At 34.7% G+C, this 144179-nt stretch overlaps 1 pseudogene; it reads right to left on the bottom strand.

The window, feature by feature from the left end:
• Nucleotides 1–36043: 36043 nt before the first annotated feature.
• On the bottom strand, nucleotides 36044–104728 carry LOC131056641 (ATPase family AAA domain-containing protein At1g05910-like; annotated as a pseudogene).
• Nucleotides 104729–144179: the final 39451 nt, after the last annotated feature.

The following is a 144179-nucleotide window of genomic DNA, read 5'->3' as shown; positions in this document are numbered from 1 at the left end:
GACCATAGCAACCCGAGTCTTGAGCGAGGATTTGCTAGACCTATTCCCTGGCTCAAGCTCATTGGAGTTGACCAGGAAAGTGTGGGGCAACACAAAGGTTGGATGTAGGGATGTCATCATGGGACACAGGGGGTGGGATGTCTTCCACACCTTTTATGGAAATAGGGACCAACCTAGCCCAATATCCAACCCCTAGAAATTGAACTTAGGAATGCTAGTGGTCCCAAATCTATTTATTGAACCAATGTTGATTAGGGAATTGGCCAAGAGATTTGACCCCCCAATATTTGTTGTCAGAGACCTTCAATGATAGGTTATTTTGGAGATCTCTCAGAAGGCTATCAGTCAATGCTTTGGGCTGGATAGGTTAGCCAGTAAGGGGATCAATAAGAAGGCCTTGTTGAGGATGTATGAAAATAACAAGATGAAAATCAGGAGGGACTATCTACCCAAATTTTTGAGAAAGGTCTCCAAGTTTGCCCCAAGCTATATCCAACCCATCCTGCCCTCTGAGACTAAGCCTTTTGTATTAGATAAGTTTGAGACTTATTTAATAAGGACATAATATACTCTGTGCCAGGTCTTAGGAGAATATTATGGTCTTACTTTGTTGCTATTAAATTACATGATGTTGGCAATATCCATTCAACACCCTGCCACCAATTAACTTTTTGATTTTGCTACAATTCTCCAAGCCAAGTTACATGAGAGCCTAATAAAGGCAAAGGATGAAAGAATTCCATTGGATTTCAAGAACTATTATTTGGTGTGCCATCTCATTTTGTATCAGAATAGGTCAACATGGTCACCAAAGCTAAACATCATAATTATAGATCCACAAGCAGGGTTACCATGGCATGTTCAGAGATGGATACAAGTATGGGATAAGGGCTCTCTCTTTGGGGATTATTTTTTATTCTTTGATTATTTTGTCAAAAGGGTTTTGGATATGTTGGGTGTAGTGATAACAAGGCTACCTACACATATAATTAAGGTATTAAGAATAAAAGCTTCATAGCCTTAGATGTATAGTATGCAGAGGGAGCTTTAAGCCATAATTTTGGAGACTTCTTCTTTTATGATGACTTCACAATTATAAGGTGCTATGGTTTTAAGAAGGCTCCTCATAGGATACCAGTTTTTGTATCTCCTAGGCTTGCATTCTTGGAATTCATGTGGAAAATGATGTGGGTAGATAAGGACCAAATACTAGAAAGAAAGGGGAAGCATCTCCCCAAATCCGCTAGCTTCAAAGAATTCACCATTGGATGTGATAATTTGGAAAAGATCTAGGATATTTTGATCAAAAACTATAGTTTTAAGGTGGCTATAGCCATAAATTATGATCTCAAAGGGTACATAGGGGACTTAAGGCTAAATAAGCTCAAAGAAAGGAGCTAGCACCATTAATTGTATGACATAGAAGACTTGCTGAGAAATTCTCTACTAGGTGAAGCCATCCAAAGGAAGAAGAAGTGGCAGTTGTTGAAAAAGATAGATCAAGAGAGAATGGCAGAAGACAAAAACTACAAAGGGCTTCTCAGAGAGGAATTTCAATCTAACTTTGCTAGAATGATCATTCTCCTTCGACATGCTGATGATATAATAAAAAATAATATTCAGAGGAAGGAAGCCAAGGATAAGGGAGAAAAATTTCAGGAGCAGCCTATTGCTGATATCCCCACATTCTCCAAAAAAGGGGTGATTATCATAGAAGAAGGGAAACCTGAGTCTTCCAAATCAGAAATCAAAGATAAAGTGCCAATGGTGGGAGAAATAAGAAGGGTGGAGAGAGGAAAAACAAAGATCTCAAAATTTTGTAGACATCCTTGAGACTGACGACCCCAATGTGCCCCCTCCTTCCCCTCCTAGAGATTTTTTCAATGAGGATGAAGCAACAAAGTAGTTGGATGACATGGATAGAGATTTGGTTCCTAGCATGATCCCTACACATGAGGTGGATGATAAAATAATGGTTGTCTCAAGGGAGTTCATGTCTAATGACAATTTTGTGAACTCCCCTAAATTCAAATCTTTTATGCTCAAAGAGAAATTAAGAAATGTGGCTGAGGGGGAAGAAATAAATGTAGACCCTGATAATATTCAATGTATCTCTAAGGAGGTGAGAGATGTTTTTGAAAAGTGGCATGCTTCTAGTCCGAGGATGGGACCATAGAAAAATATTTTTGTTAGACCTAGTAATCAGGTAAAATGACCTGAGATGTTAAAGAATATGAAAACTATGGGTCTGGGATAAATGTAGATACCAAAGCCTTTTTAAATTGGCCTAGAGGATCAAATTTCAACCGACAAATTGTTCCATTTGGATTGGAAGAATAGATGGGGGAAGAAATTTTGATGACATCCACTGACACCACTACAGAAGAGGTTGTCTCTCTGACTTCCCATGCAACCCAATTTGCTCAGATAATGCTACAAGATTTAGAAGCAAAGCACATTACTCTTAGGAACTGTTTGGCCCAGGTTAATCATAGTTATCATTTATTGTTCATTGAAAATTGCAAATTGAAAGAAAAATTGATTAAAGCTGAGACAAGGACCTCAAGAGGAATAAGGCTTGAAGAATTAGAAAAGGCCACTAAGGAGCTACAAGAAGCCAAAGAGGAAGCTTCAAAGAATTACCATGAGATCATAAAGGCTTCAATTTTGAAGGTAGATGATAGAGTGATGGACAAATTAGAGGAGGTCCACGCTATTTTTTCTTCTCTAACGAAAATCGATAGTGATTTGGATTTCTTTTTTTCATTCTTTCAGCCTATTAGAGCCACTTGGTTTCCAAAGGGGCAACAATTGAAGGAGATTATTTTGGCATCTCAAAATAAAGGGAGTGAGGCAAAAGAAATTGAAATAACATGGAAGAATTATAATCAATTGATTAAGGATCTCCCAAACATTGAGAAGGAAAAGAAAGAAATGAGTAATAGGTTTGAGTCACTCAACGGGCTACAGTGGTGGGACATTCCATCAATTTTAACACTGATGCAACAGTTAAGGACCTAAACTCTTGGTGTGCAGATTTTGAAAAGGCTACAAAAGGAGTCCTTAAAGCATTGGAATTTGATCCAGATCAAGAAGCTTCCTATGGTACAATTTTGGATAGGATCATGGATGTAGATGTGTTGTATCATAAATTTGTTGTGGATGCAGTAGGGGTCCCACCTCAAGCAACTTTGACTGCAATAAATAGGTTGCAGGGCCTAAAAAATTTTGATTGGCCAATTAGCAAGATGGATGGATGGTACACTAAGTTTTATATTTTCCTCCAACAAGGCTCAGAGGAAGAGGAAGAGGAAGAGTGCTCGCTATTTTTACCTTTTTGTCCACTTGCAATTTTTGAATGATAGTGTTATTTTTGGAAGGATGCTAACAACTTTCACCCGCCATCATCCTAGTTTTCAAGATATCAGCAACCATCACCCTTGACCCACTTTTTGGACCTAACATGATACAACACACAAGGACCACCAGGAACAGTCATCTACAAGCCTTCAACCTTAGACAAGGACTTCTTAGCAACAAAGAATGAGTGACTCAATGAGAGAAGGGAACGCCTACAAGGACACTTTTTTATCATACTTCTTCCTAGTTAGGGTTTCATTTTTGTCTACTCATTGTCCTGAAGCTTGTTTTTCTCCCTTGTGTTATAAAATGGAATTTAGGGCCTTGAGTACTATTCTGATTTTTTTGTGATCATATGTACTAGGACAAGAGCTTAATAGAAAGACAAAGTTATCGCAGAAAGTTGCACTACAATTTTGTGAATGTACTTATTTTACTCTGAAGATTAATAAGAATACATTTTCTATTCTGATCATATTGCTGGATCATGTGTTATATGAGTTTTAAATACTAGGAGTGTTTTAATCTTGTCTTCTCAAAGTGAGAATGTGTATGTTTTGATAGGTTTCATTTGCAAAAAATGAATTAAATTCTATCAGTAATATAGTAAAATAGTATGAGTTGGTATGAGATGAGTTGAGAGTGTGTTTTTTAGGCTAAATATTTATGTGAGGCATTTATATTCAAACATCTAAATCTTAAAAGATAAAGTGCACATTGTTGTGAGTGTAGTGAGCTTGCTCTAACTCTGTAATCCCTAAGAGATAAGCATTGGTCATGTTTCCTAAGTTTCAAAATTAATCATTAAAATCTATTTGCTTTCAGTATAAGGATTAGTTTAGGAGTAGCATATATTAGAACTGGTTTCAATGTACTAAAAGATGACATAAGCTAAGGTCTGAGCCAAGAGTACGTGTTTTTTCATTATTTCCTTGGTATATTTTCATTGAAACATCTGCTTAAAGTACGGTGTCTTGTCAAAAGAGTGATAGTATCAAAGCAGCACTATTATAGTGATACCCACCTAGGTTTTCCAGAGCCTAAAGAGTAGAAAGTTGTAGTCAGGGTACTATGCTTTGTTCATTGGCCAAATCTAGTCCTATTTCTTAACCATGAGTCAATGGTTATTTCTCTAGAGTATAGGAACCTATTAATTTGAACACAAACAAACATGATGTGTCAATAACTCGACGAGTCAATAACATGATGTGCCAATAACTCAATGAGTCAAAAACATGCTGAGTCAATAACTTGACAAGTCAATAATAGGACGGGTCAATAACATGATGTGTCAATAACTCGATGAGTCAATAAAATTGCAGGGGTATTACAAATAGATTGCATGTGGGTTTGAAGAGATTTGATGATTGTTTTGTCTCTTAGTCAAAGAAAGAGTAGTGTTGAGAGGATTTGGTGTCAACGTGTGTGTCAGATGATCATTGTGTGTGGATGCTCTCCATCATGATGTAATATAAAAAGGCAGTAAAAATACCCATGAAAGATGTTTAAATTACCTGAATACGATAAAACATTCAAAATGTATAAATCAACTCAATCTGATGCATTGAATATTGTAACCGTTCAAGGTGTTTAAATGAACTCAACCATATTTGTAACTAGTGAAGATGTGTAAATGTAATCTATCATATTTTTTTTTAACAACAATTAAAAATGTTCAAATCAAAACAATTTGTTTTATTGAAAATAAGCATGCAGAAAACGAGTTAAGGAGTTCAAAATAACTCAATCTGATTTATTCAAAATTACCATTGAATATTTTTGAATGATTTCAATCTATGATGTTGAAAATAACCATTCAACTTGTTTAAATTAACTTCAATGTGATTTACATAGAATAACCATACATGATACAATAAACATGGGATTCATTGAAATATAACATTCCCATTTCAATTCAAAATGTCTTTTTATTATTTGGCAAATAGTCTGCATCATTTCTGATGTCTTATTGACAAGAAGCCAGCCATATAATCTAGATAAGTTTTATAGCAGAACAAGCCTCTTATGAAGGCAAATGATAACTAATTAATATTTTTTTTAGTCCCCCACTCCTCGCGGTAATGGGAGGCACGCCCTTTTCATCAAATTCATCGCTTGCTAGACCAACTACCTCCTTGAACCTTTGTTTCCAGTGTTCAATGTTTGTCTCACATGCATCCAACATGTTATTAAACTGGTCAGCAAAAAAAATTATGTTTCATTATCACCTCATGCACTACCTCCACTTTCTCTATCAACATCTAGGGTTTATGCACTTCCATCTCCAACTCAACATTCCTATCGGTCAACTCCATGATATTCTTCGCGAGTTCACTACATCTCCTTTTCAGATCAGTGACCATTTTTTTCAGCCTTTTACTTTCAGCCTCGGTAATTTGAACCTTGTCCATTAGCAATTGTACATAAAGTGCATCAAACTTTAGATTGGCCATGCAATGAGGGCTCTGGCTATCCTTCGACTTTGGCAAGGGGGGTGTTGCTTTTGTTGTCATCTTCCCTAAACCATGAGAGGTGAGAACATTGGAGGCCCCATGCTTGGGTGTTGCTTTTGTTGTCATCTTCCCTTTCCCATCAAAGCTATAAACATTTGAGGCCCCCAACCCAGGTGAACTCTTTTCAGGCTTTCCATTCACCTCAAGATGTGTTTCAGTGACCTTTTTGTTGCTTGCCCCTTCTTTTCCCATTGTCATCCCTGTAAACATTAACAAAAGAAGGCATATTAGTAGACAACAAAGAAAAAAAATGTAAGACAATGAAAGATGCATGAAAGAAAAGTGTAGACAAACATGAAATGACCAAGTTTGTCTTCCATTTTTGTCTAAAAATGAGAAACTACAATTCTGAACTAAATATGTGATGCTCAGTGGCCCAACAATCGGGGTTGCAGCTACTCTAACTCCAAAATATTAAAACAGTACATCATTTTATTGGCATTTCACAAAATCACAACACATACACACAAAATCAACTAGCAATAGTGTGCGAAAAGGTCAATAACACAAGGTATGATTTTAACATTTTGGATGCAGAATAGCTATCTGGGGGAGGGGGTAGTGGGTGCCATGGTACCTTGAAATTGGGAATGCACTTCTGTGGAAACTGACTCCATCAATCATTGATCCTCCACCTATAGTTTTCAATTGACTCATTAAACATCCTTTTCACAAAAGTTTTGTGTTGGTCTAATAATTTTGTGTGTTTATATTGTTAATTTAAATTATTAATTCATTTCAAATGGTATGTTTAAAAAATATTCAATAAATAAAATTTATTCAACTGTCATAACTTACAACGGAAATAGGACATGCTCGACAATTACAACAAACAAATTCAGCATACACTTGGACAAAAGAAGAGACATGGAAAGTAACATATATGAAACCAAATTATAGAAACATAGAGAAATTTGTGAAGTATGATAATTTGAGAAGGGTATGTTGCATTATATTACAAGGAAGATTAGGATGTTGCACCACGATATCCCCTGGGATGCATTACAATATACACACAAACAATGAAAAAAGGCATAAATAATTAAACCTATGTACGCACAAACAAATAATAAATGCAAAAATAATTATTCACAGATACAGACAATGTTTAAACAAATTTTAGCTTCCAAGTAGTTGAGATAAGGTGCAAATGGTTTATGAAGAGTATTCTTCCACTAAAGTATCTAGCTATAATTATTACTGTCTATTGTCTAAGCTTTCAAGCTTCTATTTTGGGTCCCATAAGGAGGACATACACAACAAAAATATATTTATTGCCTCCTTTGCCTATTTTGTGCAATGGAGTTGACACCAAGGTAGAAGACCTGACGCTTCTTCAGGTTCTTATGTAACTCAAGAGGGGTGATGCCAAGTGTTTGTAGCCTTGCACTTGTTCGTCTGATCATAGGATTGCATTTAATATCCTGATTTTTTGGCTCAACAGTTTTGACAACTATAACCTACCACATAAAAAGCGACATCAAATGACTGCTACCAATATTGTTGCATTCAAAAAAGTTAAATGGTTGCATGAGAGAACAGAGGAAAGGATCTTGCAATCTCACCATAGATGGGACACAGATGAGGTATTTGATATCCCATACCTCCCATGACTTAAGGGAGTCCGATAATGACTCAGAGAATGAATGTGGATAAGGCAGCAAGGCATTTCCATCAAAGACATCCATGATTCGGACTTTAGCACAACCTCATTGTAGCGAATTTTTGTGACATCGTACACCCCTCCCAACCCCATCAACAATACCTTTACCAAAAACTTTCCCATCGAGTTGAAGGTGCAGTTCATCTCCAACAACAAGAGTGTGTTTGTCTTCATAGATACAATCTTCCTCGTCTTTCACAGTTGGCTGCATGAGTAACGTATCCATGTGCTAACGTAAATAATATTTTTGTATAGTTGGCCATCAACATAACTAAATCAATTCATGTCAATGCAATAGAATAATACCAAAATAGGTGGGTGACACACATTATCCCCTTCATCCCCATCATGGTTTGCAGTTGCAAAGTCACTGTCATTTCTTTTGGAACGTTTCTTCCCATCAATGTTTCCTTCTACAACAGTATGCTGCAAAAGAGTGCACATTCAAAAGGAGTGTAACTACATAATTAAACCATATGAAACCATATGAGGGAAAACTAGCTACAAAACTGCCCATCAAGAACATGAAAATCCGAAAACACAAAATTTTTCAAAAATTAGAGATCCTTGATCGAGATGGGCAGATTTATCAGCGACTTTTTTTTTGGAAATTTCAGAAAAGTGAATAACAAGAGATTTATAACTTGTTTTGTCACCGGTATATCTGTGTAAAACTATCTATATTACCTATTGATGTTTGTTGGTATCCTCCAACATCGGCCCCACATCAAGAGACTTCCCTGCTTTCTTCTCGTCTCTAAGTGCACTCAACTTTTCGTTCATCGTCTCCTTCTACCGCTTCTTCCTAATGGATGTCTGAGGTTTGAGGGATACGTTTTTATGGCGCACTACATACAGTGTCAGCCAGAGCTCTGGACAACTGCGAGCTCCCTCCACTAACCCCATCAACATCAACCTAACATTACATGGATGGAACAATCAACATATAATCCTATGGAGTAGAAAGAGTAATATGCAATGCAAACACATATATGAACAAACATTCACCTTTCATGACAAATATTTGACCTTAATTGAAGTCAGCATTTTTTTTGTCACAACCTTCATCTTCTTTTACCTCTCCAACGAAGAAGGTGCACAGTCATTGAGTCGGACATTTATTGTAGGTAGTGCATACAATCCCATATTCACTTCAATATCGCTTCCGCTGTTACAAACCACCTGCCCAGTAGCATAGGATATCTCAATTATGCATACTTTGGAAAATTACATCCTATAGTCACATAAATTTGTCCATTTAATTAAATGAATATTTCCTATTTATTTGATTAATAAACCCACTAGCCAACAGTTAATTAAATTAACATTTAATTAATTCCTCCTCAACCATTCTCCTATTAATTAATTAAATTATTTAATTTATTTTAATTAATTCATCAAACCAAATTCACAATCAATTAAATGAATAAATCATATTTATTTAATTTAATTCCCTTTCCTCTTTTAAATAAATAATTAAAACATTTATTTAAATCATTAAATCCCCCCCATTTGCATTCTCCTACAAATGCAAGTTGCAACCACAATTGAAATAAATTAATTTTATTTTAATTTAAAATCCTATTTTCCCTCACCCACCAAACTCACTTGCAATCGTAAACCCCATTCTAGACCCTTCTAACCACTTTATAAACCATTCCTAATTAGCCTAATCCAATCCCCTAAATATTATCACATTCCTAAGAAACTTGGAGTCACTTCTCAAAGCCTTCAAAGTCTTTGAAAAACATTTAATGCTTTATGTGTTCAACAAGCTAACCTCTAAAATCTTCCAAATCATTAATGGCTCTTACATGACCATTAATGGCTCTTACATAACCATTTATGGTTAAATCCACTTGCCCCCATGGTTAGAGACTTTACCTCTAACTCAACCCTCATTTAACTCATGGGTCTCTTCAAGCATTTATTGCTTTGACCATGGTTATCCTCACTAACTCTTTCACAAGAGTTTATCCATTGGATAAATGCATTATTTATTAGATAATGGCTTTATTCATTCAACTCAACATTAACCTTACCTCCCAAGTTAACCCTTAAGTCATGTCAAGCATTTAATGCTTATTCCCACTCCTATCAACCCATCTCTTGTTGACATTTGTCATCCTTGGATTGGATTAAAATCCCTCACATGGATCATAAACCCATCAATCCTGACCTTTGATGAGAATACTCAATCTCAACCCTCCATTGTTCCATTTTACATATAAATAGACCTCATTTCTTCATAATCCAGATCCTGAAATCTTGTATGCATCTAACTTATAGTGAATTTTAGAGAGCATTCTAGGATAACTCACATTGTCTTTTGGCTAAAATTAATCTTAGTTAATTACATAAAATATCATAGTTATTTTATTTTACACTTGCATTTCATAGTTTAAAGCATTTTCAATCTTGAATCTCCATAAGACATCCAGAATAAATGTAGGTCTATCATGCACAAAATCGGAAGGTATCCTCAAAGGAGTCAAGGAGTTTTTCCTAAATGCTCTGGGAGCCAGAATCCTAACCAGTTTAATACCTACAATTATTAGTCAAGAAGCGGTGGCTATCAAGCAGCAATCAGATGGAGAGCAACCTGTTTGATTTGTCATGGTAGTGGTCACACTGAACAAACTTCTTCCATGGCTTACCAATCATTGATCCGCTCCAGCTCATCAGCATCTTTCATTAAATATCACATGTAAACATTTAATGCATTCTATTATAGCTCGGTTACAACTTGGTGAATACTAAACTTTACTCGGTAGACATTCTATCTTCATTAACCGACTGCGATAACCTTAGGGTTTACTGACTAGGTTCTTTGCTTGATAACATAGTATAGTATTAACCTTTACATTTTACAACATATGTATGATGTTAAAAAAATCTAAAACATCAAGATCTCATCATTGTCTGACTCGGTAGAGTTGCCCATTGAATAACTTATCCCCTTATTCATCATATTCTTTCCTGTGTCTTTACCGACTTCTTTATAATCTTCATATCATATTTCTTAAGATATGGCAACATCATACTGAATTAGAAAATCAATTTCTTGACATCAATTGCAAAATAATAATATCAAGATAGTAAAACATCTTTAATCAGTTATGTCCATAATCATCAACAACCTTCGCAATATCCTTGTAATATTGCCAACAGTTTAGCTATGATTGTCATTGATGGACACACACTTATTGTATGTATGAGTTAATCTCCACCGGTAATATGTGTTGTATTGTTCACACCGGTATTATATGCCATTGAATGAATAGTCTTTATTTGTAGAAGACTATCAATGTTTTGCAAAAAATGCTTTCTGGTCAAAGCATGACTGAAGACCTCAAGCGGTATTAAGACCTCAAGCAGAACAAGGACCCCTAGCAGGAGTCAATATTTTTTATCGGAACACTATGTTCTAGTTTACTAGTCTTTGTTTATTGGTATATTGTGCTTAAGAAGTAAAATGGTAGAGTGTAATGAGTTATCATCCACTGACACTTTGGCAGTACTTCTATGTCGTGTTACCAAATGTGTCTAGATGCTTTGAACCTAGGAAATTGTAATCCAATCTCATTGGACCGACATGAAATCAGCTTCCTATTTAAGGACATCATGTCTAGGGTTTTTATAGGAATGAATGTATGTGTGTATGTATGTTGAAGAAGTGGAGTTGTTATAGAAGCATCGTGTGATAGAGATTGAACATGAAAAGGATAGAAGACTGAAGTAATGTTGCAATGCATTAACAAAGAGTTGTCAAGGATCTAATCAAGCATTCTATGCTATTGTCTAGATCATTCACTTGTTGATTACTAATCTCTTTGACAAGTCTGAAATCCTTAACCGGGTAGACCCAGTCAAGCCTTTTGTAAATCCTCTAACAGGGTGGTTCACAGTTGTGAATCTGAAATCCTTTAACAAGGTAGTCTTTAATAGGACTTATCTCCTAACAGAGATCTGGATTCCTAACAATATTTGTTCTAATGAAGAAAATTGTAAGGCCTTAACTGGTCTGACCTTAACCGATCTGACCTTAACCGGTCTGGTTACTATTCTGCAAATAGTTGACTTGTGAGTTTTACTCACCATGGTTTTTCCCATTTGGGTTTCCACGTCAAAATATCTTGTGTTATGGTGATTGTTCTTATGTGGGTGAATTCTCTATCTGCTATTTGGCTTGTTTGTGTTTTAATCAGTTTATTGTTTAAACTACTATACTGGTCTGTAGTAAAATTTCTTAAGAGTTTTGTTAAAAGTTTGGGCATAGTAATTCACCCCCCCCCACCTCTTAGTATTCATAAAAATTTGGGGATAAAATATAATCTATAAATTTGCATCTTAAAATACTCCAAAAGAACACAGAGTGTCATCAATTTTGCAAAGCACAATTCATATATTTTTATTGGTCCTATGCTAACATGTTTGGATTGGACCCTTCTATTTTGGTTCACCTCCATGCATGGTTTTTTTAATGCTAAGTTTCAATTAAGGAAAACTACATTAGATGCATCCTAAAATTGCCCTACTAGTCAAAGAAGAACTACAAAAACTTTTAAATGTTAACTTCATACTCCCAGTTGACTATCTTCAATTTATATCCATTATAATTAATGTCAAAAAAGATAAAAGGAATATCCATATGTATAGCCTTGAAATATGTTATTTCATCTTGCCCAAAAGATAATTTTCATCCTTCCAACATTGGCATAATTATTGATTTCGAAGCTAGTTATAAAATGCTATCACTTGTGGATAGTTTTTTGAGTTGTAATCATATTTGAATTGTTATTATAGACCAACACAAAATTTCTTTCATAATTCCCTTGAGGTATCTTTTTCTATCAAGTGACACCTTTAGATGGATAAATGTGGGAGCTACTTATCAGAGGGCAATGATAGTTACATTTCATGACATGCTCCATAGAAATTGTGGAAGTTTATTTAGATGATGTTTCAAATGGGAAAATAGAAAATAAGAGAATACCACTCATGTCCTTGAATTTATATTTGAATCCTTACATACATACATACATACATACATACATACATACATACATATATATATATATATATATATATATACATACACATATATATGTATATATATATATATATGTATATATATATATATATATATATATATATATATATATATATATATATATGTATATATATATATATATGTATATATATATATATATGCCTTAATTCCAAGAAACGTATTTTTGGTATAACATCAAAAAAATCTTGATCTTTATTATATCTCAATGATATATAGATGTTTATATTTCTAAGTTTGCAACTATCATGGATATGCCACCCCTTTAAAATTTTAAAATAATATAATTGACTTCAAGGAAAGCTACTAGCCATATGAAGATTTATAGCACAACTTTTTACAAATGTCAACCATTTCCCCACCTTCTCAAGAAAAATGGCGGGTTTCAATGGAATGAATCCTACTGAGAATATTTTGATCATATGAAAGACTATATTGCATCACCAATGGTTCTTATGTCTCCTATTAAAATAATCACATACTTCTACATAGCAACTATATTAGTCTCCTTGGGCGCACTCTTAGCAGAAAATGATAAACAAGATTGTGAGAAAACAATCTATTATCAATCAAACACTCATGAAAAATGAGTTTTCCTATATTTCTATGGAACAGTAATGTTTAGTAGTCTTTTTTGTACACAAAAATTGTGACATTACATGCTTAGTCACCAAGCAAATCTCATTTATTAATTGGATCCATTCAAATGCCTCTTATTCAAAATTTCTCTTACAATTAATATGGCTAAGAGGGTAATGGTGTTAGGTGAATTTGACAGTAAGTTTTAAGATAAAAAAGAAATTAAAGCATAGGTTTCTATGGATCAATTATTTAAGGCACCTCTTATAGATAATCATCCATTCATTATAGATAATCTTGATGAATCTATCTTTACTATTGAAGAGCCCTCTATATAGAAGTTATGTCTCGATTGTTCTTGTACTAGTCATGGAGGAAGTGTTTGAATCTTGTTTATACTCAAGGAAATTCTATGTTGAAAGCATTTAGATTTAGCTTTCCATGTGCAAACCATGTTGTTGAATATGAAGCTTTTCTTGTTGGTCTTAATATAACAATTCAATGGAATATCCAACACATCCTTGTTTATGGTTATTCTAAACTAATAGTAAAAATGATTAATGATGAATATCAAACAAAATATGGTGAATTGATCACCTACAAATACATGGCAAATAGTTTCAAGCTAGTTGGAAAAACAATCTAGTTGATGATACTATAGCCATAATTGAATGTGTCTTGGATATGCCATAGAATAGTTGACATTCTAAGTTCTTGTTGAGAAATTATTAATACCCACACAATGTCCCTAATTTTGAACTTATATGACAGTTTATTGGTCCTTATTCACCCTAGTATCATGATATTTACGCTTACCACCATGGTCAAACTTCACCACCTAATCTTTCACATAAATAACACAAAACTTTCCTCCAATGTACACCATACTTCACTATCCTTGGTGATATTTTATATCAAAGAGGCTTTGATAGTTTTCTACTAAGGTACTTAAATATGGCATAGGCCAATTTCTTTGATAGATTGTTACTAAGACTACAACTTGTTTACACCATATGAAATAGTTTATGGGATAAAATATTTCCTTCCAATTGAGTTTGAACACAATACATTAATGTAAAAACTTTAATTCATTATGGACTTATTAGTAGCCCAAAAAAAAAGAACGATGCAACTTAATGCTCTTGATTTTATCTTAAGAGAAACCTTCCATCATATTGAGATAGTGAAAAAATATTAAATTAAGTGGAAAGACCTCTTTATCAAGACAAAAATGTTGCAAAAAGGTGAATGGACTCTCCTTTATGACTCACAATATAAGGATCATAAGATCAAGATGCAAACAAGGTGGTTAGGACCATATTAGGTTGATGAAGCATATCTAAATGGTGCGATTCATTTATCCACCATTGAACCAATCTATTTTTTTTGGCTGGTCAATGTTCACTAATTAAAGATGTACTAAAGGCATTAAACAGAGATTTTTTAATCGAGCAGTTCAAATCACAAACCACAAACATCAAACATGCAGCATTTCAAAAAGATCTTAAATTTTTCACACCTGTGATTTTTAATATTATTACTCTCATCTTAATAAAATTCTTTCAATATTACATTGTAATTTGTTTGGAACATTTTTGGTCATACTAATTCCAATCATAGTAGAATTCCTAGTTGCTTTAACAACCATTAGTCTTGTGTAGTCACAAGTCGAGTGTGCTGACGTTTTGCACCCATTAAAACCTAAAGCTTTGTGATTACTTATTCTTGATTTTAAATGTTAGTTTGGCCAATGAACAAAACTCAACCCAAAGGTTGACACCTTTTTCTCTCTAGGCTCTGCTAGACCTAAAGGTATCCCTTATCAAAAATGATATATTATTCAGCAACAACAAGCAGATATAAAATAATATGCAAGATTTTCTCAAACTGACAGTGTTCTTGACTATCGCACTTCTTAAATCAAAGAACATGAAGAATCCTAAGCTAACAAAGCAAAGAACATAACTTAAAATAAAGTGTTCAAATGATTCATCTTTGAATTCCAATGAATGCTTAGACCTTTGAACAAATAACTACTCAGATCAATGATTCATCTGAGCAACAAAGTCAAATACCAAACCATGCAGAGACTAATCATGACAATACAAATTCACATCCAAGGGGTGCCTTTGTATTATTACATTATATAAACACTCCCACCAATAGACACTTTCTGCAATTCTTCCGAGAAATCCAAAGATGAACATACATTTGTGAGGCCCCACCTCAACTCCGTCTGGCATTTCAGTAGTTTTTATATTCAGACTATTACAGATACTTTATTTTTATGCATTCTGGATTTAGAACTTATACGATTTCATGATTTGGATAACATTGCTATATATTGAGGATTTATTTATATGCTTTATGATATAGAACACTACATGATTTTTGAATAGGATGAATATGCGGTGATAAATGTCATTATGGAATTTGCAGGACTTTATTATGAAAATAGAATTATGATGTATGTTTACGTGTGGATCAACATTATGAGAATTAGGATGAATTGCTTATGTGAAATTGCTTGGATAAAAGATGTATTTAAATTGTTCAGATGTAAATTGTATGCAAGTGATGATGTGTATTATTATTTCTGAGAGTTATATTATATGTGGATATTTGAAAGTTACTAATGTGTAAATTGAGATGCGCAGAAAGTTATCCATGTGACCATGGAAATATTACGGAGAACCAAACCTAGACCTATGTATGTTCGTAAGCCAGGGTTTGTCTATTTGGAGAGACAACACCCCGTTTGTGTTGTATTTTATTCATAACAGTAAATGATGCATGTGTGTTAAGGGTTATTTAATTGATTTATGTAAAATCCACAAGAGACGATTTCATGTATTAATTTGTAAAAGTGCTTTCTTGTGTCACTTGACACGTGTGGATTTAAGTTTGAAATTTCAATTTTTGTCTCTTGGTGGGAAAGTGTTTAACTATAGCTTTTTCAATTAATGTAACGTGATGTCATAAATGCCTTGGGTAAAGAATCTTTGGGATGGTCAACATAGGTTTGACCCGAAAATAAACTTCAGAGGGGTCTAAAAAGGGTTAAATGGATACCTAGGTGTAGTTTAATAGGGTTTCCTAAAGCCCATAAGGTATACCTAAGGGTTAGGGGTAATTTAAGGCAACTTTCTACTCCCATGTGACCTTTTATACACCCTAAAAATTGACTTTTCTAAGTTGTGCGAAAATTGAAATTAGAAGATTTGAGCCTAGTTGTAAACCTTCCTTTCTGAATGAGAGTTCCCTTTCCCATTTTAGCTTACCTTCCTCTTTAGTTTTTAGAAACTTGTGAGAACTCTCACAATGGGCTTCTTAAGCAAGAATTAGAAAATTTGTGGGTAATCACCCACTCTGCATTTTTGGAGACAAGAGAAATTTTGAAAAAAAGATAGATTAGATTTTGAATAGAGAATTTTGGCTAAGGGTAGAAGGAGAAGAACTGTGGAATTGGGCTGCTCATCCTCAACAAAACTAACCTACCTTTGAGAAGATTAAGGTTGGTTGCATTCTTCTTAAAATTGCTTTCTTTTTGCATGTGTTTGAAAGTAATGTTGGTGTAAAAGATTTGCTTCTTTGCATGTTCTTTTGGGAATTTTCAATTGGTATTTTGTGTTATGTATTGTATGTGTTTTTGGGAGTCATCAAGACCTCTTACTCTTGGGAGAGAGGAGGATCTTGTGGGTGGTAGTAGTGACAGCCCTTGAGTGAGAGACTCTCATTATGAGAGCGATCACAAGGGATTTTGTGTGACCCTTGCTGCATGGCTTGTTTGTGCCATGGGGGTCATAAGGAGGGAAATAGGGCATGAATGCCTTGGGGGCCATAAGAATTTAAGGGGTTTCTATACTTGATGTCTTTTGTTTGCCATGAGGTGGCTACATGTTCTTTTTCATACTTGCAGATCTCCTAAAGGTAATTGGTCCACTACCACCCTTAAAAAGGTCATCACCAAGGTGTGGTGCAGTGTAGCCAGGAAGGGAGTGTGTTTGTATTTGTGTGCATTCTGTCCTTGGTGTTTGCATGTTTGCTTCCCTTCTAGGGCTTGGTTCTCCGAGCTCGGGGCTGGCTACCAGTTAGCCTAGGCTGGGAGGTGAGCACTCAATGGTCATATCCTTGATCTTATTTGCAGGTTGTGGAAAGAAAGGAATTAGGACAAGTGGAAAGATTCGATGGAGATAACAGTTGCAGAATCCATTTGGAAAATATCTTATTATTCTATTTTAAAATGTCATCATTATAAAAGTTGAGTGACCTATTTTTCAAATGACTATAGTGTCTTTTAAAGTAATTCCTAGAAATGTAATAGTTATTTGTTATATTGCAAAAGATGAAATGAATAATTCTGGAACAGTTTTCTAAAGTCTGGTTTTCTGAATTTAATTATTGTTGAGTAAATTAATAGTGTGGGAAGCAACTAAATTTATTTTACCCCTTTATGCATGCAAAATCAACCCAGGAAATAAAGAAAGAAATTAATGGATGTATTCATGTTGTTTTGAATAAAAATATTGCAGTTTAAATTCCTATTTTCATGATTTAAGTTTAAGGATTCTAAATAAATATAGCGGTAGAAAATTAAATCACGAATATAATTGTAGAAATAAAACCTAAAGTAGTTATAATCATTTCTATGGGTTTTATTTAATAAATTCTGAAATTATTAAGTTGTTGTTTAATTTATCAACTTCTAGAATTTACTTAGTTGCAGAAATAGAGATCTAGAGTAAATAGTTATTTGTTGTTTTATGCTTAATAAATTTTGTTACTTACTTTTGTTGCCAAAAGTAGAACTAGAGTTAAATAGGCTATCTACTTTAAATAGAACAATATTTAAATAGTATGTTGTATAAATTTATTTAAATCTGCTTTTATTTAATTGCAGGAAATAAACCCATGACTATATAACTTATCTCAGATTTTAGCAAACTCGTAATCAAATCTAAAATAATAAACATTGATCAAAATCTGGACACTTAAATTAATTTGTCTCAGGTTTTTTTTAAAGTAAATGTTTATAACTTTATTATATTTTTGCAAGATAAATTTGGCCTAATCATTATACATTCAATATATAAAAAAATAAAAAAATAAAAAAAAAACTACAAAAAATAAATAAATTAAATACGGAGGTGTATTGCCTCGGTCGAACCTACTGTGCTTTGCATAGGGGTCGGTGGCACCTCCCCACTGTGTGTTACACAGTGGTAAGTGGCGCCTCCCACTGTGCAAGCCACAGTGGAAGGCAGCGCCTCCCACTATGCAATGCACAGTGGATGGCGGCGCCTCCCACTATGCAATGCATAGTTGACGACAGCGCCTCCCATCGTGCAATGCACAGTGGACAGCGGCGCCTCCCACCAGGCAATTCAGAATGGACGGCGGCACCGAGGCCACTATGTATTGCACAATGGAAGGCATCGGTCACGTCGCCTTCCCCCCACTTCAAACTGCCTTCCTCCTCCGCCATGGCCGCCTAGCCCGGGGATGCTCGATTCGGCCCTGTGGAAAAAAAAAAGAATTAATAAAAAATAATAATAGTATAAAACCCTAGCCCGGGTAGGGGTAGGGTAATGAGATTTGAATTAATAAAAGAATCATAATCTTAGGAAGATTTTATAATGCAAAGTCTTAATTAGGGTTTGCATGGGTTGGTCCTAATAAAACTGGAAAGAAAACAATATATTGATTTAAAATTATATATTTCAATATATGTGTTTATATATATATAATTATAATTATTTACATACACATATATGTAAATAAGAATTAGAAAGTTGAAGTTAAAAAAAAAATGAAGCAGGCCTATAGGATTAAATATATATTTAATGTAGTTTTTTTTAATAAATAAATTCAAGTGGGCAAACATTATTTACTTAGTCAGTCTAAGGGTATTTCAATAAATAGTAAATTAATTGTCTCACTTGGATATAGGTTTGAAATTTAAAACCTAAGGGACGTTTTTCGTCATGGGCCTAATTATATCTTAGTTAAATTAATTTGAGCACATCTTAAATGAGGATTAAATTGGATTAACTTTAGTAAATTTTAATTATGGACTAAAGGGATGCTAGGAGAATAAATTTAATTAGTGTTTTAAAAAAAAACATCTAATAGCCATCCATGATTAATGTTGCCTATGCAAATTAATTATCTAAATTAATTGTCTTATTAAATTCGAGTAGACATTAAAACCCTTCAATTGGAATTTTGCAAATGGAGCTAGTAGATAAAGCTAATCCAAAACATAGTTATGACAAGACATGTTGTAGCATTTTATATTTGTCGATTTAATGCTCTTAACAGTTATGTTTAAAAAAAAAAAATTATCCCATTCTTGCCCTAAATTTTGGGCATGACATTTTGGTATCAGAGCAAGGTTTCCACACTAGGAACCTTACTCCACTTATGTTTCGCTTTAGATTATTTAAATTATTTTTGTTAAATTGATTTTATAGGATATTTAAATTTAATTGAGTTAATATTATTCTAAAATAAATTAGTTATTTATTTTACTTTATTTTCCTCTTAGGATGCCTCCGATGACGCGACAAGCTCGCAAGTGCGGAAGGGGTCCTAGGTGTGTGCGCATAGCATGCGAAGAGGTAGCGAGGGAGGAATCGGTTCCAAAAGAGAACCCAAGAGCACCTCTTGAATAGCCAAATGAACCTAACCGAAACCTCTTAGAAGCAATACAGAATCTAATTGGCATAGTTCAAGAAAGGATTCTAGCAGAGAACCCTTAGGGTAGAAATCAGGACTCTGGGAGTCATAGATCAGTTGATAGAGAATGAAGTAGGAGCCTAGCTCCTATTCCTATAGAAAGTCAGGGTGGAAATGAGCCAAATTCTGTGCACATACCAGGACCACCTCCAGTGGTGGAACCAGTTTATTTTGAGAGAGCTCGTCAGGATCCAGGGGATCTTATTAGGGAGGTCATGTGCCTCCAGCCATCATCTTTTGGAGGTTATACTGATAGGGTAGAGGCTGAGGCATGGCTTTTGAGTCTTTAGAGGTGCTTTGCATTGCGCTCTTATGAGAGCAACCTAAAAGCACGTGTCACAGTCCATCTGTTGAGAGGGTCGGCCTCCACTTGGTGGAGACAGGAAGAGTACAAATGCGGATTAGTTCCTGATACTCTCACTTGGGAGATTTTCATAGAAAGGTTACGAGAGAGGTACCTATCAGAACATTTTAGACAGCATCATATAGATGAATTTCACAACTTCCAACAAAAAGGCTTATCAGTAACCCAATATGAGAGAAAATTCTTTGAGCTGTTGCCTTATGTAGATTATCTAAAGGAAGAGAAACTTCTTGTAAACCACTTCATCAAAGGGTTAAATGCTGGTATAGCTGGGCCAGTTAGGATGTCCACTCTAGAGAGCCTTCAGGTTGCCATGGACAAGGCACTGATAGCCAAGGAAATTCAGGTCAGACCACAGGACAATAGGGATCGGTTTCAAAACCGAAATCCCACACCTCAGACTTATGGATTCTAGAAACCACATTGGAAGGGAAACAACTGAAACTCACAGGGGTTCTCCAAACCTCCTCCTCCACAATAGACACCACAAAACCAGAGGCAGAAGCTTCCATAGTATCAGCAGGGCACCAAGCCCAAGCAATGGCAGACCCAGGGATAGAGACGTGATCAGAGAGTGCAGGTACAGTACACACCTCTAGTGAGGACTCAATAGTCCTTTAGGGGTGGGTATAGCGGATCCAATAGGATAGGAGGTCAAGCTTTCTCTAGGCCTCATGGTGCCCAGTTTCATGCACGGGGTGCTTGCTTTACCTTTGGAGCCATGGGGCATATGGCGAGGGATTTCCCTTAGGGTCAGATGGTAGGGAATTAGCGGATGGCCACTTCAGAGCTAACAGTTGGTGATATGGGCAAGTCCCATAGAGTATTCGCAGTGGTTGACAACCACCAGGCTGAGTGTCAGGCCATGGTCATCGAGTCTGCAGGTATGATCAAAGGTAACAATGTATCTATTTTGTTTGATTCAGGAGCTACTGACTCCTTTGTATCTCCATTGGTTGTGGAGCATTGTGGGCTAGTGGCAACTAGATAGGGTGTCAGTTGGGAAGTGGAATTAGCTTTAGGGGCTAGAGTGTCAGTGGAATCAGAGGTTAGGGCATGTCAGCTACAGATTGGCAAGACCACCACTTTAGTAGACCTTAGTGTGACACCACTTGGATCTTACGGTATCGTACTTGGCATGGATTGGCTTTATGCCCATAGAGCCAAGATGGATTGCTGCCTAAAAAATATTGAGTGTGAGGATGATCATGGTTCACCCATAGTTATCACTGGGATTCAGAGACCCGTCTCTCTTCATATGATCTCCGCTATGCAGCTTAAGCAGAGCATGCGAAAGGGATGTTAGCTTTTTGCTATCACTATTAGTGACAGAGGAGAAGAGGAAGAAAATGAAACATTTCTTGATGACCATCCTATCCTTAAGGAATATTCAGATGTGTTTCCTTCAGAGTTACCTAGAATGCCGCCCTGTAGAGAGATTGACTTTCATATAGACCTAGTACCAGGAGACGAGCCAGTTTCTAGAGCACCTTATAGGATGACCACAAATGAGCTTAATGAGCTCAAAATACAGCTTGAGGATCTCCTTGAGAAGGGTCATATTCATCCTAGCATATGCCCTTGGGGTGCACCAGTCATCTTCATTAAGAAGAAGGACGGATCTCTCCGATTATGTATGGATTATCGGCAGCTAAATAAAGTAACCATCAAGAACCGATATCCTTTGCCCAGAATTGATGATTTATTCGACCAAATTCAGGGTGCCAAAGTCTTTTCCAAAATAGATCTAAAGTCAGGATACCATCAGCTGAGAATAGTAGAGAGTGATATCCACAAGACCGCATTTTGCACTAGATATGGTCACTATGAGTTCACTGTAGTTCCATTCGGTCTTATGAATGCCCCAGCTATTTTTATGAGCCTCATGAATGGGGTATTCTATACATTTCTAGACCATTTTATAATTGTGTTCCTCGATGATATACTGATATATTCTCAAAATGAGAAGGAGCATGAGGAGCACCTGAAACAGGTATTGCAATGTTAGCATGATAACTAGTTGTTTGGCAGTTTGTCAAAGTGTTCTTTCTTTCGATCAGAGGTCAAGTACCTTGGGCACATTATTTTTGGTGATGGGATCTCTATGGACCCATCAAAGATTAGTGTTATTATGGATTGGCCAGTGCCAACTAGTGTGACAAAGGTCAGGAGTTTCATGAGCTTAGTAGGATATTACCGATATTTTGTCGAGGGATTCTCCAGAGTCTCACATCCTATTACTTCTCTTCAGTGTAAAGGGAAGAAATTTGAGTGGATAGAGAAGTGCGAGAAGGCCTTTCAGGACCTCAAGAAGGCACTTACTAGCACTCCTATCCTTGTTGTATCAGATCCCACAGCTGACTTCATGGTTTGTACAAATGCTTCACTAGAGGGTTTAGGAGCAGTTCTTATGTAGGATGGTAGGGCTATAGCTTTCGAGTCTAGAAAACTTAAGACTCATGAACTTAATTATACTACTCATGACCTTGAGCTCGCAGCAGTAGTGCATGCACTTGTGAGGTGGAGACACTTCCTTTTAGGTCAACACTTCGAGCGGCATTCAGATCATCAGAGTCTTTAGTACATTTTCACTTAGCCGAACCTTAATGCACGTCAGAGGAGATGGATGGAGTTCTTGTGCGAATATGATTTTGACGTTCACTACATCAAAGGAAAGGAAAACGTGGTTGCAGATGCTTTGAGTAGGAGACATCACAAGGTTTACACCATATCTATGGGCATGGATTTGAGAGACCATATACTACAACACTTGCCAGAGGATGGATGGTATGCAGAGGTTAGTCAGGTAATACGATCTCAGGTTACTCTAGAAGGGAAATATGTAGATTATTCTTTGGAGTCCGATGGACTATTACGCCATAGAGGGTGCATTTATGTACCTTCCTCCAGGGGATTGCGAGAGTTCATTGTCATGGAGGCTCATAGAGCTCCTTGTGCAGCGCATCCCAGAGTTAAAAAGTTGCATGCTAACTTGAGGTAGTTATATCATTGGCCAAGAATGCGGCAGCTCATTGCTGAGATAGTAGCTCAATGCCTTGAGTGTCAAAGAGTAAAGGCAGAGCACCACCATCCAGGTGGACTACTCCAGTCTCATACTATACCAGAGTGGAAGTGGGATACTATATCCATGGATTTCATCATTGGTCTTCCTATGTCTTCTCATTGCCATGATGCTATCTTGGTGACAGTTGACAAGTTGACCAAAGTGGTCCACTTTTCACCAGTCTAGACTACATTCACATCACTAGCAGTAGCACAGGTGTTCTTGTGAGACATTGTTAGGCTTCATGGCGTGCCCCACAAGATTATTTCTAACAGAGATTCCCTCTTCACTTCTTCCTTTTGGAAGGCATTACAGGCAGCTATGGGCACTAAGCTAAATTTCAGTACAGCCTATCACCTGGAAACAAATGGTCAGATAGAGAAGGTTAATCAGGTGTTAGAGGATATGATTCACATGTATGTCATGGATCATCAGACCAGGTGGGAAGAGTACCTTCCCTTAGTGGAGTTTGCCTATAATAATGGGCATCACACTTCTTTGGGGATGCCACCCTATCAGGCATTGTATGGCAGGCCCTGCAAGACACCTTTGAGCTGGGATCGCATAGAGGACAGAGTTGCTATTGGTCCTGAGATAGTTTAGGATATGGAACATCAGGTGGATTTGATTAGGTAGCATCTTAGAGAGGCTCAGGATAGATAGAAGAAATATGTTGATGCAAAGAGGATAGATCATAGCTACTTGGTTGGAGATAGAGTCTTCTTGAGAGTGCGACCGCATAAGAGTCCAATCCATTACGGAAAGGGTTCTAAGCTCACACCTTGCTTTGTAGGACCTTTTGAGATTCTTGAGAGGATAGGCCCAGTTGCCTACCATTTAGCATTGCCACCTAGCCTGTCACGCATCCACGATGTGTTTCATGTATCAGTTTTGAGAAAATATATCTATGATGAGTCTCATATTTTAGATTGGGATGCCTTACAGGTGGAGTCAGATGGGCCCAACTAGCTTTGGAGCCCATTCACATTTTGGCATGCTAGATGCTGGCCATTCGAGGTCGAGAGCTGGACCAGGTTAGGGTCTAGTGGGATTGTTATGATGAGGTTACAACTTCATGGGAGGATGCAGCACGTATGAGATCAGAGTACACCCACCTCTTTGATGAACTCTAGGAGGAAGTTCATGCCTAGAGGGGGAGGGTGTGATGCCCCACCTTGAATCAGTTTGACATTTCAGTGGTTTTTATATTGAGACTATTACATATACTTTATTTTTATGCATTTAGGATTTAGAACTTATATGATTTCATGATCTGGATAACATTGCTATATATTGAGGATTTATTTATATGCTTTATGATATAGAACAATACATGATTTTTGAATAGGATGAATATGCAGTGATAAATGTCATTATGGAATTTGCAGGACTTTATTATGATAATAGAATTATGATGTATGTTTAAGTGTGGATAAATATTATGAGAATTAGGATGAATTGCTTATGTGAAATTGCTTGGATAAAAGATGTATTTAAATTGTTCAAATGTAAATTGTATGCAAGTGATGATGTGTATTATTATTCCTGTGAGTTATATTATATGTGGATATTTGAAAGTTACTAATGTATAAATTGAGATGCGCAGGAAGTTATCCATGTGACCATGGAAATATTACAGAGAACCAAACCTAGACCTATGTATGTTTGTAAGCCAGGGTTTGTCTATTTGGAGAGACAACACCCTGTTTCTGTTGTATTTTATTCGTAACAGTAAATGATGCATGTGTGTTAAAGGTTATTTAATTGATTTATGTAAAATCCACAAGAGACGATTTCATGTATTAATTTGTAAAAGTGTTTTCTTGTGTCACTTGACACATGTGGATTTAAGTTTGAAATTTCATTTTTGGTCTCTTGGTGGGAAAGTGTTTAACTATATCTTTTTCAATTAATGTAACGTGATGTCATAAATGCCTTGGGTAAAGAATCTTTGGGATGGTCAACATAGGTTTGACACGAAAATAAACTTCAAAGGGGTTTAAAAAGGGTTAAATGGACACCTAGGGGTAGTTTAATAGGGTTTCCTAAAGCCCATAAGGTATACCTAAGGGTTAGGGGTAATTTAAGGCAACTTTCTACTCCCATGTGACCTTTTAGACACCCTAAAAAATGACTTTTCTAAGTTGTGCGATAATTGAAATTAGAAGACTTGAACCTAGTTGTAAACCTTCCTGTTCGAATGAGAGTTCCCTTTCCCATTCTAGCTTACCTTCCTCTTTTGTTTTTAGAAACTTGTGAGAACTCTCACAATGGGCTTCTTAAGGAAGAATTAGAAAATTTGTGGGTAATCACCCACTCTCCATTTTTGGAGATGAGAAATTTTGAAAAAAAGATAGATTAGATTTTGAACAGAGAATTTTGGCTAAGGGTAGAAGGAGAAGAACTGTAGAGTTGGGCTGCTCATCCTCAACAAAACTAACCTACCTTTGGGAAGATTAAGGTTGGTTGCATTCTTCTTAAAATGGCTTTCTTTTTGCATGTGTTCGAAAGTAATGTTGGTGTAAAAGATTTGCTTCTTTGCATGTTCTTTTGGGAATTTTCAATTGGTATTTTGTGTTATGTATTGTATGTGTTTTTGGGAGTCATCAAGACCTCTTACTCTTGGGAGAGAGGAAGATCTTGTGGGTGGTAGTAGTGACAACCCTTGAGTGAGAGACTCTCATTATGAGAGTGATCACAAGGGATTTTGTGTGACCCTTGCTGCATGGCTTGTTTGTGCAATGGGGGTCATAAGGAGGGAAATAGGGCATGAATGCCTTGGGGGTCATAAGGATTTAAGGGGTTGCTATACTTGATGTATTTGGTTTACCATGAGGTGGCTACATGTTATTTTTCATACTTGCAGATCTCCTCAGGGTAATTGGTCCACTACCACCCTTAAAAAGGTCATCACCAAGGTGTGGTGCAGTGTAGCCAGGAAGGGAGTGTGTTTGTAGTTGTGTGCATTCTGTCCTTGGTGTTTGCATGTTTGTTTCTCATCTAGGGCTTGGTTCTCCGAGCTCAAGGGTGGCTACCAGTTAGCCTAGGCTAGGTGGTGAGCATGCCATGGTCATATCCTTGATCTTATTTGTAGGTTGTGGAAAGAAATGATTTAGGACTAGTGGAAAGATTCGATGGAGATAATAGTTGCAGAATCCATTTGGAAAATATGTTATTATTCTATTTTAAAATATCCTCATTATAAAAGTTGAGTGACCTATTTGTAAAATGACTATAGTGTCTTTTAAAGTAATTCCTAGAAATGCAATAGTTATTTGTTATATTGCTAAAGATGAAATGAATAATTCTGGAACAGTTTTCTAAAGTCTGGTTTTCTGAATTTAATTATTGTTGAGTAGATTAATAGTGTGGGAAGAAACTAAATTTATTTTACCCCTTTGTGCATGCGAAATCAACCCAAGAAATAAAGAAAGAAATTAATGGATGTATGCATGTTGTTTTAAATAAAAATATTGCAGTTTAAATTCCTATTTTCATGATTTAAGTTTAAGGATTCTAAAGAAATAAAGCGGTAGAAAACTAAATCATGAATATAATTGCAGAAATAAAACCTAAAGTAGTTATAATCATTTCTATGGTTTTTATTTAATAAATTATGAAATTATTAAGTTGTTGTTTAATTTATCGACTTCTAGAATTTACTTAGTTGCAGAAATAGAGATCTAGAGTAAATAGTTATTTGTTGTTTTATGGTTGATAAATTTTGTTACTTACTTTTGTTGCCAAAAGTAGAACTAGAGTTAAATAGGCTATCTACTTTAAATAGAACAATATTTAAATAGTATGCTGTATAAATTTATTTAAATCTGCCTTTATTTAATTGTAGGAAATAAACCCATGACTATATAACTTATCTCAGATTTTAGCAAACTTGTAATCAAATCTAAAATAATAAACATTGATCAAAATCTGGACACTTAAATTAATTTGTCTCAGGTTTTTTTTAAAGTAAATGTTTATAACTTTAATATATTTTTGCAAGATAAATTTGGCCTAAGCATTATACATTCAATATATATATATGTGTGTGTGTGTGTTTTTATATATATAAATATACATATAAATATATATACACATATATATATATATATATATATAAATATATTTATATATATATTATATATAATATAAATATATATATATATATAAAAATTAAAAAAAATACAAAAAAAATAAAAATAAAACACGGAGGTGTATTGCCTCGGCCGAACCCACTGTGCTTTGCACAGGGGTTTGCAGCGCCTCCCCACTATGCATTACACAGTGGTAAGTGACGCTTCTGTTGGTATTTTGGTATGGTTTTGTCATTGATGTCAACACCTACTTTGGAGATCCAGCAACATTCACCGACAAACAGTAAACTGTGCAACAGTTACCAGTATATGATTAACCGACAGGATATAATGTTCACCAGTACCTGGAATGACATGGAAGACACTTAGTAATGTCAAAGACATCATGTGGACACTTTATTTTGAAGTAATAATCATTGGTATATTCTTATTAGCATATTTGCTTTTACCGGCAAATAGGTTTAGGTTATCTAGGGTTACACCGACAGGTTTATCTTTTCCAGATCAGCATGGCACACTATGGAGATGATTTCTTATTGTTGTAAATGCATTAAGCCAACATGTTTAATTGGTTATTGCATCAAATATTATATTATTTGTAAATTTTTTTATTGTAATATCTTGTAGAGCCGACCTACTAAAATTGGTCTTAGGGTATGGTATAAATGTAAGATCTTATTTCTAAGATCAAGTGTGGAATGCGAAAAGAATTGTGAGAAGGTATATGCGAGATTAAGCAGAGCTATACATGAAGACATCATTTGAAGGTGAAGTTAGGTTTTTGTGGAAGCATATCAACATTACACCGGTACTGAATCCAGCATATGAAGATGCGATTTTGTGTAGTACATTCTTATTGGATTTAACCATCCAACTGTAGTCAGTGTGACTCCCATTTGTGATTGAGCAGTGAGCTCTAGGCTATTGGCCTTTCTACATGTGGAGACCCCTCTTGTACACTTACTATCTACAATAGTATCATCTGATTATGGGTAAGGTTTCCCACCGTGGTTTTTCCCTTATACGGTTTCCACGTACAAATATTGGTGTCATGTGTTGTGGATGACTTTGTGCTTATGTTTCATGCATTAATTCTTACCGGTATAGAAATTTATTGTTAACACTATCTATTGGCATACTTAACTAATTTACTGGTATTAAGCATTAGGTTGGTTAATAAGTTTTTGGTTTGAATTTATTAGACAACTAATTCAGCCCCCCCCCCCCCCCCCCTTCTCCATTGTCTCCGGGACCTACAATTGGTATTAGAGCTTAGTCCTCTTTTTGCAGAAGTTTAACAACTTGAGGAGATCCAATGTCTACTAATTATTTTAGAAAGGATAGTCCTAAACTTGATGGAATCAACTATGGGATATGGAAAATCAGAATGGAGACACATCTGGGAAGTTGCTAAGAATGGTTATATTATTGATGTAGCTGGTCAGACTGCTCCCACTACTTTAGCTAAAGATGAAGAAAATGATTGCAAAGAAAGAGAAGCACTCTTGAGCGCATTATCAGATCAAAAAATCATAGGATTATCAGATAGGTCCATTGCAAAAGCTATTTGGGATCATTTGGAAACACTAAATGAAGGGGATTCCACAGTCAAAATTGCAAAACTTGAAAGCTTTCGAGTCAAGTATGAACATCTGAAAATGGAAGAAGATGAAAGGATTTATGCTTTTATGGAAAGAGTAAATGAAATTGTTTTGGGTATCAAATGTTGTGGAGGAACCTTGAGTGAAGATGAGATTGTTTCAAAAATCTTAAGAGGTTTGCCACCAGCATATAAAATGAAGGTTACTACTATAAATGAGTTGAGAATAATGCCTAATACATCAGTAACTAGGGATACATTGATTGGAAAACTTTCAGCTTTTGAAATTGAGGAATTTGGTCCTGTTACTACTATAAAAATGGATTTGGCCTTCAAAGCATCAACATCATCTGCTCCATCTTTTGAAAAATCAGACTGGAGAGCCTTTTATGCAAGAGAACTTGAAGAAACCAGGAAGGAGAATGAAGAGCTTGAAGAACTTGAAGCACTATTTGTAAGAAAAATGCCAAAAGGCCCAATTGGAAGTGAGTATGAAGGTAAAGCACCCTTTAAATGTTTTAACTGTAATAAGATTGGTCATATGGCTTCAAGATGCCCTGATAGACATGCTAGACTAAGAGAAGAAGCTAGAAGAACATACAAACCTAATCCTAAATATTAGAGATACAAATTTAAGAAAAACAAAGATAAATCTTGTTACATTGCTAATGAGGGTGTGACTGATGATTCTGATGAGGATCCAGTAGACAATGGATGGGTCTTTGTTGCTATAAGAGAAGATCAACTGGTACCTATTGCTCAACCGGTAGAACAAGCCCTAGAAGCTAAAGTTGAATCAAAGGATGAATGGATTATTGACTCAGGATGCTCACATCACATGACTGGAGACAAAGGTAAATTCTTGAACTTTCAAGAATACAATGGAGGTTTAGTAAGATTCAGAGATGACAAAGCCTGTTCAGTCAAAGGTAAGGGTTCAATATCTCTTAATGGTAAACATAACACTGACAATGTCTACTATGTTGAAGGATTAAAACATAATCTTTTAAGTGTTGGTCAATTAGTTGAGAAAGGTTTTCAGTTACAATTTAAAAATGGAAAATGCAAAATCATGAATAGAACTAGTTTGGAAATTGCAATCGTTAATCAGACTAGAGGTAATATCTTTCATTTGAATAACAGTGAAAAGACATGCTTAATTGCACATATAGATGAAAGTTGGCTATGGCATAAAAGACTATGTCATGTAAATTTTGATTGCATGGTAAAAATCAATACTTCTAAGGCAGTTAGAGATCTACCAAAAATTGTGAAACCTCAGAATACAATTTGCAAGGAATGTCAATTTGGAAAACAAGTTAGAGCTAGTTTCAAAAGTATCCCAAAAAAATCCAATAATGCCCTTGATTTAATTCACACTGATTTATGTGGTCCAACTAGAACTAAAATCTTACAAGGTGATAGATATTTCATGCTAATTATTGATGATTATTCTAGAATGTGTTGGGTTACTTTTCTCAGAGAAAAATCAGAAGCACTTGGGAAGTTCAAACTATTCAAAGCAATGGTTGAAAATGAAACCGGTAAGAAAATTACATGTTTAAGATCAGATCAAGGAGGAGAATTCACATCTAAAGATTTTAATACATTCTATAAAGTAAATGGAATTAAAAGACAGTTATCAGCACCTCAGACACTACAACAGAATGGAGTTGTTGAAAGAAAAAATAGAACTATTTTGTATGCAGCAAGAAGTATGTTATCAGAAGTAAATCTACCACATGTGTACCGGAGAGAGGCAGTAAGAACTGTTGTCTATACATTCAACAAAGTTCACATCAAAGGTGAAACCGGTAAGACCCCTCATGAACTATGGTTTGGTAATACTCCTACTCTTAAGTATTTCAGAATTTTTTGAAGTAAATGTTATATTAGAAGAGATGAGTATATTGGCAAGTTTGATCCTAGAAGTGATGAAGGAATATTTCTTGGTTATTCATCTAAGAGTAAAGAATATAGATGTTTTAATAAAAGATTACAAAAAATTGTTGAGAGTACAAATGTAAAGATTGATGAACAATTTAGAGGAACTTCAAGGTATATAGACTCTGAACTGGGAACAAAAATTATGACAAATGGACCTACAATAAATCCACCAGTATAGAATGATGATCCAGTTACTCTGGTATCATCAGAGGATTCCACAGTAATTGAAGAAAAACAACAGACTAAGACACCTCAGTATTTATGACTGAATCACTATGAAGATCAGATAATTGGAAGCAAACTTAAAGGAGTCATGACAAGAGGAAGATTGGCAAATGAAGAGGTATGTCTTATTTCTCAAATTGAACCATTATCTATCAATGAGGCATGTGAAGATAAATTTTGGATTAAAGCTATGGGAGAAGAATTAGGACAAATTGAGAAAAATAATACTTGGACATTAGTTCCCTGGCCTAAAAATAAAAATGTAATTGGAACCAAATGGGTATTTAGAAACAAACTCAATGAAGATGGTAAGGTTGTCAGAAATAAAGAAAGACTAGTGTGTAAGGGATATTCTCAGAAAGAAGGAGTTGATTACAATGAAACCTTTGCACCGGTAGCCAGAATTGAGGCAGTTAGATTATTCTTGGCTTTTGCAGCTCACAAGGATTACAAAGTTTATCAAATGGATATCAAATGTGCATTTTTGAATGGAGATCTTGATGAGGAAGTCTATATTGAACAACCTGATGGATTTTCCTTGACAGATGAAAATGATATGGTTTGCAGATTAAGAAAAACTCTGTATGGATTAAAACAAGCTCCAAGAGCTTGGTATGCAATATTGGATAAGTATCTTTTAAAGATTGGTTTTACTAAAGGAAATGCAGATAGCAATTTATATTACAAAGTAACTAATGATGACATCTTGATTATTGAAGTATTTGTTGATGATATAATCTTTGGAGGAGAAGATGAATTATGCAAAGAATTTTCTCTTGAAATGCAGCAAGAATTTGAAATGTCTATGATCGGAGAATTAAAATTCTTTTTAGGATTGCAAATTTTACAGACTGATAAAGGCATATTTTTGAGTCAATCTAAGTACTTGAAAGAACTACTTAAGAAATTTGGGATGGAGAACTCTAAACTGGTAAGCACACCTATGACTACAAATGACAAATTATCTCAAAGGGGTGAATCTACACCTACTAATCCAACTAGATACAAATCTATGATAGGAGGTTTACTATATTTGACACAAACTAGACCTGATATTATGAATGTAGTATGTATAGTTTCTAGATTTTAGAGTAATCCTAGGGAAAATCATGTATCAGTAGTAAAACGGATTTTCCAGTACTTACAAGGCACAACAAATCTTGGATTATGGTATCCTAAAGATGAAAATTTTGATCTATATGCATACATAGATGCAAATTGGGCAGGAGATGTGGATGATAGAAAAAGCACCACTGGAGGAGCATTCTTTCTTGGAAAGAGATTAGTTTCTTGGTTAAGTAAGAAACAGAGTTGTACATCTTTATCAACAGTAGAATTAGAATATGTTGCAGCAACAACAAACTGTACACAGGTACTTTGGCTTAAGCAAATGTTGAAAGACATAAAGGTAAAATACAAGGAGCCTATTACTATATATTGTGATAACACTGCAGCAATTGATATATCTAAGAATCCAGTATTACATTCTAAAACAAAACATGTTTCTATCAAACTGAATTTTCTAAGGGAAAAAGTTGAAGAAAAGGAGATAAAACTGGTTTATGTGAATACTAAAGAACAACTTGCAGATATTTTCACAAAACCTTTGCCTAAGGAAACTTTTGAGTATCTCAGAGATCAGCTTGGAGTCATACCTCCACTGCTAGAGACTTAGACAGTTGATGATTGTCATCAACCAGTAGAATTAAATGGACAAATCTTTTATTCCGGTATTTGATGAGGAAGCTACTTCTGAGGGGGACTAGTTGGTATTTTTGTATGGACTTAAATTTTGTAGCTTTGGCATTTGATGTCAAAAGGGGAGAGATATATGGAAAAACACATTATCAATTGAGGAGAGATATCTATGGTGAAAATTGGTACAGGATAACATCAAATTGCTTCCAGGGGGAGAGATTGTCACCTTGAGGAGATTGTCAGTTTTACACTTGGCATTTCTATTTTGGCACTTTGATGGTTTTTCCATCTTGTGTTGCCATCAATGCCAAAGCAGGAGATTGTTGGTATTTTGGTATGGTTTTGTCATTGATGTCAACACCTACTAAATACACCTACTTTGGAGATCCAGCAACATTCACCGACAAATAGTAAACTATGCAATAGTTACCGGTATATGATTAACCGGCAGGATATAATGTTCACCAGTACCTGGAATGACATGGAAGACACTTCGTAATGTCGAAAACATCATGTGGACACTTTATTTTGAAGTAATAATCATTGGTATATTCTTATTTGCATATTTGCTTTTATCGGCAAATAGGTCTAGGTTATCTAGGGTTACACCGACAGGTTTATCTTTTCCAGATCAGCATGGCACACTATGGAGATGATTTATTATTGTTGTAAATGCATTAAACCAACATGTTTAATTAGTTATTGCATCAAATATTATATTATTTGTAAAATGTTTTATTGTAATATCTTGTAGAGCTGACCTACTAAAATTGGTGTTAGGGTATGGTATAAATGTAAGATCTTATTTGTAAGATCAAGTGTGGAATGCAAAAAGAATTGTGAGAAGGTATATGCGAGATTAAGAATAGCTATACATGAAGACATCATTTGAAGGTGAAGTTAGGTTTTTGTGGAAGCATATCAGCATTACACCTGTACTGAATCAAGCATATGAAGATGCAATTTTGTGTAGTACATTCTTATTGGATTTAACCATCCAACTGTAGTTAGTGTGACTCCCATTTGTGATTGAGCAGTGAGCTCTAGGTTGTTGGGCTTTCTACATGTGCAGACCCCTCTTGTACACTTACTATCTGCAGTAGTATCATCTGATTGTGGGTAAGGTTTTCCACTGTGGTTTTTCCCTTACAGGGTTTCCACGTACAAATATTGGTGTCGAGTGTTGTGGATGAATTTGTGCTTATGTTTCATGCATTAATTCTTACCGGTATAGCAATTTACTATTAACACTATCTACCGATATACTTAACTGATTTACCGACATTAAGTATTAAGTTGGTTAATAAGTTTTTGGTTTGAATTTATTAGACAACTGATTCACCCCCCCCCCTCTCAGTTGTCTTTGGGACCTACAACCTCCCACTATGCAAGGCACAGTGGACGGCGATGCCTCCCACTGTGCAATGCACAGTGGACAGCAACACCTCCCACCGTGCAATGCACAGTGGCCGGCGGCGCCTCCCACCGTGCAATGCACAGTGGATGGCGGTGCCTCCCACCGTGCAATGCATAGTGGTCGGCGAGGCCGAGGCCACTATGTATTGCACAATGGAAGGCATCGGTCATGCCGCTTCCCCCCCACTTCAAACTACCTTCCTCCTCTGCCATGGCCGCCTAGCTCGGGGATGCTCGATTCGGCCCTGTGGAAAAAAAAAGGAGTTAATAAAAAATAATAATAGTATAAAACCCTAGCCCGGGTAGGGTTAGGGTAATGAGATTTGAATTAATAAAAGAATCATAATCTTAGGAAGATTTTATAATGCAAAGTCTTAATTAGGGTTTGCATGGGTTGGTCCTAATAAAATTGGAAAGAAAACATTATATTGATTTAAAATTATATATTTCAATATATGTGTTTATTTATATATAATTATAATTATTTACATACACATATATGTAAATAAGAATTAGAAAGTTGAAGTTAAAAAAAAAAATGAAGCAGGCCTATAGGATTAAATATATATTTAATGTAGTTTTTTTTAATAAATAAAATCAAGTGGGCAAACATTATTTACTTAGTCAATCTAAGGGTATTTCAATAGATAGTAATTTAATTGTCTCACTTGGATATAGGTTTGAAATTTAAAACCTAAGGGACGTTTTTCATCATGGGCCTAATTATATCTTAGTTAAATTAGTTTGAGCATATGTTAAATTAGGATTAAATTGGATTAACTTTAGTAAATTTTAATTATGGACTAAAGGGATGCTAGGAGAATAAATTTAATTAGCATTTAAAAAAAAACCATTTAATAGCCATCCCTGATTAATGTTGCCTATGCAAATTAATTATCTAAATTAATTGTCTTATTAAAATTCGAGTAGACATTAAAACCCTTCAATTGGAATTTCGCAAATGGAGCTAGTAGATAAAGCTAATCCAAAACATAGTTATGACAAGACATATTGTAGCATTTTATATTTGTCGATTTAATGCTCTTAATAGTTATGTTTTAAAAAAAAAATTTATCCCGTTCTTGCCCTAAATTCTGAGCATGACAACATTACTCCATATTCCATTTAGACCAGATTAATCCATTCCTTAAATGAAGACAGTAAATGGAAAATGAAACTCAGAAAGACTAAGAAGACCAATATGAATGTCCTTGACATATCAGTTTGAAAGCAATGCACACTCATCCACGGAGACAATAACAAAAAATCAATTTATTCAACTTGAAAGAGAACAATATCATGAAGAAATCTATTTACAAAGTGAGCATATTCTCACTGCAACCTATGTATTACCAAAATTTCATGTGCATATATCACAATATTAATAATATCTTCTCTTATTTCCCCTATAGCAAGATTAAGGTCTTCACTGCAAAATTCACTCCTTTAAATTTCTCTGACTATGAGACAGCATTTTGGAAATCGCCGTTCATGATGGGGAAAACATGAAACGAAGCTCTCCCATTGCGTTTCTGGTAACATAGCAGTTCATAGGACATTCCGTTACAAAACTGTCTTTAAAAATTTCTTTCATCGAATGAGAAGTCCTTCAAAAATTTAATAATCATAGTTTTGTCCACATCTTTCAATGATATCACCCCACGACAAATTAGAGCCCCAAAAACACTTCATAGGACATTCGGTTACAAAACTATCTATGAAAATTTCTTTCATCAGATGAGAAGTCCTTCAAGAATTTAATAATTGTAGGTTTGTTCGCATCTACTAAGGATATCACCCTTCAACAAATTAGAGCATAAAGTCTTTCAAGTTTTGAGATTCCATAACCTTCGGTACATTTCACAAAATTATCTTCTATTGATTCAATTTGTTCTGCCAAGTGATTGCTTATTGGCACTTTGGAAGAGGATTTGCGTTCTGGTTGATTCATTATTTCTTCTTGATTATTTGCCTCACATTTTTGCACACCTTTAAATGCCTCATTTGTCACACTACCATGAAGGCATTTTGGTTTTAGAGTTTTCTGCCCAGGAGTATCAATCTCCATGGGTTGTGATCTATCCTCAGCAAATGGATCAGAGTCCTCAGCCACAACTTTACCTATAGAAAAAACACATTATGAGAATTTCAATACAATTGTGCTTCTAATTCTAAATATCAAAAATAAAAAAGGATTACAAGTGGCATGGTGCAAAGCATAATTCCACCTTGATCAGGATCACTATTCTGCTTTGAGCGCTTCAAGACCTCGTAACTTTGAGATACATTCATATCAGGCTGACCATTGCGTAAGCATTCACTTGCTCTTGTAATATGAACTGGTTGAGCAATAGGATTCAAAGGAAAATTTGTAGTTGAATCCTCTGACAAATGAGTTGGCCCACCCTGAGTAGCAATTTTATCACAAAAGGCAACTAGTGCAGGATCCATTTGGGAAAGCATGCCAAGAATTTGATTATGCGTAAGACAAGGATTAGCAAAGTGAACAATAAATGCTTACTACTTGACATAAAACATTTGAACTTCGATTACTGTATGTCTCTATTATTAGCATATTTAACCATACCACATCCCTTAGTGCATATGCTCTACTGACAATTCGAGCTCTATTGTAGTCATCACCATTATATGCCTGTTATGCAAAAGTAATGATAGTTATTATCAAGAATGAATGGAAAACAAATTTTTGTTCAACCCCATAAAGCTAATAGGATCATAGGCATGTCCAATCATGCTTACTTTTGCATTGGCTGGAATTAGTTCCACATCTTGTAGGAATGTTGAGCATGTCAAGTAACGTCGATTATCTACTCGCTGTAGTAAAGTAGTGATATCCATTGGATTTTGAACTATTGCATAATAGTCAGGAGTGTCTTCATCCATGACAAGGTAATGGAAGACACTGAACCATTTTTCATACAGAAGTCTATACATTGTGTGTGGATACATATAAGCACTCAAAATTAATTTTCACTTGGTAAACACACCCTCAACAAATGAATCAAATAATGATTGATGCATCACTACAAAACCTACTACAGAAATCCTAAAGACACATTCGGAGTCGTCGAATAGCATGCTCCTCTGCTTCTACCTTGGCACGTAGCTCAGTTTCACTTGGTCCTCTTGCTGCTTTTGGTACCTTTGGAAGTTCAGGATTAGAAACATTCTTTTTAGGAGTAATTACTACTTGTTGATCAGGGATAGTAAGAACAACATCAACCAGTTGTGAGATGAATCTACACCTATCATCTGAACTTGGTTTTTCTACTTGGTAACTGCACATAAAGCAAAAGAATGTAATCCATTCAGGATTTTACCTTCTATTATACTAAACCAAAATAAATTTTACAATGCATTCAAGGTGTACCAAATACCATCGAATTCATGTACACTCAATTCAATGACAAATTCAATTTATACAGAGTCAGAAGCTAACGAGGTACCTAGTACTCAATGCTATATAGAATGGATTCACATGCCCTAGCATAATCTTGAACAAACTAAGTAGAAAAAATACAAAAACTAAGACAATGATGTCCTTGGTACATACATATAGCGACAACCAAACAAGGATGCAGCTTCTCCATCCAATTCATAAGAGGGTACAGAGGAGGTTGCAAGAAGTAATAAAGGAAGGTCTGATGGCAATTCTTCCAGTATAGATAGTAGAACAACTCTTAGCTGATCATGGGCCTATGAAGCTCAGTGAAATAAACAAAACCAGATATATAGTCATTTTAGGAAGCTCTAGCAATAAAAATAAAGCAGTTTCAAATATATCACAGGAAATCCCAAAGGCATAGAGCTTTAAAAGTATAAGTGTACTAATGTAATGATATACACACCATCTCCCACCAAAGTTGAAGTTGAGGCAGATACAAGATAGAAGGAGTAGTCCTCCTTGCTTCTCCCACAATGTGTACTAGTGCTTCCTCAGGGGTCCGTGCACTTGGGTCGAACAAAAGTGATGGAAGCCCAAGACAATGCACAGGGAACCTCTCTAATTCGTGTAAAACTGCAGGGCCAATGTGATCCTGGCAAGAAAATTAGAAATATAGCATCTTTCAAAAATGTAGCTAGATTAGAAGACAGCCAATTCAAAAGTTCTAAAAAATAGACTCATGTTATAGATGTGTAAACATCTATGAAAGCAATTTCTAACCATACCAAGCCAACACCCTCCTTCCCACATAGTAGAAGTCTTGGTCTGTAAACAAATGGAATGGAAGAACCATAGGGAAATCCAAGTAACTTGGCAAGATGGCGAGAACTGTCATCCAGGGAATCTTTTTTATCACCCTTGGCCACTATGTAGAAGATGTCAGAAATATAATCACTGATTATTTTTAGTTGTCCTTGTAAGCATGGAGCTATTACTGCGGATAATGGCCTTGACTGTACTGTTGCACCTCTATGGGCAGCAGGAGTAATAGTAGACATAGCTTCCAAAAAATCATGCTTCTCTACTTTCACAGAATCCAAATCTATGACAAACTTATCATCACTAGTGTATATTTGAGGATATTTCTCATGGAAAGCATTAATTGCAGCTTCTGTGCACAAAGCTTTTAAATCAGCACCACAATACCCCATACAAGTTGCTGCTAATTCCATTCTTGATTCCTCTGATAAAGGATTCTTCCACTTTCTTGTGTGGATCTTTAATATCTCAGCTCATGCTTTACAATCTGGTAAGGAAAATACAAATTCATGATCAAACCAACCAGGCCGGTGAAGAGCTCCATCAATAGCATCAATCCTATTTGTCACTCCAATAAGCACTACTTGACCTCTAGAGTCTAGACCATCCATTAGAGCAAGAAGCATAGATACAATAGAATTGTGAATTTGTTCTTGTTTACTAGACCTCACTAGGGCAAGACCATCTATTTCATCAAAAAATATTATGGATGGTTGGTTCCTTTGTGCTTCTTCAAAAAGTAATTTCAGTTGCCTCTCAGCTTCACCAACCCACTTGCTGAGCACATCAGCTCCCTTTTGCATGTAAAAGTTTACTTTATGTCTTGCCTTGGAAGCTGCACATTTTAAAGCCCTTGCAATCAAAGTTTTTCTAGTTCCTGAAGGACCACACAATAAGACTCCCCTTGGAGGAGAGATGTGATAATTTGCAAAGAAATCAAGATAGAGAAGAGGGAAAAAAACCATTTCTTTCAATGCATCAATGTGGTCAGAAAGCCCTCCAATATCATCAAAACTCACTATTTCATCAACCTGCAAGGGTTGAATGTCAGCTCCACCTTTTGAAATAGGCTCAGCAGGTTGTGCACCTACACCTCCATAACCAAACGTATCACCTTGGTGTCCCCATCCAGATCCTGCAAATTTCAAACCCCATGCAGTTGCGTTATGCATGTCAAGTCCGCCACAAACCCATTGCTGACCAAAGTTTGTATTTCCCACATGCATCCATGATGATGAACCAACAGGACCCTGATCCATCTCATCCACAAGAAGAGAATCATCTGAATCATCAACTCTTTGTGCAAAATGATGTTTTTCCACCCTTGAGCCACCTCGTCTCGCATCACGTGCATTTTTTATTCCCATTCCTTTATGCAGTACTTTACGTGGTGGAGACTGCAGTCGTTGCTTTTCTTCTTTTTCAAGAGAAAATCTCCTCACCTCAGTGTGATTTCGGAGAGCATACCGTCTCCTTCCTTCTTGTTCTTTACCCTCCTCACCCTCTTCCTCAACTTCATCAACTTCATCTTCCTCTCCTTCATCGCTAGCCTCCCCTTTATTTCTATCATCTTCCTCCTCTGTGCATTCCTGGTCCTCAGAATCTTGAGAATAATGTCAAATGGTTGACTTTCGAGGCCAAAGTCCTTCTCGCCATGGCAAAGATATAGTATCTCTTGTCCTCTTCTCTTGCATTGGACTGGACTGCTCATCCTGGCTAGGATTATTCTCAACATTAATAGTAGCTGGCCGATATGTTTGTCTCTGCAGCCATTGATACCGAAACTTATAATATTATGCAACAAAGTATTGGGAAAGAGAAGTTATATCTTCACAAAAACAAGAAACAATGGAGATTGGAGAAAATCCTACCATCAGATCTGCATCCTCTATGTCTATGTTATCTATTTCATAATCCTCTCAATTGACAAAAATTGTCCTGTTTCTCGTAGAACAAGGTGGAGTGGACGTATGTGACTGCCAGTATAAGAAAATTCAGCATACAAATTTAATCATGAAAGACGCCTACATATTCAACAACGTAACGAGTACAAATTTCTTGGAAAGAGTAGCTGAGAACTCTATCGGTTACCTGCATGTTCATGCTCTCTATCTGATTCGAAGGACCAGCAGTTTTATGCACCTGAGAAAAGAAATCAAAATAATTTAGAGGCTTTTACAAGATAAATGAGAAATCCACAATGATCTATATAAAAAAGCATAGAATGATAGATGTATTGTAATAAACAAAAGTCTCAAGTATCCATGACTCAAAAAGCACAGATCAATGAGAAGTGAAGAAAAGTTTCAAAGTAAAAATGATTTATTATTTAAATCAGCATAAATATTCATCTCTGCCAAGTAAAATGTTGAAGAACATTAGCATACTAAAACAAAGAAGAAAATAGACTCAGATTAGAACTTACATAAACAAATTATAGAGCTTTAGTATGGTAGTTATAGCCTAACACCTTAATTGTAAGATTATCATGCTGACTATGCCTTACAGAATGGGGCCCTTAGAAATTTGTTCATTGAATATTGTTGTTTTGTATGGTAGTTGTAGCCTAAAACCATTGCTTGAGAGATGATAAAATGCTATAACATTTGTAAAGGGGTTTGATATCGTGGCAAATGATTATGTTCAATCACGCTTGGTACAAATTTTGAACATAACAATTTGTGATAAGCAGTTTGTGAAATGATAAATACTGTTTTTGAGTATCACTTCTAATTGCAGGAGTTATTGTAAGGAAACCAAAAAAGATGATTTTACTCTATCATTACATACTATTCATGAGAGGAATACATATATGAGATATGTCTAAATTTATTGATTTATAATTTGTTGGATGAATAAGTCCGAATCCCCAATTAGAGGGATAAATTTCCCAAAATGTAGAGGTTGTATTAATTAGAGAATGTGTAAGATGTTTGATCTAGATGACAACATGAAAAGTTAATAATAATAACTTGGCTTAATCTTAACATCCATAAAGAGTATGTATTAATATTGGAAAAATTTTAGTCAATGAGAAATTTCAGTGGGCAACGTGAATGTCACTGACATCATAGTTACCAAATAGAGATGGGTAATGAATAAGATCTCAATTGATTAAGTCTAGTATCACTCCTTCATGTCGTACAGTTTATAACGATATAGATTGTTATGATTGGATATTGACATATTGGTAAACTTAGGTGGTAGATTGGTATTAAATATATCATGAATAAATTGAACATGCCTATTATTATCTTTGTCTGATTGCATTCTCAACATGTTTTCTTTCTCCTCTTATGACGATTTATGGGCAAAATCTCTATACTCATCAAGTTCTTATATTATCACCTCATGGTTTGAGCAATTGTACTCTTACACATTCTTCCTTCCTATATTACTCTTACACATTCTTCCATCCTATAGATTTTCATACTATCATCAAGTTTCACTAATCCCTATGTTGTCCTTCCCATGTTATTAGGAGTATGAAACCCATGTTTGCAAAAAGAAGGGCCTAGGTGATTTAAAACAATCACCCCATTTATAAGTACTCATAAAGCATACTCATGGAATAACTAAGCATATTCAATCATGTTGAAACATGTAAGATAAGGGGCATTCGTTCAAAACAAAAAGAATTCATGCTGAAAGTACAAGAAACAATTGCATAAGATACAAAGCACATCCATGGATGAACACACGGGAGGCAATACACATAGAGGCGAAAGCATACATGAGAAAGGTATACAGAAACACTTTATGAATGAATCCAATACATCAAGTATGAAGCATATGGATGAATACATAAGGCATGAGTCATACACATGAATACATGTAAGGTGTAAAGTACAAAGTATACAAATGAATTACATAAGGCAAGAAGCATCCATGCAAAACATATAATATACACATAAGGCACGAATACATGTAAAGCATGAAGTGTACGCATGAAGTATACACATGAATTCACTTAAGGCAAGAAGCAAGTATACATAAGTACCAAAAGACATGAAGTGCACACAGGCATGAAATAATGGATACATGTAAGCGAAGAAGCAACATACATGACTATATGCAAGGCCTGAAGTAATGCACACAAGGCATGAAGGAGCTATGTAAAGTATGAACCATACATATGAATACATGCAAGACATGAATCATACATGTAAACCATGAAGTAATACATAAATACACAAAAGGTACAAGCATATATGAGAGAGGTACTCATGGAGTGGACATGCTGAAGACACATCGATCATGAAGCATACAAGAGAGGGGTATTCATGGAATATATATCGAAAAACATCTCATTCATGAAGTAACACAAATACACATAAGATATAAAACACATATGCTAGACACATGATAGACACGGTGCAAGCACAAGGTATACATGAGGAAAGTGTACATATAAAACACCCATGGGGTAGGCATGCTCAAAACACATAAGAAACACGTAAGACACGAAGCAGTTAAAGGCACACTCATAAGAATGCAATGTTGGCCTAACCAATTCAAATTTTTATTTATTTGAGAAGAGACTGGAGTAATTAGTCCTAACTGAGTAGTTGTTTTGTCCAACAGGTTGGCAGAATCATGCTCTGATACCACTATAATGTCCCCTAATTAGTTACAATTTAATTTAACCTAAATTTGGCCAAATCTATACATAGGTAATTGGGTTTTATAGGTGTACCTTTGTATACTGTTTTCCTCCAACAAAATTAGAGAACATATATGAAATAATAATTAAACTAAAAAATGAACTATATTAAATGATATCAAATTTTCTATATTAATGGCTGTTAGAATTATAATTGTGGGATATAATCTAAGTTACCGGTTCAGGTTCAGGCACCGATTCGAGTTCGAAGAATCCGGTATGCCGATACGGAAAAATTTTGAAAAGGGGTTTGGGTTCATTAGTACAAAAACATGTAAATTATATATATATATATATATATATATATATGCAGTGCCCCTCGCAGGGTCCTAGGGCAGCGCCCAGGGCGTGCTCCCTGTCACTGTAGAGGGCGGGGTCGAGGGGTTGTGCCCCTGATACCAACACCAAATTACAACCTTCAAACCCACACGGAACTCCATGGCGTGCATCAATTTTTTGCTTTTTTAAGATGTTAGGAACAAGGCCAAAGAAGTCAAAATTTTGATCAAGGTGCATTCTCCCATACGGGAATTGTGATTTCTAACTTGTTCTTTCATAAAGACTTTTGCTTCTCTCTTAGTTGTAAGATGCATAGGTGTGTGGCTTGAGACATAGGGTCATTTTAATTTTGTATGTGGTGGAATTCAAAAAAAAAAAATTCTATTTATGGGCTGTCAGACCCCTGGGTTAATCTTGGGTCCTCTTGGGTTCGACCCTGGGTCCTCTTGGGTTTGCCCTGGTTCAAACTAGGCCTGTGAACCACAAACCCTATTCGAACCACAAGCGAACCAGACCCGAACCCCAAACTAGGACCATACCGAACTAGTACCAAGGGTCTAGGGGGCCGAACTCGATAACTCAGGATATAATCATATTATTATATTTCCTAAATGAGATCAGATTATTATATAAAGTTAGTTTGTAAGTTAGTTACTAATCAATTCCTTTAGTCCATTAGTTGGATAGGGTGTCCTAGAAACCATCCCTCCTAGGCCCAAGGGAAGAATACCATATCCCCCTTGGTTCCATATGGCAAGTGTTAGTCATCCATCATGGAGTGGCATACCCAGTGAGGTGTTCTAGCATCGTTCCCCCTCAACACAACTGCCTTCTTTCTTAAGCCCAAGAGCAGATGCTTCACCCCTCTAGGCTCCATGTGGTAGGTGTTAGGCATCCACTATGGAGTGGCATACTTAAGAGAGTCCCTCATTTACAATGAACCTTTGTGATATTCCAATGAAGTCACATTTGTCATTCAGTTGAACTAATTATGATAATCAATTTGTACTTGACATAGTTATTATACTTCATCATATTATATTTCCTTTGTGTCTTATATCAGATTGTTAACAGTTATTTCTGTTAGTATTACTTTAAATCAAAATTATTCATTAATTCTTATTGTTGTATTTTTTGTTATTAGCATGGTACAATATTATAGCAACTTATACAAACTGAATTTGATTGCCTTATTCCTTCTAAATTCATTAATAGATATATGTGTGTGTGTCTTATGTCTAATAGTGTTCTCATGTATAATCATTTTAATGCTATTTTAATAATTATACATTATTTTCTTCTGAACTTTATATCATATTAATTCCATTAATTTAACTAAGACCATATAAAATTTTATATATATAATATCAACTATTATATTCCATTACAGGCCCTCTTCTCTTTTATTATCCTTGCTGGCAGTTTCTGTACATTTCTCTAGCCTTGCTAGTAGATCTAACTTTCTTGTTCCCCTCCTGTATTCTTCCTATTCCCATTTGCACAGGGGGGTATTTATCCTACCTCCCCATGTGGTGAAGATCCACGATGGTCTCCTAATAGGTAGCACCCCACTTTTTGAAGAGTTGATGTCCCTCTAATTCTGACAGCTTTTTTCAAGAAGAGCATCACTTCATATAAAACCCGAATTGGAACTATTCAAACCACCCTTTAAAGAATGGTTATCGGGCCTTGGTAAATGTAGGGGTTAACTGGTTAATAGAAATAATATATGTTTTAATACAAAGCACCATTATAATATAATGTGTATTGTTAATATAATAAAATCATTCAATAAAAAATGTAAATTGATAATATAATATTATTTATTATTAATATAATAGCATCATTCAATATAAAATGTAAATTGATAATATATAATATTATTTTAATGTTAATGTGATATAATATAATTTTGATATGTTTTTAACATATAATTTTATATGGCAAAAACTATATTAATTATTTCTACTATAAATGTGGGGACATGACAGCCTTCCCTTCCCCAGATTGCTTGTCCTCAAGCAATTTCAAATAAGGGTGATCACAATGGTAGTGCTCAAGATGACTCTACTCTGATATTACTACATGTTGTAGGTTTGAATTAAGGCATATATGATTTAACTTAAGACAAGCCCACTCTCTTCTAGAGGAAAGGATCAAAGGCCATCCTATTGTGTTTGCAAAAACTAGTTAGGTTGGCAGTATGATGATTTGAAAAATGACCTTAATTGTGAGATTATCAAGCTGCCTATGCCTTATAAAATGGGGCCCTTTGAAATTTGTTCACTGAATATTGTTGTTTTGTATGGTAGTTGTAGCTTAACACCATTGCTCGAGAGATGATAAAATGCTAGAACATTTGTAAAGGGGTTTGATATCATGGAAGATGATTATGTTCAGTCACGCTTGGTACAAATTTTGAACATAACAATTTGTGATAAGCAGTTTGTGAAATGATAAATACTATTTTTGAGTATCACTTCTGATTACAGGAGTTATTGTAAGGAAACCACAAATGATGTTTTTACTCTATCAGTACATACTGTTCATGAGAGGAATACATATATGAGATATGTCTAAATTTATTGATTTATAATTTGTTGGATGAACATGTCTGAATCCCCAATTAGAGAGATAAATTTCCCAAAATGTAGAGGTTGTATTAATTAGAGAATGTCCAAGATGGTTGATCTAGATGACAACATGAAAAGTTAATAATAATAACTTGGCTTAATCTTAACATCCATAAAGAGTATGTATTAATATTGGAAAATGTTTTGTAGTACCCCTACTCGTTTGGACTCATATTTTGTGATTGGTCTTTCTCAGTGGATACATTATCATCATTTTTTATTTAGAATTATATAACATTGTTCCATGTTTTATCTTATTATGCAATGTATGATTTATTTGCAGTATTTTTGTACTTATGTTTTATGGCATTGTATGGTTCATTGCTTTGTATTGACACTTTACTTTATCTATGCACTGTGAGTTGTGTATTTGTGAGTGTATGGGATGCAGTGAGATGATTTTCCTTCACTCATCTCGGTGAGACAGGGAACGTCGTGATTCTCCTTCATCGGTGTGTATGTTGTATTTTCTATATATATATATATATATATGCATGTGTGGTCAGTGATGCAGGATGTTGCAGGTACAAGTACCGGGTAGGTATAGGGTATCGTCTCCACCTGCCCACACAGGTCTGAGTGTGCCTTATATTTTCTGATGGAAGTGAAGGAGATAGTAGTTGACCCTATTTTTAGTTAGTTACACTCAGGTGAGTGCCTTTAGTTAGTCGTTCTATCAATTGGTTTGGTCTTCATATTTTATTGTTTGATCTTTATAAAAGTCACATGATGCTTGCTCAGTTTGAGTGTCTAGTGTTCCTAATTATTGTATGTCATTGGTAATTGTTCATTTATTATGTCTATAAGAGTAAGTGTAGTTTTGGATTTTGGAGGAAAAAGAGTCAAGTGATCTAGTGACTTAACGTTGTTTGCAAAAGATGAGTTAATATCTTGGTATAAGTTGATATGAATTTCATCAGCATGTTAGCTTGATAGTTGCAATTCGATCATTTGAATATATGTAAAGACATTTTATACATCGAGGGCAATTGTCATTTATAAGTAGTTATTTGAGTTAAGATAAGGTGATTGTATTATCATTAGTTGATATCGCCCATCGGATTATTGTGTTTCTGGAATATGCATGTATATAGTTAGAATTATAAATATATTATATTTAATATGCTTTTCGAATGGGTAATATATATATATAATTTGATTATTCGAATATATATCTATATGAAAAAAAAAAGTCATTAGTTATAAGTATTTGAAATCAAAGTATATATATATATATATATATATTCTTAAAACGTAAATTGCTAAGAAGGTTAATGTTTAAATATTATAATGGAAGTTATTAATTAATTATCAAAATATAATAATGAAATTAAAATAAAACAAGTAAAGAAAAATAAAACAAATGTTATTTTTAAAGGTGGTGGCGGGGGTTATTTTGTAAAACAATATATAATATAAAGGGTGGTCGATAGTAATATCGACCACCCCCCTTAATAAAGGGAGGGGTCGGTATTACCACCGACCACCCTCCTCCCTCATAGCCATATGTTACCTCTCCTCCTTTGGTCACCCCAACACAAAAAACAAAGACACCCCTCCCCTCTCATTGTTCAAAATGTTAAACTACCACTCCTCCTTCATGATGCAAGTGAACTCCAAGTTGGTCAATGCGGTGGAGGCATAGTAATACAGTTTGTAAAACAACGAACTCTGCATGGCGATAATGGCGACTATGTAGGAAGGGACACCAAGTGGTAAGTTTAATGCGAGGCATACGTGACATAGGAGTAAGGCGACTTGGCAGCGAAGACTATTATTTTGCCCATAACAAACACTTACGTGTTTGACAGTTTGCTTATAACTTGTTGTTCCTTCCATCCTTTGTATCATTCTACCACAATTTTTGGGCACATAACTATAGAGTGAAGATGTAACTGAAAGTAGTTCATTAAAAGACTCCTCATCAACTGCATAACTAAGCCTTAGATGTAGGAGAGGTCATGTGTAAATTCTAGTATAAATATAGGTGGGGAGTACGGAAATAGGGAATGAATTTCATTTTGCATCGAAGGCAGGATGGTGAACTAGAGAGGAAAGAATTGGAATAGAAGAGAAAGGTAGAGTAGAATAGATAGATAGAGAGAGTATTTTAGGTGGCATCATAGTGAGATAGTGGGAATATTTTAGTAAGAAGGAAAGAGAGAGCTATTTTCTTTTGGGATAGAGTATTGGTGTCTATCAGAGATAAGGTTCGCAAGGCGCGCTATCATTCTATAGAAGGACATAGAGATCTTGCATACGAGTTAACACCGCATAAGGTCAGGAATATATTTAGTTTTGGAACATTATTATTATAAGCCTTAGTGATAAGTAATGTTTATGGTTTAGATTATGTTTTCGGTAAAAGTATTAAATTATTGTTTTGATTAGTTCGTGAAAAATAATAGAATATTAAGTGTATTTGTATTATAGCTATAGCTGTGGAAATTCTGTACATATTGCACACTTGATTATTTTATAAAAGGAATTATGTTTGCGTTCAAGCCTAGTTGTTAAGATTCTTTAGATGTTGCTCTAGGAGAGTCTGGGAAGTAATGGCTTATTGTTGATACATTACAAAGATGGTACGTGTCAAACAGACAGCTCGCAAATCCGTAGCAGGATATGCTCATTACTTGAAAGTCAAGAAAGATTCTCTGACACCTATCAAGCATGTTGTGGATGACAACCCTACTGAAGAGAACCTAGCTCCTGAAGAGAGTAAAGAGATAGAAAAAGGTCCTACTCAGAGTCCAACTAAAGAAGTTACTGTTGAAAAAGGAAAAGAACTTAAGCTAGAGTGCTCGCCAGAAAAGCCGATAGTTATAAGTTCTGACTCATCGGAGGGGTATACCCCCTTAAGTGATAATGAGTCCGTGGGATAATTTCCCCTGAGTGAAAGAAAATCTAAAGGATATACTCCTTTAGATCATGTAGAGTCTGATGAGTGCACTTCTCCATTTTTTCCGGAAGAATGATGTAACACTCTAGTGTCAAAAATAAAAATAAAAATAAAGACATTATTCTATTGAGAAATGTATTATGTCTTCTTGTAAGACTTCTTTGATGAAATAAATATATCTATTTTGATCTTAGTTTATGGTATAAGTGGAAATTATTGAGGCTGCTTACCTATAGTAGTTAACAAGAGTAATTGAACTCTTAAACATGTTATTAAGTGTTAAATTTTGTGTTATACTGACCAAATTGTTCTTCGTGTCTTGGCGACGTATATTCGTACTGCAAGTTAATTGTGTGTTAGGTGTTTTTACGTAAGATTGCCTTGTTTATATGGTGGTCATAGCTAAGTACATTGAGTCATGTTGTCAGTATGTCCTATGTACTATGTTTTGGCCAGATATTTAGATGTATAACCTTAAGGAAATGAGCCACCGTGAGTTGTTCGTAATGGTCAACCTTAGGTTAGTAATTATGTATCTTTCATCCAAGGTATGTCAGAATTGGGTATGGCTGCCTATGTTGTCATAGAATTTTGTAGATAGAACTATCCTATAGTGTCCTAAGAGAGAGAGTGGCTTTCGAGTGGGGGCCATGCCCGAAGTGGTGACAAGATAACCCATTGGAAGTTGGTTAAGAAAGTGAAAACCTAATAAATTATTAGGGAAGGGTAGAATAAATGTTAAATAAAATAATGTGCCTTGCACATAGGTGAGTGCTAGTATAGGGCTCATAATGTAGCAAGAAGGCCTGGAATGGAAAACTTACCACCTTGTCTTTGTGAGAGGATTGGTAAGGTCCGCATGAGTCTTAGTTGGAATCGGAGGTTCGGGAGAGGTTACCAAGATAACCCAGGATGGGGGCCGGGACCTATGGAGGCTGTACCATGGTATCCACTATAAGACATGTGATGACACTTCTCCTTAGAGTCACTAGTGTTTTGTGAGTTGGGTCACATGGTTGTGAGTGGAGTCTTGTAGTCCTTTCGTTCTTGTTTTATTTGGCTTGCTAGAGGGTTATCTACTATCTCCAACATGGTGGGGTGGTTCCTTTTCAGAATCACATGGTTGGGTGGTAGTGTCACTTCCCATCGGATGTACTGGAATGTAACTTCAGGTGAGGAAGGACTTCGCTAATGTTCTTGGTTCGTGGTTCATGTACCAGCTCTTGTTCTTAACCATTATTCAGTTGAAAACTTGAGGTCTTGAAAAGAAACTTTATGTAACTTTCATTTTGTAACATTTTAGCTCATGATGTAATTTTTTTGAAAAGATGTATTTTTGAATATTGTAAGCAAAGAAACATTGTAATGTATGCTATTTTAGATACTTAATTCTTTTGTATATATTATATGATTACTTTGGAGTATTTTGAATTCTTTCATGGTGGAAATTTTATCTTAAACATTTAATTTTCCTATAAGCTGAATAGTAGGTTTTTCCGTGGTGTCAATTTAATTTACGAAGTAATATTCGTTGGTAACCCTTAGGAAATTCAGGTCTTAGACTTCCACTGTGTTATTAGATGTGCTAAGGTTTAATTCAATCACTTGTTCTTTCTTTTAAAAAAAAAAATTATTTCACCCTTAGTTGCATAGATTATGATGTTTTTCCTTTAGGGTTCTTGGCGGGGCATTACATGTTTAGTCAATGAAAAATTTCAGTGGGCAGCATGAATGTCACTGACATCATAGTTACCAAATAGAGGTGGGTAATGAATAAGATCTCAATTAATTAAGTCTGGTATCGCTCCTTCGTGTCATACAGTCTGAAACCATATAGATTGTTATGATTGGATATTGAGGTATTGGTAAACTTAGGTGGTAGATTGGTATTAAATATATCATGAATAAATTGAACATGGCTAATATTATCTTTGTCTGACTGCATTCTCAACATGTTTCCTTTCTCCTCTTATGACGATTTATGGGAAAAATATCTATACTCATCAAGTTCTTATATTATCACCTCATGGTTTGAGAAATTGTACTCTTACACATTCTTCCTTCCTATATTACTCTTACACATTCTTCCATCCTATAGATTTTCATACTATCGTCATGTTTCAATAATCCCTATGTTGTCCTTCCCATGTTATTAGGAGTATGAAACCCATGTTTGCGAAAAGAAGGGCCTGGGTGATTTAAAACAATCACCCCATTTATAAGTACTCATAAAGCATACTCATGGAATAACTAAGCATATTCAATCATGTTGAAACATGTAAGATAAGGGGCTTTCATTCAAAACAAAAAGAATTCATGCTGAAAGTATAAGAAACAATTGCATAAGATACAAAGCACATCCATGGATGAACACATGCGAGGAAATACACATAGAGGTGGAAGCATACATGAGAAAGGTATACAGAAACACTTTACGAATGAATCCAATACATCAAGTATGAAGCATACAGATGAATACATAAGGCATGAGTCATACACACGAATACACATAAGGTGTAAAGTATAAAGTATACAAATGAATTACATAAGGCAAGAAGCATCCATGCAAAACATAGAATATACACATAAGGCACAAATACATGTAAAGCATGAAATTTACATATGAAGTATACACATGAATTCACTTAATGCGTGAAGCAAGTATACATAAATACCATAACACATGAAGTGCACATAGGCATGAAATAATGGATAGATGTAAGCCAAGAAGCAACATACATGACTATATGCAAGGGATGAAGTAATGCACACAAGGCATGAAGGAGCTATATAAAGCATGAACCATACATATGAATACATGCAAGACATGAATCATACATGTAAACCATGAATTAATACATAAATACACAAAAGGTACAAGCATATATGAGAAAGGTACTCGTGGAGTGGACATGCTGAAGACACATCGATCGTGAAGCATACAAGAGAGAGGTATTCATGGAATAGACATCCGAAAACATCTCATTCATGAAGTAACACAAATACACATAAGATATAAAACACATATGCCAGACACATGATAGACATGGTGCAAGCACAAGGTATACATGAGGAAAGTGTACATATAAAACACCCATGGAGTAGGCATGCTCAAAACACATAAGAAACACGTAAGACACGAAGCAGTTAAAGGCACACTCATAAGAATGCAATGTTGCCCTAACCAATTCAATTTTTTATTTATTTGAGAAGAGACTGGAATAATTAGTCCTAACTGAGTAGTTGTTTTGTCCAATAGGCTGGCAGAATCATGCTCTGATACCACTATAATGTCCCCTAATTAGTTACACTTTAATTTAGCCTAAGTTTGGCCAAATCTATAAATAGGTAATTGGGTTTTATAGGTGTACCTTTGTATACTATTTTCCTGCAACAAAATTAGAGAACATATATGAAATAATACTTAAACTGAAAAATGAACTATATTAAATGATATCAAATTTGCTATATTAATGGCTATTAGAATTATAATTGTGGGATATAATCTAAGTTACTGATTCGGTTTCAGGCACCGGTTTGGGTTCGAAGAACCCAGTACGCGGGTATGGCAAAATTTTGAAAAGGGGTTTGGGTTTGTTAGTACAAAAACATGTAAATTATATATATATATATATATATATATGTATATATATATATATGTATATGTATATATATATATATGTATATGTATATATATATATGTGTATATATATATATATATATATATATGTATATGTATATATATATGCAGTGCCCCTCGCAGGGTCCCGGGGCTGCGCCCAGGGCACGCTCCCTATCGCTATAGAGGGTGGGGTCGAGGGGATGTGCCCCCACTGCCAACACCAAATTAAAACATTCAAACCCACATGAAACTCCATGGCATGCATCAATTTTATGATTTTTTAAGATGTTAGGAACAAGGCCAAACAAGTCAAAATTCTGATCAAGGTGCATTCTCCCATATGAGAATTGTGATTTTTGACTTGTTCTTTCATAAAGACTTGTGCTTATCTCTTGGTTGTAAGATGCATAGGTGTGTGGCTTTAGACATAGGCTCATATTAATTTTTCATGTGGTGGAATTCAAAAAAAAAAAATTTGCAAAAAAAAAATCCATTTTTGGGCTGTCAGACCCTTGGGTTCGTCTTGGGTCCTCTTGGGTTCAACCCTGGGTCGTCTTGGGTTCACCTGGTTGAAACCAAGCCTGTGAACCACAAACCCTGTCTGAACCACAGGCGAACTAGACCCGAACCCCGAACCAGGGCCGTACCAGACCAGTGCCAAGGGTCTAGCAGTCTGAACCTGGTAACTCAGGATATAATCATATTATTATATTTCCTAAATGAGATCAGATTATTATATAAAGTTAGTTTGTAAGTTAGTTACTAATCAATTCCTTTAGTCCATTAGTTGGATAGGGTGTCCTAGAAACCATCCCTCCTAGGCCCAAGGGAAGCATACCATATCCCCCTTGGTTCCATATGGAAAGTGTTAGTCATCCATCATGGAGTGGCGTACCCAGCGAGGTGTTCTAGCATCGTTCCCCCTCAACACAACTGCCTTCTCTCTTAAGCCCAAGAGCAGATGCTTCACCCCTCTAGGCTCCATGTGGTAGGTGTTAGGCATCCACTATGGAGTGGCATACTTAAGAGAGTCCCTCATTTACAATGAACCTTTTGTGATATTCCAATGAAGTCACATTTGTCATTCAGTTGAACTAATTATGATAATCAATTTGTACTTGACATAGTTATTATACTTCATCATATTATATTTCCTTAGTGTCTTATATCAGATTGTTAACAGTTATTTCTGTTAGTATTACTTTAAATCAGAATTATTCATTAATTCTTATTGCTGTATTTTATGTTATTAGCATGGTACAATATTATAGCAACTTATACAAACTGAATTTGATTGCATTATTCCTTCTAAATTCATTATTAGATATATGTGTGTGTTTCTTATGTCTAATAGTGTTCTCATGTATAATCATTTTAATGTTATTTTAATAAATATACATTATTTGCTTTTGAACTTTATATCATATTAATTCCATTAATTTAACTAAGACCATATAAAATTTTATATATATAATATCACCTATTATATTCCATTACAAGCCCTCTTCTCTTTTATTATCCTTGCTGGCAGTTTCTATACATTTCTCTATCCTTGCTGGCAGATCTGACTTTCTTGTTCCCCTCCTGTATTCTCCCTATTCCCATTTGCACAAGGGGGTATTTATCCTACCTCCCCATGTGGTGAAGAGCCACGATGGTCTCCTAATAGGCAGCACCCCTCTTTTGATGAGTTGATGTCCCTTTATTTCTGACAGCTCTTTTCAAGAAGAGCATTGCTTCATATAAAATCCAATTTTGAACTATTCAAACCACCCTTTAGAGAATGGTTATCGGGCCTTGGTAAATATAGGGGTTAATTGGTTAATAGAAATAATATAAGTTTTAATACAAAGAACCATTATAATATAATGTGTATTGTTAATATAATAAAATAATTCAATAAAAAATGATAATTGATAATATAATATTATTTATTGTTAATATAATAACATAATTCAATATAAAATGTAAATTAATAATATATAATATTATTTTAATGTTAATGTGATATAATATAATTTTGATATGTTTTTAACATATAATTTTATATGGCAAAAACTATATTAATTATTTCTACTATAAATGTGGGAACATGACAGTCTTCCCTTCCCCAGATTGCTTGTCCTCAAGCAATTATTATTTAGGGTGATCACAATGGTAGTGCTCAAGATGACTCTACTATGATATTACTACATGTTGTAGGTTTGAATTAAGGCATATATGCTTTTACCTTTAATTTGAGTGTGAGTTATAACCAACAATGGGAAATTGGCATGATTTAACTTAAGAGAAGCCCACTCTCTTCTAGAGGAAAGGATCAAGGCCATCCAATTGTGTTTGCAAAAACTAGTTAGGTTGGTAATATGATGATTTGAAAAATGACCTTAATTGTGAGATTATCATGTTGCCTATGCCTTATAGAATGGGGCCCTTAGAAATTTGTTCACTGAATATTGTTGTTTTGTATGGTAGTTGTAGCCTAACACCATTGCTCGAGAGATGATAAAATGCTATAACATTTCCAAAGGGGTTTGATATCGTGGAAGATGATCATGTTTAGTCACGCTTGGTACAAATTTTGAACATAACAATTTGTGATAAGCAGTTTGTGAAATGATAAATATTGTTTTTGAGTATCACTTCTGATTGCAAGAGTTATTGTAAGGAAACCACAAATGATGATTTTACTCTATCATTACATATTGTTCATGAGAGGAATACATATATGAGATATGTCTAAATTTATTGATTTATAATTTGTTGGATGAATATGTCTGAATCCCCAATTATAGGGATAAATTTATCAAAATGTAGAGGTTGTATTAATTAGAGAATGTGTAAGATGTCTGATCTAGATGACAACATGAAAGTTAATAATAATAACTTGGCTTAATCTTAACATCCATAAAGAGTATGTAGTAATATTGGAAAATGTTAAGTCAATGAAAAATTTTAGTGGGCAGCGTGAATGCCACTGACATCATAGTTACCAAATAGAGGTGGGTAATGAATAAGATCTCAATTGATTAAATCTGGTATCACTCCTTCGTGTCGTACAGTCTGTAACCATATAGATTGTTATGATTGGATATTGACGTATTGGTAAAATTAGGTGGTAGATTGGTATTAAATATAGCACGAATAAATTGAACATGGCTAATATTATCTTTGTTTGACTGCATTCTCAACATGTTTCCTTTCTCCTCTTATGACGATTTATGGGCAAAATCTCTATACTCATCAAGTTCTTATATTATCACCTCATGGTTTGAGCAATTGTACTCTTACACATTCTTCCTTCCTATATTACTCTTACACATTCTTCCATCCTATAGATTTTCATAGTATTGTCATGTTTCAGTAATCCCTATGTTGTCCTTCCCATGTTATTAGGAGTATGAAACCCATGTTTGCAAAAAGAAGGGCCCAAGTGATTTAAAACAATCACCCCATTTATAAGTACTCATAAAGCATACTCATGGAATAACTAAGCATATTCAATCACGTTGAAACATGTAAGATAAGGGGCATTCATTCAAAACAAAAAGAATTCATGCTGAAAGTACATGAAACAATTGCATAAGATACAAAGCACATCCATGGATGAACACATGGGAGGCAATACACATAGAGGCAGAAGCATACATGAGAAAGGTATACAGAAACACTTTATGAATGAATCCAATACATCAAGTATGAAGCATACAGATGAATACATAAGGCATGAGTCATACACACGAATACCCGTAAGGTGTAAAGTACAAAGTATACAAATGAATTACATAAGGCAAGAAGCATCCATGCAAAACATAGAATATACACATATGGCATGAATACATGTAAAGCATGAAGTGTATGCATGAAGTATACACATGAATTCACTTAACGCATGAAGCAAGTATACATAAGTACCATAAGACATGAAGTGCACACAGGCATGAAATATAATCTAAGAAATTATAATAATGTCCACCATTAACAAAGAATTTGGTTTACATTTATATGTTTTATTTCTTCATTTGGCTACAAACACTACATTGTTATTGACATGTCTTTACAATAAGTGTTCATTAACTATGATATCAACTGAAGCTGTTAAGACTTAAGAATATAACAGCAAATGCCCCTGGAGTAGGGGATTATTCTACCCTATGTAAAGCTGAAAAAATGTTATATATCTTCCAAACTTCAAGTTCATGGACAATCAGATAACTTCATAGACATCTAAAAAGAAAATTAGGAGGACAACTCCTATACTAGATCACCACCAAACAAGATATCAGTTTTTTAAGATCACCACCAAACAAGACACCATTTTGATGTATGAGAGTACACTCATGCAAGCATTCCACTAGATGATTTGTTTTTTCCATTTACCTTATGTTGCTTTGAACTATACAACCCTACCTGCTCCAAATTTATAAATAAGACCTTAGTTATATTCCATAACAAATCCTAAGCCATTACAAAAATTAAAACCATCAATGGAACTATAGCGTACAAGTTGGAGTAATCACCAAAAGGAGAGTGTTCAATTCTTGTGGGTTTAGGTCTTCGATTATAAACCCAAGCGAATTGAAAATTGGATACAACCAGAATTATACATCCTCTTGAAAGAGGGGAAAAAAAATACAGAAAGGGTTTTCGCATACACTAAAACATCATCTAAATTTGAGTTGCAAATACATAAGATTGGATACAGCCAGAATTATACATCCTGTTGAAAGAGGGGAAAAAAAAAGTGAAGGGGTTTTCGCATACACTAAAACATCATCTAAATCTGAGTTGCAAATACATAAGAATGATAAATCATGAACCCATACAAATAGAAAAAAGCTTATGACACAAGGAAACGTCCTCTGGCAAAAGAAAGTTTTTTCATTCTAAACCGCTTGCATTTTCGCATACAATAAAAATACGAGGAGAAATATGGTGGCAAACCGGGGCAAACTAAAACATTGCACACAAGGACTGAAACACCATCTCAGGAACACAACCAATTATGACTCTGCACATCACTTGTTGGATTTGCCAGCCGCGATAAAAACAGAGACGCATTGTAAGAGATTGACGCATTGCATAGATTAGGTGTGGGCTGCAGCATTTCGGCGAGGCGGGACAAGGCACCTTTTCTTGTGCTTGTCATGATACATCTGCAGGCAGTGGTTGAGATTCTGCCTCCTGCGCAGGGCTCTCTTTTGCGAATTCTTCTTCTCCTTATGTTTCTGTTTCTTTGACTCTCTACTGCATTTTGCGGGCGAAGGGGAGGTTGACGCTTTTCCATCCATAGCTCATACAAAACAAAGCAGCTGCAGACAGTAATCTACAGACAATGACTCTTTCTTCTTCTTTGTTTTTTTGTTGTTAAGACATAACTTTGTAATGCCTCTTTATTAGTTCATAAAACAGGCGGCAAAGAAGTGAATTAACCACTGGTTTTCTTACATTACTTACCTAATACCTGCACAGCCTATACTGTTATTGAATTCAATTAATTTTCATTGTTTCCCACGATGTCATTAAATCTAATAAAAAATATTTCTTTATAAATCTACAACAAAGGTAGGTGCTTCTTCTTCTTATTAATTTTATTCATTTGAGAATTATGTTTTTATTAAAGATTATATATATAATAGTTTAGATTATTTTATTCACTCGAGAATTATAACATTTAGAAGATTATATATTTTTTATAATATTATTATATATATTGTATAAATTGGTAAAGGTAGATGCTTCTTCTTATTATTAATTTTATTCACTTGAGAATTATCGCATTTAGAAGATTATTTTTTTTTTTATAATATTATTGTATATACTATATAAATTGGTATAAATATTTTCAACACTCTTGAGAAAATCTAAAATGATATCAATTTTTAAGTTATTTCATTTATTAAAATTTATTTTATTTTATTGCAAACTATTATATTTACTATTATCTTACAAAATATCAAAAAACATATTTTATTAAAAGAAATTAATTTTCCTTAAGATATGTTAATATTTTTTTACATTCATTTTTAAAATTTTATTTTTATTTATTTTCAATATTTTTAATTAATTATTTATTTTAAATACAATTATCTAGAAATATTATTGTATTTTAAAATTTTATTTCTATTTGTTCTTTATTTAATCTAATATAAACATAATAATTTCAAAATAAATAAAAAATAAATAATTTTTTTTAAATTAAACTATATTTTTTAGATAAATATAGAAATACAATTGTTTAAACTAAATAATAAAAAGAAATATTGAAAATAAATCAACTTTTTGATGTCTAAATGGTTGTCAAATTGAAGATACAAAATAAAGTTCTTTGTTAACATATTCACACCTTTACACTCTACCTTTTCTACCATTGTACAATGATTCCTTTCCTCCTCAATTTAGAAAGTGCTCTATATGATTGAAAGTAAGGAAGGCTTAAGAACTAGCACATATACCTTAAGTTGTAATTTAATCTATATAAAATAGATTAAATTAAAATTTAAGGTATATATGCTAGCCAGAGTCGTGCGGCACGATATGGAAAACATAAAATAAATCAATATATAATTTTATATAGTACCTTTCTATTAAAATAGATTATATTATTATATTATTACACAAAGATATATGAAAGTTTATATATCTTTTTAGAGTATTTTTTATAATATATATGTGTTCCAAGATCAAAGCAAATACTAAAATCTAAGATATATTAAACTTTATTTAATCATGAGTATTATGGTTATGGTTGGTGATAGGGTTAAGTTTAGTGTTATTGTCAGGGTTAACGTTTACATCATGGTTCAGGTTAGGTCTACGATTAGGGTTAGAGTTTACCATTAGGCTTATGATAATGATTAGGATTTCTATCATGGTTAAGGTTAGCATCAATGTTAGGGTTTGGTTTTGGTCGAGGATTATGGTTAGCGTTAGGGTTTAGGATTACAATTCGGATTGTGTTTAGGATTAGGGTTATGGATGCGGTTTAATATTAGGGACATTTATGGTTAGGGTTTAGTGTCAGGGTTACAATTATGTTTAGGGTTTACATCAAAGTTAGGGTTAGGATAAGCATAATAGTACATTATATATCTTAAAAAGATGTCAATTATGACGTAAACCTAATTTGTTAGTTTCTCTATGATTTAATTGTACAATCAGGTTATGATGAGAATTTAAATGATATAATACCTATGTTTAATTATACAATCAGATTTATTTATTTTGCTGGGTAAAGGGCATATAGTCATTTTGTATTAATATAAGTAGAAATTTACATCTTAAAAAATAAACCTTCTCGGATCTCTTTAAATCATATATTGAGCCATATCACTACTAATTTATCTCAAAGGAGACTTCTAAGCTACAACAATCCCTAAATAGAAAATTAGGGATGGAAACCATAGTATATCCACTATCTCTGACAATTAATAAAGCTAGAGATATTTTACTATCATATCTCGACCATAAATACCTTTCTAAGTATTATCATGTATATATTATCAACACCATGATAGGGCTATAAGTCAATATAGGGCTCACTCCCTCCCTAGAACTGGGCCTTCCTCATCTTCTTCACTATTGTTGCTACTCCCACTCTCTTAGAAAGGATCATCTTTGTCACACCTTCCAGTCAAACGTTTGAACTCATGAACCCACTGCAAAGTGACATCAATATCATCCCCTATAGGGGGAACCAAAACTCTATCATCTGCAAATCCGATAAATTTTTTGATAAAGTCTAAGCATCTTCTCTTCAAATGAATACTCACTTCCCAACACTCTTGATCCCATATGAAAAGTATTGGAAACCTAGGCATTGGGACTCCATTCCTACTTGCTAACCCGTAAAAGGAAGATGGAGGGATAGTAAGGTTGTGATCATTCTCATAGAGAGCTTTGTCCATATCCCCCAAAAAGCCTGCCTTAAAAATCCTCAAACATAACTAGATTCTACTACCACTTTGGATTCCCCCAATTTCAAGATAGTAGCCAAGAAATGAGTCAGGATGTCGGTATTGACTCTATACCTATGGTTGGCTATGAGAAACTAAACTCCTCGAGTATGTCGCAGATTACATCCAACAAGAGTGGATGTAAAATATTTGTCACTTGTTGAAGCATTTTACTTGTGATAGGACCCAAGAGTGCCATTTATTGCATCTTCGGTACCAGCCTGATATAGAATCCACTGAAATTATCCACATAGCTTTGCTAAACACAAAGAGAAAATGAATGAAGAATGGTTATAAAATCTTGGTTTAATAGAGGTGATGAAGCTTCTCATGCAAAATTTACATCCCATAATGAATGCTTGGAGACACACAAAATAAATCTATTGCAATATCTGTATCCAACTCCACTCATGTGATCACTGTAAGACTTTAGGCTAAAGAGTTGGCAAGGGAGTACTTCCTTCGACATATCTGGCAAAAAGCTTGGAATTTTGCTTGATTGTTGGTACCCTATTCTAAAGGCTCTGTCATTTTATCTATGATCCTTCCATCCCATTTTGAAATAAAAAATCCAGCACCTAATATTCCTCGATTTCCTTTGGCCGCTCCATCAAAGTTTAATTTATACCATCCCTCCTTGGGCAGTTCCCATTTACATTCCAATCTATCCCGATTACTAGCCAATAGGGATAACTTTAAGAAACCACCCCCCGAGCAAAAGTGTAAAATCCTTTCGAATCAAACATTATTTTTTGGGGGAAAATTTCATATTGATGGCGAAATTTTTTTCAAATTTGAAAAAAATAATAATTTGTATTGGCGGATATTTTTTTAGGGTATGAAAACTCCATAAAATCCTAGCAAATAATTCATTATTGTGTGGGGAAAATATATAATGTAGGAGGCAAATGTTTTTCATTTAAAGGAAAAAATATATAAGTGTATAGGCGAAAAGTTATACTCCGAAGGAAAAATTGTTTAAGTGTATTAGTGATTTTTATCTACCATTTGAAAATTATTTAATTTTATTGGATAATATTTTGTTATTTATGGAAAACTAAATATTTTATTGGCAATTTCATAAATTCATTGCCATTTTCATTATCTATTAATAGTCATTTTTCGTTATCTAATTAATGCAACATTGCGTCGAGTTCAAACTCTACACGCTGTACATATACAAGTTTAGATTATTTTATTTACTTGAGAATAATTGCATTTAGAATATTATATATTTTTTATAATATTATTGTATACATTATATAAATTGGTATAGGTATTTTCAATAGTCTTGAGAAAATCTAAAATGATATCAGTTTTAAAGCTATTTCATTTATTAAAATTTATTTTATTTTATTTCAAACTATTATATTTACTATTATTTTATAAAATATAAAAAAAACATATTTTATTAAAAGAAATTAATTTTCTTTAAGATCTGTTAATAATTTTTTTTATATTTAATAAATTTTAATTATGAAATAATAGATTCATTTTTTAAAATTTTATTTTGATTTATTTTCAATATTTTTAATTAATTATTTAATTTAAAAAATTATATTTATACAATTATCTAATAATATTAGTGTAGACACCTAAAAGTATCTCATTAATTCTACACTAATTATTCATCTATTTAATTAAGTAATTCTTTAATTATTTGATTAAGTTAAATATTTATTCTAATCAAACATTTAACATTTTTAATTATCGAATACTTATCATTTCATCATTTAATCAATTATTAATTAAATATCAATTATTTGATTAATTGCAAAAATTTCCTTAGTTAAATAATCTTTATGATTTAATTAATTCAATTTCCTATGATTAAATAATTTCATTTCAATTAATTAATTAATTAATTCTTCCAATCCCCAAATTATCATTCCAATTAATTCCATCTAATTTCATGTCATTTTTCCACTAATTCGAATTTCACTTCATTTCAATTAATTTCATTTCTTCCAGATTCATTTTTCACCAAATCTGAATTTCAGTTAATTTCATGTGCATTTTAGCATTCGAAAGTCCAAATTCAAATCCAAATTGAAAATGAAAATCAAATTCAATTTTAAATCCCTACAACACATGATAAAATCTGAACTAATTGATCAAATCTGTTATCTAATTAGTTAACACAGCTAACTCATCAATCACCCTTTTAAACTCTCAATCACCTTTTCTGAATGATCAATTAATCTACTTATCTCTCCAATCAATTCAAGCATCTGATTCATCAACTCAGTCAACTAGCTAGTCTATTCAGTCTACTAGTTAATCAATTGAGTTGACTCCTCAATCAATTCTGTTAACAGATCAATCTAATGAGTTAACAGATCAATCAGTTTTAGTTTTCTATCAATCAACACTTGAGTTCAAATTCTCACCTTCTTTATGTTGAAAATATATAAATTCAACCTCTTTTTCTCAATTCAAGCTAGAATTAGAGTCTTCAAAGTTATTGTCCATCTTATGTAGGAAATCAATGCAATACCTAAGAGCCACCTACACCAACAATTATGGAGAAGAAAAATGGAAGCACAAGTGGAGAATATGGAGTTTTAATTTAGTTTAATCTTTCTATTTCTATCATTTATTTCATTATACAGTGTTTAAAATTGATTTAATTAGTTAAGTATTTTGTAATTCATCCTTTGAGTCTAATTAGCTTGGATTTGATGATTTCATACATGAGAACAATTGGTGAACCTGACATGAATTAGATCTAACCTTCCTTTGTTGTTTTAATTGGTTTTGCAGATACGTGCGTGAACAGAAAACCAGAATCCACAATTGATCAGACAGAAATTCGCAATTGCAAATATTTATCCACAATTGCCATCAAAATCCATTGCAATTGACAGTAAAATCCACCGCAATTGCTCAAAAAAGGGGAAAAATAATTGTTTATTTGTTGTTTCTTAATTAGTTGATCTTGGGCACCTAACCCATAAAAATCTTTCAATTCTGAGAATTTTTTATTTTTTGCATAAAATGTGTGTAATCCAATGGTAGGAAAGGTAACCTTCAAATTCTCAAGTGCAAGGAGGGAAAGACAAGATAGGATAGAACAGAGAGCATACCAAAGACTCCTAAAAGAAGATAGAGAGCTTCGGGAAATTGAAGAAAAAGAAGCAATCACCCAATATCAGAGAAGCATCCATTGATTCATTGCCAAATACAAATTTTATGATGACATTAATGTGACGGCTCGTGTGATTTTGGATAAAATCATTACAGAATCAAATTTCTACCTTCTGTCTTTTGTTGTTGTTTATTTAAAAATAAATTAAAAGTTTCTTTTTGCATTTAACTGATGAGCAATTAACCTGATATTGCTACACAATTGCTCAGATATCAATTTGCAATTTCTATCATAGTAATTCGCAATTGCTAGTTTAGGTATTTTGCATTCTATCTCTATTTAGTTCTGGTTTTTATCAAGATTGCTCTCTATTTGTGAAAATATATAGATTTTTAACTGAGAAAATTAGGCTGGATAGCCCACCATATGTCTACTAACATTATTTTCTCTGCAGGGTTAGAGTAGAAAAATTATTTTGGTGTTGTTAAAAAGAACAATCCAATTTTCATCATTGCTATGATGGTTAAAATGAACCCCATGCCTTTTTGGAGTAACATCTCTAATGTTTAGAAAACATTGCAATGAAGGTTTAAAAGGAATCATTGTTCTTCCTGTCTTCAAGGTAATAGGTATATGCTCTCCCCTTTTTTGAGTAATCAAAAAGTCATACCCACCTTTTTCATGCTTTATTTCATTTACTACATTAGGATAACACCTTTAGAAGGCTCGCCTCCCACGTATCCCATAAGGCCAACTGAGAGGGAACGACCTAAGTGGCAACGACTAAAGCCAGGTAATACAAGCCACTCTAAATAAATGCGTATGTGATAAAAATCATATGCGATGATTGTTACATTTTGTCACAACAACATTATGCCTCCCTCAGTGCCTATACAGTATGTTAAAATCTATAGAGTGTAACTTCTACAGACTGGGAGACCTCCCTCAACAGAGTGTAAAACAATGCTGATTGTGACCACTTGAACGAAACTCTTTCTAAACACCCTAGAAATTAGAAGCCCAACTAAGCAGTAACTAGACACTTAGATTATCACAGTGCAAGGGTGGGGAATGATTTCCCCCCAAGACACTCACCATATATCTCCTAGGATAATAGGCCAATTGAGGAGCAATCTTCTTTGGTCTAATTTCCTAAAAAAGGTAAAAAAATGGACACACCCTAGGGTGTGACAGGGTTGTTTGAGCTAATGGAGTATCAAGATGTGGTTTGTGGTAATACTTGTGACCTTTTGACCATTAGGAGAGTCTGCTTGATGTTCTATCGATTGACCAATTACAACGAAAACAAAATGGAGTTTTGAAAAAGACTCCAACATTCATGAGAATTTGAAAAAGTTCTTTAAACAAGTATTATTTTTGTGTTATTATTCTTTTTGATGTGTCTACTGTGTCCTTTGCTACATTTCACCAAATTCAAACATTTTAGAAAATACCAAAAACAAAGTGGAACCTCAACCAGGTTTAGTCAAAACATCAACAAGATCAAGTCCCTCAACAAAGTCAAGTGTCAACATCAACACCAACATCAAACCAAAACTTTTGCAAAATTCAAAGATGAAAAACATGTCTTTCTCAAGTGATCTTAAGTCGTAGACATCTAGTTAATGTATAAGTCCTTTAGTGTCATCATACTGCACAAAGTTTTTGCACAAGTCCTCACATCACAAAAAGAGTAGTCTTAAATCAAGTTGTATCCACTCATATAGAATTAAGTATTGCATTATAGTCTAAGAAACATACCTCAATACATGGGTCTGAAAGTAGATGACGAATTTCCATTTGAGCAACCCGATCTTTGGCCAAACAATGACCAATTAGAAATAATTGATAGTTTGGACAACCTTGCTTTGAAACTAACAGTTGATCATGCTCAATACAATATAGTTGAGACCATCATAGATAATGAGATCTGGAAATCTGTTCATCTTGATGAAAATTGAGGAAAAAGATTAAAAAAAAAAAAAGGCATCTCAAAAGGAAGCCATCAAACAATTGGTTGAAAAGAATATAGTAGAGTTTCTAAATCCTCGTTAGATTCCTTAAAACAAAGTGTTAATCATTCCTAGGTTTTCCATATAGTTTGCATTATAATCTTTAGCATATGGGTCTAAAAGGAGATGACAAATTCCCATTTAAGCAACCCAATCTTGGGTCAAACAATGTTCAATTAGAAATAATTGATGGTTTAAATATTCTTGCTAAAGAACTGATAGTTGATCAAGACCAATACGACATAGTCCAAGCTATCATAGATGAGAAAGTTTGAAAGTCAATAAAAATTGACATAGACCTCGAAAATCAAATCAAAGAAGAGGAAAATTTTGAAGCATTTCAGCAATACACCGAAGATCTTGTGTTTGAATTTTGAAATCCTTGATAGCAAGTCTTCACTCATAGATTGCATTGTCTGTATTTTAGTCTTTAGAAAGTCTTAGAAGCATACCTGGTTACATTTAGTTGAGTCTTGCATTCGCATTTTAGAGAGTCTTAAAGAGTCAAGATCACATGGAAATAACATTCATGCCATTAGCATGTGCTCAAAAGGCAAATTATCAAATGGAACCTAATAATGACCCTTCGGTTAACCCAACATGGAATATAAACTTGTCCACAAATCAACAAACACCGGGTTGGAGACCCGTAAACTTATCAACAAACATAAACATGATGCCCTCCATTGATGAAATACAACATAATCTAACTAAAAAGAATTAGAAGCAGCCCAACAAGATCTTGCAATGCTCTCATCAATAATGATAGAGACAAATATCTCGCACAATTAGTCCAAAATGGGGCCAAATTACCTCCAGGAGTGAACATTTCATCTATATTGCCACTAGGTGTGACATTAAATTAATTTTGTTCCTTGAGTACCTACTATTACATAGACTCAAGCAACACTTGCAACATCAACCTAGGGTGTATCTCAAAATACTCAAGCAACTACAACTTCAACACCATCAACAGTTGCATTGGCAAGTACTAATGTTAAATCTCAAACAATGCCTAGTGTAACAATGGAAGCTAAAATAGCTCAAAACCCTTCTTCAACAAGTATAACCCAACCTTCAATTTCAAGTGGATCTACCTACAGTGGCCAAAATGTGAATCAAGGGATAACAAGATCAACTCAGTCAAATGTCAATACACAATTTGCATACTTTACACAACCTAGTGGGACTTATGGTACACAACTACATGGTCAAACTACATTTCGAAAAGCTCAAGTTACTCCAATATTGTTCCTTTTGTGAGAAATACTCATCAAGTCAGTACACCATTGATGCAAACATAGATCCCGACTCAACAAATGGAGAATCTTCAGAAACATATGACCAGTATGCAAATAGTGAATGATAAAAGGAGCTATACAATGGAGGACCTTTGTCCATATCCTTTTGACAAAAAGTTATACATGCCACCTTTTCCCATCCATTTTGAAACTCCAAGTTTCAACAAATATAGAGGGAAAGGTGATCCTTGAGATCATGTCAGTGAATTCTTCATGATATGTATCGAGGTAGCCCACGATTATACATACTTAATGAGGCTATTTTCCAAAAGTCTTGGAGGGACAACATTAGAATGGTTTTCACACCTCCCACCTAAGAATGCTTCGTGGGGTGAACTGGTTGAGTTATTCATATCAAAATTTGCATTCAATATAGATATTCTAGTTACCTTGATAGATTTATGTGCAACAAAGAAAAAGAAAGGAGAGACCTTTACTACATTCTTGCAAAGCTGGAGAGGTTTATACCACAGATGTCTTAGTCATATCCCTGAAGCTGAGCAAGTAGACATTTTCAATGAAAATCGTGTACCTCCAATTAAGTATCCATTACAAATGCAATGCCTAAACAATTTTAAAGACATCATGGAAAAAGGCATCAAATGTGAAAGAGGCATATTAGAGCAAGGGATAATGAAACACCATAAAGATAATGGGCCAAACACAAGTACAAACAATGAAAGACCAAAATTTTGGTCTAGGAACAAGAATGTCACAAATGATGGAGTTGTTGATGCATGTGTTGTAAATTGAGCTCAACCAATAGTATCTCTACAAGGACCAATTGATCTTGCTAGTAAGAATCTAACTCAGATAAACAACACCAATGCACTACAATCAAGCAATCCAAGACCACCAAGGGCAGGTGCACCCAGAAGAAGATTTACACCCCTTGGTGAACCTATTGAATTAACACTCAAAAAATTGATACAAAGTAATTCCATAACTTTCCCAAAACTTAGACCTTATGATCTAGGTCCATTTTGATGAATAATGATGAACATTAGATACCCTTACTAGTACTAATGAGGGGGGGGGTGAATCAATATAGTCAAAGTCTTTCTAACAATCTTTTCAAGATAAAACAACACTAACTGGTTGTCTTCATTACTGAACTTAACCATGGAAATACCGGTTAAACATAGTAAGACTTCAGACAACATAGACTGGTAAGTCTGAACACTTCAAATACATTTAATACTTGATAGCTACTTTACCCATAAACATATGCATGTGGTGTGTCACCAATACCATAACCATTAGCTCTGCATGCATAATCACTTAAACAAAGAACACTTAATCATCGCATGAAAAATGCACAACACATGACACACTGATTTTTCACGTGGAAACCCAAATGGGGAAAACCATAGTGGGAATGAATACCCACAAGATTGTTTTTGAACTCTTTTGAAGCTTGCTTTGTTAGGAGCCTAGTCCAGTTAAAGACTTTACAATAAGGTTCTACTAGGAACCAATCCTGTTAAAGATCACCTGTTAAGGGATGGCTATATACCCTGTTAAAGGTTACCTTGCTAGAGGATTTGAAGAACTTAATGAATCTTGAGTCACCTGGTTAGAGGATTTGCAGTAAGCATGTTAAAGCTACCCAGCAAAGGGATTTTCCTTCTATTGAAATGGTTAGAAGACAACAGGTAAAGCTTTGATCTAATAACAACACTATATACTAAGGCAGATCCTTTTAAGTTCCTATACTTCTGCAATCACACTCTATAGTTTTCTCTTACTAGTCTGTCAAGTATCTCATCACTTAGATACACACACAACATTAGCCAATGACTTACAATAACAAACATCATCGACCTTATAGACAACAATTAGGTTGGTAGCATAAACCCTAAACCCTAAGCATTTTAGGTTTACAATACAAGCAGTCCAATCTTGACCATCCAAACACTTTGCATGGAGCAATACAATTTCAAACAGATCACAAGACAATTTGCATCATTCATTCTTCACTGCACATAGAAATCAATACCTCATCACGCTTTCTTCTCATACCACTAAGAAGAATGTTCATTCCTGAGGTAGACATTTAATGCAGTCGATCTTCTCATGCAAGACCCTCAAGGAAATCCTTAACGTGCACAAATCTAATGTGGTATCACAATCTCATCTTCATCTCTTAGCTAACTTAACACAAAAATATCATCAGTTGCATCGCACAAGCAAGATTGCCAAACTGAAAACCCTAGAACTGAGATTACCAACCGGTAGTCACACTCAGTGAAACCCCAACACCGGTTCACTGCATTTCTTCATACCGATTCACCAACTTCTTGCAATCTGCATACCGATTCACTTACACTTATTGACATCAATGACAACATACATTATCATCATATCAACATGTTGATTCATCATATGCGAACAATCTCCCCCTTTGGCATTGATGGCAATACTCAGTGTAGCATTGAAACTATAGACATCATAGACCAGTGTATTCTGCATCATCAGATATCTTCTCTCCCTTTGACAACAATGCCAAAGTGGAGGCACAAGCTTCCATTCTCCACTATGCTGCTCCCCCTATGGAGTAGCATCCTTCAACACATCAATCTTGAAAGATTTGACACTGTAGTACCTGACTGATGTGGATGACACAACTTTATTTGACTTCATGAAGGGGCAGAATCCCTAATTCACCTCTCAAATAGGTAAATGTAGTCTTCAGTAAGGGCTTAGTGAATATATTTGCTAGTTGCTCCTTACTGGAAACATGTTCTAGTACAAGCTCCTTATTCTGAATCTTTTCTCTCAAGAAGTGATACTTAAGCTCAATGTGCTTATTTCTAGCATGCAATACCAGATTCTTGGAAATATTTATTGCACTTGTGTTGTCACAAAATATATTCATTGGTTCAGATACAGGTACTTTGAAACCTTCAAATACATGTTTCATCTAGATTGCTTGAGTGCAGTTCATAAATGCTACCACATATTCTGCTTCAGCTGTAGACTGAGAAATACAGCTCTGCTTCTTACTCGTCCATGAGACTAGTCTTCCACCAAGAAAGAATGCTCCACAAGTTGTTGTCTTTCGGTCATCCACATTACCTGTCCAATCAGCATCGGTATATACTTTGAGGTTAAAGTTGCCATTATATGGATACCACAATTCATAGTCAACTATTCCTTTCAGATATCTAAGAATCTGCTTGACAGCTACCAAGTGGGATTCTCTTGGACTTTTTTGAAAATGAGCTACTATGCCCACTGCATGAGCAATATCTAGTCTACTGTGCACCACATATTGCAGCCTACCAATCATTGACCGGTACTCCTTCTCATTCACCAACACTGAATCATCTTCCTTAGTCAGTTTATAGCTAGTCACCATCGGTGTACCAACCGGTTTGCTCTCCTCCATGCCAAAGGTCTTCAATACCTCTTTGACATACCTGGACTAGGTAATAAAGATACCCTCTTTCTGAATATGTAAACCAATGAAGAACTTTATCTCTCCAATCAGAGACATCTCAAACTCTTTCTTCATTCCATCTGCAAAAGCATGACTCATTTTATCATCTCCTCTAAAGATTATGTCATCTACAAATACTTCACAAATCAAAATCTGATCACCTTCAGATTTTAGATAGATGTTGCTATCCTCACTTGTTCTTTGAAATCTAATATTCACAAGATGAGAGTGTAAGTGTTCATACCATGTCCTAGGCACTTGTTTTAATCCATATAGGGCTTTGTGTAATCTACACGCCATGTTACTATCTTCTGATAAGGCAAACCCTTCCGGTTGCTCAATATATACTTCCTCTTCTAGGATTCCATTGAAAAACATAGACTTCACATCCATCTGATAAACCTTAAATCCCTTAAATGCTGCGAATGCAAGTAGCATTCAGACACCTTCCAGTCTAGCCACAGGAGGAAAGGTTTCTCCATAGTCTTCTCTCTCTTCCTGAGCATATCCTTTGCATACAATTCTTGCCTTGCTCCTCACAATTGTGCCTTCTTCATTTAGCTTATTCCTAAAGACCCATTTGGTACCTATGACATTCTTGTGTTCTGGTCTGGGTACCAAGTACCATGTTGCATTCTTTTCTATTTGGTCTAGCTCCTCTTCCATTGCTTTAATCCAGTCTTCATATGTAAGTGCTTCTCTAGAAGTCTTGGGCTCTAATTCGGAAATCATGCAAGAGTTTTCTTTCACCTTTCTTCTTGTGAGTATCCCTGCATCTTTATCTCCTATGATTTGCTTTGGATCATGATGCAATTTTACATACCTAGGAATGTCTCTAGCTTGTGCTGCTAGTTTTTCTTCTTCTTCTTCACTTACCTCTTCTTCTTCTCCTACTGCAACTTCTATCGGTACAGGAACACGGAGATCTTTACTTGTTTATTTCTTAACCGGTTCCTAGAAGGCTATATGTGGTTCATCTTCCACTTCTTCCCTGTAGGTTTCCTTAGTTTTTCAGGGGATTCATCAACCCTAACATTGATACTCTCAACAATTTTCCGTGTTCTATTGTTGTAGCACTTGAGAGCTTTGCTCTTAGTGGAATATCCCAGAAATATTCCTTCATCACTTTTAGCATCAAATTTGCTCAGATGCTCACCTCTCTTGATATAACACTTACTACTAGACACTTTAAAATAACTCACAGTGGGAGTTTTCCCAGTCCAGTACTCATAAGGGATTTTAACTCTACCTTTCCTGATGAGTACTTGATTCATAGTATAGACTGCAGTGCTCACCGCTTCTCTCCAAAAAGTGTGAGCAACCTTTCCTTGGATCAACATTGTTCTAGCCACTTCAATTACAATCATGTTATTCCTTTCTGCTATGCCATTCTATTGTGGTGTCCTTGGGGCAAACAACTTCCTATTGATACCGCTATCTTCACAGTACTTGTTGAATTCATCAGAAGTGAATTCACCTCCTTGATCAGTTCTTAGGCATTTTATCTTTTTACCACTTTCCTTCTCTGCTAATGCTCTAAAGGCTTTTAACTTTCCAAATGCCTCAGACTTGTCTTTCAAGAATGTGACCCACATCATTCTTGAGCAGTCATCAGTAAGAATCACGAAATACCTATCTCCCTGAATACTTCTAGTTTTCATAGAACCACACAAATCAGTATGCACAAGATCAAGTAAGTTTTCTACTAAAAAAGACTTACCTTTGAAAGTTGAGGAAGACATCCTCCCAAGTTGACATTCTCTGCACAAAGAATTATCTGGTTTGTTCGGCAAAGGCAATCCTCTTACTACCTTGATCTTACTAGCCTTTACAATATTATCAAAGTTCATATGACAAAGTCTCCTATGCCATATCCAATTGTCATCAAACTTCACCATCAGGCACTGACTTACCTTGGTATTCAACTGAAACAGGTTACCTCTGGTATGCTTACCGATGGCAATAAGTTCACCACTTTTACCATTTATACTACAGACTCCACCTTTGAACTCCAGAACAAGTCCTTTATCATTTAGCTGAGCAACACTCAACAGGTTATGCTTAAGACCTTCTACCTAGTAGACATCATCTACATTGCATTTTCCATTCAGTGAGATGGATCCTTTACCTTTCACCAAACATGGTGCATCGTTGCCAAATTTGACAACACCTCCATCATATTCTTCTAGAGACAAAAACTTTCTCCTATCACTAGTCATGTGGTGAGAACAACCACTATCAATTATCCACTCATTAGAGTTGTCAATGTAAGTTCTTTCTTGTCAGACACTTCTTCCTTTATAGCTACAAATACCATGTCTTCATTTTCTTCATCCTCAGATTCTTCATCAATAATACCTTCATCCACTGCAACAAGACAATTTCTTCTATTTCCTCCTTTATACTTTCTAAACCTCTCTAGTTTATCCTTATTCTCATTGTTAGGACAGTTAACAGCTATATGTCCTATCTTATTGCAGGAAAAACATTTTAAAGGAAGCTTACCTTTGTATTTTCCAGTACCTTTTGGAAGTCTCTTGGCAAGAAGAGCTTCAAACTCCATCAGAATTTCTTCATCATCCATACCTCTTCTTTGCATGGATTCATAACTGGTACGTGTTTCTTTTCCTTTTTCGGTTGGTGCAACAGATTCTCTAAAAGATGACTCAGTCTTTTGAACACTGCCATCATAGCTATTCAACTCATATGCAGTTAACTTTGCAATGATAGAGTCTAAGGATACCTTGGGTTTGTCAATAGACCTTAGTTCCTGAATAACAGCAACTCTAATTGCATGGACCGGTAACAATGATCTCAAGACTTTACTGACAATGGTGGCATCATCAATTGTTCCTCCAGTTTTCTTGATATCTCCAACAACAGTCTAGATTCTTATGCCATATTGTTGAATAGTCTCATCTTCAACCATCCTCATGTCTTCAAATTTCCTCTAAGGCTCTCTTCCTTAGATTGTCTAACATGCTCATCACCGCCATAAAGAGTTTCCAATGTTTCCCATACATCTTTAGGAATGTCCTTATCTTGGACATCAATGAACTCAATATCAGACAAAATGCTAATAAGGGCTTCCATGACTTTCCCATTTTCTTGAATCTCTCTTTTTTTATCATCAGTTAAAGTGCCAGTGGGAATTACATAGACATTTTCAACATAGCTCTAGTGTTGAGCACCCAAACTCTTGATATAGATCTTCATTCTGTCCTTCCATATTTTGAAGTTATCTCTATTAAACTTAGGACCTTCCCTCTTCATAATTAAGGCGGGATCTTTTACCTCAAGTGGTTAAGCTTATATCATCGAGGACCTGGAGTTTCTCTAATACCAATTGATGAATAATGATGAACAATAGATTCCCTAACTAGTACTGAGAGGGGGGGGGGGGTGAATCAGTATAGTCAAATACTTTCTAACAATCTTTTCAAGCTAAAACAACACTAACCGGTTGTCTTCATTACTGAACTTAACCATGGCAATATCGGTTAAACACTTCAAATACATTTAATACTTGATAACTACTTTACCCATAAACATATGCATGTGGTGTGTCACCAATACCATAACCATTAGCTCTGCATGGATAATCACTTAAAAAAAGAACACTTAATCATCACATGAAAAATGCACAACACATGACACACAAATTTTTCACATGGAAACCCAAATGGGAAAAACCACGGTGGGGATGAATACCCACAAGCTTGTTTTTGAACTCTTTTGAAGCTCGCTCTGTTAGGAGCCTAGTCCGGTTAAAAACTTTACAATAAAGTTTTGCTAGGAACCGATCCTATTAAAGATCACCCGGTTAAGGGATGGCTATATACCCTGTTAAAGGTTGAAACCCTATTAAAAGTTACCTTGCTAGAGGATTTGAAGAACTCAATGAATCTTGAGTCACCTAGTTAGAGGATTTAAAGTAAGCCTATTAAAGCTACCCGGCAAAGGGATTTTCCTTCTGTTGAAATGGTTAGAAGACAACAGGTAAAGCTTTGATATGATAAAAACACTATATTGTAAGGCAGATCCTTTTCAATTCCTCTACTTCTGCAATCACACTCTGCAATTTTCTCTTAATTGTCTGGCAAGTATCTCATTGCTTGGATACACACACAACATTTGCCAACAACTTACAATAACAAACATCATCAACCTTATAGACAACAATTAGGTTGGTAGCATAAACCCTAAACCCTAAGCATTTTAGGTTTATAGTACAAGCAGTCCAATCCTAACCATCCAAATACTTTGCATAGAGCAATACAATTTCAAACATATCACAAGACAATATGCATCATCTAATCTTCACCGCACATAGAAATTAGTAACTCATCACACTTTCTTCTCATATTGCTAAGAATAATGTTCATTCCCAAGGTAGACATTTAATGCAATTGATCTTCTCATGCAAGATCCTCAAGGAAATCCTTCATGTGCACAAAGATGACGTGGCATCACGATCTCATCTTCATCTCTTAGATAACTTAACACAGAATGTCATCAGTTGCATTGCACAAGTAAGATTTCCAAACTGGAAACCCTATAACTAAGACTACCAACCGATAGTCACACTCAGTGAAACCCCAACATTGGTTCACTACATTTCTTCATACCGGTTCACCAGCTTCTTCCAATCTGTATACCAGTTCACTTACACTTATTGACATCAATGACAACATACATTATCATCATATCAACATGTCAGTTCATCATATGCCAACACATTTAAGCCCACTTGGTGGAATGACAATGATTTCTATGAATACCACCACAATAAAGGTCATAATACAACAAGTTGCTACAAACTAAAGAACCTCATACAAGATCTCATTGATCAAGGTGACATTACTATGGATTCTAGTAAGACACCAAACACAGATCATACCATCTTCAAAGATCAAAGGAAAGGCTTCTAGTTCCAATGCATAAAATAATAATGCCAATTATACTAATGTTGCATTTTATTATGCCATAAATGCACTTAGTGCAGTATATGACATAGTGGCTACAATCACAATAAATCCCACAAGCAAAGACTGTGTTGTCACCACTAGAATATCAGAGGTCACATTGCAAGGGGTAACTTCAAATCCCCCTTCAACAAATAGCATTTACAATATGCTGGATTAGTTGAAGCGAAATCTAGCTCAAATTTTATTATTTGAGTTACTGCACATCTTGCTAGCTCATAAGGTAGTCCTTGACAAAGCATTACAAGATTCAATTGTTGCCAGAGATATTAACGAGAACACATTCCATTCCATGGTTGGAAACTTGGCAACTTCAAAGGTCGCATTCACTGAGCAGGATGTACCTACATATTGACCCATGCATAATGATCCCTTACACTTGAAAGCTTTGATTGACCAAAAGAAAGTTCAAAGAGTACTTATAGATGGTGGAGCTAGCCTTAACATACACACATTGCATTTGATTAAAGCTTTAGGATATTCTGAACATTATATTGATTCTACTAAGAGAATCAATATCAAAGCTTATGATGATGAGGAACACCCTTCTAAGGGTGTAGTGACTTTGCCAATACAAATAGGACCAGTCACAACATACATCACCTTTCAAGTCCTAAACAAAGAATTGGGGTACAATAAGCTATTAGGTCGTTAATGGATACATGCCATGCAGGAAGTACCTTCAACATTTTACTAATGTGTGAAGTTCCCATACAATGGCATTGAGATCATCGTTCATGGCGACCCAAACCCTTTTCAACACTACAATTATTTAAGGGCGAGCATAGACAATCAAGTACCAAACAATCAAACATCTCCAATTCACTTACAAATGGAATCGTTGAAAGTCACAAAAATAGAAAAAAATACACCTACCACATCTTCTTTACAAATTAAGGAAGTTGGTTGTGGGTAATATTCCATTTCAAGTACCTTGAATGGTAGACAATCATCCCTTTTAGGCCTAGGTCTTTTGGGAAGCCTTAGAACATAGTGATGAAGCAAGATAAAGGAAAAGAGATAGTGAAGTACTCAGATTCATACTCTTTCATTAGATGGGGAGACTTACAAGAAGAATCTCTAAAGGGAGATTTTAATTAGTGTATATATAGAGAAGAAGATGACATGACAATACCCAGGTTACCTCTACACCAATATGGCAACAGTTTCAAGATGCTACAAAAACATGGGAACGATGGTACCATAGGATTGGGATTAAAGAAGCAAGGTAGATTAGAACCTGTTTTACCACATGAAAACCTAAATAATCAAGGTTTGGGATATAAACATGTACCAAAGATAACAGAGGCAAGGCAACGTACACTAGATATACTAAACAAGCCTAGGCTACCCTCAAAATACATACCTCATAGTTTATTAACAATACAAGTGTTTCCCTCTTCATCTCAAAGAAGCAGGAGAGCACCAACATATCCTAGTATGGAATCAAATGGTGAAGATATGAGGCAACTTCTACAAGAAACTAACACAAAATCATCTAGCAATGCAGTACCAATAACATCTGAACAAGCAAATATGGTAATAGATACTGTCATGCGTGTGAAGTAGGGTAGTTGCAGCTGTAAAACAAACACTCCATAGATAATTACAAGCATGGCTAGCAAATTGAAATCAAACAAAAGATAAACCGTGACAAAGAGACCTATCACCTCCTAAGAGATGTGAGTATGGATTTTCTCTCAGATTTGGATAAGCAATCCTAGTGACTTAACTGCACATAGATGAAGGATTTGAAATGATGATGATATGAAAGCTAGATGAGACTAATTATGATAGATTGATCCAAGAGTATAATTAAGCTAATGATATGCATGATTAAACTATGATGCTGATGCAATTAAGCTAGAAAATGATCAAATTAAACTAGATCTAAGATGAAATTGCCTATAATAACAATGCTCAAATGATATTCTAGAATGGATATGCCTATAGTAACAATGCCTAAATTAATATGAGATGGGATCCTTTGTGCTCCAAAGTGGGGGATATTTATAAGTGTAGATGGAGGAAATGGATTGAATACAAGATTCAATCTTCCAACATCCAACAATGAAGTACCTACAAAACACACACATGCAAATGCAAATATCTAAGCTCAAACACACATGCATGCAACAAAAATCCACTCCATTGCACTCCTATTCCCCAAGATTTTACATTTAATATATATTTTCTCTCAAAAGCACTTATGCAAAAAGCTATTAGGAAATCAAGATTTGAGAATGCAAAGATATCAGATAAGATGTTAAGATAATGGGACGCAAATTGACATAAGTTCGACACATAAAGATGAGATTCCCAAATAAGAGAGGGGGCCTTGTTTAAATAGATTTTCTCCTGGCGAGTTCATGTTGTCAGATGAATATGGGATAATGCAAGATGAGTGGTATAGGGAAGATGAGTGGTAAATGGGAAATGGTAAGTGGTAGGAGGAGATATTTAAGGGTTTTATTGAATAAATAGAGAAATGTGTATAACGTGAATGCATGAAGGTGTATGCATGAATATGATATAATATTTTATTTAATAAATTTAATGGATAAATGATAAGATATTAATAATAATATAATAAAAGATGGAAATTATGAATAATGAATTATGGAGAAATAATAATGTAATAATAAGGACTCGGCCGATGTTCGGATAAATTTAAAATTAAATGAGGACAAATTAATGGAAATTTTTATGTGTCTACATTTTGCCCCTCTTTGAGACAATGCAGCTTGTCACATTGTTTCAAAGAAAATGATAAACTGATATATGCCCCAGAGGTGTCCTGGTAAGGATAATGATTGATTGCCTATGCCCCCTGGAGAGATTGATCGAACATAATGATGGAGATTGATCTCTCGATAGATCGCGAGAGAGAATATTGGATGATTGATATTACACAAGTGATTAGATTGAGATGTACATTTAATAGAAATGCACAGTTGATGAGGCGTAACTGAACATTTGATGGAAATGAACAGTATAGTCGAATTGATAAGCTGATTAAGCTGATTGAGCTAATTAAGTTGATAGGGATTGATGCTAGCGCAAGATAAGGTGATCCAACGATTGATTGATTGATCCAGGGCATTGAGATTGCAAGAAGCAAGGTGGTTGATAAAGAGATTAAAGATTCAAAGACATTGCATCAATTAGATAAAGTGTTTGATTGACCACACTAGAATAGAAAGAATGAAGAAGATGATGATAGAAATGATGAAAAAGATAGATGAGAAGGAGGATGAGAAGAGAAAAGTAATGATTATGAAAAATGATGAGAAAGAGGATATGAAAGTGATGAGAATTCTTGTTCTTTTTAAGTGCTTGTATCATCATCGATCTTATTATAGCAAAAGGCAAAAAATCATTTGGATATCAATTAGACCCAAATGAATCAGTCACACCAATTACAAGAAAGAAAATATATCAAATAGTAAAGGAATGCCTCAGTGTGTATCAGACCAATATGTCCTTGATGATCTTAAGTGATCATGCCCTAAGACGTGTCATCATATTCCTAAGGAATATCCCGCAAGCAGCAAACAAGTGAACATGCCCCATCCTTGCCTTTATAGTCAATGACATCCTGGAGATAAAATCTCTAGTCAGAGACATCTTGGAAAAGCTAAAATATATGTCACCAAAAAAGAAAATCAGAAACAATCAAGAGAAAATAGGCAAACAAGCAAACAATATGTTTCATGCCGAATGTTTTTTTTGTTCACAGTTAATGTGTTTAGTTTTAATAAGTCAATCAGATGTTTTTATGTTTGCTCAATCATAATCTTGTCATGTCATGAATTCATTGAAGTGGAAAATTGCATGCTTGTCTTAAGTGTTCATGTCTTCACAATGTTTATTACATATTTTTGGATGTTTATGGTTTTTTTAGGCTTTTTATGAATGTTTTAATTTTTAGGCTTTTTTCAAGATATTTTATGATTTTTATGGTTTTTTTCAGGATATTTTATGATTTTTATGATTTTTTCAAGACATTTTATGATTTTAAAGATTTTTCCAGGACATTTTATGATTTTTAAGATCTTTTTTCAGGATATTTTATGATATTTGGAGTTAGAAGGATATTCTAGTATATACAAGGGACACTTGATTATGGACTATGGTATCCCAAGAAAGGGGATTTTATCTTGCATGCCTACACTAATGCTGATTTGGTAGGCTACATTGATGACCATAAGAAAACAAGTGGTGGTGCATTCCTCCTAGGTAATTGGTTGGTCATGGCATAGTAAGAAGAAGGATTCAGTTTCTCTATCTACTGCTAAGGCATAATATATTGTTGCTGCCACATGCTATTCTCAGCTGCTATGGATGAAGAAGACCCTCAAGGATATTTAGGTGGAGATGTCTGACCCTATTTCCATCCAGTGTGACAATTCTGGTGTAATTAACATATCAAAGAATCCGGTTATGCACTCAAGGACAAAGCATATTTCCATCAAATATCATTTTCCCGGAGAGGTGACAAATCTATGAAGTCAAGGTAGAGTATGTCCCTATAGGTAAACAAGTGGTTGATATCTTCACCAAGCCTCTACCACTAAAGAGTTTTGATTATCTGAGACACAAGTTAGGAGTGGTATCACCTGTTTCATGCACTTAAATGTGTATGAATATCTATGGTTCATGGGGAGTTCATTGTAAAATCTCCTATCTCTTGGACCATATGTTGGACATAGGGGGAGATCAAGTGATTATGCTATAGTACCAACATGCTTGAGCTTTTGGGTAGTACTCATTGGTCCTCATTTGAAAGCTCCTTCAATGTCTATTCAATTTTTACTTTGATAAAAATCACAATTGGACCATCGGGTGAAAGGAACACTAGATAGGTGTATTGGAAGAACAAATAGCAGAAGAAGGAAATTATTGTAGGAACACCCAAGAGAATTTCATGATTAGGAGAATCTACTTTCCTAATTGGTAGCACTCATAGTACAATCACATTTGACTCTTATGAACAATTGATGTCAGTTGGTGTCTCTATCGTCCATCTTATATGTTGTTGGTTGAGCGGATAGAAATCAAACGGGGAGAATACACTGTATAGCCGGTGGAGAATGAATTAGATGGAAGGATGCCCCAACCCTTTATCATTATTGTCAAAGGTGGAGAATGGTCCAATGGGTAGGGTGAAGGAATAGAGTGTGTTGACATCAATGCCAAACAAGGAGATTGTTGGTATTGTGTTGTCATTGATGTCAACCGGTATGGGATTATAATTGACAAGTAAGTATTGGATGTTTGAAAACAATGAATCCAAGAACACTGAGAGGGGGTGGTGAATCAATGTTCAGCTGGTAATATAAGATTTTACCTTATTACAACATACACATATAAACTGATAAATGAAGAAACATATAACATGAAGTAAATAAACAAGCAACATGAATGAAAATCATAACACATAGAATTTATACATGGAAAACTTCAAAGAGGAAAAACCATGGTGGGATTTATGACCCACAATATCAATTCACTGGCCATGTGAAAGATATTGCATAGTATGGGGGCCTGTACATGCAGGAAGGCACACTGCCTAGAGCACACTGCTCAACACAAAAAAAGTCTCACTAACTACAATCTTCTGCTGAGATAAAACAAGAATGGTGAGCTCACAAAATGCATCTGCTATGCCAAAAAGAGTTTCGGTTATAGCTCTTTTCTGTACCAATTCTTAAACCCTTTTACCGATATCTCATTTTCTCCAAGAATGCTTTACAAACCATCTACTGATCATTGCATGATATTACTTTCGCATACAAATAATCTATATACATGTCCTTAGCATCACACTATTTTGTTTCCTTGTCCTACACACTCTTCTATATCACAATGACCAAATAAACTGACTTATATACCCTTTCAAAACAATATGCCTTATGTCAGATTACAATACATTACAAAAGATATTCAATGTCAACCCTATACAATAATTATAAAATGATTAAATAAATTTTTTCAAATCCCAGACTGATGTCGGCTTCACATAAGTTTTGGATGTCGGTGTCGGTACTGGTTATGACCTTGATTACCTTAATGCCTGTATCTGCCGATGTATGCCTCCAATGCTAGTGTATGCCTTCTACAGAATCTTGCTGCCTTCAATGACCGCATATGAATCCAATGAGTGTCAATTGACAACATTGGAAACCGGTATGAAATGACAATTGGTAGGTATGTTACCAGTATGAAGATGCAATAAGGAGATCCACCGGTGAGCATGTATGGACATGAAGAAGAAAAACCAAGATAGTGAATGATTGCTGGATCATATGAAGTATGGACACAAAATGAGAAGAATTCCAAGTCAATATGATCTATCAGTAGGGTATATGAGCCGGTAAAACACTAGTCATGTGTCTTGGTCAATGAATGAACTGAAGTCAACATAGAAGACTAGGTTGAGTTGGATGGTGTTTGAGGATGACACGTAGGTTCCATGTGCTAGGCACGCAGTGGTAAGAAAACCGTCCATTGATGTGATAGGTGATGAGCAGGTCAACTTTAAATAAAGAACCCGTGAATCACAGGTCAATGATAGAAGAAGTGTGGCTTGAGGCGGATCAAGATGTAGAAGGTTTTTGGTGAGATAAATCAAGTAGGACAATTCGATATTTGTGCTCAATGATCGAAGGAAATACCTAAGGCATTAATGGTGAATGATAGAGAAAGGCTGGAAAAACAAGTTGCAAGTTGCTAAAGATAGAAAGCGTGTATAGATGTCATCAGAAATGGTGGTGGGTTTGATCTAATGAAAATCATCAATCAAGGAGAGGAGATCTGATTAGATTTAATACAGACATACTCGATGGAGAAAAAACCCTAACATGCATAGTTTGAATCTAGGTGTTGATGGGAATAATCAAGTATAAATATGTAGACTAAAGACTTAAGATGATGATGCTTGATGTCGACAAAAATAGAGTAACTGAGAGAGCAGAGAGTGGTCAAAGAGAAGATCAAAATCATCTGAGTCTTGGATTTTTTGACAGAGAGGTAGAAGTGGTAGAAGGTTTATCAGAGGTTTTATCGACAAGGTTAGAGCAATCGGCAAGCTACCAAATAGAACTACAATTGTTTAAACTAACAAGGGGGATTCGGGAAGAAATTTGCAAAAGGTGAAGGAGATACGAGAGTGTACCAGTGAAGGCTATGCAAGATAAAATATGGGCAGAAAAAGGTATAAACAAAGAACAGAGAATCGACAAAGAATTGAGAAAGGGAGAACCGATTGAGAAGAGTTAAACTGGTGAAGTTTTTCATTGTAAGAGTTACAAAACTCATTTGTAACAAGATTAAAACTATTGTATTAATCTGATCTTTAGTACATCACTAATTTGGAGCTTGATGCAAGGGTTGGTTCTCCTTGGGTTGGTGCCCTAAACTTTGTAATCAGTGCTTATTGTGAGGTTGTATTGGAGCAGTAGTCTCCAACAACATTTCTCACCGAGGGTTTTCCCACATTGGGTTTTCCTCATATATCTAGTGTTATGTGTTGAGTATCTTTGTGTGTTTTCATTTGATCTCTTTCCTTAGCTCACCGGTATATCCTCCTTGTGCCTAATTTTCTAACTGGTAGCAAGGGTTTGGTTTAAAAGGTTTAGAATATTGGGAACCACTGATTCACCCCCCTCCCAATGGTACATTGTGTTCAACAAATTTTTCTTCATTGCTAGTAAACTTTCTTCTCTTTGTATTTAATGAAAGTTATTCTAGAGCTCCTTTTCTTATCTCCATTGATTTCACTATAGTGACATTTTGTAGCAAAGTGTCATATTTTACCATAGTTGAAGCATTTGAGTGGCAACTTTCCTTTATACTTACCAGATCCTCTCTTGAGATTTCTAACAAAGTTTGCTACCTCTACATCCAAGTCTTCATTGGATTCTTTATGAGAAACCTCTTCCTTTCCCTTTTTGATGGATTTAAAAGCAAATTCTTTCATTGAAGATCCTTCTCCAGTTGTCCTCATCTCATAAGCGGTTAAGGAGCCAAATAACTCATCCATTGTGAATGTTTTTAAGATTCTTGGCTTCATATATAGCAGAAACCTTAGTATCATACTTAGATGTGAGTGATCTAAGTACCTTTTTGACAGTAACTTCATCAACAACCTATTCTCCAAGTTCCCTAATGGCGCTCATAGTTTCATCTACCATATAAAGATAATCTACAATCTTTTCTTCATCTTTCATCTTCAAGCCTTCAAGATGACCTCTTAGTGATTGCATCTTGGCCTCCTTGACTTTGGCATCTCCTTCAAATAATCTTTGTAATTTATCCCAAGTCTCCTTGGCAGATGAGTAGCGCATAACCATAACAAACTCATTATCTGATAGTCTACTGAGAATAACATGTTTAGCCTTTGCATTGTTCTCATACTCCTTCTTATAATCCAAGTTAGTGGGAGGAACACTAGGGACAATATACCCATTCTTTATAGACATCCAAACATCAAATCCTAGAGAGGACAGATATGTTTCCATTATTCTGTACCAAAAAGCATAGTTGGTTCCATTAAACATGGAAGCTTTAGAAGAGGAGGAGAACTCATTTCTTGCCATTGTGTTCTAAGACCAGAATTTACCCAAGATAGAGAAAGATTATCTACTCGGGAACCTAGGCTCTGATACTAGTTTTTGAACGCAATGTACCACTGAGAGGGGGTTCAATCAGTGGTTCGCAATATTATAAACCTTTTAAATCTAAATCTTGGTACCGGTTAGCAAATCAAACACAAGGAGGATATAATGGTGAGATAAGGAAAGTGATCAAATGCAAACACACAAGGACACACAACACATAACATCGGATATACGAGAAAAACCCAATGTGGGAAAAACCTCAATGACAAATTCTATTGGATTCTACTGCTCCAATCTAGCCTCACAATAAACATGGTTACAATATTTAGGGAACCAACCCAAGGAGCACCAACCCCTACACCGAGCTCCAACTTAGTGATCACAATGATTATAAACAATACAATAGTTATAGTCTTGTTACAAATAAGTTTTGTAACACTTGCAATCTAAATATGTCACCAATTTAACTCTTCTCTACTAATTCTCCTCTACTTACTTCTCTACTAGTTCGTTGTCCTCTATTTATATCCTTTTCACCCTCTTTCTGTCTTGCATGACCTCCACCGGTACACTCTCTTTTCTACTTCACCTTCAACAACTTTCTTCCTGAATATCCCTTCCCGATTCACACAAATTTTATCCTTTTTGGTATCTTGTCAGTTGCTCTAATCTTACTGGTAAAACCTCTGATAAACCCTCTTACCAGTTCTACTTTTCTTTCAGTCAACTCCAACACTTATATTCTTTTGATCTTCTCTTTAATCACTCTTTTCTCTCTCAGTTACTTTGTCTTTTCCGACATCTAGCATCATCTTCTTTCAGTTTTGGTCTGCATATTTGTACTTGGCTTTCCCGCCAAGACTAGAGTTCAAACGGTGGCACGCTAGGGATTTTCTCCAACAACTCAATCCGTATCAAATCTGATCAGATCTCATCTCTTTGATTGATGATCTGTAGTAGATCAAACATCACTACCATTTTTCTTATGACATCTATACACACTTTCTATATTTAGCAACCTGCAACTTATTTTTTGACTTTGATATGTCAATCACCATTAATGCCTAAGTTGCTTCCTTCAACCTATGAGAATGAAAATTGGATTGTCTTGCTTGGTTTACATAAAAAATATTCTACATCTTGATCTTCCTTGAGCCACACATCTTTTGTCATTAACCCTTGATTTACAAGTTCCTTATTTAAAGATGACCTGCTCATCACCTACCACGTTGATGGACACTTCACCGACCTCTGGATGCTTGCCACTTGGTATCCACCTATCATCCTTGTTGGCATCCACCTCTATTCAGTCCACTGAGTTGGTTTAGATTCATTCACCAACCAAGAAATATTATCAGTGCTTGCTCACCGATTCACTAACCATGTCGGTACATGTCACCTTATCGGTTATCCTTCATGCCTTCTTTCCTCTATTATGTCAGTGGTTCAACTTGACTTGTCATCAGACACACCAATTCTTCCACTAAGTCTATTTATTGGTGATATTACACTTGCCTTCATACCGGTATTATCTTGGAGTAAAATATGTCATTAATGCACATCCTTATAATCATGCCTATGGTGGATTACACTCTTCTCTATTGTATTATGCTTTCTTACCAGTGGTCATGTTGAGTTACCGGTGAACATCCATGATGGTAACATCTCCTTCTTGCATCCTACATTCACCTTGCATACCGGTAACTAGCCATACTGGTGACATGTTATACATACCGGTTGACATCAATGAAAATACAATGCCAACAATGAGCTCTAGGCTCTTGGCCTGATTGCAAGTGTAATCCCCATTGTAATTATTTCACATACTACTGCAGAAGTATTATCTAGTTGTGGGTAGGGTTTACCACCATGTTTTTTCCCTTTACCGGGTTTTCCATGTCAAAATATTGGTGTCATTTGTACTATTCTTTCATGCTTTATCTTTCATTGTGTTGTTCTTCAGTATAAATCTTATAATTTGCATTAACTGCCATACTTGTGAGAAAATTGATTCACCCCCCTTTGAATTTTCTACCAATATAATTTCATTCCAACAATTGGTATCAGAGCAAGGTCATCTCTACAAAATCTTTACTGGTTGAGGAGATTTGATGGCATTAGCATCAAGTTCTACATTCAACCCCTATCAAAAGGAGAGTCCTAGATTTGATGGTACAACTTATAAAATATGGAAGGAGTGAATGAAGATTCATTTGAGATGTATTGGAAATGGACTTTGGGAGACAATGGAAAAATGGTATATACCTCATGATCCTGATTCTAGAACACCAACATCTGTTGATGAACAAAAGAGATGGAAATGATGTTAGAGAAAAATAAGCATTGTTGAGTGCCCTATCTGATGAAAAGCTATTGAATGTCATAGAGTTGGAGAATGCAAAGTAGATTTGGTTTAAGCTTGAAAATATTTATGAAGGTGACCAAGCAGTAAAGATTGCAAAACTTGAAGGTTTCTAGGTGAGATATGAAACTTTGAAGATGAAGGAAGATGAGAAGATTAGTACTTTCATGGATAGAATAAATGAAATTGTCATGGGAATCAAATGTTGTGGTGGATCAGTTAGTAAGGATGAGGTTGTGTCAAAGATTTTGAGAGTTCTACCTTCAGCTTACAAGATGAAGGTTGTCATAATTAATGAACTCCAAACAATGTCAAGTTCCCTTTTTACTAGAGATACATTACTTGGGAAATTGACTGCTTTTGAGCTTGAGGAACTTGGAGTTTGAAGTGCTACTAAAACTGAAACTGCACTTAAAGCATTTGCCTCTAGTAAGTAGAAGATAGATTGGAAGGAGTTGTATGTTAAATATTTGGAGGACATTGAAAGAGAAGAGAAAGAACTTGAAGAGTTGGAAGCCCTGATTGACTGGATGGAAGTAAGTATGAAGGAAAAGTCCCTTTTAAATGTTTTTCATGCAATAATATTGTTCATTTTTCTTCTAGATGTCCTGAAAGAGCTGTTAGGAATCATGAAAGTTTTGTGAGGAGTTATAAGCCTAATCCAGAATATCATAGTAGACCTAGACTTAGAAGGAATAAGGATAAATCATGTTATTATGTTGGTTATGATGATTTTGGCATTACTGATGATGGCAATGATGAACCTATAAGTGAAACCAATAATGGAAGCTCCAGTAAAGATTGAGTCTTTATTGTTATCAAGGATGATTCTCCTGAACTTGTCATTGAACCAACTCATATTGATGAGAAGGCTTTAGCCGCTAAAATTAAAGAAAATGATGAATGGGTTATAGACAGTGGCTGCTCAGGTCACATGACCGATGACAAGAGAAATTTTTGAACACTGCAAGAATTTGATGGACAACTATTCAGATTTGGAGACAACAAGGCATGTAGGATGAAAGGCAAAGGAACAATATCATTGGATGGTAAGACTAACACTAATAATGTTTACTATGTTGAAGCCTTAAAGAAAAGCCTTTTAAGTGTAGGTCAAAAGGTGGATAGAGGATTTTATTTGCAATTCAAGGATGGAAAATGCAAAATCATCAATAGATCTGGATTGGAAATTGCTTCTAGAACCTAGACCAAAGGAAAAATCCTTCATTTAAACTCCGGTGAGAAGGCTTGTTTGATTTCTTAGATTGATGAAAGCTGGTTTGGCATAAGAGGACGTGTCATGTAAATTTTGATTGCATTGTGAAGATCAGTTCAACATAGGATGTCATAGATTCGCCCAAGATTGTTAAACCTCTTAATCCTGTATGTAGAGAATGTCAAATGGGTAAGCAAGTTAGAACTTCTTTTAGAAGAATACATGATAAATCAAATCAAATTCTTGATCTTAGTCATACTGATCTGTGTGGACCAACAAGGACTAAATTTTTTCAAGGTGATAGATATTTATGTTACTTAATGATGACTATTCTAGAATGTCGTGAGTTGCATTTTTAAAAGAAAAATCAGAAGCGCTTGAGAAATTTAAAGTCTTCAAAGCTATTATTGAGACTGAGATAGGACTGAAGATAAAGTGTTTAAGATCAGATCAAGGCGGTGAGTTTACATCTAGTGAGTTTAACAACTTTTTTGGAAAGAACGGAATCAAAAGACAACTTTCTGCACCTAGAACTCCTCAACAGAATGGATTAGTGGAAAGAAAGAATATAACCATATTGGATACTGCAAGGACAATGATGATTGAAGCTAAATTGCCCGATATCTATTGGATGGAAGCTATCAATACTAAGGTATACACTTTCAATAGAGTACACATAAAAGGTGATACCGATAAGACTCCTTATGAATTATGGTTTGGTCATACTCCTACTATTAGATATTTCAGAATTTTTGGAAGTAAATGCTACATTAGAAGAGATGACGCATTAGGAAAATTTGATCCTAGAAGTGATGAAGAAATATTTTTTGGTTATTCTACTAAGAGTAAAACATATAGATATAACAAAATATTGAATAGGAGAATGGAGAGCATAATTGTTAAGGTGTATGAGGAAGACAGTAATCAGATCAAATCATATGACTATGGACCAGAAGATGAATTTATCAGACCATAACTGATAAAGAAAGCATCTATCCAGAGCATTGAACCAGTGACTCAGACAACATCAGAAAATTCAACAATGACTATTGAACAACAGAAAGAGTCAGTAATTCAAGAAAATTCAAAGACTCCCAAGTATGTGAAACTAAATCATTATGAAGATCAGATCATTGGAGATTAAAGGAAAGGTGTGATGACTAGAAGGTTAGCTGCTGAAGAGGTATGTTTAATTTATCAAATTAAACTAGAATTATTTATTGAAGCAAGTTGTCATGCCCAAAATTTAGGGCAAGAACGGGATAAAAAAAAAATTTAAATAAGAACTATATCACAAAAAGTTCACTAACACGACATGCACTAATATGTTTTGTCAAAACTATATTCGAGCTAACTTTGATATTAAAACAAGTAACGAAATTAATTTAAAATTTATTTGCGGAATACTAAACGATTTAATTTATTTTCTCAAGAAACCTAGTCAATAGATTAATTAAATCAAACTCATTAAATTAGTAGATGAAGATAAAATTAATCTCCAATAACCATTACTTGCATTTTTCCCTAGGAAATTAATTAATTTAGTCATAACTCTTAGATCATAAAAGTCTATAATTTATTCAACATTAATTAAAATAAGATTGAACTAAATCAACTAAGGTTCAATTAAATTGGTAATAATTATTTTCCTATAAAGCGTAAATATTTCCCAATAGCCAAGTTAACCTTTCCCAACTTAATTTAAAGTTCTATTGAATTTCAAACAAAACAATTTCATAACTTAAACGTAACCCCATATATTTATAAAAAAACAAATATAATTTATTACCGCATATTTAAATATTTAATCCTAAATTGTCTTATTCTCTTATACTTTCAACTCATTAAGTATTGGAAAATATATATAAGTATATATATACATATATATAAATATATATATTTATATATATATATATATATATATATATATATATATATATATATATATATATATATATGTATATAATTAAATATTATATTATTTTCCACTTCTAAAACAAAAAACCCCATGCAAACCCTAAATTGAAATTACATTATAAAATAACCCCTCTATACCTTTTTTTCTCTTTATTTATTATTCTTTTTACCCTAGCTCTAACTGAGCTAGGGTTTTATATTTTTTTTATGCTCATTGTCTTTTGTTGCAGGTCCGCACAAAGGGTTTAAGCGGCAGCCATGGCGGATGAGTGAAGGGGGCGCCACCAGTGGGATGACCCACTGTGGGGGTCACAACCCACACAATGGCCTTGGCCGCTGTGTGAGTCGTGGCCCGCACAATGGTTGTGGCCACTGGTGGAAGCGCGGCCCACACAGGGAGCCGCAGGGCTCTATGAGGGACGCAACCCGCACAGAGGTTGCAACCTTTGTGAGGGTCATGGCCCACACAGGGACTGCATGCCCTATGCGGCCGCGACCCCGCCCATTCCCTTTGCTTCTTTTTTTTCATTTTTTTTTCATTTATAATTTTTTTTTTTTAAAATTTTAATATATATATATTTATATATAACTAAATATATATATATATATATATATATATATATTTATATATATGTATATATATATATTTACATATCTATATATATATATTTACATATCTATATATATATATACGTTTTTATGTGCAAATAGGTATAAATAAATTTATATAAATGTTTACACATATATATACATATTTATATGTATATATTCATATATATATATATATATATATTTGTATATATATTTATATTTATATATACATTTATTTCGTAGGTAATCTTATGATATATTTTATATGTATGTATATATAAGTATATACATGTAATCTGCATGTATATGATTATATATATTTATATATAACTATAATATTTTTTTTTTCTTATAAAATAGAATTTATGAAAGATCCTGATTTCGATTATAGCAAAAGTAAAGTAATAAATATGTTTACTGTAAATATTATTTTCTGTAAATGAATAATGCCAATGTTTAACCAAAAATACCTAACTTCAACTTTATCAAGGATTAAGTTTAACAAATTTTCCAGTAACCTAATAATTACAGATTTTATTTAAATGAAACTATAATAGGTTAAGATCTTTAATTCCTGCATTTATTAAATTGACAGACTTGCAAAAATCTACAGCAACTACTTAAATGATAGTGATGTATTTTCTATAATGAAATAAATAACAGAAGTAGCTAATCCTAAAATAGCATCTATATTAAATAAAGAACTCCTTAACTTAAAACTAAAGAAATGATTATGATAATTTTAGATTTTATTTTCTGCATTTAAAATGAAATCACAGATAGAGAAAGATCACAGATTTAATTAAAATAACTTTTTTTTACATTTCCATTTATGATCCTAAATGCTTTTATATTTCAACCCTTGCATGCATGCAAAATCAATTCTATTTCTTTTCGAGTAAATAAGAGAATAAATTTAACTCATTTCCTTTCAAGAAATATTAAATACTCTACAAGATTTAACCTTAATTCCAGAACAAGAACTTAAAATAAACCATTTAGCTTTCTAAAAAATAACATGATATTTTCTACATAATAATTAACATATCCTCAAGTCTTTATTTCTATTTTTACAAATAGCCTCTCATTTCAAACAAGAGAGGACTTTTTTTAAAAAACAAGTAATAAATACATTTGTAACTCCTTTTTTTTTTCTTTAAAATCAACATCTTCCGCCATAACTGCATGCATCTGATATTTCTCCTAATTTCCTGCAAATGAATCAAATCTATGACCATGGAGTACTCACCTCCCAGCCTAGGCTAACTGGTAGCCACCCCCGAGCTCAGAGAACCAAGCCCTAGACGAGAAACAAACATGCAAGCATAAAGACAGAATACACAAATTTTCAAACACTCCCAGCCTAACTACACTACACCACACCTTGGTGATGACCTTTTTAAGGGTGGTAGTGGACCAAATACCTTGAGGAGAACTGCAAGTATGGAAAAACATGTAGCCACCTCATGGAAAACCAAATACATCAAGAATAGCAACCCCTTATTCCTTATTCCCCCTAAGGCATTCATGCCTTATTTCCCTCCTTATGACCCCCATTGCACAAACAAGTCATGCATCAAGGGTCACACAAAATCCCTTGTGATCGCTCTCATAACGAGAGTCTCTCACTCGAGGGTTGTCACTTCTACCACCCACAAGATCCTCCTCTCTCCCAAGAGTAAGAGGTCTTGATGACTCCCAAAAAACACATACAATATATAACACAAAATACCAAATGAAATTTCCAAAAGAACATGCAAGGAAGCAAATCTTTTACACCAACATTACTTTCAAACACATGCAATAAGAAGGCCATTTTAAGAAGAATGCAACCAACCTTAATCTGCCCAAAGGTAGGTTAGTTTTGTTGAGGATGAGCAGCCCAATTCCATGGTTCTTCTCCTTCTACCCTTAGCCAAAATTCTCTATTCAAAATCTAGTCTATTCTTTTCAAAAATTCTCTTGTCTCCAAAAATAGAGAGTGGGTGATTACCCACAAATTTTCTAATTCTTGCTTAAGAAGCCCATTGTGAGAGTTCTCACAAGTTTCTAAAAAACTAAAGAGGAAGGTAAGATAGAATGGGAAAGGGAACTCTCATTTGAAAAGGAAGGTTTACAACTAGGTTCAAATCTTCTAATTTCAATTTTCGTACAACTTAGAAAAGTCAATTTTTAGGGTGTCTAAAAGGTCACATGGGAGTAGAAACTTGCCTTAAATTATCCCTAACCCTTAGGTATACCTTATGGGCTTTAGGAAACCCTATTAAACTACCCCTAGGTGTCCATTTAACCCTTTTTAAACACCTCTGAAGTTTATTTTCGGGTCAAACCTATGTTGACCATCCCAAAGATTCTTTACCCAAGGCATTTATGACATCACATTACATTAATTGAAAATGCTATAGTTAAACACTTTCCCACCAAGAGACAAAAATAAAAATTCAAACTTAAATCCACACATGTGTCAAGTGACACAAGAAAATACTTTTACAAATTAATACATGAAATCGTCTCTTGTGGATTTTACATAAATCAATTAAATAACACTTAACACACATGCATCATTTACTGTTACGAATAAAATACAACACAAACGGGGTGTTGTCTCTCCAAATAGACAAACCTTGGCTTACGAACATACATAGGTCTAGGTTTGGTTCTCCGTAATATTTCCATGGTCACATGGATAACTTCCTACGCATCTCAATTTACACATTAGTAACTTTCAAATATCCACATATAATATAAATCACAGGAATAATAATACACATCATCACTTGCATACAATTTACATCTAAACAATTTAATACATCTTTTATCCAAGCAATTCCACATAAGCAATTCATCCTAATTCTCATAATGTTGATCCACACTTAAACATACATCTTAATTCTATTATCATAGTAAGTCCTACAAATTCCATAATGACATTTATCACTACAAATTCATCTTATTCAAAAATCATGTAGTGTTCTATATCATAAAGCATATAAATAAATCATCAATATATAGCAATGTTATCCAAATCATGAAATCATATAAGTTCTAAATCCAAAATGCATTAAAATAAAGTATCTATAATAGTCTCAATATAAAAACCACTAAAATGTCAGACTGAGTCGAGGTGGGGCCTCACACAAGTAAAGATGAAAATTGGATGAAAGAAATGGAAAAATAATTAGATAAGATAGAAAAGAATAAGACATGGGAATTAGTTCCCAGACCTAAAGATAAGAATATTATTGAAACTAAATGGGTTTTCAGGAACCAATTAAATGAGGAAGGTCAGATTGTAATAAACAAGGCTATATTGGTTTGAAAAGGTTATTTACAGGAAGAAGGAGTTGATTACTTATATTCTGGTTGCAATAATTGAAGCGGTAAGACTATTTCTTGCCTATGTTGCACACAAGAACTACAAAGTATATCAGATGGATGTCAAATGTGCATTTATAAATGAAGATCTTGAGGAGGAAGTCTAAATTGAGAAACCTGATGGATTTTCTTTATCAGAAGATAAGGACATGGTTTGCAGGTTGAAGAAAGCTTTATATGGATTAAAATAAGCCCCTAGAGCATGGCATACTAGATTGGATAGATATCTTTTAAAGCTTAGTTTTAGAAAAGGTAATGCTGATGGTAACCTATGTTATAAAATTGATCATCATAACATATTAATTATTCAAGTCTTTGTTGATGATATCTTTTTTGGAGGTGAACAAAGTCTATGTATGAAATTTGTTGATGATATAAAGAATGAATTTGAAATGTCTATGATTGGTGAGATGAATTTTTTCTTAGGTTTGTAGATTACTCAGACTGATAAAGGTATTTTCATTTGTCAAACTAAGTATGTGAAGGAAATTCTTAAGAAATTTGGACTTGAGAATTCTAAACCTGACAGTACTCCTACGATAACCGGTTGCAAATTGTCAAAGGATGATGAAACTCCTAAATTGAATCCAAGTAGATACAAATCAATGATTGGTGGATTATTGTACTGTGAGGCCCTGCCCCGACTCAGCTTGACATTTTCAGTTATTTTCATATTGAGACTATTATGGATGCTTTATTTTATGCATTATGGATTTAGAACCTATATGATTCCATGATTTGGATCACATTGACGTATATTGATGCTTCATTTTATGCATTTTGATTATGAAACTTTATATGTTGCTAGAATATAATTACTTTGAAATGGTGAATGTCCTTATTGGAATCGCAGGACTTCATTTTGATGATAGAAAAATGATGCTTATTTTATGAATGGTTCAATTTTGAGAATTATGATAATTGCTTATGTGGAATCGAATTTGAATGAATGAGATATTGAATTATTATTGTCAAATGTATGAGTGTTTGATGTGCAATGAAATCTATGTATTTAATTATGTATAATTGTGATTATTTGGAATTACTAATGTATTAATTGAGATGTGCAGGAAAATTATCCATGTGACCATGGAATAAATATGGAGAACCAAACCTAGACCAATGTACGTTTGTTAAGCCAGGGGTTGTCTATTTGGAGAGACAACACCCCATTTGTAATGTATTTTATTTGTGAAAGTAAATTATGCATGTGTGTTAATTTGATTTTATTTAATTGTGTAAACCTACAAGAGACAAATTCCATGTGTGATTTTTATATGGTATTTTATTGTGTCACTTGACACATGTGCTGATTAGTGTCATTGATCTTGACTTGTCTCTTGGAGGGAGTTTTGTTTCTACCAAAGCCATTCAAACAAAAGAGTGTGGTCCCAAATTTGCCTTGGGTAGGGAGTCTTGGGAGTGGTCAACTCAGGTTTGACCCGTAGGTTAACTTCAGTTGGGTTTCTAAGGAGTCAAATGGACTCCTAGGGTTAGTTTTAGGGCTTTTCCAAAGGTCTAAAGGGTATACCTATGGGTTAGGGGTATTTTGAAACATGTGACTACTCCCATGTGACTGTTTAGTCACCTCAAAAAGTGGTTTTCCCAAGGTGAGCGAAAATTCAACTTAGAAGGTTCCTCCTAGGATAGACAACCTTCCCTTTTGATGTCAAACTCTCTTCCCCATCTTCTCTCACCTTTTCCCTTTCTAGTTTTAGTAATATGTAAGAGGTTGGGAAGAGCAACCAATGGGAACTCTCACCTCACCCAAGGGGCTGGGAAGTGTGTGAGAGGCCTTCTTAGGCAAAGATTAGGGACTTAGTGAGTAATCACCCACTCTCCATTGTTGGATATTATGCAATTTTTGAAATTTAGTTGTAGGATAGAATTTTGGTGAAGGGTTGGTGGAAAGTTTGTGTGGATTTGGGCAGCTCATCCCCAACTAAGTCTAACATACCTATTGGTAGATTAAGGTTGGTTTTACTTCTTTTTGTTTATGTTGTTTTTGAAAGAAAGAAATGCTTGTATGAAGAGATGTGTATATGTAATTTGTCTTGTAGGAGAAAAATGTAAATTTTCATTTCCATGTTCTTTGTTTATGTGTTCTTGTTTTGGGAGTGTCCAAGGCCTCCTACTCTTGGGAGGGTAGGATGGTCTTGGGGTGGAAGAAGTATGACAGCCTTGGGTGAGAGGCTCTCTGTATGGAGAGTGATCTCAAGGGTGTCCTTTGTGACCCTTGCTGCATAGCCTTGTGTATGCAATTGTGGGTCATAAGGGGAGAAAATATGGCTTTTATGCCTTTGGGGGGCATAAGGTGTGGAGATGAATTTTTGTTGTATTTTGTATTGCCATGAGGTGGCTTGAGTTGTATTAAGCTTGCAATCTCCCCAATGGTACTTGGTCCACTTCCACCCATGGAAAGATCATCACAAGTTGTGGTGAGAGTGTAGCTTGGGATGGGAAAATGCATGTTGAGTGTTTGCTTTTGTTGTTGTGTTGTTTGTTTGTTTGTGACCCGTCTAGTACTTGGTTCTCCAAGCTCAGGGATGGCTTCTAGTAAGTCTAGGCTAGGAGGTGAGCTCTCCATGGTCAAGTCATGTTTTATTGCAGGTTGCTTGGGATGAAAAAGAAAGGATAAGGGGACTAGTTGCTATTCTAAGTTGCAGAAATAGTTGAAAAAGAATGTATTTATTTGTAGCAAGAAAAAAAAAAAAAAAGAGCTATTGTTGTATTTAATTTCCAAAAGAAAAGAGGTGTATTTATTTTATCCATATTCCTATGGAAAGGAAATATTAGTTGGGTTTTCAAACCCATTTTTATTCTTATTTACTTTGTATTTAAATCTGCTAAAGAAATGTATTTCTCCTATTTGGTTAGTTTTGCAAAAAAAAAGGGAAGATGAAATGTAATAGCATGTATTTAAATCTTCATTTAAACAAAAAAAATGAAGTAGATGCATTTTTGTGTATTCTGCAAATAAATTTAGTTTGTTACTACATGTTCATTTATGTTTATTTATGCTGCTGCAATAAAAATAAATCTATCTTTTATTTTTTCATTTAATGTAGAAAATAAATCTTAATGTAGTAGCCTATTTTATCAAAAAAAAGATTAGCATTTAGTTTTAGTTTTATTTTGTTTACCAAAAAGATTATATTTTAAGTTTGCTGTTAGAATGCATTGTAGATATTAGTTACAGAATGTTAGTTTTTAAACAAAAAAAAAAAAAAATAGAATATTAAGCATATATTTCTTCAGCGTTTTAAGAAAAGGATATTTTTCCCATTATACAAACTACAAATAATACTAGGAAATTCTCTGCATGCATTTTAAAGAATACAAAAATAACAAACTCATAAGTTGCCCAAATGAGTTATAATTAAAAAACAGCAATATATACTTATATATATATAGATATATATATATATATATATAGATATATATATATATATAGATATATATATATATATATATATAGATATATAGATATATATATAGATATATATATATATATATAATGAATATATACCTTCTATTTATTTAAATGCTTCATTTTGAAAATCTATTTATTTAAAAAAAAAAAAAAGTAATGTATTTACAAATTTAATAATGCAAAAGAAAAAAAAAAGGAAAGGAGGAAACTAATAAACTTGTTTAAATAAGTCATTTAAAATATATATGTAGCGTCCTAAAATTGTGACACTTGCAATTTTGACTGCATTTGGGTCTTCACGATGGTGATGCAACACGGAACCTGAATGGAGACCCCAAAACTTGTTCATTACACCAAAAACTGCATTTTTCCAGCACCCTGCTTGATCCCTCCTTGCACCCTGCTGTCCTGGGAGGTGGGACCAGAGCGCCCAGTGCCCTGGTCCTTCAGGACTAGGGCGCCCAGCGCCCTGGTCCCCTAGGACCGTGGCGCCCAGCGCCCTAGTCCCTGGCCCTATTTTGGGCCCGGTCTCCTATGGGACTTCGGGCCTTTTTGTTTGCAATTTGGAAAATAACATTTCTTGGTCGGCCTAAGGTCGGGAAAATCGGTCTTTTAACCCTAATTGACAAGTATATAAACTACATTTCCTCTCCCATTTTGAGGAGGAAGGACATATGTGTACAAGACGTGGAAACTCTATTCAAGCATTCAAGCATTCAAGCATTCAAGCATTCAAGCATTCCTTCAAGCAATTGAGCATTCTAAGTCTCCATTCAAGGCTAGGTGTTGCATTGAAGACAAGGATTCAACCATTGAAGAGGAGATCACATACTACAACATACAACATACAACATACAACAACATCTATACCTTCGCATATAAGGATACAAACATCCTTACAACAAGGTACTAGTACTTGTTTTACATTACAATCATTTACATTTACAATAATTTCTCATTTCTTGGTTAATTCCAAAACCGGGGTTTGACCTAAAGGCAAACCCCTCATCCCTAACCCCCCAATCATTCTCTCTTTTCTGTGTGTAGGTTGCAGGTACGCGGCTATAATTGAAGATCTGGAATCCTTGTGCAGAGACGAACAGATCCCCCTTCATTTCGCGGATTTTTCGGAGGACCGTGTGCACGTCGGGCGCTATCATCCCGTCAACTTTCGCTCAAATTTGCAGGACAGTGCCGTCCTGACATTTTACTGCTAATTCGAGGTCCGCAGCTTCATATCATATTCCTATCTCTGTTTATAAGCGAATATTTCCCACTTTACATGTATTCCTAGTTCAATCTTTCTATCTACATTCTTTACAAAAGAGGGTATCCTTGCTATCACGACCCTTGAAACTCATATAGAATCCAATCTTGTATTGTGTGGGATTGGATCTTGTGGGTTTCAACCCCTCTTTCGAATGTAAAGTCCTTCCTAAGTGAAAACCATCAACCCTAGTGACTCTCCCTTCTCTTGGGGATGGGAGAACGACAAGGGTTCGATTTTTCTGCTTTAGAATTTTGGCTGATTTTATCAATTTTAACACTTTCAAAATTAAAGTCAAAGTTGGTCTAGTGATTGCTTGGATTAACGCTTCTAATCATTCAAAAATTGTTGAAATTGAAATTCATATCAAAATTGTGTTTCTTACAGTCCTAAATCTGAAAAGTGTGTTGGCATTCATTCAAAATTTCAGTGCTTTATTCAAATTTTTGCAGTTTGTGACTTTTGAAATTAAGTGTTTAATTGCAACAACCTTGATTTCCACTTTCAAATTCAAATTTTGCATGAAATCGAGTCAACTTTTAAATTTCAAAACTTGCTTTGCTTTCAGCATTCCCTCTAAATTCATAAAATTCAAAATTTTAGTTTCCCTCTCTTTTTCAAAATTCAAATTTTACATTTTTCAACAATCTTGGTAGGGTTCAATTTTGAGATTGCAACTTTAATTTGGCCTATCTACAAATCGTAAAATCACTCGATTTTTTTCAGATTAGCTTTAAAATCATCATAACTTTCATCCCTGAAAATTTCGAAAAAAGTTGCGAGGACCGTGTGCACTCCGTTCGCCACGGTCCCGGACATTTTTTCTGAAATTTTGGGAGATTGTCCTGATTGCATTTAACAGCTTAAATCTAGGAGATTGGCTGATTTTATTGAAATTTTCTACCTCTAAAATTCAAAATCTTCTCTCTCTCTTTAGTGCATGAGTTTTACAACAATAAGCCCTACTTACACTATTCCTGTTAGACAAAGCCTTAGAATTAAGTCTTTCCAAGGTGTAATTACCGAGGAGATGGAACCTAATTTGAATGGCTTTTTTAACGAGGACATGGGTAATGCCTCTAATCCTCTTAATGATGAAGAAGCTCTCCATGAGGTTTCTGTAGAACAACTTTCAAAATTGGATAACCAATTTGATGATTTTCGACAATGGATGTCTCAAGAATACCCTGATAGTGAAGCTCTTTCATTAATTGAGGGTCTAAAATGTATGGTTCAAAGTGATAAGAATGGAATTGATATTTTGCGTGGTATTGCACACATTGTGGATTCGAATGTGATGCCTATGAAGAGTTGTGCCAAAACCTTAGGTTATACACAACCTCCTACTCAAGTCAATCATTCTATTCCTTTGACAACTCCTATTGCTAGTATACCTACTTTTACATCAAACATAATGACTACTTCAACACAAGACATTCCTCCTATGATCACGAGTCATGGGGGAAATCCCTCTTCTTCAATCAATCCTCTTCCTTCATTCAATCCAACCTCTTCATTCATTCCTTCAATAAATGTTCCTATTATATCACCACAAATGAACATGATGCAAGGGGGCAATTCATTTAATCATTCCATTCCTCCTTGTAGTGTTCCTCCCTTCCAGTCATCTCCTATGACTAACTATCATAGTGTCCCACCACCTTACTCTCTACCTTCTTTCAATAACATAACACCTCCATCACAATCTAACACGTCTAATATGAACTCTTCGACTGAAGCGACCATTAACAATCTTGCACAAACTGTCTCTTCTTTACAGCAACAAATTGCCTCTATGAATCAATCTAAGTTTAGTGTGCCCACATTTGATGTTGCGAGCCCACTTTCTCTTGACATTGTTCGAGCTATTCCCCCTAAACATGTTGAAATTCCGCATTTGGAGCTTTATAATGGTAAGGGTGATCCTCTAACACATGTTAAGACCTTTCAAACAATATGTACTGATTTTGCTTATGACCAAAGGTTGCTTGCAAAATTGTTTACTAGAACATTAAGAGATAAAGCCCTACAATGGTATTGCTCATTGCCTTCCTATTCTATTACTTCTTTTGAACAACTTGCAAATGCTTTCATTCAACAATTTCAAAACAATATAAGTCCTAAAGTTACTTTGATTGATTTAATGCATTGTAAACAAGGTGTTAAAGAAAAAGTGACTGATTTCATTGGTAGATATAAGCATTTGTATGCTCAAATTTCTTTTCCAGTGCCTGACAATGATATTCAAAGAATTTTTATTTCTAATTTACAAAAAGACATGATACTGAAAAATGTTTTTCTTTAAAGGGTAAAATTCAAGATTTGATTGATAATAATACTATCTCTGTTTCTAGAGTGAATGATAAAGGCAATACATCTGTAGCTCCTCCTAACCAAAATCTTAAGATTTTCACTGATCCATTTCCTTCTCATACCTCTAATGCGATTGATACTACTGATTCCTCTGTCTCACTTGATGATCTTGTGTCTATGACTCCGAATGTGATTAACTTTGTGGAGCAGCAGAAAATCCCTAAAGAACTTTCCATCACCTTTGATTCCAGTGAAACTATCAGGGCACCTGACGGTCCTTTATATATAGTTGCAAAAGTCAAGAATACACCTTGCCGTCGAGTGCTTATTGATCTTTCTTGTATGGTTAATATAATTACTGAAGAATTTCTTTTTACTTTACAATTGAATCAAGTGATCTATGACAAAACAAATGTGGTTGTGAAACTATTTGATGCATTTTCTTCTCCTGCAATTGGTTCTATTACATTACCTATTGAGGTCCATAACAAATCCCTTGATGTAGACTTTGCTATTATTCCATCATCCAAACAATTTCGTGTGAAGCTAGGCTATCCTTGGCTATCTTCCATGAAAGCTATTGCTTCTCCTATTCACAAGTGTTTGAAATTTCCCCATAATGGTGAAGTTGTTACTGTCAATCATAGTCTCTTTAAACCTGCTGAAAGAATTCCTAGTGTTCCTATTGATTATTTTTGGCCTAAACAATTCCAATCTCTTCCTCCGCAAAGTGATCATCTTTTCAAATCTTATCAAAAGTGGAAAATAGATATGATCATATCTCTAAGTGAACCTAGAACACCCAAACTTGACATTCCTATCATTCTTGAGAAGGAAGTTCTTCCTTTGAAAGATAAAACCAATGTCTTTCCTCAAGAAGATTCCCAACCCATTCCTATGGATGTGACTATGCCTATATCTAATAAACCTCCTAAGAGTAGACCTATACCTCCTCGTCATGATGGACTTGGTCTCCTTCCTAAACCGAATATTCCTCCCTTATATGGAGCAGTTCCTCCTCCTTCCTTTTATAGAGAGAAGAGACCTTCCTCTTCTCCTATTAGTCAACCTAAGAGACCACAACCTAAACACCCAAGTGGTAAGGACGAGAATATTCCTCCTCCTCAATCTTTGCAACTTCCTACTAAGACTAGACGAAATCATTCTGCACGTGAACGCCGACGAAAGCATCATCTTAGAGCTCAGGCAGCTGCCTTTCAAACTTTTCAATCCCCAAAAACACCTTTAGCCAGTATTATTCCATTTTCTCCTCAGCCGACGATTGAGCTGAAATCTCCTAAACATAAGATGCATGATGGTCTTGATCTTGTGTGAGTTAAAGATCCTATTTTTATAAATCTTGATGATGATATAGATGAAAATGTTATTCATGATGAAAATGCTACTTCTCCTATTCATTCTGATAGTGAATATGAACTTGTTGATATTGATAACCATTTATCTAATGAATTTTCTAAAGCACTTATCCTAGCTCCTAGACAAGAACACCGTGGCTTGGGATATGAACATAGCCCTTGTTTGGATCTTGTGATAGCTCCATCTACTGTGTTGGATGTTCCTCCTCTAGCGTGTTCCCTACCTTCCCGAAACATTGATCAGCAAGATCAAGGGGTAGATGATGTGCTAGACTAGTTTCATTAGCATAGCAGATTGTCTCCTCCTCTATTTCTTTTGTTACTTCTTCTATATGTTATTCTCATTCTTCTATTTGTTGTCCTTAGTGTTGTCTACTTGAGGACGATGCAAAACATTGAGATCTCTTTTGGTCTCTCTCATGTTGACTCAAAAGACACATGTGTTCCCTTCTTCTAGGTGACCTTCCTTGATTGGGGAATGAAGAACAATTATGCATACATACATATGATATACATGAATTATCATACAGCATACTGACCCCAAGGAAAGCAAAGTCACCTTGTGCTTTGTGTTTTGTGTCTATTATCCTTGGGCTTATCTCACACTTGGGGGCTAAATCCTTGTGATAACGTGCTCCTTTCTCATTTCTTATATGTATCACTACCTTAAAGAAATCACCCCCAGTGAGGCGTGTGCGATCGCTTTAACGTAGGGGGGCATACATCCCGTCCATATCTTTTCAAGATACTTGAAAATTTCTTGACAAATTTAGCTTTGCCTTGAAATTTTTTGATATCTTTCTTGCATGACTCATAGTGAGGGAACCTTACTACTGACAGTCATGGTTCTCCCTCGTGATCTTCCCTTTTACTTTGTCAATCGAAGTCGTAAGATCCTTAGTCCACTAGGGGCTTGGTGTATCTTGCCTCCTTGACGTGGTGAAAGTTTTTTTCAATGTTGTTTCCTTGTACTTTACCGGAAGTATGAGCGTACGCTTATACTCCTGCTAAAGTGGGGACTAAATGTAGCGTCCTAAAATTGTGACACTTGCAATTTTGACTACATTTGGGTCTTCACGATGGTGATACAACACGGAACCTGAATGGAGACCCCAAAACTTGTTCATTACACCAAAAACTGCATTTTTCCAGCACCCTGCTTGATCCCTCCTTGCACCCTGCTGTCCCGGGAGGTGGGACCAAAGCGCCCAGTGCCCTGGTCCTTCAGGACTAGGGCAACTAGTGCCCTAGTCCCCTAGGAGCATGGCGCCCAGCACCCTAGTCCCTGGCCCTATTTTGGGCCCGGTCTCCTATGGGACTTCAGGCCTTTTTGTTTGCAATTTGGAAAATAACATTTCCTGGTCAGCCTAAGGTCAGGAAAATAGGTCTTTTAACCCTAATTGACAAGTATATAAACTACATTTCCTCTCCCATTTTGAGGAGGAAGGACATATGTGTACAAGACATGGAAACTCTATTCAAACATTCAAGCATTCAAGCATTCAAGCATTCCTTCAAGCAATTGAGCATTCTAAGTCTCCATTCAAGGCTAGGTGTTGCATTCAAGACAAGGATTCAACCATTGAAGAGGAGATCACATACTACAACATACAACATACAACATACAACAACATCTATACCTTCGCATATAAGGATACAAACATCCTTACAACAAGGTACTAGTACTTGTTTTACATTACAATCATTTACATTTACAACAATTTCTCATTTCTTGGTTAATTCCAAAACCAGGGTTTGACCTAAAGGCAAACCCCTCATCCCTAACCCCCCAACCATTCTCTCTTTTCTGTGTGTAGGTTGCAGGTACGCGGCTATAATTGAAAATCTGGAATCCTTGTGCAGAGATGAATAGATCCCCCTTCGTTTCGCGGATTTTTCGGAGGACCGTGTGCACACCGGGCGCCATCATCCCGTCAACTTTCGCTCAAATTTGCAGGACAGTGCCGTCCTGACATTTTACTGCTAATTCTAGGTCCGTAGCTTCATATCATATTCCTATCTCTGTTTATAAGCGAATATTTCCCACTTTACATGCATTCCTAGTTCAATCTTTCTATCTACATTCTTTACAAAAGAGGGTATCCTTGCTATCACGACCCTTGAAACTCATATAGAATCCAATCTTGCATTGTGTGGGATTGGATCTTGTGGGTTTCAACCCCTCTTTCGAATGTAAAGTCCTTCCTAAGTGAAAACCATCAACCCTAGTGACTCTCCCTTCTCTTGGGGAGGGGAGAACGACTAGGGTTCAATTTTTCCGCTTTACAATATATATATATATATATATATATATATATATATATATATAATTCATTTATATGTGAAGACTGCATATTTCAAAAAAAAACTATATATTTACCTACCTTTATAGTTTTTTTTTGAAATATGCAGTCTTCACACACACACACACATATATATATATAAGTGTTGAGCATTTTTTTTTTTAAAAAAGAGGAATTTAAAAAATAAAAAAACCTTAAAAAAAAATTGCAAGAAGGGAAGAGACGGCCGCAGCCGTGGGTGGCGACGTCCACAGTCTGCGGGAGCCCACAGCTGTGGGCGGCGATGTCCATAGGGCTGCGGGAGCCGCAGCTATGGGCGGCGACGTCCATAGACTGCTGGAGCCTGCAACTATGGGCGGCGACGTCCAGAGACTGCAGGAGCCCACAGCCGTCGGTGGTGCTGTCCACAGCCCACGGTTCACCGTAGCTGTGGGTGGCACTATCCGCAGCCCGCGGCACACTTCCGCACCGCCTCCTCCCACTTCCGCGGAAACCCCCGGCTCGGATCCCTCCGCCATTTCTCTCTTTGGCTCTGCCAAGGGTTAGAGCTCGGGCCGCCGCTCCCACACCTGCACACACACACACACAAAAAAAGAAGTAAAGATTTACACACACATAGCACACACATAAAAAAAAAAAAAATTATATCACACACATGCCCTAACCCTAATTTCGGGTTAGGGCAAATACACTTGGGTATTTTTTAAAGAAATATGTGTGGGATGGGTGGTTTAAAAAGTAGGGTTATCATGGGGACTTTTATAATGTCTTTTTAATAAGGTAAAATAATAAAAAAAAAAAAAAAAAAGGGAAAGAGGGTCATCACTTCAACCCTTGAATCATACTTTTAAATACATATATATATATATATATATATATATATATATATATATGTTTTAGATATATAGTATCTACATATATATATATGTATATATATATATATATATATATATATATATTTGAAACCAAATGTTCAATTGCAAATCATTTATAACCACCTTCTAATGTTATAGGAGTGAAGAAGTATTTTTAATAAGGAATTTTAAACTTAAACTCTTGGGAGGATAAATCTTAGGGGATTAAAATGACCCATGTATGTCAAGTTGGCCCCTTTATTCTGAAAATTATTAGACACCTTTTAATTAATGGAAATTTTATTTAATAAAATTATTAATCAAAGAGTTAGGGTAAATTAATTTTAGACCCACTGTAATTTAAGAACTATAAGAGACTATTGATCAATTAATTTAAAGATCATATATTAAGTTTGAGATTAATTGCTAAGAGAGTTTAATTATTTATTAATGGAAGATTAGTGATAACTCTTTTGGAGAAATATTAGCTCGCTTATAACTTAGATAATTATCGCCAAATTAATTTAGTTGTGTTGATTCACTCAAAACATAGTTAAGACTAAACTAGTTTTGCACTATTTTAATTAAGTTAGTCGTGCTTAGTTAAGTATTTAAAAAAAAAAATTATTCCGTTTGTGCCCAAGAGTTTGGGCATGACATGTACTTAGCTTAGACTAGACCTTATATATTGAATGGTGTTTGTATTGTTTCCAGATTTCAGTCAGATCCTAAAAGAACCCATGATATTGTTGTGAAGAGGATATTCAGATATTTGGTAGGTACAAAAAACTTTGGGTTATGGTATCCAAAGAATGATGATTTCAGACTATGTGCCTATACAAACTCTGATTGGGCATGAAATGTGGATGACTAGAAGAGAGCTCCTGGTGGTGCATTCTTTCTTGAAAAAAATTTGGTTTCATGGCTTAGTAAGAAACAATCATGCACTTCATTATGTACTACTGAAGTGAAATATGTAGCTGCTACAACCAATTGTACTGAGATTTTATGGATGAAACAAATGTTGAAAGATATAAGGGTAAGTTGTGATGAGCCTATTGTTATTCACTATGATAATACTACTTCTATTGATATGTCAAAGAATCTGGTATTTCCTTCTAAATAGAAACACATTTCTATAAGGTATAATTTCTTGAAAGAAAAGGTTGAAGCAAAGAATGCACTTTCCTTTAATTCCCTTCTCCATAAATCTTCTCAATCCGCTAACAATTTCACCAAAGAAACAATCAAACTCTCTTTTGTGTTTTTGTTGCTCTCCAAATATGCTCATGAAAATACAAGGTGAGAAATGAAACTATAAAATAGCTTTTTATTCAACTGAATTTAATGCAATACCAATTGAACTTACCCTAATCACCATTCAACCCTAAAACTTGTTACCAGTTCACATGACACATTAAAATATATCAGTTTGATCAGAAAATCACTTCATAACAACATAATGCATCAAAGTATGCAGATTTTACTTACCGCACACCATTTTGGGGGTTTGGAAATGGATCTGATAATCCGTTCCCTATAAGCTACATACATAGCTTAGTTTACCAATGAGGGATTCTCCACACTAGGTGAATAATTGTAGTCCTTTGATGGTTTTTCCTCACTTTTCTTCCCTTGTATCTTATTCATCTCTCTTATGGTTTCTTCCACATCTACCTTCTTCTTTCCTTTCTGGTCAATAAATAGATTAACCAGTTGGTTCATTCTATCTTTACAAAACTTTGCAAGGTGTCCTGGTTTGTGACAATGGAAACATTCCATTCCAAATGCTCTCCAGGGTCTAGCATTGCGTCTACCAATTCTTCTTTGGCAGTTCATAGCAACATGACTATAGTTGTGATAGATTGAACACATCACATTCCATCCATTCTCCATTTCATAAGGACTAGACCGGTTCACATAAGGTCTCTGCCAATTAAGAAGGGTTTCTTTGATCTATAATATCTTTGTCATTCACCATTAGACCTCAGATTCATGTAAGATCTCTGATTGATCACTCTTGACCTGCACTCAACATCTCTATGCCCATACTTGTTGCAACTAAAGCAATATCCATCAAAAGTAATAGGCTTATAACCTTGACATGCATTAGGTCTATATCCATCAAAAGTACTGGATCTACTTCTACAAATATTAGCAGTCTGACCTACTTTATGACAGTTAAAACATACTTGTTTGTAGGTTCTCTTATCGGTGATATTCTTGGTCTTTGGTGTTGATTTGGCTTCATGCATGTTGTCCTTGGTACTAGATGACTCTCTTTGTTAAAAGGTGTTGTATCTGAAGCCATGTGTATCTCCATTATTCTTTTGTGTATGAATCTTCTCATCAATCATAATAGTGCTCTTGTTGAATTTAGCTAGTAACTCATTAGCATAGCCAAGTCCTTGGTAAGCTCCTCATTCTTCTTTGTAAGACTTTCTTTAAGACACATAGCCATGTCTAAATCAACTTGTGTCTCCTCTTTTTCTTCTTTTTCCTCATGAAGCTGTGCATGCAGGTTACTAATCTCTCAGTTCATCTTAACAATCTTATGCTCCTGATCTCTTATTTTGTCTTCATCTGTTCTCCTGGCTTCCAACTCTTGGCTCATCCTTATGGTAAGGGCTTCCAACTCTCTCCTCACATTTGAATTTTTATCATTCATCTTTTCCAACTCATTATCTAAGGCATCAATGTTTGCTTCCTCAGATGAACTATTTTCATTGAGTTCCAACAATTGCTCAGCCAACTCTTTTCTCTTAGCTAATGAATCTTTGTACTTGACCTTTAGTTCATTATAGGCTTCTTCATATTCTACAAGTCTATTTGAAATCTCTCTATAACTCATTGAACCTTCACCCATGTTATCCTTAAAGATCCTTCCCAAGCAGTTAAGCCTTAAGGGAATTAGGCTCTGATACCAATTGATAAACTTATAAGGCACTAAGAGGGGGCGGTGAATCAGTGCAAGAAAAACTTTAATAAATTTGATAACAAGTTTCACCAATCTAAAAAAATCAATATCCATGTAAGAAATATAACCACATGGTAAAATATCCAACAAAGCATGCAAACCCTAACACAATGATTTTTCACGTGGAAACCCAAATGGGAAAAACCATGGTGGGAATTAGTACCCTCAAGGATCAACTATCTATAGAATAGAGATCTGACCAGTTAAGGTCATACAACACCCTGTTAGGGGTGACACCTAGTTAAGAGTACTTTATCTTGGTTAAGAGCTATTACAATAAGGCCTATTAGGACCCAACCCTATCAGGAGCTACCTTGCTAGAGGATTTACAAAAAATAAGCTAATGTGTCATCTTGTTAGAGGATTTTAACCTTCGGACATGTTAGGATCCTACCACACCATGTTAGGAGTGACCTTGTGAGAGGATTTTCTTGCTGCAACTATTAAGGAACAACAAGTTTGATTGATCTATTATTAGCATCTCTATACCTGATTAGATCCACTTCTGCTTAACTTCTATCATCGAATAAACATCAAGACCTAACTCCTTCTTCCACCACATGATCAAATTCTCACTCTTGATCCATGAAATCTTACAACTTTCATCTCCTTATAAAGACTCTATTAAGTCGGCTAAGAACCTTGGAACAATTCCATAGGTTCATTGAATCTAGTCACCTTATTCATTTTTTCGCTCATTACACTTTACTTATATCGTCCAACAAAACATAAATAAAAATTATAATATAAACTCTACCAGTAACTTATCAAAGTAACTCTTCTTTACCATTTCTCTGTTCTTACAGCCTGTGACTGTTCTTCCGATCATAACTTGTTCAATACTCTCAATCTACTGATGTGGTTCCAATCAAAGACTCCATGCCAGTGTCATAAACATATGTTCCAAACTGCAACATCTAACTATTCTCCAATCTTCCATACTGGTTGCTTGATCATTACTTTATTCTTGTTTACTAGTTTAATGACAACTTAGCAGTTTTGTTGTTTGAAAGATTCCACTATCGGTTAAGCTATACTGGTTGGTCTAACAGACTTAGATAACTAAGAAAACATGGTTGCCATCAATGACAACACAAATAAATTCATCAATCAACCTATTACAACTCTATTATCATCATCAAGCCAACACAATTTTCCTAATTATTTTATTTTTGAAAGTTATAGGTGATTGTTCTTTTCTTTGCATGAATATTTGTCTAATTAAGTCTATTCAAGAAGTAGAACAATCAAGTTTTAAAGAATTTTGTACAAAGTAACATACCTTGGTTTTGAGATATGTTTTATAAGGTCCAATTTTTGGATCCCTTCACGCCAAAGTAACCCCTATCTATTTAAATATATGTTGTAAAATTATAAAAAGGGTATCCTAAATGGTGATCATAATTTTGATTTGTGACCTAGTTGGGAAATTATGCTAGAAAAACCCTGTTTGTTGTCCTACAAGGCCTAGTGTCAAATTATGAAGAAAATCACTTTATTTGAAGTGTTAGGATTTAGGAAAAGTGGTGTTTGAGTTGGTTAACCACCCTACTTTTAATTAGTGATGAGTACCTTAAGATCTCTTTCTAATATATATGCAATGCATTTATGACCTCAATGTTTTTTGCTTGGAGTTTTGAATTGAAGGCAAAGGATATAGTGAAATGGTTGGTGGATAGCTACCTCACAGAGTAGTGGTGTGGGGATTTTTATATTCTCATGGCCATTTCATTTGAAGGGAAGGGGTTTGTCTTCCTAGGTGGTATGTGGTTACAGTTGAGTGAATTCATGCCCCCCTTCGCCCCTTCCTTATTTCAAGTGCAAACAATAATAAGGAGGTCTTAAGGGCCTCAATACAAGTTGGCATGATGGGTGTGAAGGATTATTTGAAGGAAATGGAGGCAAGGAGAATATAGTGAGAGCTAGAGAAAAGGGGTCCTTAGATAAGTTCTCAGATCCTGCTTATGTTGCTTCCTTCTCATGGCACAAACAGGCCAGGTTGATGGGCTCTATGAAGAAGTCGAGTAGAACATTATGGATTGGTTTCCCTCCTAAGAATCATTAGGATGTAGGTTCATATAAATTGATGCTCAAGGGTGTCTCCATGCACAAAAGGTAAGGAAATTGTGATAGTAAATTAAGTTTTTTAATTATAGTATATACACCATGTTTCATTTTGTCTTCTAAAAGTAGCTCACTACAAGTCCGAATGTATATGTTTTGTAACTGTTTAGGCTAGATATCATGGGGTGATATAATGGAAAAATTCATGATGGATGGGGGTGCTTTTGTCCTAGGTACATTAGATTGTTTTTTATGGACTATTTGGGGAGATTTTTAGACTCAATTTTTCTCCCTCAATGATTATGTAATTATTCATCACTATTAATATATTAGACTCTTTAAACCAATCAAAACTAAAAAGAGAATCATACATAATGATGTGTTGTAGCTAGCTCCAACATTTGTCCACTAAAGCCTACTCAAATCATATCAATATGTTTACATTACATCATCCTCCATATGGAGTGTTCTTAATACATAGTTTTCCAATTATTACAATGATCAAATCAAATTACATTTACTTAAAAAACCAACAATGTAGAAAGAGGAAGAACAAGTAACCATAAAGGTGAATAAGCTCTTCAAGGTGCTTGTGAATATGTCCACCAGTCCCCAATGGTGATTTTTTCAATTCCACCTGACCTTGTGGTGTTGGAAAAAAGGAAACAAACTTAGAGGGGGGGGGTGAATTAGTTTGCACAAAAACTTTACTCAACTTAATCACAAATTGAGATCTGATAATTAACAGTTAAAGTACAAATCAACACCATATCAATAACACACATAATACCAAGATTTTTTATGTGGAAAATTACCCACAATGAGATAGTACCCTATTAGGAGTAAATAAAATATTACAATGGGGAATGCACATGCATTTAGGCACACTGCCTAGAGCTCATTTCTCAAACCACGTAACCTGAGAAGGGCTACAACTCTGAGGAAGACTAGCTATCTTACAAAAACATTCAGATTACATTTGAAGGATCATGAACTAATGAAATAGCATCTTCTCATGCTTGGTTATAGTTCTAGTTAAGCACATTGATTGATCTTCTTTGCCAAACTTCTTCACACTTCCAAAAGATCAAAACACTTGCTTGCACTTTTATTTGATGACACACATTCAGAGACAATCATAGATAAATTTATTACATGACTATTATATTTATTTATACAAGTCATCAACCTATATTCTAAGGTCATCTCAACACTCATCACAAATTACAAGAGCACGCTACATCATAATATGCAGACCAAAACAATGTCGACTAAGACATAGTCTGAACCCAAATAAACTCCTAGATCATGCAACACCTCAAATAATTAAGCCATGAACATCCGCAACACTACTAAAATCATCATGAATATTGCATTAATCAAACAACACCACCAGATCAAGAAAATGATCAATAAAGTTCACAATGATCAATGAAGACGATCAACATGAATAGAAAACAATCTAAAAACATCCACAAGCAATGTGAATTACCACAACAACAATTGCAACATCACCACTTACTATAATATTCACCATCATTATATTGAACCTCAAGAACATGCATTAAACGGACTAACAAACTGAAAGATTCACTTGTGGATATCCAAATTATGAACCATCTAAATTGAGCACACATATGAACGTCCCAAATATGCAAACCAATATATTGCAATTCCAGAGCAATGTAGAGAAGAATCTAGAACATTCAACACCACAAACAACTAAAAAACCAACCTCAATACCGGATCTCATAACTCGATCAAATCATCATGTAGACCACTAAAAAATTTAACTAAATCAAATAGAGATACCTATCTCAAAACCCATTAAACTGCAACAACTCATATGTAGCACACTGGCCAAACCAACTCATTTAATCTGCTTGCAACACTGGAATACATAGAGGAATATGTTGACATTAATGACCAAACATTGTTCTAGCAAACTTTTCAACAATATCCAACATGTGGTACCCTCAAGTCCACCCCCTATTCTGATGGAGATAGTCACATGACCCAAACACTCAAGCAAGTCAACTACTCAATCATGAGGTCACAATAGGGTCTCTACTCAATCTCAAAAAGGGCTATATGATAAGGAGATAAATGGTGAAGTATCAAGTGTAGCTCCAATAACTCACACAAAGTTTAGGTAATCCTCTTGTGTAGACAAGGAGCCCGCTGACATCATCCATCCATGGACAGTCTCATTCCTCCAACTTATCCCAAGCCCTCACAAGAATTTCAACATAAGGGAAATGTATGCATACTAATGCTACATAATGCACCATCTCATGTTATTTAAATCATAAGTCCCACAATAAGGTCCACCTCGCAACTGTCTCCATGAACTAAGCCCTAGGCACATCAGGCTCATTATGAACACAAGAACTCAAATGCACACACATGTGCAACCTAAGGCTTCAATCACAATAAGTTTCCATTAAGCACAAAGTATACATTTTCTTTTACTCATAACATAAACTATTGGTTAGAAGTGCTCAAGGAGGCATGGTTCAAGTATCAAATACAACACCTCAATGTAGCAATGGTCTCGATAGTCAAAGCCACTTTGGATAACATATAAGAACAATGCATAGATACCTATTACAGTCAACATAACAATAACAATATCATAAATAATCTCTCAAAATACATAACAATGCATTCAGTCTCACAACCAAGGAGAAATTGTAGGGTCTCAAAATAAGGAAATAGATCCAAATCGATCCCAAATCAATCATACAACTATAATTATTATTGCCACATCATAAATTCATGCTAAAATCATTTTAGGTTAAACGATTCCAAATAGTGACTACCAGCCAAAACAGATCAAAGGCACCACATTGGTGATCAGTAGAACCACTTTGGGCTTCAATTGTTACATTTTGGGTTTCCATGGAACTATATTTGATCAATTAGACCACTCTACATAGCAGATGCATACCTACATGCCAAAAGCACCAGTTTGGGTTAGAACTAGGGGTTTGACTCTAAGAGACTATCTAGGGCATCAATTTTACAATTGGGGTTATAACTGGGCTAAATTTGGCTCCCACTCATTTGATAAATACCTCTGAGAAACAAAATATTGAAATAAAAAGTCCCTACGATGAATCATAAAAAATTGGGAATCAAAATCCTGAAAACACCCATTTTCTCAATCAGACAATGCACACATTAAAATCCAATGAATAAGAATAATCTCATTTGAGGAAGAGGGTGATAATTCAAATAAAAACAAATTTTAAGCATGGGAAAATAATTTCAAGTAGGGAAGTCAATCAAAGAATAAGAACTCCTACCTCAGGCTTGAGAAGAAACTTCAAATGCAAAGAGGAAGCCGTACACTCTACAAAGCTCCTCAAATTCAAACAACATGTCAAGCTCCACAAATTTAATCCTTCCAATCCAATTCCCATTAAATTCTACCCACAAAAAATCAAACTCTTTTCATTTTCATACACTCCTCACAAGGTTTGAGAGCAAAAACAAGAGAAAAGACTAAGTGTTTTTCAATGAATTCCAAAACAACATTATATGTTCAGTTTATGGTGGAATATAAAATAATAAAAAATTCAAATTTAAATTCACAAGATCAATAAACTCCTAGAATTCCCCTAAAATAAAATCAATTAAATCACTTTAAATTGAATTTTCATAAAACACCATGTCCATTAAAATATTGCATTATTGCACTAAAGATGAAATATCAATAATATTCATACTATAATAGCAATAATGGATGACTAATTGACTATGCACAGACACTCTTCACTGGTCATTTACTATAAGCATAAGGGTAACTGGTCATCACCTCAATGGCGACCTAGAGGTGTAATCATGAGAATTAGGGATGAATCATCCTAATTAGAAATGATGGGTTAGGATAGGTAAGAATGTTTGGCCATTTTGCTATCTCCTATAACCATCATTGGGGAATATAGGCACACTTAGACCCATGAAGCCAAGTGGAGTCAATGTTGTGTACTTGCATGGATCAAAATATATAAACACTTGTGCATACTGATGGTATGATGAAATAATAAGTATCTGGTAGAATACTGAGAGGGGGGGGTGAAACAGTATATTGAAAAACTAATACAAAGTTCCCAAACTTAAATTCAATCACACAAAGTAAACATATCTCAGTCAAGATCAATATTCATAAGAATACTTGACATCAATCGATTTGACTGTTGTCACAACTTAACAGTAAACAACTTCAATCTTGTAAACATCAACAATGCTTAATCATAACTCAACATATTCATTTCCCAATGCTTCTAGTTATCACGCCTTATCAGAAGTTAATAAAATCAACAAATAAAATCATAACCACAAAAACATTCACCACTTGATACAAATGTTTATACATGGAAAACCTAAAAAGGTAAAAAATATGGTGAGATGAGACTCACAAGGATAGCTATTTGAACTCTTCTGAAGTTCACCCTATTAGGAGCCAATCCTGTTAAAGGTTTACAATAAGTCCTGTTAAGAACTAATTCTGGTTAGGAATTACCCAGTTAAGATATTTACAAATATGCCTTGATGAAAGCCACAATACCCTGTTAGGAGTAACCTTGTTGGAAAATTTAAGAATCCAAGCTAATGTACCACCTTGTTAGAGCTTACCCAGTTAAGGGATTTCACTTCTGCTATAATTGTTAGAAAACAATAGGTTTTCTTGATCTGTCTGAATAACACTACATTTTCTTGATCAAATCCTTTTAAGCTTCAATTTGCCTCCACTCAAAGTGCAGATCCATTCACTAGTTAGGCAACTACACATTCAACAGGTTTCTACCAATCTTTCCAACAACCTTTACAAACAACTTCATCGACCTTAAATACAAATCAATTAGGTTGGTAACACAACAAAACCTAATTCTCATCATCGAGATTACAAACAAGTGAATACAATCTTGACCATTAGAAATCATGACAATCTCTTCACATTCTTCAAAAAAATTACAACCGCTCTATGATCACTGCTTCATTGGAGTTTGTAACTCATCACGCATTGTGCATTAGATGCAATCCACTTTTCTCCTTCCCTAGACAATAAACAGATGTGCCAAAACAATTTGAACTTATCCTCATACAATGATCACACATATCTCCATCATTACCACTCATCATAATAAACCAACAAACTTGATTGGTTAGGGTTTAACAATTGATAGGTTTTACTGGTTACAATGCATAGAAAGGTTTAACCCATTACATCGGTTTACTAGTTCAACTCAGAAACTTACCATACCGGTTCACGTCTTCCATAAAGCTCTTCTAACCGGTTACTAGCCAATATAAAAAACAACAATATCAACAATAACATGAATACTATTACCGATTCAATTGACATCAATGACAACATATCATTAATGTAATCTCTATGCAAAATGCCAACAAACTCAAAATGCCAACACATACATATCCACATAATACAATATAGTAAAAACATCGTTAACCATTCTCCAATCAAGGTCACATCATAACATTCTAACTAGCCTCATAAAACATCTAAACATTACATCATTATAAAATTTGTTGCCTAGAGACACTGTATAGACAATCTGATGTTTTCATTGATGGCAACCGAAGTCAAATATTGTATCTACAATGTGTGATCTGATGCTACCGAAAGTCAGAATGAAGATTTGGTTAAGTTTGGTGAAGTTAGAATAGTGGATCTAGAAGTTTATAGTGTTTTGGTTGGTGTTTCATTTCAGTTGAAGATATTGTGTTGCGGAGCTAAAGGAAGGTTGTTATATGTTTGGAGCACCTTATTCCAGAATCTTAGCCTCTAGTGTTGATTCTTGATTGAGCTAGAAGATTTGGTATACAGGTTTTTAGGATGAATAGTGTTGTATGAAAGTTTTGGTTAGTTGATCATTGTGTGGAATCAGTAGAGTAATTTTGGTGTTCAAGGATGTTTAGCAAACATTCGGGAAGCATGTGGGTAATTCTTTTTGGTCTCCATATGCATTGGAGCTAGGATTGAGCCAACTATGTATGCATGTTTCAATATTTTGATAATGTTCTTTTAGCCAATATGTAGAAGACTTAATTTCATGGTGCGGATATAAAAGACTAGTGGATATGACCATTTTTTATATCAGTGTGTTTGTGAAAAGTGTTTGTGATCGATTGTGCACATTTTCACATGCGCAATTGAAGGAATTATGCTCTGGAATAAAGTAGAATAGTGGAACAAAGTGACTAGAGAATAAGTGTTTTGTGCTTAACTGGAAATGTACCTTGGCATTTTTAGATGCTATTTTTCAGTTCAAGCATTCCAATTATCTTTTTTAAAGATTTTGTAAGGCGGTGAGCCTTCTGAGGTTAATTCCCTTATTTCTTTTGTGTAGTGAGCTCTAGGTAGTGTGCCTGAGTGCATGTGCATTACCATTGCAATATTTTTATACTTATACAAAGTATACTTATATTGTGCATATCATCCCCATCGTGGTTTTTCCCTTAACTTGGTTTTCCATGTACAAAATTTGGTGTTATGAAGTAGTTGTTGTTTTCTTTGTGTTTCTACATATTTCTTTTGTTCATTTGCATTAAGTGGTTGAAAGGACAAGTTAATAAGGTTAAAAATTGTAGAACACTGATTCAGTCCCCCCCTCAGTATTCCTTGATTCCAACAAAAGCATCGTCAAATAATCACATTTTAATCATTATAATCAAAACATTCTCCTACTATTATCCAAACATCAACATATACATATAAATTACTAAAGTGTTAAAATCATTGCAAGAAAATTTTAATATCACATGCATTATCATATATTTGAATGTTTCGATATCACCCCTTTCTATCTAAGTATCCATTGAAACATAACCATAATACTTTTAGATAATTAACTAAATTTATAACATCATGATCATAGTGATTACTAGATCTAACATATATTTTTGTCTACATTGATTAACATTTCAATATAAAAAATACTTATTATATTTGTATCTAAGCATAGGTTCAACATCATGATACTTTCTTAACCATGTTATAGTTAGAGAGGCATTACACCCCATAATTCCATACACCAATAATCCTTCTAATATCATTGTTGCTAGCATAACATTTCTAAAACACTTTGCAAGAGCACCAACACTCCCCTCACCCTTTACTTCTTTATTCAAGAGGAGGGAGAAATAACTCCCAACTTCTTTTAGAGATGCTCAAAAGTATCATGAGAAAGGGTTTTTTGTAAAATTATCTAGAATTTGTTCATGTTAAGGTAACAAGAGAACAACTGAGAGGGGGGGGGTGAATCAGTTGTTAATAGATTATGTGAATTAAAGCACTTAAAACCTTATATACCGGTATAACTGATTAAGCATTAAAGCATAAATAAAAACCAGAGAATCAATACCATGCAACAATAACACATAACACCATAATTTATACATGGAAAACCTAGAAAGGGAAAAACCATAGTGGGAAACCCAACCCACAGTCAGATGATACTTATGCAATAAGTATATGATTACAATAAGGGCCTGCACATGTAGGAAGGGATACTTCCCAGAGTGCACTGCTCATTACAATGGAGTCTCACTGACTACAGAGATGTCAACCACCTCAAGATATTTGGACTACAGTCAAGAGAGAAGAATTTCTGGTGATAGCCTCAAACATGCTAGATTACATTTCTGGTTAAGCTCAATACTAAAGGTCTAAAACCTCTTACATAAACCCAACTCGGTCACCTATGATCGACCAAATCCTCTACACAAATTATCATTACATTATTCGCTCCTTTCCTATATGATCTACAATGAAATCTTACATATATTTATACTAACCCAGAACCTAACCAATTAGGTCGGCCACACAAATGATAGTTCAATAGATCCATTACATAATCTTGAAACAAAATCATAAATCATGTTGGAATAAGGATAAACAAATATCATCCAATTAATAAAACATCTCGTAAGCCCATCAGAGGATCCACCAACATGTTACATGCAAACTGATCCATAACCTAGATAGCACTGGACCTAAATTAGATCCACACACATCAAAGAAATGACACCAATCAAACAAGGCATGACCACAATCACCATCAACATTTTGAATCCCTTCTAGAAGCTACACTAACACCACTTATGCATTACATCAAAGATCTTCAATAAATCTCTATCGATGAAACCCTTATTGGACCAATAAAGAAAGCTTACTAGAACATAAGATAGCATCCGATCATCAAAACAATACCAACTAAATAAAACATACTTCAGAAGCATATAAACCATCCATACAAACTTATTCCATCAACCAAATCATACCGGTGACAATCAACTGATTATCTCTCCAATCCAATACTTCTACTGAAAGTCGGTAAACAACCATAACAACAACTGTTGACATCAATGACAAAACATCAATGCAACACATAATCAATTCCATTATATGATCAACAATCTCCCCCTTTGGCATTGATGGCAACACTAGATGTGAAAAGCATCTAAGTGCCAAGAAAATGCCAAACAAGTCTCCCCTAATGGAAGATCGCCAACAATCTCCTATAAAATATGTTAGGATTCCCAAAGATACTGAGAGGGGGGGGGGGTGATTCAACAATGGCTACCCTTCTAGCTTCTAGTCTTCTATACAAATTATTGGGTATTTCATCAACAATTTCCATTAAAAATTTCTTGTATATATCCAAGTGTAAAATAACACTATTTTCTATGCTTTCTTTGTCATCAGTGAAAAGTGTGTTGTATAGTTTGCTAAAGTTTTTCAACTTTCCATCTTCTGTTATTTCACTAAGGAATTTATCTAGTGGAGCAATATCTTGTTTTACCTTCTTCTTCTTCTTCTTCTTCTTCTTAGTAGTTAACTTCTTAACTAGAGGCCTCATTGCCTATTGCTTTTGTCTTGTTTTTTTAGGAGTGGGTGAGGGTACCTATGAGGGCTTTCTTTTCCTTTCTACCCTTTTGAATACCTTTGGCATATCACTCTCAGAGGAAGTTGCAACCGGTGAAAGATGAGTTTTTGGTTGAAGTCCTTCCAACTCACTTTCTTTGATACCAATTGTTAGGATTCCCAAAGATACTGAGAGCGGGGGTGAATCAGTATCTGACCGGTAAAATAATTTTCTTAACTTATAACATGAAAAGCATATTAAAATTGTGTATCGATAAACCATAAATAATGCAACAAATAAGAACAACAATCACAATATGAAAAGCACACCATAACACAATATTTTAATGAGGAAACCCGGTGTGGGAAAAACCTTGGTGGGATTTGTGACCCACAATATTCACTTACTAGCCAATAAGAGACTATTACTATTTACAATAGGGGCCTGCACATGCAGGAAGGCCAAGTGCCTAGAGCTCATTGCTCAATTATAAAAGAAGTCACATTGACTTAAAAAATTGGATTATACAAATCCAATGTCTTGTACTACTTCAGATCAGTATCTGCTATGCCAGATTCAGTACCGGTTTAAGCTCTGCAATATACATAAACCATTATCCAATAATTCACATATTAGGTCTACTATATTCCTTTCATACTTCGTATTATACACACCTTCTAAATGATCTACAATGATCTCATACATATATGAGTCACATTACAATCCGCCATGTTGGCTTACAAAAGATTTTACAATTAATTATAAAATACATTTATACAAAATTCTTGTCGGCCAGGGTGCCAGTAATCTTCTTTTTGGTGCTAGTGATCTATATGCCGGTGTAGAGTCTATCGGTGCCGGTGCCTATGTCTGCCTGCCGGTATCACATGATTGTAAAGTTGCCATCAATGACAATACCTTCAATCACCTACAATTTCTCATTAGAGTGTGCATTTGCCAACAAAATAATATAATAGTGAAGCTCTAAACCAAATTTGAAACAAAAGACAAAATACCACCAAAATCCTCCTGAGGAGTGCAATCAATAAATAATAATAATTTTTCACATATATTTCTCCCCATTTGACAACAATGCCAAAGAATCAAACAGAATAAAAAAACTCTACATCTCGAGGTTGACTACTCTCCCTGAGTAGTAGAATTATTTTATCAATCCTGAACAAAGGATAGCTCTTATAATGCATACCAGAATGATGCACATCTGCATCATTTAAGTCTCTACCAGAGGGGTAGAAACCCCCAATCTATTTCTCAAATACTCAAAAAATTCCCAAGACAAAGGTTTAGTGAATATGTTTGCTATCTTCTCTTTAGTGTTCACATAAACTAATCTGACTTCTTTTGCTTCCACCTTTTCCTTCAAAATGTTATACCTGATTGGTATGTTCTTATTCTTGGAGTGAAATATTGGATTATTTGATATGTCAATAATTGTAGAGTTATCACAATGGATAACTACCAGATCATTACAACTCACTTGTATATCCTTCAACTTCTGCTTCATCCATAGAGATTGAGTACAATTGGTTGCGACTACAACATATTCAGCTTGAAGAGTAGATAAAGAAATGCATGACTCCTTCTTGTTGATCCATGAGACACACTTCTTCCCCAGGAAGAATGCTCTACCGGATGTGCTCTTCCGGTCATCAACATCACCTGCCCAATTTGCATCTGTATATGCACATAAAGTAAAGTCATCCTCTCTAGGGTACCATAAACCATATTCAATTGTTCTTTGCAAATAACGAAATATCCATTTTGTTTCACTTTCATGATTCTCTTGGATTAATTTGAAATCTTGATACAATTATGATTGCATTCATTATATCCGATCTAGTCTGAATTAAATATAGCAAACCACCAATCATGGATTTATATCTTGTAGAATTTACTAAAGGGGATACATCCTTAATTGATAATTTTTCACTTGTAACCATAGGAGTACTAACCGGTTTTAAAATTTTCCATACCAAACTTCTTCAACAATTCCTTGAGATACTTAGCTTGATAGATAAAGATGCCTTTGTCAATCTGAGCAATCTTCAAACGTAGAAAAAATCTTATTTCTCTAGGCATAGACATTTCAAATTCACTCTCCATATTATTAGAAAATTTCATGCACAATTTTTCTTCACCTCCAAAAATGATATCATCAACAAATAGTTCAATAATCAGAATATCATCATTAGTGATCTTATAATATAGGTTACTATCAGCATTACCTTTTATAAAATCAAGCTTCAAAAGATACTTATCCAACCTTGCATACCAATCTCTAGGAGCTTGTTTTAATCCATATAGGGCTTTCCTTAATATGCAAACCATAGTTTTGTCATCTATCAAAAATCCATCAGATTGCTCAATAAACAATTCCTTTTTAGGTTATCCATTCAGGAATGCACACTTAACATCCATTTGATAGACCTTGTAGTTCTTATAGGCTACATAAGCAAGAAATAGTCTAACAACTTCAATTCTAGCCACTGGTGCAACAGTTTCACCATAATCAATTCCTTCCTTCTAAGAATATCCTTTGCAAAAAAAATCTATCCTTGTTTCTTACAACTTGTCCATTCTCATTCTGTTTGTTTCCAAAAATCTATTTTGATCCAATAACATTCTTATTTTTAGGTTGGGGAACTAAATTCAAAGTATTGTTCTTTTCTACATGATCTAATTCATCTTCCATATATTTCATCCAACATTCATATTTACAAGCTTCAATTACTGATGTCGATTCAATATAAGAAATGAAACATACCTCTTGATTTGCCAATATTCTCCTTGTCATAACTCACATGTTTTTATCTCCAATGATCTAATTTTCCAAATGGTTTAGCCTTGCATACCTTGGTATTTTCTAATTTTCAGGCTCTTTGTGCTTCTCTTCAGTTACAGTTGAGTTTTCTGATGATGTCGGTATTAGACAGTTCATATAACCGGAAGACAAATGAGAGGGGGGGGGGTGAATCAGTTGTCATATATTACCTAAAGCATTATCAATTCAAAACCATAGTACCAGAATAGCAGTTAATCCAATTAAGCATAAACAATAATCATAGAATAAAATCCATCCACACAACACCAATATTTGTATGTGGAAAACCTGGTAAAGGGAAAAACCACAGTGGGAAGCCTACCCACAATTAGATAATACTTTTATAGTAAGTATGTGAATTTACAATGAAGGGTCTTGCACTTGCAGGAAGGCCAACATCCTAGAGCATGCACTTCTCATCAACAAAAGGAGTCTCACTGACTACATATAAATCTAGACTACAATCCGGAAAAGTGTTGAACTTCAAAAGAGAGCATCTCCTATGCCTGAGTACAGTTCTGGTCAAGCTCAATATCGGAAGACTAAATCCTCTTACACATCCAGTTAGATCTCCATTGATCGACCAACTCCTTTGTCTAAATGACATTACAATATTCGCATATTACATTCCTTGCCCATGACCTCTTACAAAAACCATGATGATCTACAATGAGATCTTACATCTTATTTATACAAACCCTCGACCATAAACAATTAGGTGAGCTACCAGAGAATAAACCAATTACATCATTAAAAACCATGTTGGCCTTAGACTAAAACAAAAGACATCTTGGAAATACAACAATAATTCCTCCACATGTTACATTAATGCCGGTCCATAACCTAGATCAACCAGGACCAAGTATAGGCCCACACTCTTAAACAATGATCTCCAAATGCCAAGTCTCGAACAAGATTACCAACAACATCCTGAAACTCTATTAGAAGCTACACCAACGCTACTTATTCAATTCATCAAAGATCTCCACCAAAAGATCTGCCAGTGAAACCCTTGTCGGAACCAGAAACCAATCTTCTGTGTAAGCAGGATAGCATCCAATCACTAGACTGAAACCAGCTGACCAAATATGAGTATAGCCATTATCAACAAGCCAATTCCATCACTAGATTATACCGAAGTTAACCAGATCATGTTGGATCCAAGTTAACCAAAAACCACTCAACCTACTGGGACCAGAAGGGTACTGGTAAAGCATCCAAACAGCTAGTGTTGACATCAATGTAAAAACATCAATGCAACACATAATAAATTCCACCAAATGGCCAACAATATCCCCCTTTGGCATTGATGGCAACACTAGATGTGAAAAAAATCTAAGTAACAAGAAATTCCAAACAAGTCTCCCCCTATTGAAGACATCCAACAATCTCCTACATATAGATCTGAATATCAATTTCTCTCCCCCCATGAATAATATCTCTACAAAGTTTTGACTTAATTTTTCACATCGCTATCTCTCCCCCTATGATTTTCTTTTTTCTTTCTTTATCTTTTTCACATCAATATCTCTCCCCCTTTGACATGAATGCCACAAATCTGACAAAAATATCAAAGAAAAAATGTTAGCCTATATGAATCTCAAAGCTGACTACTCCCTCTGAGCAGTAGCATCCCACATCAGTGATGGAATGAATAGTGTTTCTAATAATGCATACCGAACTGATGCCAAACTGCATCAATCAAGTCTTTATCAGAGGGGCAGAAACCCCTAATCTATCTCTTAGGTTCTCAAAAGATTCCTTAGATAAAGGTTTAGTGAAAAAATCTGCAATTTGTTCTTTAGTGTTCACATAAACCAGTTTAACTTCATTTGCTTCCACCTTATCCTTCAAAAAGTTATACTTGATAGATATATCAATAGCAAAAGAGTTATCACAATGAATAACTACCAGTGCATCACAATCCACCTTTATATCCTTCAACATTTGCTTCATCCATAAAAACTTTTGTATGCTTAGTAGTAGCAACAACATTCTCAACTCAAGCAATAGATAAAGAAGTATATGACTATTTCTTGTTGATCCATGAAACCAACTTCTTTCCAAGAAAGAAAGTTCCACCAAAAGTACTTTTTCTAGTCATCAATGTCTCCAGCCCTGTCAGCATATGCATATGCACATAAAGTGAAGTTATCATTCTTAGGATATCACAAATCATATTGTGATGAAACTTGCAAGTATCTAAAAATCTTTTTTACCGCCATCTCATGATTTTCTCTAGGATCGCTCTGAAATCTTGAAATAATACAAACAACATTCATAATGTTAGGTCTAGTCTGAGTTAAATAAAGTAGACCTCCAATCATATATTTGTATCTTGTAGGATTTATCAGCACAAAAACATATTTCCTTGTCAATTTCTCACTTGTAACCATAGGTGTACTTACCGGTTTAGAATCTCCCATACCAAATTTCTTCAACAATTCCTTAACATATTTAGTTTTATAGATAAAAATACCTTTATCATTTTGAGTAATCTGCCAACCTAAGAAAAATTTCATCTCACCAATCATAGACATCTCAAATTCTTTCTCCATGTTCTTAGAAAATTCTATGCATAATTTATCTTCACCTCCAAAAAAAATGTCACCAACAAATACTTCAACAATCAGTATATCATCATTAGTGATTTTATAATATAAATTACTATTAGCACTGCCCTTAGTAAAACCAAGCTTCAAAATATATTTATCCAACCTTGCATACCAAGCTATAGGTGCTTGTTTTAATCCATATAAAGCTTTCCTTAATGTACAAACCATATTAGTATCATCTAATAGTGAAAAACAATCAGGTTGCTCAATATAAACTTCCTCATCAAGAACCCCTTTCAAGAATGCACATTTTGTTGGCATTATGGAAGAATTGATTATGGGGAGATTGATTATGTGTTGCATTGATGTTTTGTCATTGATGTCAACACTAGCTGTTATGGTTGGTTACTAACAAACTAGTTTTGGTTACTGCCAGAAGATATAGTGTTACCAACAGAAGAGACTATCTATTGGACACTTTCGACATGTTTGGATCAATGGAGTGTGTTTGGTTCTATGTGTTACATGCTTCTGGAGCATGTTTTAGTTAGTTGGTATTGACTTGGTGATCGGATGCTATCACACTCTAGTAAGCCCTTACTTGCATGGGTTTAAGGTTTTACTGGCAGAGCTTTTACTGAGAATCTTTGACAAGATGCATAAGTGGCATTGGTGTGGCTTCTAGATGGAATTTAGGATGCATAAGGTGATCCTTGATCGAGCTTCAATTGGTTGAAGACATCACTTTGGTGTGGTGGACCCAAAATAGGTCCAGTGCCTAACTAGGTTATGGATCCATATCATGTTAATGTGTTCTCTACACGTTACCGGGATGATTTATGGATTGGTTAATGTTGTTTTGGTCTAAAGCCGACATGTCATATCACTATAATATGGATGTATGTAATGACCTTATTGTAATATCTTTTAGGTAGCTAACCTAATTGGTTTAGGCCTTAAGGTTTGTATAAATCAATGTCAGATCTCATTGCAGATCATGGTAGTGGAAAACATATAAGGAATTGGAATGCAATGTGTGAATAATGTAATATCATTCAGGCAGAGGATTTGGTCAATCATTGAAGATCAAATTGGTTTTATGTAAGAGTTCAAAGGCCTCCGATATTGAGCTTAACTGAGACTATAATCAGGCATGGTAGATGTTATCTCTAGCAGTTCATTCTATTGGATTGTTGTCCAATAATCTTGAGGTGGTTTTAACCTCTCTGTAGTCAGTGAGACTCTTTTGTAATGAGCAGTGCGCTCTAGGCAATGTGCCTTCCTGCATGTGCAGGCCCCTCATTGTATCACATACTTTCTGCAAAAGTATCATCTAATTATGGGTAGGCTTTCCACCATAGTTTTTCCCATTACCAGGGTTTTATATGTACAAATCATGGTGTTATGTGGTATGATTGCATTGTATTGATTATCTATTTCATTATTAAGTTGTATTGTTTACCAGTATCTATTTCTATTATTCTAATATTTAATGTTTATGTGCTCCAGTTTAAGGTTGTAAAGTGGATTAATTGATATAATCTATTGACAACTAATTCACGCCCCCTCTCAGTTGTCCACTGGTTATCCTAACAATTGGTATCAGAGCTTTAGTCCTCTTTTTCACAAGCTTAACTGCTTGAGGTAGATCCCATGGCAACTAATCCACTGACAACTATTTTTAGAAGAGAGATCCCTAAGATTGATGGAACAAATTATGAGATATGAAAAATTAGAATGGAGACTCATCTTAGATGTATTGGCAATGATATTTGGGAGATCACTAAGAAAGGATACACACCTTATGATCCGACATCTGGCAATCCTGCTCTTGCAGACTTGGATAAAAATATTGAGAATGATTGCAGAGCTAGAGAAGCCCTCTTGTGTGCACTTACTGATCACTAGATCATGGGATTGACTAATAAATCATCTGCAAAGGTTGTGTGGGATAAATTGAAAAATTTGAATGAAGGTGACCCTACTGTCAAAATTGCTAAACTTGATGGTTACCGGATGAGATATGAGAACTTGAAGATGGATGAGAATGAAAGAATTGCTACATTTATGGAAAGAGTAAATGAGATTGTCATGGGAATTCAATGTTGTGGAGGATCTCTGAGTGAAGATGAAATAGATTCCAAAGACTTGAAAGCCCTTCCACCAGCTTACAAGATGAAGGCAACTGCAATTAATGAATTGAGAACAATGGTAAACACTTCAGTTAACAGAGACACTCTGATTGAGAAGTTATTTTCTTTTGAGCTTGAAGAATTTGGACCTTCTAGAGCTGCAAAATCTGAACCTGCCTTTCATGCATCAGCATCATCTACCAAAAAGAATGATTGGAAAGCCCTATATGAAAAAGAACTAGAAGATATGAGGAAAGAGGATGAAGAATTTGAGAAACTTAAGGCCTTATTTTCTAGAAGAGTACCTAAAGGACCAGCAAGAAGTAAGTAGGAAGGAAAAGCACCTTTTACATGTTTTGCATGTAATAAGATTGGTCATTTTGCATCTAGATGTCCTGAAAGGAATGCAAGATTTGAATAAAGAGTTAAGAAATAATTCAAGCCTAATCAAAATAGATATAGATTCAAGAGAAATAAACAATGCTACATAGCAGATGAGGAAGGAGTAATTGATGACTCGATGAACCAACAAGACTTTGCTAGTGGATCTGGCAATGGAAAGGAATGGGTGTTCTATGCCCTAAAGGAAGATGAACTTGAACCAGCTATCAAGAATGAAGAAAAGGCCCTGGTAGCAAAAGTTGAAGACAAGGATGAAAGGTTAATTGATAGCGGATGCTAACATCATATGAATGAAGATAAAAGGAAATTTTTGTGCCTACGTGAATACAATGGCGATCAAGTAAGATTTGGAGATGAAAAAGCATGTCTGATCAAAGGTAGAGGTACTATTTCTTTGGATGGTAAGCATAATACTAGCAATGTCTATTATGTAGAAGGTTTAAAGCATAATCTTTTGAGTGTTGGTCAATTGGTGGACAAGGGATTCCAACTTCAATTCAAGGATAGAAAATAGAAAATCATTAAGAAGATTAGTTTGGAGATTGCTACTGGTACTTAGACTGGAGGTAATATATTTCACCTGAACACTGGTAATAAGACATGTTTGACTGCTCATATTGATGAGAGTTGGCTATGGCATAGGAGGTTGTGTCATGTTAATTTTGATTGTATTGTCAAGATCAGTTTAACAAAGGCAGTTAGAGATATACCTAAGATTATGAAGCCTCATAATCTGGTAAGTAAGGAATATCAATTGGGAAAGAAAGTTAGAACTTATTTTAAGAGCATACATGATAAATATAATGATGGTCTTGATTTATTTCATGCTGACCTATGTGGTCTAGCAAGGACTAGAAGCTTTCAAGGTGATAGGTACTTCATGCTGATAATTGATGATTATTCTAGACTGATGTGGGTGACATCTCTTAGGGAAAAGTCTGAAGCTTTTGAGAAATTCAAAATCTTTAAAGCTAAGGTAGAAACTGAAACTGGACTAAAAATCAAATGTCTAAGATCAGATCAAGGCAGTGAGTTCACTTCTCATGAATTTAATAGCTATTGTGAGATAAATGGAACTAGGAGATAATTATCTGCACCTTAGACTCCTCGGCAGAATAGAGTAGTGGAAAGGAAGAATAGAACCATTTTTGATGTAGCAAGAACCATGATGATGGAAGCCAAATTGCCTCACATCTACTAGAGAGAAGAAGTGAGTACAACAGTCTACACATTCAACAGAGTTCATATCAAAGGTGAAACTGGTAAGACTCCTTATGAATTATGGTTTGGACATACACCTACTGTTAAATATTTCAGAATGTTTGGAAGTAAATATTATATCAAAAGGGATGATTCAATTGGGAAGTTTGATCCTAGATGTGATGAAGGAATATTTCTTGGATATTCAAATCAAAGCAAATCATATAGATGTTATAACAAAAGATTGTAAAAAATTGTGGAGAGCGCAAATGTGAAAGTGGATGAGAAATAAAGAAATAAATCTATATCATATGGTAGGGAACTGGCAGTGGAAATGATCATAGCTGAACCGACCTCAACCGGTACATGAGATTGAGATAGTTACACCAGTCCAATTAGAAAATTCAATTGTGATTGATGATCAGATTAGTGAACCTGAAGTTCAGAGGACTCCAAGGTATGTTAGACTAAATTATTATGAAGATCAAATCATTGGAGATAGGAACAAGGGATTTATGACAAGAAGAAGACTGGAAAATAAAGAGGTATGTCTTACTTCTCAAGTTGAACTGACATCTGCTATTGAAGCTTGTAAAGATAAACATTGGTTAAAGGCTATGGAAGATGAATTAGATCAGATAGAGAAGAATGAGACTTGGACTTTAGTTCCCCGACCTAAAAATCAAAATGTTATTGGAACTAAATGGGTTTTTACAAATAAATTAAATGAGGATGGTCAAGTTATAATAAACAAGGCTAGACTAGTTTGTAAAGGATATTCTCAAATGGAAGGAATTGATTGTGGTGAGACATTTGCACCTGTAGCTATAATTGAATTTGTTAGACTATTTCTTGCCTATGCATCATATAAGAACTATAAGGTTTATCAAATGTATGTTAAATGTGTATTTTTGAATGGTGAACTTGAAGAAGAGGTATACATTGAGCAACTTGATGGTTTTTCATTGACAGATGACAAGGATATGGTTTGTAGGTTAAATAAATCATTATATGGATTGAAACAAGCTCATAAAGCCTGATATGCAAGGTTGGATAAATATATTTTGAAGCTTGGTTTTACTAAAGCAAGTGCTGACAATAATTTATATTATAAGATCACTGATGACGATATTCTGATTATTGAAGTATTTGTTGATGATATCAGTTTTGGAGGAGAAGATAAATTATGCATGGAATTTTCTAACAATATGAAGAATAAATTTGAAATGTCCATGACTGGTGAAATGAGATTTTCCTTAGGTTTGCAGATTACACAAACTAACAAAGTCATTTTTATATGTCAAACTAAGTATCTAACAGAATTTTTGAAGAAGTTTGGCATGGATAATTCCAAACCGGTAAGTATTCCTATGATGACAAGTGATAAATTATCTATCAAAGACACATCTGTTCTGGTAAATTCGACAAGGTATAAGTCTATGATTGGTGGCTTGTTATATCTAACTTAGAATAGACCAGATATTATGAATGCAGTGAGTATCATTTCAAGATATCTAAGTAATCCTAAAGAAAACCATGAATTTACAGTAAAGAGGATATTCCAGTGTTTGCAAGGTACAACAAAATATGGCTTATGGTATTCTAGAGATGATAACTTCACTTTATGTGCATATACAGATTCAAATTGGGCAAGAGATACAGATGACACAAAGAGCACTTTTGGTGGAGCTTTCTTTCTTGGAAAGAAAATGGTTTCAGGGATCAACAAAAATAGTCATGCATTTCTTTAACTACTGCAGAAGCTGAATATGTTGTAGCAGCAACTAATTGTACACAAGTCCTATGGATGTAGCAAATGTTGAAGGATATCGGGGTAAACTGTAGTGAACTTGTAGTTATTTATTGTGATAACTCTGCAACTATTGACATGTCTAAGAATTGAGTATTTAACTCTAAGACTAAGCACATATTAATAAAGTATAACTTTCAGAAGGACAAAGTGGAAGAAAAGGAAGTCAAATTAGTTTATGTGAACACTAAAGAGAAGATTGCAGATATATTCACTAAACCGTTGTCTAAAGAATCATTTGAATATTTGAGAGAAAGGTTAGGGGTATCTACCCCTCCGACAGAGACTTAGTTGATTATGCAGTGCATTATTTCGATATGGATCAACAACTTTATCCTTTGCTCTGGATTGATGTAGTGGTGCTACTACTCAGGGGGAGTAGTCAGCTTTGAGATTAACAAAATTTTGATATCTATGTCATATATTTGGCATTGATGTCAAAGGGGGAGAGATATTGATGTGAAAAAGAAAACTTAAGGAGTTGTTTTTCAGAGCTTTACAGAGATATTATTCAAAGGGGGAGATTGTTGGTTGTCTTCCATTGGGGGAGACTTGTTTGGCATTTATTAGTACTTAGATATTTTTCACATCTAGTGTTTCCATCAATGCCAAAGGGGGAGACTGTTGGCATTATGGAAGAATTGATTATGGGGAGATTGATTATGTATTGCATTGATGTTTTGTCATTGATGTCAACACTAGCTGTTATGGTTTGGTACTGGCACTAGCTAGTATGGTTGGTTACCAACAAAAGATCTAGTGTTACCAACAGAAGAGACTATCTGTTGGACACTTCTGGCATGTTTGGATCAATGGAGTCTGTTTGGTTCTATGTGTTACATGCTCTTGGAGCATGTTTTGGTTAGTTGTTATTGACTTGGTGATCGGATTCTATCATACACTCTAGTAAGACCTTACCGACGCGGGTTTGAGATTTTACTGGCAAAGTTTTTATTGAGAATCTTTGATAGGATGCATAAGTTGTTGAAGACATCGCTTTGGTGTGGTGGACCCATAATAGGTCTAGTGCCTATCTAGGTTATGGACTGGTATCATGTTATCGTGTTCTCTACATGTTAGTGGGATGATTTATGGATTGGTTAATGTTGTTCTAGTCTAAAGCCGACATTACATATCATTGTAATATAGATGTATGTAATGATCTTATTGTAATATCTTTTAGGTGGCCAACCTCATTGGTTTAGGCCTTAGGGTTTGTATAAATCAATGTAAGATCTCATTGTAGATCATGGTAGTGGAAAATGGGTAAGGAATTGGAATGTAATGTGCGAATAATGTAATATCATTCAGGCAGAGGATTTGGTCGATTTTTGAAGATCAAAGTGGGTTTATGTAAGAGGTCAAAGGCCTTTGGTATTGAGCTTAACCGGGACTGTAATCAAGCATGGTAGATGCTATCTCTCACAGTTCATTCTACTGGATTGTTGTCCAATGAGCTTGAGGTGGTTTTAACCTCTCTGTAATCAGTGAGACTCTTTTGTAATGAGCAGTGCACTCTAGCTAGTGTGCCTTCCTACATGTGCATGCCCCTCATTATATCACATACTTTTTGCAGAAGTATCATCTGTCTGTGGGTAGGCTTCACACCATGGTTTTTCCCTTTACCAGGGTTTTCCACTTACAAACCATGGTTTTATGTGGTATGGTTGCATTGTGTTGATTATCTATTTCATTGTTAAGTTGTATTGTTTACCGGTATCTGTTTCTGCTATTTTGGTATTTAATGTTTGTGTGCTTTGGTTTAAGGTTGTAAAGTGGATTAATTGATATAACCTATTGACAATTGATTCACCCCCCCTCTCAGTTGTCCACTGGTTATCCTAACACATTTAACATCCATCTAATAAACCTTATACTTTTTATAAGTAGCATAGGCAAGAAATAATCTTTCAGCTTCAATCCGAGCTACATGTGCAAAAGTTTCTCCATAATCAGTTTCTTCCTTCTAAGAATATCCTTTAAAAACCAATCTAGCCTTATTCCTTGTAACTTTACTATCTTCATTCAATTTATTCCTAAAAACCCATTTAGTTCCAATAACATTTTTATTTTTAGGCCGGGGAACCAAAGTCCATGTGTTATTTTTCTCAGTTTGATCGAATTCTTCTTCCATATCTTTTAACCAAAATTCATCTTACATGCCTCAATTACTCATACCAGTTCAACTTATGAAATTAAACATACCTCATTAGTTGCCAGTCTTCTTCTTATCATCACTCCATTTCTCTTATCCCCAATGATTTGATCTTCAGAATGATTCAATCTCACATACCTAGGACTCTTCTGACTCTCTGTTCCTCTTCCCTATTCTTTAGTTACTGTAGAATTTTTTGATGTTGCCGAAGTAACTGGTTCAACTCTCTATTCTGATAAATGTGCTACTGGTTCAAATATAATCATTTCCACTATCGATTCCTTCTCATAAATTTTGATTTGACTTTTGCTTAGCTCATCTACTTTGACATTAGCACTCTCCACTTTTTTCTGCAATCTCTTGTTATAACATCTATATGATTTGCTTTCATTAGAATAACCAAGAAATATGACTTCATCACTTCTAGGATCAAATTTCCCAATAGCATCATCTCTCCCGATATAACATTTACTACCAAAGGTTTTGGAATTTTTAACTATAGGTATATTTCCAAACTGTAATTCATAAGGTGTCTTACCGGTTTCTCCTTTGATATGTACTTTGTTAAATGTATAAACCATTGTACTAACTGCTTCTCTCCAATAGATATAAGGTATATTTTCTTCCATCATCATTGTTCTAACAATATCCAAGATAGTTTTATTTTCCCTTACTACAACTCCATTCTGCTGAGGTGTCCGGGGAGTAGAAAATTGTCTTCTCATACCATGCTTATCACAAAAGTTATTAAACTCACCCAATGTGAATTCTCCACCATGATCTGATCTCAAACATTTAATCTCCAATCCTATCTCAGTTTCCACTTTAGCCTTAAAGATTTTAAATTTTTCAAATGCTTTAGATTTTTCTCTCAAAAAAGTAGCCCACATCATTCTAGAATAATCATCAATGATTAGCATGAAATATCTATCACCATGAAAACTTTTAACTCTAGCAGGGCCACATAAATCAGTGTGAATAAGATCAAGAATATTATTTGATTCATCATGTATACTCCTAAAAGAGGTTCTGACCTATTTACCCATGTGAAATTCTTTACATACCAGATTATGGGGCTTCATAATCTTAGGTATATCTCTAACAACCTTAGTTGAAACTATCTTCATAATGTAATCAAAATTTACATGACACAACCTTGTATGCCATAACCAACTTTCATCAATCTATGTAATCAAACATGTCTTCTCATTGAAGTTCAAATGAAATATGTTACCTTTTGTCTATGTACCAGTTGCAATCTCCAAGCTAGATCTGTTAATGATTTTGCATTTTCCATCCTTGAATTGTAATTGAAATCCCTTATTTACTAGTTGTCCTACACTCAAACGATTATGCTTCAAACCTTCAACATAATAAACATTGTCATTATTGTTCTTACCATCCAAGTATATAATTCCTTTTCCCTTAATCATACATGCCTTGTCATCTCCAAATCTAACTAATCCACCATCAATTTCTTGCAGAAACAAAAACTTTCCTTTATCTCCAGTCATATGATATGAACAACCACTGCCAATTACCCATTCATCCTTATCCTCAATTTTAGCAATAAGTTCCTTCTCTTGAGGTACATTCTCTTCTAGTGTCGGATCGTCTTCCTTGATAGCCAAGAGTACCCATTCTTTCCCATTGTTTGATCCACTAACAAAGTCTTCTACCAACTCATCATCTGAATCAATAATGCCTTCCTCATCCGCTATGTAGCATAGTTTGTTTTTCTTGAATCTAAATTTGTTCTGATTAGGCTTAAATGATCTCTTAATTCTTTCTTCAAATATTAAATTCTTTTCAAGACATTTAGATGCAAAATGACCAATCTTATTACATGCAAAAAAATTAAAAGGTGTTTTTCCTTCATACTTACTTCCTACCAGTCCTTTCGGTGCTCTTCTAATAAATAGTCCCTCAAGTTGCTCAAACTCTTCATATTCTCTCTTCATATCTCTAATTCTTTTGGATATAAAACTCTCCAATCTTGCTTACTGGTTGTAGATGTAGATGCATGAAAAGAAGGTTCAGTTTTCATAGCCCCAGAAGGTCCAAATTCCTCAAGCTCAAAAGAAGATAGTTTTCCAACCACAGTATCTCTGTTGACAAATGTATTAGCCATTGTTCTCAACTCATTAATAATAGTAGCCTTCATTTTCTAATCTGGTGGTAGGGTTCTTAGGACTTTAGAAACAATCTCATCTTCGCTCAGAGTTCCACCACAACATTGAATCCCCATAACCATCTCATTTACTCTTTCCATGAATGCAGTAATCCTTTCATCTTCTTCCATTTTCATATTTTCATATCTCACTCGGTAACCATCAAGTTTAGCAATCTTCACTATAGGGTCACCTTCATAAAGTGTCTGCAATTTATTCCATATAGCCTTTCCAGATGATTTGTCTATTAATCCCATAATTTGTTGATTATAAAGTGCAGACAAGAGGGTTTCTCTTGCTCTACAATCATTCTCAAGCTCCTTGTCCAAGTTTACCAAAGGAGGATTTCCAGATCCTAGAGTAAAGGGTGTGACACCATTCTATGTGATCTCCCAAATATCCTTGCCAAGAGATCTTAGATCAGTCTCCATCTAAATCTTCCATGCTGTATAACTTGTTCCTTCAAGCCTCAGTATATCCTTTTGAACAATAGCTCCAAAATATCTAGATGAACTTGAACTGTTAGTTGCCATAGGATCTTCCTCAATCAATTAAGCTTTCTGCAAAGAGGACTAAAGCTCTGATACCAATTGTTAGACAGTTCAGATAACTGGAAGACAACTAAGAAGGAGGGGGCCGAATCAGTTGTCATAGATTACCGAAAGCATTATCAATTCAAAACAATAGTACCAAAATAGAAGTTAATCCAATTAAGCATAAACAATAATCATAGAATAAAAGCCATCCACACAACACCAAGATTTATACGTGGAAAACCTGGTAAAGAGAAAAACCATAGTGGGAAGCCTACCCACAATCAGATAATAATTTTTTAGTAAGTATGTGAATTTATAATTAAGGGGCATACACTTGTAGGAAGGCCAACAACCTAGAGAACACTCCTCATCACAAAAGGAGTCTCACTGACTACATACAAATCCAGACTACAATCCAAAGGTGTTGAACTGCAAAAGATAGCACCTCCTATGCCTGAGTACAGTTCTGGTTAAGCTCAATACCAGATAACAAAATCCTCTTACAAATCCAATTTGATCTCCATTGATCGACCAACTCCTCTGTCTAAATGATATTATAATATTCACATATCACATTCCTTGACCATGACCTCTTAAAAAAACCATGATGATCTACAATGAGATCTTACATATTATTTATACAAACCCTCAACCATAAATAATTAGGTCGGCTACCAGACAATAAACTAATTAAATCATTACAAACTATGTCGGCCTTAGACTAAAACAAAAGACATCCTGAAAATACAACAATAATTCCTATCCACATGTTAAATTAATGTCGGTCAATAACCTAGATCAACCGGGACCAAGTATAGGTCCACACTCTTTAGCAATGATCTCCAAATGCCAATTCTTGAACAAGATTACCAACAACATCCTGAAACTCTATCAAAAGCTGCACCAACACCACTTTTGCAATTCATCAAAGATCTCCACCAAAAGATCTACCAATGAAACCCTCGCCGAAACCAGAAACCAATCTTCTGTGTAAGAAGGATAGCATCCAATCACCAGACCGAAACCAATTCACCAAATATGAGTATAGGCATTATGAAAAAGCCAATTCCATCACCAGATTATACCAAAGTTAACCAGATCATGTCGGATCCAAGTTAACCAAAACACTCAACCTACCGGGACCAGAAGGGTGCTACTAAAGCATCCAAACATCTAGTGTTGACATCAATGACAAAACATCAATGCAACACATAATCAATTCCACCAAATGGACAACAACCAAGGTAATTGGTTGAGTATTATATTCTAGTATAGGAACTACCAGTTCAGTTATGATCATTTCCACTACCGATTTATTGTCATAAGATTTAGCTTGGTCTTTGCACTGCTCATCCACTTTCACATTAGTACTCTCCACAATTATCTGCAATCTTTTTTTATAGCATCTATATGTTTTTCTTTTAGTTGAATAAGCCAATAAATATTCCTTCATCACATCTAGGGTCAAAATTTCCAATGGAATCATCTCTTTTGATATAATACTTACTTCCAAAGATTCAGAAATACTTACGAGTAGGAGAATGACCAAACCATAATTTGTAAGGTGTCTTACCAGTATCTCCCTTGATATGAACTCTATTGAATGTATAAACCATTGTACCTAATCCTTCTCTCTGGTAGATATGAGGCAAATTAGCTTCCATCATCATGTTTATGACTGCATCCAAAATGGTTTTGTTCTTTCTTTCCACAATGTCATTCTTCTAAGGTGTCTGGGGTGCAGATAATTGTCTCCTAATGCCATTTTTCTCACAATAGATGTTAAATTCACCGGATGTGAATTGACCACCTTGATCTAATCTCAGACACTTGATTTTAATTCCCATCTCTATCTTAACCATAGCTTTTAAGATCTTTAATTTCTCAAAGGCTTCATATTTCTCCCTTAGAAAAGAAACCCACATCATTCTAGAATAGTCATCAATGATTAACATGAAATATCTATCTCCTTGAAAGCTTCTTGTATTAGGAGGACCACATAGGTCAGTATGAATCAAATCAAGAACATCATTAGATTTATCAGGTATGCTCTTACAAGATGTTCTGATTTGCTTACCCAATTGACATTATTTACATATCGGATTATGAGGCTTCACAATCCTAGGTTGTCATGAACCCTTTTTATCGATAATTATTTAATTAGGAAAATAATGTTTATTTTTTGCAAATGAAATGAAATTGAAATGGAAAATTTTAGAGGAATTAGATGATAATGTGAAAGAAATTAAAATGCAAATAAATGATTTATATTATTTTCTGTAAGTGCAATTGAATGATCGGTATTATTTTTATTATTGGGGATTGTCAGTGCTAATGATAAATTGAGTGAAAGTGAATGCAGGAACAGGTGAACGCAGATGAAGACGAGAACAAGGTTCAGGTAGAGTTGTCTTAGCTCATGGACTTTTCTACAATAAATGGAATCTGACACACCACTTTAGAATACTTATGCATGCATTTGGTATATAATTGGAGTTTGTGATATAATTAGACTTGAATTTGATTAGTGATTATGAAATATTATGCTTTATTGTTAAAAGAGATGTAAATTGTTAATGATTTAAAAATGAATATTGACCCTATGTTTATATGTTCTTTTTATGAAGATATGTATGAATGGGTGAAACAATATATTAATTAGTTTAATACTGTATATATACTTATTAATTTTATGTCTATATATGTATATGAGTTTGAATAATGATTTAATCATATACATGTATATACGTATGTAATTATGATATATAAAAAACATATTTGATTATTTATGAAATTTGATTATTTTTGCTTTGTGAAATTTCATTTGATTACACACACACACACACACACACACACACACACATATATATCTGTGTGTGTGTGTGTGTGTGTGTGTGTGTGTGTACATGTATATATATATGTATGTATATATATATATATATGTATATATATGTGTATATATATATGTGTGTGTGTGTGTATATATATGTATATATATATGTGTGTGTGTGTGTGTGTATATATATGTGTATATATATATATGTATGTGTGTATATATATATATATATGTGTGTGTATGTATATATATAAATATATAAGATAATAACTAGTGATCTAAGTAAATGGCATATTAACAGAATGGTGTTGGATTGCAAGTATTATGTGATAGGCAAGGTGGCAGTTTATTAATGCAAAGTAAATGTTAAATGAGGGAGGTTGATAGTAATATCATCCACTCCCCATATTTATAGGGAGTGGTTGGTATTACCACCAACCACTCCTCCCTTTTTTACTTTCCTTATCGACCATGTTGCAGATTTAGTTTCCTTTGACCATGTTGACCAAGCTATGGACAATGCAGTACATGGTGAAAACCATGGGTTGCTAGCCCACAAAAACCCACTGATATTAATATCTTTGAACAACATGTGCAATTTGGTGTCACATAAGAAGTTAATTTAATAAAATTTTCATGTTATATGGAGGTCGTTACTAGTAAAGTCAACTTGGAATAAGACTCAAATGCCACTATAACCTGGTACTAATTTGCAAGGAGTCTATAATAAATCTACCATGCGTTAAATGGAATTTTAGTGTTTGAAATGAACACAAATTCTTCAAGGAATGTTAAGCATGATGAAGTGTTTGAGATGAGCATGTATTTTGCAAAGAACACCACGATGTGTTTGAAGAATTACGTAGAGATTACCATTGGAACCAGCCCTACGTGGCCAAATATTTGTTAGACGTGTTGCATGGTGTCATGAGAAACTATTATTATAGAGTATGTAAGACACCAAACTAGCAATGGTGTCAAGATAAATAAGTCATGACTAAGAGAGAGGGCCCAAAAATAGGAAAGAAGGTAGATTTATACACTATATATAGACCACTGAATTGGAAGAGAAGGACACAAATACAACAAAGGATTAGAAAATGGAATGTGGAAGAGAAAAGCATTGGAGATTTAGGAGTATTACGACCAGTCGTAAAAGATTGATGATGATCATCTTAGATTTAGCATTGAATTTCAGAGAATATAGAGTAGTAAGTAGAGAACAGAGAGAGCTCATGAGATAGAATAGAGTAGAGGGAAAAAGCATTGGAATCTGGACGTATTAAGATAGTTTTGGTAGAAGTAATCAGTGATCATAACAGACTTGGATCATATTTAAGAGGTAGGCTCTATTCTAGCAAGTTTTGTTGTAGAGATCTAAAAGATAAAAGAATGTTCTATTTTGTTTAGATTTATACAATAATCAAATGAAGGAATTAGAATCATGATATTTGATTTCCTAATATGAAACTATTTTAAATTACTTTAAAATACATTCATGTAAATAAAGATGAAATAATGAAATATTTTCTTAAGGTTTGTTGATAAACATAGTGTAACTCATAGAAATTAGATCACAAAATCCTCTAGAAATAGAGCAAGGGAATAGAGAGAGTTTGTGCTTTATAAACTTTGAATTTGAACCACAAAGAAGATGAAATATTAGGATAATGAATTATTAGATATTGAAGCTTATTTTGATTTCGTGAAGAAAAGAATTACACTCCCGAATTTGATCCGTGCATTAGAAGTTAAGATGATTATTGGGTATCTCATTTGAAAATCCATATAGGTATGCAAGTAATGAATTTTCATCATGTTAAATGTTGTTATGAAAAATTAGTAAAATTAGCTAGTTGAATTGATAAATCATGAAAAACCATATTTTAGTATCAGTCTAAATATGTTATTCGAGAAAAGAGGTAGACAAACCAAAACACATGGAAAGATAGAGAACTTGGGCGATATAAACATGGAAATTCAAAACCATAAGAAATAGAATGCAAGTTAATTATTATGCTATTTAAATGTTTTGATAATTGAATAAAAGAATGTGTATTCATTTTTTATTCATTTTTTATGTAAAGATACATACATGTGTTACACCTTCTTATATTTAATTCTTGTCTTTGATTTACTTGAAAGATAGAAGTGAAAGATTGTTTTCCTTTTAGATTTATTTTTTGTCCATGAGAAATTATTTTCTTGATAGATATAACTAGTTGCAAATGAAATATTTTTTTCTTCTATATCTATTTAACGAAAGATTGGCTTCTTTAATATCATATTTTTATCATACGAAAAAATAGGATGCTAGAACTGAGAAAAAAAAGATTGTCTTTTATGTATTCATTATGATTAACATTAGGAATCTAGATATGTTTGTGTTGTGGGAAAAGTTACCTTCTAGGACGGGTGCCGAATGTGGGTTATAGAGAGAGAGTTTTCTTTTTCCAAACTATATTTTATTCTTATGCATGGCATTATACTTGGCGTTGTAACCAATTGACCATTGAAATAGATGGATTTATTTATTTATCCACTCTACCACATCCTTGATTGATCTTGTTTTTTTCTTAACGGAATTAGAAAATTAAAAATGCATGTATCATTCTAGGCACGCACCAGATTCCATCTTGTCTATCGAATTCTTTTTTCTCAGTAGTTTGTGTAGGGTCGGGTATTCTTGATTGACCAAGAATTCCGGGGAAGTGTAAGCTTCAAGGTTGGGTGGAAAAAGGACATGAATCTTGTTCTCATATTCATTCTAAAGATTACATTGAAGATAGCTTGGATTATAGATCAAAGGACGCATCTCATCCTTTACTTTGTATTCTTTTGTTATTGAACTTAAGGTATTTTGAAAAGCCTAAGTACTGTATGATTGAGATTCTACTTATATCGATTTATTGAATGAAGAATATTTATCTTTTATAGATATTTTGAGTTTATTGTGATATAAATGGAATGATCAAATGAAGCTATGGAAGGAAAAGTGGAATGAAATAGACTTATTAAGGAATTATGAGTTTATTTAAGAATAAATAGTATTTTGTTTTATTATTAAACCTAGAATGATTTACGTCTTTACATAGGTAATTCTCTAACTACCTTAGTTGAATTGATCTTTACAATGCAATCAAAATTTACACGACTCAACCTCTTATGCCATAGCCAACTTTCATCAATATGTGTAATCAAATATGTATTTTCACCAAAGTTCAAATGAAAGATGTTACCTTTTGTCTGTGTACTGGTTGTAGTCTCCAATCCTGATTTGTTAATGATTTTGCACTTTCCATCCTTGAATTGTAATTGAAATATTTTGTCTACCAACTGTCTTCAACTCAAAAGATTATGGTTCAAAACTTTGGCATAATAAACATTATCAGTGTGATGCTTACCATCCAATGAAATGGTTCCTCTTCCTTTGATCATACATGCCTTGTTATTACCAAATCTGACTTGACCACCATCAAATTCTTGCAGGGTTAGAAACTTCCCTTTGTCACCTGTCATATGATGATAACATCCACTGTCTATTACCCATTCATCTATGTCTTCAACTTTTGCTGCAAGGACCTTTTCCCCATTTTTGATAACTGATTTTGGATCATCTTCCTTCATAGCATAAAATACCTAGTCTTTTCCATTGCTAGATCCACTAGCTGAATCTCCCACCGGTTCTCCTTTTGAGTCATCAGTTATTCCTTCCTCATCAGCATAGTAGCATGATTTATTTTTTTATTTCCTATACTTATTCTTGATCTGATATTCAGGGTTAGGCTTAAAAGATCTTCTTTCTCTTTATTCCAATTTTGAATTCCTTTCAGGACATCTAGATGCAAAATGACCTATCTTATTACATGCAAAACATTTGAAAGGAGATTTTCCTTCATACTTACTTCCTGATGGACCTTTAGGTGTCCTTCTACCAAATAGAGCTTCAATTTTCTCAAGCTCTTCATCTTCTTTCCTGATCTCTTCTAATTCCTTTGCATACAACACTTTCCAATCTTGCTTGTTGGTTGATGATGTAGATGCCTTAAATGTAGTATCAATTTTTGTAGCTCTAGGAAGACCAAATTCCTCAAGCTCAAAAGTAGATATTTTACCAACAAGAGTATCTCTATTGATAAAAGAATTAGGCATGGTTATTAGCTCATTAATTGCAGTTACCTTCATCTTATATGCCGATGGAAAAACCCTTAACACTTTTGAAACAATCTCTTCCTCTCTCAGAGATCCACCACAACATTGAATCCTTAATACAATTTCATTTACCCCTTCCATGAATGTAAAAAATATTTCATCTTCCTCCGTCTTCAAGCTTTCACATCTTACCCGGTAACATTCAAGTTTTGCAAATTTAACAGTAGGATCACCTTCATTCAGAGTCTCCAACTTGTCCCATATATCTTTTGCTGATGATTTGTTTGCTAGTCCCATGATTTTCTAATCTGATAAGGTTCTTAAGAGGGCTTCTCTAGCTTTGCAGTCATTCTCAATGTTCTTATCCAAGGTTGTCGGTGCAGGAATGCCACATGCCGGATTATGAGGAGTGTAACCATTCTGAGTTATTTCCCAAGTTTTCTTTCCAGTGCATCTTAAATGTCTCAACCTGAATCTTCCATACTCCATAGTTTCTTCCATCAAGCCTAGGGTTGTCCTTCTAGGAAAAATGAGTTGAACTATTAGTTGCCATAGGATCTTCCTCGAGCGGTTAAGCTTCTGCAAAAAGAGGACCAGGCTTTGATACCAATTGTTAGGATAACCAAAGAACAATTGAGAGGGTGGGGTGAATCAGTTGTTAACAGATTATGTGAATTAAAGCACTTAAAAACTTATACTAGTATAACTGATTAATCATTAAAGCATAATTGAAAACTCGAGAATCAATACCATGCATCAATAACACATAATGCCATAATTTGTACGTGGAAAACCCAGAAAGGAAAAAACCATGGTGGAAAACCCTACCCACACTCAGATGATACTTCTGCAGCAAGTATATGATTACAATAGGGGCTTGAACATGCAAGAAGGCACACTTCCTAGAGCGCACTGCTCATCACAATGGATTCTCGATGACTACAAAGATGTCAACTACCTCAAGATATTTTGACTACCATCTAGACAGAATAATTGTCATTGATAACATCAAACATGTCAGATTATAGTTTCGGTTAAGCTCAATATGGGAGGTCTAAAATCTCTTACATAAACCCAACTCGATCACCTATGATTGACCAAATCCTTTCCATAAATGATTATTATATTATTTGATCCTTTCCTACATGATCTACAATGAGATCTTACATATATTTATACCAACTTGGGACCTAACCAATTAGGTTGCCCACACAAATGATAGTTCAATTGATCCATTACATAATCCTAAAAAAAATCATAAAGCATGTCGGCCTAAGGCCAAATAAATATCATCTAATCAATAAAATATATCGGAAGCACATCGGAGGATCCACCAACCTATTACATGCAAACCAGTCTATAACCTAGATAGCACCAGACCTAAATAAGATCCACACACATCAAATCAATGACACCAATCACACAAGGCATGACCACAATCAACGTCAGCATCCTGAATCCCTTCTAGAAGTTGCACCAACAACACTCATGCATTAAATCAAGGATCTTCAATAAAGCTCTATCGATGTGGTGTAGGAGCACCCTTCAAAGGGCTCCCACCATTTTTTTTTGATTGTGTTCTTGCTTCTTTAAGAAGCCTATGTATATACAATAAGAGCCATGTGCTCATTGGTCTTAGTTAGGGTCCTAGTTGTGGTCTTAGGGGCATAAGTCAAGATTGAGATTTTATTGAAAATGGAGGGTATGTGTGCCTTTGAGGTGTAGGGGTCCTTCATAGCATGGTGGTGTCCTTAGGTTAGCCCAATGTGGGTCTAGGAGTCAAGAAAAGCAACATTGAGAAAGTTGCTCAAAAGTTGCAAAAGTTGCATGACAACCTTTAAAAGTTGTCAAGCAACTTTTCCACCTAGTGGTCAAAATCTTTAGTTTAGCATGGACAACCCTAATATGGGCACATAGACCAAGGAAAGGGTAGTATAAGTGGTTGCGAACCCTAAGATAATGGGTTGGATGTCAGATGTTGTATGGCCCAAGCAAAGTGACTTGACTGTGACTGTAATTTTCTTGCCAGTCAGCACAAATGGAAGGTCTTGTATGGTGTATTTACTTTCATTGTGAGCATTTAGATTAGGTTTTTTTTTGCAAGTTGTGTGTGTTTGTAAATACTTTGTAAACTTGCTTCTCACTGTCCAGTTTTGGACTGGTTTGTGTCAATGGCCCCATAACTACATTCCCCATTGTGGAATCACCATGAAACCATGGGGAATGAGAGTAAAAACCCTATACTATACTTCAAAGCAAGCATGGCCCTTGAAGATGCAGGGAGGAAATTTAAAGACCCACTCCTAGGCAACACTGGACAGTGCCCGGCTAGGAAGGATTAAGTTGCAGAGGTCTTGGAGAGCAAGGAAGGTCAGAGGAGGAGGTACCC

This window comes from Cryptomeria japonica, chromosome 2 (genome assembly GCF_030272615.1).
Source record: "Cryptomeria japonica chromosome 2, Sugi_1.0, whole genome shotgun sequence".
NCBI classification, from domain to species: domain Eukaryota; kingdom Viridiplantae; phylum Streptophyta; class Pinopsida; order Cupressales; family Cupressaceae; genus Cryptomeria; species Cryptomeria japonica.
Note: the sequence above shows the minus strand (reverse complement) of the source record. Positions and strands in the feature narration are given on the sequence as shown.